General features: G+C 45.6%; 2 protein-coding genes across 13 annotated transcripts; both read left to right on the top strand.

Moving 5' to 3' along the window:
- The first annotated feature begins 2277 nt into the window (after window positions 1-2277).
- wu:fi75a02 (uncharacterized) lies at window positions 2278-58801 on the top strand. 4 transcript variants are annotated; one of them, XM_031809370.1, is made up of 9 exons: window positions 2279-2633; window positions 48109-48503; window positions 48590-48650; window positions 48932-49261; window positions 49516-51475; window positions 54395-54602; window positions 55068-55201; window positions 55414-55485; window positions 56435-58801. In XM_031809370.1, exons 2-9 carry the CDS (start codon window positions 48117-48119, stop codon window positions 56703-56705), a joined length of 3423 nt encoding a protein of 1140 aa, XP_031665230.1. In that variant the 5' UTR covers window positions 2279-2633; window positions 48109-48116; the 3' UTR covers window positions 56706-58801. The 4 variants fall into 4 exon arrangements, with proteins under 4 accessions (XP_020321467.1, XP_031665230.1, XP_020321465.1 ...); XM_020465876.2 differs by having other exon boundaries at window positions 2280-2638; XM_020465877.2 differs by having other exon boundaries at window positions 2280-2638; window positions 48109-48494.
- A 7935-nt stretch (window positions 58802-66736) lies between these two features.
- On the top strand, window positions 66737-111506 carry pisd (phosphatidylserine decarboxylase). Of its 9 annotated transcripts, XM_020465389.2 has the most exons (9): window positions 67830-67905; window positions 68679-68749; window positions 72088-72263; window positions 96813-96978; window positions 100225-100461; window positions 105200-105347; window positions 105634-105783; window positions 107637-107797; window positions 109151-111506. In XM_020465389.2, the coding sequence occupies exons 3-9, from the start codon at window positions 72253-72255 to the stop codon at window positions 109373-109375; spliced, it is 1098 nt and encodes a 365-aa protein (XP_020320978.1). In that variant the 5' UTR covers window positions 67830-67905; window positions 68679-68749; window positions 72088-72252; the 3' UTR covers window positions 109376-111506. The 9 variants fall into 9 exon arrangements, with proteins under 9 accessions (XP_031664866.1, XP_020320976.1, XP_031664867.1 ...); XM_031809006.1 differs by lacking the exons at window positions 67830-67905; window positions 96813-96978 and adding an exon at window positions 66737-66935 and having other exon boundaries at window positions 68679-68791; XM_020465387.2 differs by lacking the exons at window positions 67830-67905; window positions 96813-96978 and adding an exon at window positions 66738-66935.
- Window positions 111507-128014: the final 16508 nt, after the last annotated feature.

A 128014-nucleotide genomic window follows, 5' to 3' on the forward strand; every position in this document is an offset into this window, starting at 1 on the left:
TAATGAACACTTATGAGAATGGTGGACTGAATTTTCTGGACTTTACTACTTTAAATAATACTTTTAAGATCAATTGGATAAAACAATTCCTAAGACCCACTTCTATCTGGAATTTTATTCCTCATCATGTCTTCTCTACTTTTGGTGGCCTTAACTTCATGTTGTTTTGCAATTATAATATTGACAAAATTCCAGTGAAACTTTCTGCTTTTCATCGGCAGGTTTTCTTGTCATGGTCCTTAATTTATAAACACAATTTTTCTCCACACAGATATTATACATGGAATAATCGGGATATATTGTATAAAAATACCTCTCTGTTTTTAGAATATTGGTTCTGAAATAATATCCTATTGGTGAGCCAACTGGTAAATGCAGAGGGTCTTTTACTCAGTTATAAAGAATTCTTATCACTTTACAAGGTCCCTGTAACACCTAAAGATTTTGCAAATGTTTTAGATGCCATTCCCTCAGGTGTTGCTATGTTATTCAGGAACATGTCAAGACCTGACCCTCAGAGCCTACCTTCTGTTGACCCTGTTGACTCATCAGTAGGGGAGATTTGTTTCTCTTTTGGTCCATTCAACAACAGAGCGATACGATCCTTGTTTCAGCAGGATGTTGTATCTATACCTTATTGGAATGGATTTATTGATAATATCTGTTGGAAAAAAGTTTGGATGTTGCCACACACATACCTACTTGTTAACAAAATTAAGGAAGTTTCCTTTAAAATTATTCATAAATATTATCCTGCCAACCACTATATGAAGAAGTTTAAGGAAAACATCAGCTCAAATTGCTCCTTTTGTGATGACCACCCAGAAACAGTTTTGCATCTTTTTTGGCATTGTATGCATGTAAGAAAACTGTGGCAAGACATCAGTAGGTTTATAATTGAACACATTTATGAAGATGTTACACTATTGTGGAGAGATGTACTGTTTGGAGTCTTTCAATAGAAATAAACAGAATCCTTTTTATGTAATTCATTTCATTATTCTTTTGACCAAATTTCATATACACAAATGTAAATTTACAAACAGAAAACCACATTTTCGTACCCTACAAAAAGAAATTGAACTGTATTTTAAGACGGTTAAATGCTCTACTAACAAAAAAGCTGTTAGAATTGTAAGTATATGCATGTCCCTTAAGGTCCTTGTGTAATTGTAATGTGCTATTGTACCCCCTAGCCCCGCCCCCAGCCCCGCCCCTAGCTCGATTGTCCATTATTTGTAATCTATGTATGCTTGTGTTCCCTCATGTGCTTTATGTATTGATTTGTTATTAATAAAATACAATAAAAAAAACAAGCAATTAAAAAAAAAATATATATATATATATATAAATATATAAATAATGTGATTAGATGATACATAAAATACATATCCAGGCATTGTAAGATCTAGCAGGCGTCAGCAACACATGGTCAACGCACGGGCAAAGAAACGCGCCCAATATGCTGTGTGCAGTGAACAGCCAAACAATAAAAATGTTCCGAACACCAAAACCAACAAAAACGTCACACAATTCCGTCACAATATTTGCGTGAACTGTTTCGAAAGGGAAGCATGCGATAACCTTAATACTTAAGCTAATGGAGTGTTCCCATTTTGAACCATCTCATGTGTCTGAAGGTACAAATTCCACCTTCCTGGAGAGCAAATCAAGAGCACCTATAGGCCTACCACTGGCCAATTAGATAGCTTAGATAATCGTGTTTGCGATTTAAGCATCCCCATCAGCTGGAAGACTGTGTCCCTTTTCGGTTCAGTAAAATAAAAACGCAAATTATTTAAATTTATGCCTCACAAGTAATACAACAAATTATATATTACCAGTGCAATCATATACCTCACGTTTTGAAATATTATGCCCTGCCAATGTTGTTTCATATTATGGTCTCAGAACAACATTGGCAGGGCAATTCAATAATAGCCCATATGCAGTGATAATGTATTGAGCCTATAGCCTACTGAACAAACCTAGATCACTGCTACATAACTGTTTTTAATAGGTTAACGTTGCATAGGCTTATGCTTTTTAAGACGTTTTTATTTTTTTTACATTGAGCTCTAGATCCTGGCCTGCATTTTGACTCGCGGCTCAAAAATGGTTAGTGACCACTGGGCCACATTATATAGGCAAACTGCCTATGTCTACTGTATATTTACGTGAATATCTTGGTAACCCATAATGCAATGTCTCATCGATGCACCAATAGGAGAAGAGTGCTCGAGCCCGTTGTTCTCCGCCAATGGCTGAGTCGTTCATAAGGAAGTTAGAATCCAATCCTGTCAATTGTCTCGCCCTGAACCGAGACTAATTTAGTTATTTTTTCGTAAACAAATATGTATTTTTTTGCCAACAAACATTGCCAAATACCGGTATAAGGTCATCTAGATACATTAAACAGACGTCTTGAACTGGCTTATAAGGGGTCGGTTCTGAAATGTAATAACCTGCCTTTCTCCTGTCCGACAAGAGCCGCTTTCCACCGTATGCGCAGCGGTTAGCGAACTAATGAAGTCTTTACGGGATGGAACAGCAAACTGGACTTTTATATATGAATTTGTAGGGAACGCTTGATAAAGCCAAATATTCACCGCGGGCGCAGAGCTCCGGCCGAGGTAGGGTAAGTTATATTTACAATTTTCTAAACCTGCCGGCTAAAATGCTTGAACAGAGGGAGAGGCGTGTAGCACGTGCCATTCGACATCGTTTTGATCGCATTGTGAACCAGAATCTGTGTTTTCAGGAGACATTGAATATGGCGATTCTCAATTTTTCGGTTGCATGTATATTTTTATCTACACCTTTTTTACAAGCACATACTGGCCGTGGCTGCAATAATAACGATAGTTGCGCAGAAAAACTCAAATCTTTGATAAGTACAAAATGTAATGTGACACTATTCAACTTGAAATCTGGTGAATGCCAAGTTGAATGGCTGCTTCCTGGGTTTATTAAAGGATAATCGCCATATTCAACGTCTCATGTAAACCCAGATACTGGTTAAACTAATTTGTAGCTATAATATACAAAGTGTAGCCAGTCGTACCATTGTAGCGTGTATTCGGTGTATATTTCCAATAGACTTTATGTGCGTAACCCACATTTAGACACCTTTTTATTCATTATGAAATGTATAAATAAACCGGGTCTATCGGTACCTCTTCACTGAACACGATAGAGGGAGGCGAGGGTACATGAACAGGGTGGGATCATAGAGAATGATAGAGGCCCAAAGGCTGTTTTAGTAAGGGCAGTGCCAATAAGGGCTTCCACCATTTTAATGTCGTCAACTGGGTGGGACTTTAAACTTTATGGGTTGACCCCTCCTGATCACCCTGTTGGAGTCATGTGCAACTGGATCATCAGGATGGGTCAGCCAATCGTGAACATTATTGACTACTTAAAAATGGATCTGCCAGTGCGCTCAGTGATGGCATAAAAATAACTATATAGGGATGCTTTCGCTATCATTAACTATGGGTCGGACCAAAGTTGGGTAAAGCTGAACTTTATGAAAATACTCCGTGACATCACAGCGCGATTGACCAATCAAAGTTATAGCTTCCATGCCTTACTGAATTTACTGTTGATAGCAAGCATAATAGGTAGTGCTAGGTAACTTGTTAGAACCCACATGAGGGCAGTGCTAGCATGGTTATCCACATTTTTGCTAGTAGTTAACATGAAATGTACCAGCCAAGATCCGTAGAGCACGTTTGGGGCGATGAAACAACATAGTCCCATTTATTTATTTATTTCAATGAGCGAAGTGGGCCGGGGGACCGTTGGGCAACGCAAGCATAGCTCCTCACGGAGTGGCGGTCACGTGGGCCGTACTGGGATACGGATTCAAAAGTCCCTCGATCGGCCATTGGTGCCCATACAAATTAGCCCCAAGGTTGCCTTGTTCATTATCCTAACTGAAATACCATGACTGTTTTCTCATTAGCTGGGAATGTTTGAAATGTCTGATAAAACATACTTTGGTGATGTCATTTTCAAACTAGGGAAAGGGGATAACTAGTCAGTTGTACAACCTGAATACATTCAACTGAAATGTGTCTTCTGCATTTAACCCAACCCATCTGAATCAGAGAGGTGCGGGGGCTCCCTTCATCGACATCCACATCTTTGGCGCCCGGGGAACAGTGGGGTTACGGTCTTGCTCAGGTGCAGAAGGACAGATTTTTACCTTGTCAGCTCAGAGATTCAATCCAGCAAACTACTACATTCCCCTTGAGAAAATAGACCTTTTTGTGTGCTATTAGGTTTTCTATTAGTGTGCTAACACTCAGGTAGAATAGCTAGCCATCGCTAGTATCCACTGGTTGAAGTAACTTGTGAGTGTAATGGAGTTGACTGGTGACTATGACAGGAATATGTATCATTCACAACATTGGGTGGGGGGGACACAATCTTTATGCAAATATACCACATTCATTGCGGCACCTATTGACTATTGAAAAACCACCCCGTGGACATTTCCAAATACCCCGGTATATACATACCGCCCAAGCAATGTCCTTCCCTTCCTCCTCTGAGGAGTCTCCACTGAATCACTTGACTTGTATCTGCTCTCTGAGTTAACGTTACAGACTGCAATGCTGTAGAGGATGAGTCATTTGTTTGCCCCCAGTAACTCTGGTATGTACAGTGTTGTATCCTTTACTTTTCCCCCCTTATATAGCAGTTTCTGTAAAGCGATGTTTCATATTTTGAATGAATGGTTCAATACCTGAGATTTTTGTAGCTATTCAATGTTCGGAACCACAATGTTGTTGAAATTTGTATGCTAAAAATGAGTGGTCGTGCCAGTTCCTGGATCCATAACCACAGAAACAGGAGCGCAGCCCGTAGCTGCCCACTAGCAACCAAACTATTTAGTGCTAGGTATCAACTGCCAATCCAGAAGGGGCTGTAGTGAGCTTCAATTGGTCAAGCGTGCCGCAATCAATGTGTATATTTGCATAAAGATTGTGTCCCCCACCCAATGTTGTGAATGATACATATTCCTGTCACCAGTCAACTCCATTACACTCACAAGTTACTTCAACTAGTTATCCCCTTTCCCTAGTTTGAATATCATTGAAACTATTTCTTATGTTTTTCAATACGTTTTAATATTTGTTGAAATGCAAGTAAATGACTGCCGTCAACTTGTGCTTAGGGGATAAAAGAAGATTGTGTTCTTATTTCACCTGTCACATTTTACATTATGAATCTTACTTAGATCCCCAGCACAGTTGAGCCAGTCATGTGCTTGTATAAAATAGCACAAGAGAAAGAGGGAGCAGGTGGGTCCTGCTGTGTATTTACAGAGGTTGTGTTTTATATTGACAGTCAAGTGTTTTGCTTCAATAGAGTGATCAAGGAAGTACAACTATAGTTTTCTGTCACAGAAAATACATTAGGGCAACACATTCGGCAGAAAATAGCTTAATTTTCATCAGATGACAGAAGTGCAACACAATTTTGCTGGCAGCCTCAAGTAAATTAACTCAAAATGAAAAAGCAAGGTATTTTTTGCAAAAACGATTCATGGCCATCATTATTTCTAATGTTTAGGCCTTTCATAGAATGTAGCCAGCTACATTTCCGTATGTTTTGTTTTAAAGTCAATCTAGCATTTTAGCGGAGAAAAATAGTTTGGCTACACAAGAAAAGTACTGCAGATAATAAACCACACCGGTCAGAGAACTGTGTGCTGATAGAATGGCCATTAGTGAATTTTCATCTGAGTGGGAAAGTGCAACTGAAGCACAAAATTGGTCTGACGCCCAGCAGAAATGATAAAAATAACCACTTTAGATCTGCGTTTACAAAATGCAGCAAGATATTTCTTGTGTGTTATCTTTTTTCCTTTGTGAAAAAACACGGAATTATGCGTTAACACGACCCCTAGTTAAACTTGTTATCTAAGTAAGTGGCTGCATTAATAAGGTGATTGGGCATCATATTGTGTTAGCTTTCTGCCATGTTTGAGAACTCAAAGCCCTTTGGATTAGTTATTTGTACAGCTGCCACTGTTATCTTGATTTCCTTGTATTTCTCTTTACAATTTATTTTATTTAACTAGGCAAGTTCTCTCCTCCCATCTAGTTTTCAGCCCATCTGCTCCCTCCCCCCTCCTCTCCTAGCAGGCAGATCCGTTGCCCTAGTGACTCCACACAGACACAGCATGTAGACATGCTGCTGAAGAGACAGTACTGCATGAGTCAAAACTTTGTTCATTTGCACAATGTCTCTCGTTCACATTCGCTTGTGAACGTGTCCAAACTCACCAAAAACGACATTCGGTAACACCTACCAAAATGTATAACTTCATGAGCTGGATTGCCTGTCTTTGCAAATAGTTTATTTTCCTTTGCACTCGCATATTTAGCTAGCAGCCTCTGGAAACTAGCTATTATTTGTACTAATTTTGTTAGCATTCAGGTAATGGGCTTTTTTGCATTTTTTGGCGCATGTGTACTAAGCCAGTAATACCGTAAATCCCAGGTTGAGAGAAGGACTGTATGACTATGAAAATCTGGATACTGCCCAACCCTAAGAATGACTATCCTACTCAGTTTTTTATATATATTTCTGTAGTGAAACATTAAATTGATCCTTTTGAGCTAAAACTATACTAAATATATTCACGTCACCAAATAACTGATTAAAACACCCTGTTTTGCAATGAAGGTCTACAGTAGCCTCAACAGCACTCTCTGGGGAAGCACCACCATTGTCTGTCCTCCTTTTGGGAACATTGACTTCAATACAAGACCTAGGAGGCTAATGGTTCTCACCCCCTTCCATAGACCGACACTAATTATGACGACTTCCGGAGGACGTCCTTCAACCTGTCAGCGCTCTTGCAGTAGTAATTGACATGTTGTCCACCTAATCAAAGGATCAGATAATTTATCTAGTACTGAAAGCATAAGCTACAGCTAGCTTAACACTGCAGTGCAAAACATATGTTGAGTAGTTCACTCAGGGAGAGAGTGGTGAGTAGTTCACTCAGGGGAGAGAGAGAGTGGTGAGTAGTTCACTCAGGGGAGAGGGAGAGTGGTGAGTAGTTCACTCAGGGGAGAGGGAGAGTGGTGAGTAGTTCACTCAGGGGAGAGGGAGAGTGGTGAGTAGTTCACTCAGGGGAGAGGGAGAGTGGTGAGTAGTTCACTCAGGGGAGAGGGAGAGTGGTGAGTAGTTCACTCAGGGGAGAGGGAGAGTGGTGAGTAGTTCACTCAGGGGAGAGGGAGAGAGAGTGGTGAGTAGTTCACTCAGGGGAGAGGGAGGGAGAGTGGTGAGTAGTTCACTCAGGGAGAGGGAGGGAGAGTGGTGAGTAGTTCACTCAGGGGAGAGGGAGGGAGAGTGGTGAGTAGTTCACTCAGGGGAGAGGGAGGGAGAGTGGTGAGTAGTTCACTCAGGGGAGAGGGAGGGAGAGTGGTGAGTAGTTCACTCAGGGGAGAGGGAGGGAGAGTGGTGAGTAGTTCACTCAGGGGAGAGGGAGGGAGAGTGGTGAGTAGTTCACTCAGGGGAGAGGGAGGGAGAGTGGTGAGTAGTTCACTCAGGGGAGAGGGAGGGAGAGTGGTGAGTAGTTCACTCAGGGGAGAGGGAGGGAGAGTGGTGAGTAGTTCACTCAGGGGAGAGGGAGGGAGAGTGGTGAGTAGTTCACTCAGGGGAGAGGGAGGGAGGAGAGTGGTGAGTAGTTCACTCAGGGAGAGGGAGGGAGGAGAGTGGTGAGTAGTTCACTCAGGGGAGAGTGGAGAGGGAGGGAGGGAGAGTGGTGAGTAGTTCACTCAGGGAGAGGGAGGGAGGGGAGAGTGGGTGAGTAGTTCACTCAGGGGAGAGGGAGGGAGGGAGAGTGGTGAGTAGTTCACTCAGGGGAGAGGGAGGGAGGGAGAGTGGTGAGTAGTTCACTCAGGGAGAGGGAGGGAGGGAGAGTGGTTGAGTAGTTCACTCAGGGGAGAGGGAGGGAGGGAGAGTGGTGAGTAGTTCACTCAGGGGGAAGAGGGAGGGAGGGAGAGTGGTGAGTAGTTCACTCAGGGGAGAGGGAGGGAGGGAGAGTGGTGAGTAGTTCACTCAGGGAGGAGAGGGCGGGAGGGAGAGTGGTGAGTAGTTCACTCAGGGAGAGGGAGGGAGGGAGAGTGGTGAGTAGTTCACTCAGGGGAGAGGGAGGGAGGGAGAGTGGTGAGTAGTTCACTCAGGGGAGAGGGAGGGAGGGAGAGTGGTGAGTAGTTTCACTCAGGGGAGAGGGAGGGAGGGAGAGTGGTGAGTAGTTCACTCAGGGGAGAGGGAGGGAGGGAGAGTGGTGAGTAGTTCACTCAGGGGAGAGGGAGGGAGGAGGGTACGAGAGTGTGAGTAGTTCACTCAGGGGAGAGGGAGGGAGGGAGAGTGGTGAGTAGTTCACTCAGGGGAGAGGGAGGGAGGGAGAGTGGTGAGTAGTTCACTCAGGGGAGAGGGAGGGAAGGGAGAGTGGTGAGTAGTTCACTCAGGGGAGAGGGAGGGAGGGAGAGTGGTGAGTAGTTCACTCAGGGGAGAGGGAGGGAGGGAGAGTGGTGAGTAGTTCACTCAGGGGAGAGGGAGGGAGGGAGAGTGGTGAGTAGTTCACTCAGGGGAGAGGGAGGAGGGAGAGTGGTGAGTAGTTCACTCAGGGGAGAGGGAGGGAGGGAGAGTGGTGAGTAGTTCACTCAGGGGAGAGGGAGGGAGGGAGAGTGGTGGAGTAGTTCACTCAGGGGAGAGGGAGGGAGGGAGAGTGGTGAGTAGTTCACCTCAGGGGAGAGGGAGGGAGGGAGAGTGGTGAGTAGTTCACTCAGAGGGAGAGGGAGGGAGGGAGAGTGCGTGAGTAGTTTCACCTCACAGGGGAGAGGGGGGGGAAGGGAGAGTGGTTGAGTAGTTCACTCAGGTGGAGAGCAGGGAGAGGGAGGACGGAGAGTGGTGAGTAGTTCACTCAGGGGAGAGGAGGGAGGGAGAGTGGTGAGTAGTTTCACTCAGGGGAGGAGAGGGGAGGGAGGGGAGAGTGCGTGAGATAGTTCACTCAGGGAGAGGGAGGAGGGAGCGAGAAGTGGTGAGTAGTTCACTCAGGGGAAGGGAGGGAGGGAGAGTGGTGAGTAGGTTTCACTCAGGGGAGAGGGAGGGAGGGAGAGTGGTGAGTAGTTCACTCAGGGGAGAGGGAGGGAGGGAGAGTGGTGAGTAGTTCACTCAGGGGAGAGGGAGGGAGGGAGAGTGGTGAGTAGTTCACTCAGGGGAGAGGGAGGGAGGGAGAGTTGGTGAGTAGTTCACTCAGGGGAGAGGGAGGGAGGGAGAGTGGTGAGTAGTTCACTCAGCGGGAAGGGAGGGAGGGAGAGTGGTGTGAGTAGTTCACCCGAGTTGGGTAGGGAGTTGAGTTCCCATCAGGGGAGAGGGAGGGAGGGAGAGTGGTGAGTAGTTCACTCAGGGAGAGGGGAGGGAGGGAGAGTGGTGAGTAGTTCACTCAGGGGAGAGGAGGGGAGGGAGAGTGGTGAGTAGTTCACTCAGGGGAGAGGGAGGAGGGAGAGTGGGGGGTAGTTCACTCAGGGGAGAGGGAGGGAGGGAGAGTGGTGAGTAGTTCACTCAGGGGAGAGGGAGGGAGGGAGAGTGGTGAGTAGTTCACTCAGGGGGAGAGGGAGGGAGGGAGAGTGGTGAGTAGTTCACTCAGGGGAGAGGGAGGGAGGGAGAGTGGTGAGTAGTTCACTCAGGGGAGAGGGAGGAGGGAGAGTGGTGAGTAGTTCACTCAGGGAGAGGGAGGGAGGGAGAGTGGTGAGTAGTTCACTCCTATGGCGAGAGGGAGGGAGGGAGAGGTGGTGAGTAGTTCACTCAGGGGAGAGGGAGGGGGGAGGGGAGAGTGGTGAGTAGTCACTCAGGGGAGAGGGAGGGAGGGAGAGTGGTGAGTAGTTCACATCAGGGGAGAGGGAGGGAGGTGAGAGTGGTGAGTAGTTCACTCAGGGGAGAGGGAGGGATGGAGAGTGGTGAGTAGTTCACTCAGGGGAGAGGAGGGAGGGAGAGTGGTGAGTAGTTCACTCAGGGGAGAGGGAGGGAGGGAGAGTGGTGAGTAGTCACTCGGGGAGAGGGAGGGAGGGGAGAGTGGTGAGTAGTTCACTCAGGGGAGAGGGAGGGCGGGAGAGTGGTGAGTAGTTCACTCAGGGGAGAGGGAGGGAGGGAGAGTGGTGAGTAGTTCACTCAGGGGAGAGGGAGGGAGGGAGAGTGGTGAGTAGTTCACTCAGGGAGAGGGAGGGAGGGAGGGGAGAGTGGTGAGTAGTTCACTCAGGGGAGAGGGGGGAGGGAGAGTGGTGAGTAGTTCACTCAGGGGAGAGGGAGGGAGGGAGAGTGGTGAGTAGTTCACTCAGGGGAGAGGGGGGAGGGAGAGTGGTGAGTAGTTCACTCAGGGGAGAGGGAGGAGGGAGAGTGGTGAGTAGTTCACTCAGGGGAGAGGGAGGGAGGGAGAGTGGTGAGTAGTTCACTCAGGGGAGGGGAGGGAGGGAGAGTGGTGAGTAGTTCACTCAGGGGAGAGGGAGGGAGGGAGAGTGGTGAGTAGTTCACTCAGGGGAGAGGGAGGGAGGGAGAGTGGTGAGTAGTTCACTCAGGGGAGAGGGAGGGAGGAGAGTGGTGAGTAGTTCACTCAGGGGAGAGGGAGGGAGGGAGAGTGGTGAGTAGTTCACTCAGGGGGAGAGAGGGAGGGAGGGGAGAGTGGTGAGTAGTTCACTCAGGGGAGAGGGAGGGAGGGAGAGTGGTGAGTAGTTCACTCAGGGGAGAGGGAGGGAGGGAGAGTGGTGAGTAGTTCACTCAGGGGAGAGGAGGGAGGGAGAGTGGTGAGTAGTTCACTCAGGGGAGAGGGAGGGAGGCAGAGTGGTGAGTAGTTCACTCAGGGAGGAGGGAGGGAGGAGAGGCGGAGAGAGTGGTGAGTAGTTCACTCAGGGGAGAGGGAGGGAGGGAGGGAGAGTGGTGAGTAGTTACCAGGGGAGAGGGAGGGAGGGAGAGTGGTGAGTAGTTCACTCAGGGAGTAGGGAGGGAGGGAGAGTGTGAGTAGTTCACTCAGGGGAGAGGAGGGGAGGGAGAGTGGTGAGTAGTTCACTCAGGGGAGAGGGAGGGATGGGAGAGTGGTGAGTAGTTCACTCAGGGGGAGAGGGAGGGAGGGAGAGTGTGAGTAAGTTCACTCAGGGGAGAGGGAGGAGGGAGAGTGGTGAGTAGTTCACTCAGGGAGAGGGAGGGAGGGAGAGTGGTGAGTAGTTCACTCAGGGGAGAGGGAGGGAGGGAGAGTGGTGAGTAGTTCACTCAGGGGAGAGGGAGGGAGGGAGAGTGGTGAGTAGTTCACTCAGGGGGAGAGGGAGGGAGGGAGAGTGGTGAGTAGTTCACTCAGGGGAGAGGGAGGGAGGGAGAGTGGTGAGTAGTTCACTCAGGGGAGAGGGAGGGAGGGAGGGAGAGTGGTGAGTAGTTCACTCAGGGGAGAAGGAGGGAGGGAGAGTGGTGAGTAGTTCACTCAGGGGGAGAGGGAGGGAGGAGAGTGGTGAGTAGTTCACTCAGGGGAGAGGGAGGGAGGGAGAGTGGTGAGTAGTTCACTCAGGGGAGAGGGAGGGAGGGAGAAGTGGTGAGTAGTTCACTCAGGGGAGAGGGAGGGAGGAGAGTGGTGAGTAGTTCACTCAGGGGAGAGGGAGGGAGGAGAGTGGTGAGTAGTTCACTCAGGGAGAGGGAGGGAGGGAGAGTGGTGAGTAGTTCACTCAGGGGAGAGGGAGGGGGAGAGTGGTGAGTAGTTCACTCAGGGGAGAGGGAGGGAGGGAGAGTGGTGAGTAGTTCACTCAGGGGAGAGGGAGGGAGGAGGAGTGGGAGTAGTTCACTCAGGGGAGAGGGAGGGAGGGAGAGTGGTGAGTAGTTCACTCAGGGGAGAGGGAGGGAGGGAGAGTGGTGAGTAGTTCACTCAGGGGAGAGGGAGGGAGGGAGAGTGGTGAGTAGTTCACTCAGGGGAGAGGGAGGGAGGGGGGGAGGAGAGTGAGTAGTTCACTCAGGGGAGGGAGGGAGGGAGAGTGGTGAGTAGTTCACTCAGGGGAGAGGGAGGGAGGGAGAGTGGTGAGTAGTTCACTCAGGGGAGAGGGAGGGAGGGAGAGTGGTGAGTAGTTCACTCAGGGGGAGAGGGAGGGAGGGGAGGGAGAGGGAGGGAGGAGAGTGGTGAGTAGTTCACTCAGGGGAGAGGGAGGGAGGGAGAGTGGTGAGTAGTAGTTCACTCAGGGGAGAGGGAGGGAGGGAGAGTGGTGAGTAGTTCACTCAGGGGAGAGGAGGGAGGGAGAGTGGTGAGTAGTTCACTCAGGGGAGAGGGAGGGAGGGAGAGTGGTGAGTAGTTCACTCAGGGGAGAGGGGGAGGGAGGGAGAGTGGTGAGTAGTTCACTCAGGGGAGAGGGAGGGAGGAGAGAGAGTGGTGAGTAGTTCACTCAGGGGAGGGAGGGAGGGAGGAGGAGAGTGGTGAGTAGTTCACTCAGGGGAGAGGGAGGGAGGGAGAGTGGTGAGTAGTTCACTCAGGGGAGAGGGAGGGAGGGAGAGTGGTGAGTAGTTCACTCAGGGGAGAGGGAGGGAGAGGAGAGTGGTGAGTAGTTCACTCAGGGGAGAGGGAGGGAGGGAGAGTGGTGAGTAGTTCACTCAGGGGAGAGGGAGGGAGGGGGAGAGTGGTGAGTAGTTCACTCAGGGGAGAGGGAGGGAGGGAGAGTGGTGAGTAGTTCACTCAGGGGAGAGAGGGGGGAGGGAGGGAGAGTGGTGAGTAGTTCACTCAGGGGGAGAGGGAGGGAGGGAGGGAGAGTGGTGAGTAGTTCACTCAGGGGAGAGGGAGGGAGAGTGGTGAGTAGTTCACTCAGGGGAGAGGGAGGGAGGGAGGGAGAGTGGTGAGTAGTTCACTCAGGGGGGGGAGAGGGAGGAGGGAGGGAGAGTGGTGAGTAGTTCACTCAGGGAGAGGGAGGGAGGGAGGGAGGGAGAGTGGTGAGTAGTTCACTCAGGGGAGAGGGAGGGAGGGAGGGAGGGAGAGTGGTGAGTAGTTCACTCAGGGGAGAGGGAGGGAGGGAGGGAGGGAGAGTGGTGAGTAGTTCACTCAGGGGAGAGGGAGGGAGGGAGGGAGGGAGAGTGGTGAGTAGTTCACTCAGGGAGAGGGAGGGAGGGAGGAGGGAGAGTGGTGAGTAGTTCACTCAGGGGAAGGGAGGGAGGGAGGGAGGGAGAGTGGTGAGTAGTTCACTCAGGGGGAGGGAGGGGAGAGGAGGGGGGGGAGGGAGGGAGGGGGAGAGTGGTGAGTAGTTCACTCAGGGGAGAGGGAGGGAGGGAGGGAGGGAGAGTGGTGAGTAGTTCACTCAGGGGAGAGGGAGGGAGGGAGGGAGGGAGAGTGGTGAGTAGTTCACTCAGGGGAGAGGGAGGGAGGGAGGGAGGGAGAGTGGTGAGTAGTTCACTCAGGGGAGAGGGGGGAGGGAGGGAGGGAGGGGAGAGTGGTGAGTAGTTCACTCAGGGGAGAGGGAGGAGGGAGGGAGGGAGAGTGGTGAGTAGTTCACTCAGGGGAGAGGGAGGAGGGAGGGAGGGAGAGTGGTGAGTAGTTCACTCAGGGGAGAGGGAGGGGAGGGAGGGAGGGAGAGTGGTGAGTAGTTCACTCAGGGGAGGAGAGGGAGGGAGGGAGGGAGGGAGAGTGGTGAGTAGTTCACTCAGGGGAGAGGGGAGGAGGGAGGGAGGGAGAGTGGTGAGTAGTTCACTCAGGGGAGAGGGAGGGAGGGAGGGAGGAGAGTGGTGAGTAGTTCACTCAGGGGAGAGGGAGGGAGGGAGGGAGGGAGGAGTGGTGAGTAGTTCACTCAGGGGAGAGGGAGGGAGGGAGGGAGGGAGAGTGGTGAGTAGTTCACTCAGGGGGAGAGGAGGGAGGGAGGGAGGGAGAGTGGTGAGTAGTTCACTCAGGGGAGAGGGAGGGAGGGAGGGAGGGAGAGTGGTGAGTGTAGTAGTTCACTCAGGGGAGAGGGAGGGAGGGAGGGAGGGAGAGTGGTGAGTAGTTCACTCAGGGGAGAGGGAGGAGGGGGGAGAGTGGTGAGTAGTTCACTCAGGGGAGAGGAGGGAGGGAGAGTGGTGAGTAGTTCACTCAGGGGAGAGGAGGGAGGGAGAGTGGTGAGTAGTTCACTCAGGGGAGAGGGGGGAGAGGGGAGAGGGGAGTAGTTCACTCAGGGGAGAGGGAGGGAGGGAGAGTGGTGAGTAGTTCACTCAGGGGAGAGGGAGGGAGGGAGAGTGGTGAGTAGTTCACTCAGGGGAGAGGGAGGGAGGGAGAGTGGTGAGTAGTTCACTCAGGGGAGAGGAGGGAGGGAGGAGAGTGGTGAGTAGTTCACTCAGGGGAGAGGGAGGGAGGGAGAGTGGTGAGTAGTTCACTCAGGGGAGGGGAGGGAGGGAGGAGAGTGGTGAGTAGTTCACTCAGGGGAGAGGGAGGGAGGGAGAGTGGTGAGTAGTTCACTCAGGGGAGAGGGAGGGAGGGAGAGTGGTGAGTAGTTCACTCAGGGGAGAGGGAGGGAGGGAGAGTGGTGAGTAGTTCACTCAGGGGAGAGGGAGGGAGGGAGAGTGGTGAGTAGTTCACTCAGGGGAGAGGGAGGGAGGGAGAGTGGTGAGTAGTTCACTCAGGGGAGAGGGAGGGAGGGAGAGTGGTGAGTAGTTCACTCAGGGGAGAGGGAGGGAGGGAGAGTGGTGAGTAGTTCACTCAGGGGAGAGGGAGGGAGGGAGAGTGGTGAGTAGTTCACTCAGGGGAGAGGGAGGGAGGGAGAGTGGTGAGTAGTTCACTCAGGGGAGAGGGAGGGAGGGAGAGTGGTGAGTAGTTCACTCAGGGGAGAGGGAGGGAGGGAGAGTGGTGAGTAGTTCACTCAGGGGAGAGGGAGGGAGGGAGAGTGGTGAGTAGTTCACTCAGGGGAGAGGGAGGGAGGGAGAGTGGTGAGTAGTTCACTCAGGGGAGGGAGGGAGGGAGGGAGGGAGAGAGTGGTGAGTAGTTCACTCAGGGAGAGGGAGGGAGGGAGAGTGGTGAGTAGTTCACTCAGGGGAGAGGGAGGGAGAGGAGAGAGTGGTGAGTAGTTCACTCAGGGGAGGGGAGGGAGGGAGAGTGGTGAGTAGTTCACTCAGGGGAGAGGGAGGGAGGGGAGAAGAGTGGTGAGTAGTTCACTCAGGGGAGAGGGAGGGAGGGAGAGTGGTGAGTAGTTCACTCAGGGGAGAGAGGGAGGGAGGGAGAGTGGTGAGTAGTTCACTCAGGGGAGGGAGGGAGGGAGGGGAGAGTGGTGAGTAGTTCACTCAGGGGAGGGAGGGAGGGAGAGTGGTGAGTAGTTCACTCAGGGGAGGAGGGAGGGAGAGTGGTGAGTAGTTCACTCAGGGGAGGGAGGGAGGGGAGAGTGGTGAGTAGTTCACTCAGGGGAGGGAGGGAGGGAGGGAGGTGGTGAGTAGTTCACTCAGGGGAGGGAGGGAGGGAGAGTGGTGAGTAGTTCACTCAGGGGAGAGGGAGGGAGGGAGAGTGGTGAGTAGTTCACTCAGGGGAGAGGGAGGGAGGGAGAGTGGTGAGTAGTTCACTCAGGGGAGAGGGAGGGAGGGAGAGTGGTGAGTAGTTCACTCAGGGGAGAGGGAGGAGGGAGAGTGGTGAGTAGTTCACTCAGGGGAGAGGGAGGGAGGGAGAGTGGTGAGTAGTTCACTCAGGGGAGAGGAGGGAGGAGAGTGGTGAGTAGTTCACTCAGGGGAGAGGGAGGGAGGGAGAGGGGTGAGTAGTTCACTCAGGGGAGAGGGAGGGAGGGAGAGTGGTGAGTAGTTCACTCAGGGGAGAGGGAGGGAGGGAGAGTGGTGAGTAGTTCACTCAGGGGAGAGGGAGAGGGAGGGAGGGAGAGGGAGAGTGGTGAGTAGTTCACTCAGGGGAGAGGGAGGGAGGGAGAGTGGTGAGTAGTTCACTCAGGGGAGAGGAGGGAGGGAGAGTGGTGAGTAGTTCACTCAGGGGAGAGGGAGGAGGGAGGAGTGGTGAGTAGTTCACTCAGGGGAGAGGGAGGGAGGGAGAGTGGTGAGTAGTTCACTCAGGGGAGAGGGAGGGAGGGAGAGTGGTGAGTAGTTCACTCAGGGGAGAGGGAGGGAGGGAGAGTGGTGAGTAGTTCACTCAGGGGAGAGGGAGGGAGGGAGAGTGGTGAGTAGTTCACTCAGGGGAGAGGGAGGGAGGGAGAGTGGTGAGTAGTTCACTCAGGGGAGAGGGAGGGAGGGAGGAGAGTGGTGAGTAGTTCACTCAGGGGAGAGGGAGGGAGGGAGAGTGGTGAGTAGTTCACTCAAGGGAGAGGGAGGGAGGGAGAGTGGTGAGTAGTTCACTCAGGGGAGAGGGAGGGAGGGAGAGTGGTGAGTAGTTCACTCAGGGGAGAGGAGGGAGGGAGAGTGGTGAGTAGTTCACTCAGGGGAGAGGGAGGGAGGGAGAGGGGAGAGTGGGAGGGAGAGTGGTGAGTAGTTCACTCAGGGGAGAGGGAGGGAGGGAGAGTGGTGAGTAGTTCACTCAGGGGAGAGGGAGGGGGGGGAGAGTGGTGAGTAGTTCACTCAGGGGAGAGGGAGGGAGGGGGTGGTGAGTAGTTCACTCAGGGGAGAGGGAGGAGGAGGGGAGGAGGAGGGAGGGAGGAGAGTGGTGAGTAGTTCACTCAGGGGGAGAGGGAGGGAGAGTGGTGAGTAGTTCACTCAGGGGAGAGGGAGGGAGGGAGGGAGGGAGGGAGAGGAGAGTGGTGAGTAGTTCACTCAGGGGAGAGGGAGGGAGGGAGGGAGGGAGGGGAGAGTGGTGAGTAGTTCACTCAGGGGAGAGGGAGGGAGGGAGGGAGGGGAGGAGAGTGGTGAGTAGTTCACTCAGGGGAGAGGGAGGGAGGGAGGGAGGGAGAGTGGTGAGTAGTTCACTCAGGGGGAGGGAGGGAGGGAGGGAGGGAGAGTGGTGAGTAGTTCACTCAGGGGAGGGAGGGAGAGTGGTGAGTAGTTCACTCAGGGGAGAGGGAGGGGAGAGTGGTGAGTAGTTCACTCAGGGGAGAGGGAGGGAGAGTGGTGAGTAGTTCACTCAGGGAGAGGGAGGGAGAGTGGTGAGTAGTTCACTCAGGGGAGAGGGAGGGGAGAGTGGTGAGTAGTTCACTCAGGGGAGAGGGAGGGAGAGTGGTGAGTAGTTCACTCAGGGGAGAGGGAGGGAGAGTGGTGAGTAGTTCACTCAGGGGGAGGGAGGGAGGAGAGTGGTGAGTAGTTCACTCAGGAGAGGGAGGGAGAGGAGAGTGGTGAGTAGTTCACTCAGGGGAGAGGGAGGGAGAGTGGTGAGTAGTTCACTCAGGGGAGAGGGAGGGAGAGTGGTGAGTAGTTCACTCAGGGGAGAGGGAGGGAGAGTGGTGAGTAGTTCACTCAGGGGAGAGGGAGGGAGAGTGGTGAGTAGTTCACTCAGGGGAGAGGGAGGGAGAGTGGTGAGTAGTTCACTCAGGGGAGAGGGAGGGAGAGTGGTGAGTAGTTCACTCAGGGGAGGGGAGGGAGAGTGGTGAGTGGTTCACTCAGGGGAGAGGGAGGGAGAGTGGTGAGTGGTTCACTCAGGGGAGGGGAGGGAGGGAGAGTGGTGAGTGGTTTCACTCAGGGGAGAGGGAGGGAGTGTGTGAGTGGTTCACTCAGGGGAGAGGGAGGGAGAGTGGTGAGTGGTTCACTCAGGGGAGAGGGAGGGAGAGTGGTGAGTGGTTCACTCAGGGAGAGAGGAGGAGAGTGGTGAGTGGTTCACTCAGGGAGAGGGAGGGAGAGTGGTGAGTGGTTCACTCAGGGGAGGAGGGGGGAGAGGTGAGTGGTTCACTCAGGGGAGAGGGAGGGAGAGTGGTGAGTGGTTCACTCAGGGGAGAGGGAGGGAGAGTGGTGAGTGGTTCACTCAGGGGAGAGGGAGGGAGAGTGGTGAGTGGTTCACTCAGGGGAGAGGGAGGGAGAGTGGTGAGTGGTTCACTCAGGGGAGAGGGAGGGAGAGTGGTGAGTGGTTCACTCAGGGGAGAGGGAGGGAGAGTGGTGAGTGGTTCACTCAGGGGAGAGGGAGGGGAGTGGTGAGTGGTTCACTCAGGGGAGAGGGAGGGAGAGTGGTGAGTGGTTCACTCAGGGGAGAGGAGGGAGAGGGAGGGAAGTGTGGTGGGAGTGGTTCACTCAGGGGAGAGGGAGGAGAGTGGTGAGTGGTTCACTCAGGGGAGGGAGGGAGAGTGGTGAGTGGTTCACTCAGGGGAGAGGGAGGGAGAGTGGTGAGTGGTTCACTCAGGGGAGAGGGAGGGAGAGTGGTGAGTGGTTCACTCAGGGGAGAGGGAGGGAGAGTGGTGAGTGTTCACTCAGGGGAGAGGGAGGGAGAGTGGTGAGTGGTTCACTCAGGGGAGAGGGAGGGAGAGTGGTGAGTGGTTCACTCAGGGGAGAGGGAGGGAGAGTGGTGAGTGGTTCACTCAGGGGAGAGGGAGGGAGAGAGTGGTGAGTGGTTCATCAGGGGAGAGGGAGGAGAGTGGGAGTGGTTCACTCAGGGAGAGGGAGGGAGAGTGGTGAGTAGTTCACTAGGGAGAGGGAGGGAGAGTGGTGAGTAGTTCACTCAGGGGAGAGGGAGAGGAGAGTGGTGAGTAGTTCACTCAGGGGAGGAGAGGGAGGGAGAGTGGTGAGTAGTTCACTCAGGGGAGAGGGAGGAGAGTGGTGGTGAGTAGTTCACTCGGGGAGAGGGAGGGAGAGTGGTGAGTAGTTCACTCAGGGGGAGGGAGGGAGAGTGGTGAGTAGTTCACTCAGGGGAGAGGGAGGGAGAGTGGTGAGTAGTTCACTCAGAGGGAGAGGGAGGAGAGTGGTGGAGTAGTTCACTCAGGGGGAGAGGGAGGGAGAGTGGTGAGTAGTTCACTCGGGGAGAGGGAGGGAGAGTGGTGAGTAGTTCAATCAGGGGAGAGGGAGGGAGAGTGGTGAGTAGTTCAATCAGGGGAGAGGAGGGAGAGTGGTGAGTGAGTACTCATAGGGAGAGGGAGGGAGAGTGGTGAGTAGTTCACTCAGGGGAGAGGGAGGGAGAGTGGTGAGTAGTTCACTCAGGGGAGAGGAGGGGGGAGAGAGTGCGGAGTAGTTCACTCAGGGGAGAGGAGAGGGAGAGTGGTGAGTAGTTCACTCAGGGGAGAGGGAGGGAGAGTGGTGAGTAGTTCACTCAGGGGAGAGGGAGGAGAGTGGTGAGTAGTTCACTCAGGGNGTGAGTAGTTCACTCAGGGGAGAGAGAGTGGTGAGTAGTTCATCAGGGGAGAGAGAGTGGTGAGTAGTTCACTCAGGAGAGAGAGTGGTGAGTAGTTCACTCAGGGGAGAGAGAGTGGTGAGTAGTTCACTCAGGGGAGAGAGAGTGGTGTGAGTAGTTCACTCAGGGGAGAGAGAGTGGTGAGTAGTTCACTCAGGGAGGAGAGAGTGGTGAGTAGTTCACTCAGGGGAGAGAGAGTGGTGAGTAGTTCACTCAGGGGAGAGAGAGTGGTGAGTAGTTCACAGGGGAGAGAGAGTGGTGAGTAGTTCACTCAGGGGAGAGAGTGGGTGAGTAGTTCACTCAGGAGAGAGAGAGAGTGGTGAGTAGTTCACTCAGGAGAGAGAGAGAGAGGGTGAGTAGTTCACTCAGGGGAGAGTGGTGAATAGTTCACTCAGGGAGAGAGAGAGAGTGGTGAGTAGTTCACTCAGGGGAGAGTGGTGAGTAGTTCACTCAGGGGGGGGAGAGTGGTGAGTAGTTCACTCAGGGAGAGAGAGAGAGTGGTGAGTAGTTCACTCAGGGGAGAGAGAGAGTGGTGAGTAGTTCACTCAGGGGAGAGGAGTGTGTGAGTAGTTCACTCAGGGAGAGAGAGTGGTGAGTAGTTCACTCAGGGGAGAGAGAGTGGTGAGTAGTTCACTCAGGGGGAGAGAGAGTGGTGAGTAGTTCACTCAGGGGAGAGTGGTGGTGAGTAGTTCACTCAGGGGAGAGAGAGTGGTGAGTAGTTCACTCAGGAGAGAGAGTGGTGAGTAGTTCACTCAGGGGAGAGAGAGTGGTGAGTAGTTCACTCAGGGGGGAGAGAGAGAGTGGTGAGTAGTTCACTCAGGGGAGAGAGAGTGGTGAGTAGTTCACTCAGGGGAGAGTGGTGAGTAGTTCACTCAGGGGAGAGAGAGAGTGGTGAGTAGTTCACTCAGGGGAGAGAGAGAGAGTGGTGAGTAGTTCACTCAGGGGGGGGAGGGAGAGGGTGAGTAGTTCACTCAGGGGAGAGAGAGAGTGGTGAGTAGTTCACTCAGGGGAGAGTGGTGAGTAGTTCACTCAGGGGAGAGAGTGGTGAGTAGTTCACTCAGGGGAGGGTGGTGAGTAGTTCACTCAGGGGAGAGTGGTGAGTAGTTCACTCAGGGGAGAGAGAGAGTGGTGAGTAGTTCATCAGGGGAGAGTGTGTGAGTAGTTCACTCAGGGGAGAGTGGTGAGTAGTTCACTCAGGGGAGAGTGGTGAGTAGTTCACTCAGGGGAGAGAGAGAGTGGTGAGTAGTTCACTCAGGGAGAGAGTGGTGAGTAGTTCACTCAGGGGAGGGAGAGTGGTGAGTAGTTCACTCAGGGGAGGGAGAGTGGTGAGTAGTTCACTCAGGGGAGAGAGAGTGGTGAGTAGTTCACTCAGGGGAGAGAGAGAGGTGAGTAGTTCACTCAGGGAGAGAGAGAGAGTGAGTAGTTCACTCAGGGGAGGAGAGAGAGTGAGTAGTTCACTCAGGGGAGAGAGAGTGGTGAGTAGTTCACTCAGGGGAGAGAGAGAGGTGAGTAGTTCACTCAGGGGAGGAGAGAGTGGTGAGTAGTTCACTCAGGGGGGGAGAGAGAGAGGGTGAGTAGTTCACTCAGGGGAGGGAGAGTGGTGAGTAGTTCACTCAGGGAGAGAGAGTGGTGAGTAGTTCACTCAGGGGGAGTAGTTCACTCAGGGGAGGGAGAGAGTGGTGAGTAGTTCACTCAGGGGAGAGTGGTGAAGTTCACTCAGGGGAGAGTGGTGAGTAGTTCACTCAGGGAGAGTAGTCATCAGGGGTGAGTAGTTCACTCAGGGGAGAGAGAGAGTGGTGAGTAGTTCACTCAGGGGAGAGTGGTGAGTAGTTCACTCAGGGGAGAGAGAGTGGTGAGTAGTTCACTCAGGGGAGAGAGAGTGGTGAGTAGTTCACTCAGGGGAGAGAGGAGAGAGTGGTGAGTAGTTCACTCAGGGGGAGAGTGGTGAGTAGTTCACTCAGGGGAGAGTAGTTCACTCAGGGGAGTAGTTCACTCAGGGGAGGAGAGAGAGAGTGGTGAGTAGTTCACTCAGGGAGAGTGGTGAGTAGTTCACTCAGGGGAGAGTGGTGAGAGTAGTTCACTCAGGAGAGAGTGGTGAGTAGTTCACTCAGGGGAGAGTGGTGAGTAGTTCACTCAGGGGAGAGTGGTGAGTAGTTCACTCAGGGGAGAAGTGGTGAGTAGTTCACTCAGGGAGAGTGGTGAGTAGTTCACTCAGGGGAGAGTGGTGAGAGTTCACTCAGGGAGAGTGGTGAGTAGTTCACTCAGGGGGAGTGGTGGTGAGTAGTTCACTCAGGGGAGAGAGAGAGTGGTGAGTAGTTCACTCAGGGGAGGGAGAGAGAGAGTGGTGAGTAGTTCACTCAGGGGAGAGTGGTGAGTAGTTCACTCGGGAGAGTGGTGAGTAGTTCACTCAGGGGAGAGTGGTGAGTAGTTCACTCAGGGGAGAGTGGTGAGTAGTTCACTCAGGGGGAGAGTGGTGAGTAGTTCACTCAGGGGAGAGTGGTGAGTAGTTCACTCAGGGGAGAGTGGTGAGTAGTTCACTCAGGGGAGAGTGGTGAGTAGTTCTCAGAGGGAGAGAGTGGTGAGTAGTTCACTCAGGGAGAGAGTGGGAGTAGTTCACTCAGGGAGAGTGGTGAGTAGTTCACTCAGGGGAGAGAGAGAGTGGTGAGTAGTTCACTCAGGGAGAGTGGTGAGTAGTTCACTCAGGGGTGAGAGAGTGGTGGTGAGTAGTTCACTCAGGGGAGAGAGAGTGGTGAGTAGTTCACTCAGGGAGAGAGAGAGAGAGTGGTGAGTAGTTCACTCAGGGGAGAGAGAGTGGTGAGTAGTTCACTCAGGGGAGAGAGAGTGGTGAGTAGTTCACTCAGGGGAGAGAGAGAGTGGTGAGTAGTTCACTCAGGGGAGAGGAGAGTGGTGAGTAGTTCACTCAGGGGAGAGAGAGAGTGGTGAGTAGTTCACTCAGGGGAGAGTGGTGAGTAGTTCACTCAGGGAGAGAGAGAGTGGTGAGTAGTTCACTCAGGAGAGAGAGAGAGTGGTGAGTAGTTCACTCAGGGAGAGAGAGAGTGGTGAGTAGTTCACTCAGGGGAGAGTGGTGAGTAGTTCACTCAGGGGAGAGAGGTGAGTAGTTCACTCAGGGGAGAGAGAGAGTGGTGAGTAGTTCACTCAGGAGAGAGAGAGAGAGAGTGGTGAGTAGTTCACTCAGGAGAGAGAGAGTGTGTGAGTAGTTCACTCAGGGGAGAGAGAGAGTGGTGAGTAGTTCACTCAGGGGAGAGAGGAGAGTGGTGAGTAGTTCACTCAGGGGAGAGTGGTGAGTAGTTCACTCAGGAGAGAGAGAGAGTGGTGAGTAGTTCACTCAGGGGGAGAGTGGTGAGTAGTTCACTCAGGAGAGAGAGAGAGTGGTGAGTAGTTCACTCAGGGGGAGAGGGGTGAGTAGTTCACTCAGGGGAGAGTGGTGAGTAGTTCACTCAGGGAGAGAGAGAGTGGTGAGTAGTTCACTCAGGGGAGAGTGGTGAGTAGTTCACTCAGGGGAGAGTGGTGAGTAGTTCACTCAGGGGAGAGAGGTGAGTAGTTCACTCAGGGAGAGAGAGTGGTGAGTAGTTCACTCAGGGGAGAGAGAGTGGTGAGTAGTTCACTCAGGGGAGAGAGAGTGGTGAGTAGTTCACTCAGGGGAGAGTGGTGAGTAGTTCACTCAGGAGAGAGAGAGAGAGTGGTGAGTAGTTCACTCAGGGGAGAGTGGTGAGTAGTTCACTCAGGAGAGAGAGAGAGTGGTGAGTAGTTCACTCAGGGGAGAGGGGTGAGTAGTTCACTCAGGGGAGAGTGGTGAGTAGTTCACTCAGGGGAGGAGAGAGGTGGTGAGTAGTTCACTCAGGGGAGAGAGAGAGTGGTGAGTAGTTCACTCAGGGGAGAGTGGTGAGTAGTTCACTCAGGGGAGAGAGAGAGAGTGGTGAGTAGTTCACTCAGGGGAGAGAGAGTGGTGAGTAGTTCACTCAGGGGAGAGAGAGTGGTGAGTAGTTCACTCAGGGAGAGAGGAGTGGTGAGTAGTCACTCAGGGGAGAGAGAGTGGTGAGTAGTTCACTCAGGGGAGAGAGAGTGGTGAGTAGTTCACTCAGGGGAGAGAGAGTGGTGAGTAGTTCACTCAGGGAGAGAGAGTGGTGAGTAGTTCACTCAGGGGAGAGAGACAGGTGGTGAGTAGTTCACTCAGGGGAGAGTGGTGAGTAGTTCACTCAGGGGAGAGAGAGAGTGGTGAGTAGTTCACTCAGGGGAGAGAGAGAGAGTGGTGAGTAGTTCACTCAGGGGGGGGAGAGTGGTGAGTAGTTCACTCAGGGGAGAGAGAGAGAGAGTGGTGAGTAGTTCACTCAGGAGAGAGTGGTGAGTAGTTCACTCAGGGGAGAGTGGTGAGTAGTTCACTCAGGGGAGAGTGGTGAGTAGTTCACTCAGGGAGAGTGGTGAGTAGTTCACTCAGGGGAGAGTGGTGAGTAGTTCACTCAGGGGAGAGAGAGAGTGGTGAGTAGTTCACTCAGGGGAGGGAGAGAGTGGTGAGTAGTTCACTCAGGGAGAGAGAGAGTGGTGAGTAGTTCACTCAGGGGAGAGTGGTGAGTAGTTCACTCAGGGGAGAGAGAGAGAGTGGTGAGTAGTTCACTCAGGGGAGGGAGGGAGAGTGGTGAGTAGTTCACTCAGGGGAGAGAGAGTGGTGAGTAGTTCACTCAGGGAGAGAGAGAGGTGAGTAGTTCACTCAGGGGAGAGAGAGTGGTGAGTAGTTCACTCAGGGGAGAGAGAGAGAGGTGAGTAGTTCACTCAGGGGAGAGAGTGGTGGTGAGTAGTTCACTCAGGGGGAGAGAGAGAGGTGAGTAGTTCACTCAGGGGAGGGAGAGTGGTGAGTAGTTCACTCAGGGGAGAGAGAGTGGTGAGTAGTTCACTCAGGGGTGAGTAGTTCACTCAGGGGAGAGAGAGTGGTGAGTAGTTCACTCAGGGGAGAGAGAGTGGTGAGTAGTTCACTCAGGGGAGAGTGGTGAGTAGTTCACTCAGGGAGAGTAGTTCACTCAGGGGTGAGTAGTTCACTCAGGGGAGAGAGAGAGTGGTGAGTAGTTCACTCAGGGGAGAGTGGTGAGTAGTTCACTCAGGGGAGAGAGAGTGGTGAGTAGTTCACTCAGGGGAGAGAGAGTGGTGAGTAGTTCACTCAGGGGAGAGAGAGTGGTGAGTAGTTCACTCAGGGGAGAGAGAGTGGTGAGTAGTTCACTCAGGGGAGAGTGGTGAGTAGTTCACTCAGGGGAGAGTAGTTCACTCAGGGGTGAGTAGTTCACTCAGGGGAGAGAGAGAGAGTGGTGAGTAGTTCACTCAGGGGAGAGTGGTGAGTAGTTCACTCAGGGGAGAGTGGTGAGTAGTTCACTCAGGGGAGAGAGAGAGAGAGGAGGAGTAGTTCACTCAGGGGAGAGAGAGTGGTGAGTAGTTCACTCAGGGAGGAGAGAGAGTGGTGAGTAGTTCACTCAGGGGAGAGTGGTGAGTAGTTCACTCAGGGGAGAGTGGTGAGTAGTAGTTCACTCAGGGGAGGAGAGAGAGAGTGGTGAGTAGTTCACTCAGGGGAGAGTGGTGAGTAGTTCACTCAGGGGAGAGTGGTGAGTAGTTCACTCAGGGGAGAGAGAGTGGTGAGTAGTTCACTCAGGGGAGAGAGAGTGGTGAGTAGTTCACTCAGGGGAGAGAGAGTGGTGAGTAGTTCACTCAGGGGAGAGAGAGTGGTGAGTAGTTCACTCAGGGGAGAGTGGTGAGTAGTTCACTCAGGGGAGAGTAGTTCACTCAGGGGTGAGTAGTTCACTCAGGGGGGAGAGAGAGAGTGGTGAGTAGTTCACTCAGGGGAGAGTGGTGAGTAGTTCACTCAGGGGAGAGAGTGGTGAGTAGTTCACTCAGGGGAGAGAGAGAGAGAGTGGTGAGTAGTTCACTCAGGGGAGAGAGAGAGAGTGGTGAGTAGTTCACTCAGGAGAGAGTGGTGAGTAGTTCACTCAGGGGAGAGTGGTGAGTAGTTCACTCAGGGGAGAGTGGTGAGTAGTTCACTCAGGGGAGAGAGAGAGAGAGAGAGAGAGTGGTGAGTAGTTCACTCAGAGGGGAGAGTAGTTCACTCAGGGGAGAGTGGTGAGTAGTTCACTCAGGAGAGAGGAGAGTGGTGGTGAGTAGTTCACTCAGGGGAGAGAGAGAGAGTGGTGAGTAGTTCACTCAGGGGAGAGAGAGAGAGAGAGTGGTGAGTAGTTCACTCAGGGGAGAGAGAGTGGTGAGTAGTTCACTCAGGGGAGAGAGAGAGAGAGAGTGGTGAGTAGTTCACTCAGGGGAGAGAGAGTGGTGAGTAGTTCACTCAGGGGAGAGAGAGAGGTGGGTGAGTAGTTCACTCAGGGGGAGAGTGGTGAGTAGTTCACTCAGGGGAGAGTGGTGAGTAGTTCACTCAGGGGAGAGTGGTGAGTAGTTCACTCAGGGGAGAGGAGAGTGGTGAGTAGTTCACTCAGGGGAGAGAGGTTGAGTAGTTCACTCAGGGAGAGTGGTGAGTAGTTCACTCAGGGGAGAGTGGTGAGTAGTTCACTCAGGGGAGAGAGAGTGGTGAGTAGTTCACTCAGGGGAGAGAGAGAGAGAGTGGTGAGTAGTTCACTCAGGGGAGAGTGGGGTGAGTAGTAGTTCACTCGGGGAGAGTGGTGAGTAGTTCACTCAGGGGAGAGTGGTGAGTAGTTCACTCAGGGGAGAGTGGTGAGTAGTTCACTCAGGGGAGAGTGGTGAGTAGTTCACTCAGGAGAGTGGTGAGTAGTTCACTCAGGGGGAGAGTGGTGAGTAGTTCACTCAGGGGAGAGTGGTGAGTAGTTCACTCAGGGGAGAGTGGTGAGTAGTTCACTCAGGGGAGAGTGGTGAGTAGTTCACTCAGGGGAGAGTGGTGAGTAGTTCACTCAGGGAGAGAGAGTGGTGAGTAGTTCACTCAGGGGAGAGTGGTGAGTAGTTCACTCAGGAGAGAGAGTGGTGAGTAGTTCACTCAGGGGAGAGTGGTGAGTAGTTCACTCAGGGGAGAGAGAGAGTGGTGAGTAGTTCACTCAGGGGAGAGTGGTGAGTAGTTCACTCAGGGGAGAGAGAGTGGTGAGTAGTTCACTCAGGGGAGAGAGAGTGGTGAGTAGTTCACTCAGGGGGAGAGAGTGGTGAGTAGTTCACTCAGGGAGAGAGAGTGGTGAGTAGTTCACTCAGGGGAGGAGAGAGAGAGAGTGGTGAGTAGTTCACTCAGGGGAGAGAGAGAGTGGTGAGTAGTTCACTCAGGGGAGAGAGTGGTGAGTAGTTCACTCAGGGGAGAGAGAGTGGTGAGTAGTTCACTCAGGGGAGAGAGAGAGTGGTGAGTAGTTCACTCAGGGGAGAGAGTGGTGAGTAGTTCACTCAGGGGAGAGAGAGGTGAGTAGTTCACTCAGGGGAGAGAGAGTGGTGAGTAGTTCACTCAGGGAGAGAGAGAGTGGTGAGTAGTTCACTCAGGGAGAGAGAGTGGTGAGTAGTTCACTCAGGGGAGAGAGAGTGGTGAGTAGTTCACTCAGGGGAGAGAGAGAGTGGTGAGTAGTTCACTCAGGGGAGAGTGGTGAGTAGTTCACTCAGGGAGAGAGAGAGAGTGGTGAGTAGTTCACTCAGGAGAGAGAGAGTGGTGAGTAGTTCACTCAGGGAGAGAGAGAGAGAGTGGTGAGTAGTTCACTCAGGGGAGAGGGGTGAGTAGTTCACTCAGGGGAGAGTGGTGAGTAGTTCACTCAGGGGGAGAGAGTGGTGAGTAGTTCACTCAGGGGAGAGTGGTGAGTAGTTCACTCAGGGGAGAGTGGTGAGTAGTTCACTCAGGGGAGGAGAGTGGTGAGTAGTTCACTCAGGGGAGAGAGAGTGGTGAGTAGTTCACTCAGGGGAGAGAGAGTGGTGAGTAGTTCACTCAGGGGAGAGAGAGTGGTGAGTAGTTCACTCAGGGGAGAGTGGTGAGTAGTTCACTCAGGGGAGAGAGAGAGTGGTGAGTAGTTCACTCAGGGAGAGAGAGTGGTGAGTAGTTCACTCAGGGAGAGAGAGTGGTGAGTAGTTCACTCAGGGGAGAGAGGGTGAGTAGTTCACTCAGGGGAGAGAGAGAGGTGAGTAGTTCACTCAGGGGAGAGAGAGTGGTGAGTAGTTCACTCAGGGGAGAGAGAGGTGAGTAGTTCACTCAGGGAGGGAGAGTGGTGAGTAGTTCACTCAGGGGAGAGAGAGAGTGGTGAGTAGTTTCACTCAGGGGAGAGAGAGAGTGGTGAGTAGTTCACTCAGGGGAGAGAGAGTGGTGAGTAGTTCACTCAGGGGAGAGTGGTGAGTAGTTCACTCAGGGGAGAGTAGTTCACTCAGGGTGAGTAGTTCACTCAGGGGAGAGAGAGTGGTGAGTAGTTCACTCAGGGGAGAGTGGTGAGTAGTTCACTCAGGGGAGAGAGAGTGGTGAGTAGTTCACTCAGGGGAGAGAGAGTGGTGAGTAGTTCACTCAGGGGAGAGAGAGTGGTGAGTAGTTCACTCAGGGGAGTGGTGAGTAGTTCACTCAGTGGAGAGTAGTTCACTCAGGGGGAGTAGGGGTGAGTAGTTCACTCAGGGAGAGAGAGAGAGTGGTGAGTAGTTCACTCAGGGGAGAGTGGTGAGTAGTTCACTCAGGGGAGAGTGGTGAGTAGTTCACTCAGGAGAGTGGTGAGTAGTTCACTCAGGGGAGAGAGAGAGAGAGAGGTGAGTAGTTCACTCAGGGGAGAGTGGTGAGTAGTTCACTCAGGGGAGAGAGAGTGGTGAGTAGTTCACTCAGGGGAGAGTGGTGAGTAGTTCACTCAGGGGAGAGTGGTGAGTAGTTCACTCAGGGGAGAGAGAGAGTGGTGAGTAGTTCACTCAGAGGGAGAGTAGTTCACTCAGGGGAGAGTGGTGAGTAGTTCACTCAGGAGAGGAGAGAGAGAGTGGTGAGTAGTTCACTCAGGGGGAGAGAGAGAGAGTGGTGAGTAGTTCACTCAGGGGAGAGAGAGAGAGTGGTGAGTAGTTCACTCAGGAGAGAGAGAGAGTGGTGAGTAGTTCACTCAGGGGAGAGAGAGTGGTGAGTAGTTCACTCAGGGGGAGAGAGAGAGTGGTGAGTAGTTCACTCAGGGAGAGAGAGTGGTGAGTAGTTCACTCAGGAGGAGAGAGAGTGGTGAGTAGTTCACTCAGGGGAGAGAGAGTGGTGAGTAGTTCACTCAGGGGAGAGAGAGAGTGGTGAGTAGTTCACTCAGGGGAGAGAGAGTGGTGAGTAGTTCACTCAGGGGAGTGGTGAGTAGTTCACTCAGGGGAGAGAGAGTGGTGAGTAGTTCACTCAGGGGAGAGAGAGAGTGGTGAGTAGTTCACTCAGGGGAGAGTGGTGAGTAGTTCACTCAGGGGAGAGAGAGAGTGGTGAGTAGTTCACTCAGGGGAGAGAGAGAGTGGTGAGTAGTTCACTCAGGGGAGAGTGGTGAGTAGTTCACTCAGGGAGAGAGAGAGTGGTGAGTAGTTCACTCAGGGGAGAGAGAGTGGTGAGTAGTTCACTCAGGAGAGAGAGAGAGTGGTGAGTAGTTCACTCAGGGGAGAGTGGTGAGTAGTTCACTCAGGGGAGAGAGAGAGGGGTGAGTAGTTCACTCAGAGAGTGGTGAGTAGTTCACTCAGGGAGAGAGAGAGTGGTGAGTAGTTCACTCAGGGAGAGAGTGGTGAGTAGTTCACTCAGGGGAGAGTGGTGAGTAGTTCACTCAGGAGAGAGAGTGGTGAGTAGTTCACTCAGGAGAGAGAGTGGTGAGTAGTTCACTCAGGGGAGGAGAGTGGTGAGTAGTTCACTCAGGGGAGGGAGAGAGAGTGGTGAGTAGTTCACTCAGGGGAGAGTGGTGAGTAGTTCACTCAGGGGAGAGTGGTGAGTAGTTCACTCAGAGGAGAGAGAGAGTGGTGAGTAGTTCACTCAGGGGAGAGTAGTTCACTCAGGGGAGAGTGGTGAGTAGTTCACTCAGGGGAGAGAGAGAGGTGAGTAGTTCACTCAGGAGAGAGAGTGGTGAGTAGTTCACTCAGGAGAGAGAGAGAGTGGTGAGTAGTTCACTCAGGGGAGAGAGAGAGTGGTGAGTAGTTCACTCAGGGGAGAGAGAGTGGTGAGTAGTTCACTCAGAGAGAGAGAGAGAGTGGTGAGTAGTTCACTCAGGGGAGAGTGGTGAGTAGTTCACTCAGGGGAGAGAGAGAGAGTGGTGAGTAGTTCACTCAGGGGAGAGAGAGAGTGGTGAGTAGTTCACTCAGGGGAGAGAGAGTGGTGAGTAGTTCACTCAGGGGAGAGAGAGAGTGGTGAGTAGTTCACTCAGGAGAGAGAGAGTGGTGAGTAGTTCACTCAGGGGAGAGAGAGTGGTGAGTAGTTCACTCAGGGGAGAGAGAGTGGTGAGTAGTTCACTCAGGGGAGAGAGAGTGGTGAGTAGTTCACTCAGGGGAGAGAGAGTGGTGAGTAGTTCACTCAGGGGAGAGAGAGTGGTGAGTAGTTCACTCAGGGGAGAGAGAGTGGTGAGTAGTTCACTCAGGGGAGAGAGAGTGGTGAGTAGTTCACTCAGGAGAGAGAGTGGTGAGTAGTTCACTCAGGGGGAGAGAGAGTGGTGAGTAGTTCACTCAGGGGGAGAGAGAGTGGTGAGTAGTTCACTCAGGAGAGAGAGAGAGTGGTGAGTAGTTCACTCAGGGGGGAGAGTGGTGAGTAGTTCACTCAGGAGAGAGAGAGAGTGGTGAGTAGTTCACTCAGGGGAGAGTGGTGAGTAGTTCACTCAGGGGAGAGTGGTGAGTAGTTCACTCAGGGGAGAGAGAGAGAGGTGGTGAGTAGTTCACTCAGGGGAGAGTGGTGAGTAGTTCACTCAGGGGAGAGTGGTGAGTAGTTCACTCAGGGGAGAGAGAGTGGTGAGTAGTTCACTCAGGGGAGAGAGAGTGGTGAGTAGTTCACTCAGGGAGAGAGAGAGTGGTGAGTAGTTCACTCAGGGGAGAGAGAGTGGTGAGTAGTTCACTCAGGGGAGAGTGGTGAGTAGTTCACTCAGGGAGAGGGAGAGTGGTGAGTAGTTCACTCAGGGAGAGAGTGGTGAGTAGTTCACTCAGGGGAGAGAGAGTGGTGAGTAGTTCACTCAGGGGAGAGAGAGAGGTGAGTAGTTCACTCAGGGGAGAGAGAGAGTGGTGAGTAGTTCACTCAGGGGAGAGAGAGTGGTGAGTAGTTCACTCAGAGGGTGAGTAGTTCACTCAGGGGGGAGAGTGGTGAGTAGTTCACTCAGGGGAGAGAGAGTGGTGAGTAGTTCACTCAGGGGAGAGTGGTGAGTAGTTCACTCAGGGGAGAGAGAGTGGTGAGTAGTTCACTCAGGGGAGAGAGAGTGGTGAGTAGTTCACTCAGGGGAGAGTGGTGAGTAGTTCACTCAGGGGAGAGAGAGTGGTGAGTAGTTCACTCAGGGGAGAGAGAGTGGTGAGTAGTTCACTCAGGGGAGAGAGAGTGGTGAGTAGTTCACTCAGGGGAGAGTGGTGAGTAGTTCACTCAGGGGAGAGAGAGTGGTGAGTAGTTCACTCAGGGGAGAGAGAGTGGTGAGTAGTTCACTCAGGGGAGAGTGGTGAGTAGTTCACTCAGGGGAGAGAGAGTGGTGAGTAGTTCACTCAGGGGAGAGAGAGTGGTGAGTAGTTCACTCAGGGAGAGAGAGAGAGAGTGGTGAGTAGTTCACTCAGGGGGGGGAGAGTGGTGAGTAGTTCACTCAGGGGAGAGAGAGAGAGAGTGGTGAGTAGTTCACTCAGGGAGAGTGGTGAGTAGTTCACTCAGGGGAGAGTGGTGAGTAGTTCACTCAGGGGAGAGAGAGAGAGAGTGGTGAGTAGTTCACTCAGGGAGAGAGAGAGAGTGGTGAGTAGTTCACTCAGGGGAGAGAGAGAGAGAGTGGTGAGTAGTTCACTCAGGAGAGAGGAGAGAGAGAGAGAGAGTGGTGAGTAGTTCACTCAGGGGAGAGAGAGTGGTGAGTAGTTCACTCAGGGGGGAGAGAGAGAGAGTGGTGAGTAGTTCACTCAGGGAGAGAGAGTGGTGAGTAGTTCACTCAGGAGAGAGAGAGAGTGGTGAGTAGTTCACTCAGGAGAGAGAGAGTGGTGAGTAGTTCACTCAGGGGGAGAGAGAGTGGTGAGTAGTTCACTCAGGGGAGAGAGAGAGTGGTGAGTAGTTCACTCAGGGGAGAGTGGTGAGTAGTTCACTCAGGGGAGAGAGAGAGTGGTGAGTAGTTCACTCAGGGGAGAGAGAGAGTGGTGAGTAGTTCACTCAGGGGAGAGTGGTGAGTAGTTCACTCAGGGGAGAGAGGTGAGTAGTTCACTCAGGGGAGAGAGAGTGGTGAGTAGTTCACTCAGAGAGAGAGAGTGGTGAGTAGTTCACTCAGGAGAGAGTGGTGAGTAGTTCACTCAGGGAGAGAGAGTGGTGAGTAGTTCACTCAGGAGAGAGAGTGGTGAGTAGTTCACTCAGGGGAGAGTGTGAGTAGTTCACTCAGTGGAGAGAGAGAGAGTGGTGAGTAGTTCACTCAGGGGAGAGTGGTGAGTAGTTCCCCAGGAGAGAGAGATGAGTGGTGAGTAGTTCACTCAGGGGAAGGGGTGAGTAGTTCACCTCAGAGGGAGAGTGGTGAGTAGTTCCTCAGGGGAGGAGAGAGCGTGGTGAGTAGTTCAATCAGGGGAGAGTGGTGAGTAGTTCACTCAGGGGAGAGTGGTGAGTAGTTCACTCAGGGGAGAGAGAGTGGTGAGTAGTTCACTCAGGGGAGAGAGAGTGGTGAGTAGTTCACTCAGGGAGAGCAGAGTGGTGAGTAGTTCACTCAGGGGAGAGAGAGTGGTGAGTAGTTCACTCAGGGGAGAGAGAGTGTGAGTAGTTCACTTCAGGAGAGAGAGAGAGTGGTGAGTAGTTCACTCAGGGGAGAGTGGTGAGTAGTTCACGTCAGGAGAGAGAGAGAGTGGTGAGTAGTTCACTCAGGGGAGAGGGGTGAGTAGTTCACTCAGGGGGAGAGAGAGAGTGGTGAGTAGTTCACTCAGGGGAGAGTGGTGAGTAGTTCACTCAGGGGAGAGTGGTGAGTAGTTCACTCAGGGGAGAGAGAGAGTGGTAGTAGTTCACTCAGGGGAGAGAGAGTGGTGAGTAGTTCACTCAGGGGAGAGAGAGTGGTGAGTAGTTCACTCAGGGGAGAGAGAGTGGTGAGTAGTTCACTCAGGGGAGAGAGAGTGGTGAGTAGTTCACTCAGGGAGAGAGAGTGGTGAGTAGTTCACTCAGGGAGAAGAGTGGTGAGTAGTTCACTCAGGGGAGAGAGAGTGGTGAGTAGTTCACTCAGGGGAGAGAGAGTGGTGAGTAGTTCACTCAGGGGAGAGAGAGAGTGGTGAGTAGTTCACTCAGGGAGAGAGAGAGAGAGTGGTGAGTAGTTCACTCAGGGGAGAGAGAGAGTGGTGAGTAGTTCACTCAGGGGAGAGAGAGAGAGTGGTGAGTAGTTCACTCAGGGGGGGAGAGTGGTGAGTAGTTCACTCAGGGGAGAGAGAGAGAGAGTGGTGAGTAGTTCACTCAGGGGAGAGTGGTGAGTAGTTCACTCAGGGGAGAGTGGTGAGTAGTTCACTCAGGGAGAGGGAGAGTGGTGAGTAGTTCACTCAGGGGAGAGAGAGAGTGGTGAGTAGTTCACTCAGGGGAGAGAGAGAGTGGTGAGTAGTTCACTCAGGGGAGAGAGAGAGAGTGGTGAGTAGTTCACTCAGGGGGGGGAGAGTGGTGAGTAGTTCACTCAGGGGAGAGAGAGAGAGAGTGGTGAGTAGTTCACTCAGGGGAGAGTGGTGAGTAGTTCACTCAGGGGAGAGTGGTGAGTAGTTCACTCAGGGGAGAGGGAGAGTGGTGAGTAGTTCACTCAGGGGAGAGAGAGAGGTGAGTAGTTCACTCAGGGGAGAGAGAGTGGTGAGTAGTTCACTCAGGGGAGAGAGAGAGGTGAGTAGTTCACTCAGGGGAGGGAGAGTGGTGAGTAGTTCACTCAGGGGAGAGAGAGTGGTGAGTAGTTCACTCAGGGGTGAGTAGTTCACTCAGGGGAGAGAGAGTGGTGAGTAGTTCACTCAGGGGAGAGAGAGTGGTGAGTAGTTCACTCAGGGGAGAGTGGTGAGTAGTTCACTCAGGGGAGAGTAGTTCACTCAGGGGTGAGTAGTTCACTCAGGGGAGAGAGAGAGTGGTGAGTAGTTCACTCAGGGGAGAGTGGTGAGTAGTTCACTCAGGGGAGAGTGGTGAGTAGTTCACTCAGGGGAGAGAGAGTGGTGAGTAGTTCACTCAGGGGAGAGAGAGTGGTGAGTAGTTCACTCAGGGGAGAGTGGTGAGTAGTTCACTCAGGGGAGAGTAGTTCACTCAGGGGTGAGTAGTTCACTCAGGGGAGAGAGAGAGTGGTGAGTAGTTCACTCAGGGGAGAGTGGTGAGTAGTTCACTCAGGGGAGAGTGGTGAGTAGTTCACTCAGGGGAGAGTGGTGAGTAGTTCACTCAGGGGAGAGTGGTGAGTAGTTCACTCAGGGGAGAGAGAGAGAGAGAGGTGAGTAGTTCACTCAGGGGAGAGAGAGTGGTGAGTAGTTCACTCAGGGGAGAGAGAGTGGTGAGTAGTTCACTCAGGGGAGAGTGGTGAGTAGTTCACTCAGGGGAGAGTGGTGAGTAGTTCACTCAGGGGAGAGAGAGAGAGAGAGTGGTGAGTAGTTCACTCAGGGGAGAGTAGTTCACTCAGGGGAGAGTGGTGAGTAGTTCACTCAGGAGAGAGAGAGAGAGAGTGGTGAGTAGTTCACTCAGGGGAGAGAGAGAGAGAGTGGTGAGTAGTTCACTCAGGGGAGAGAGAGAGAGAGTGGTGAGTAGTTCACTCAGGGGAGAGAGAGTGGTGAGTAGTTCACTCAGGGGAGAGAGAGAGAGAGAGTGGTGAGTAGTTCACTCAGGGGAGAGAGAGTGGTGAGTAGTTCACTCAGGGGAGAGAGAGAGAGTGGTGAGTAGTTCACTCAGGGGAGAGAGAGTGGTGAGTAGTTCACTCAGGGGGGAGAGAGAGTGGTGAGTAGTTCACTCAGGGGAGAGAGAGAGTGGTGAGTAGTTCACTCAGGGGAGAGAGAGAGTGGTGAGTAGTTCACTCAGGGGAGAGAGAGAGTGGTGAGTAGTTCACTCAGGGGAGAGAGAGAGTGGTGAGTAGTTCACTCAGGGGAGAGAGAGAGTGGTGAGTAGTTCACTCAGGGGAGAGTGGTGAGTAGTTCACTCAGGGGAGAGAGGTGAGTAGTTCACTCAGGGGAGAGAGAGTGGTGAGTAGTTCACTCAGGAGAGAGAGAGAGTGGTGAGTAGTTCACTCAGGAGAGAGTGGTGAGTAGTTCACTCAGGGGAGAGAGAGTGGTGAGTAGTTCACTCAGGGGAGAGAGAGAGTGGTGAGTAGTTCACTCAGGGGAGAGTGGTGAGTAGTTCACTCAGGAGAGAGAGAGAGTGGTGAGTAGTTCACTCAGGGGAGAGTGGTGAGTAGTTCACTCAGGAGAGAGAGAGAGTGGTGAGTAGTTCACTCAGGGGAGAGGGGTGAGTAGTTCACTCAGGGGAGAGTGGTGAGTAGTTCACTCAGGGGAGAGAGAGAGTGGTGAGTAGTTCACTCAGGGGAGAGTGGTGAGTAGTTCACTCAGGGGAGAGTGGTGAGTAGTTCACTCAGGGGAGAGAGAGTGGTGAGTAGTTCACTCAGGGGAGAGAGAGTGGTGAGTAGTTCACTCAGGGGAGAGAGAGTGGTGAGTAGTTCACTCAGGGGAGAGAGAGTGGTGAGTAGTTCACTCAGGGGAGAGAGAGTGGTGAGTAGTTCACTCAGGAGAGAGAGAGAGTGGTGAGTAGTTCACTCAGGGGAGAGTGGTGAGTAGTTCACTCAGGAGAGAGAGAGAGTGGTGAGTAGTTCACTCAGGGGAGAGGGGTGAGTAGTTCACTCAGGGGAGAGAGAGAGTGGTGAGTAGTTCACTCAGGGGAGAGTGGTGAGTAGTTCACTCAGGGGAGAGTGGTGAGTAGTTCACTCAGGGGAGAGAGAGAGTGGTGAGTAGTTCACTCAGGGGAGAGAGAGTGGTGAGTAGTTCACTCAGGGGAGAGAGAGTGGTGAGTAGTTCACTCAGGGGAGAGAGAGTGGTGAGTAGTTCACTCAGGGGAGAGAGAGTGGTGAGTAGTTCACTCAGGGGAGAGAGAGTGGTGAGTAGTTCACTCAGGGGAGAGAGAGTGGTGAGTAGTTCACTCAGGGGAGAGAGAGTGGTGAGTAGTTCACTCAGGGGAGAGAGAGTGGTGAGTAGTTCACTCAGGGGAGAGAGAGTGGTGAGTAGTTCACTCAGGGGAGAGAGAGAGTGGTGAGTAGTTCACTCAGGGGAGAGTGGTGAGTAGTTCACTCAGGGGAGAGAGAGAGTGGTGAGTAGTTCACTCAGGGGAGAGAGAGAGTGGTGAGTAGTTCACTCAGGGGAGAGAGAGTGGTGAGTAGTTCACTCAGGGGGGGGAGAGTGGTGAGTAGTTCACTCAGGGGAGAGAGAGAGTGGTGAGTAGTTCACTCAGGGGAGAGTGGTGAGTAGTTCACTCAGGGGAGAGTGGTGAGTAGTTCACTCAGGGGAGAGGGAGAGTGGTGAGTAGTTCACTCAGGGGAGAGTGGTGAGTAGTTCACTCAGGGGAGAGTGGTGAGTAGTTCACTCAGGGGAGAGAGAGAGAGTGGTGAGTAGTTCACTCAGGGGAGGGAGAGTGGTGAGTAGTTCACTCAGGGGAGAGAGAGTGGTGAGTAGTTCACTCAGGGGAGAGAGAGAGGTGAGTAGTTCACTCAGGGGAGAGAGAGTGGTGAGTAGTTCACTCAGGGGAGAGAGAGAGGTGAGTAGTTCACTCAGGGGAGAGAGAGTGGTGAGTAGTTCACTCAGGGGAGAGAGAGAGGTGAGTAGTTCACTCAGGGGAGGGAGAGTGGTGAGTAGTTCACTCAGGGGAGAGAGAGTGGTGAGTAGTTCACTCAGGGGTGAGTAGTTCACTCAGGGGAGAGAGAGTGGTGAGTAGTTCACTCAGGGGAGAGAGAGTGGTGAGTAGTTCACTCAGGGGAGAGAGAGTGGTGAGTAGTTCACTCAGGGGAGAGTGGTGAGTAGTTCACTCAGGGGAGAGAGAGTGGTGAGTAGTTCACTCAGGGGAGAGAGAGTGGTGAGTAGTTCACTCAGGGGAGAGAGAGTGGTGAGTAGTTCACTCAGGGGAGAGTGGTGAGTAGTTCACTCAGGGGAGAGTAGTTCACTCAGGGGTGAGTAGTTCACTCAGGGGAGAGAGAGAGTGGTGAGTAGTTCACTCAGGGGAGAGTGGTGAGTAGTTCACTCAGGGGAGAGTGGTGAGTAGTTCACTCAGGGGAGAGAGAGAGAGAGAGGTGAGTAGTTCACTCAGGGGAGAGAGAGTGGTGAGTAGTTCACTCAGGGGAGAGAGAGTGGTGAGTAGTTCACTCAGGGGAGAGTGGTGAGTAGTTCACTCAGGGGAGAGTGGTGAGTAGTTCACTCAGGGGAGAGAGAGAGAGAGTGGTGAGTAGTTCACTCAGGGGAGAGTAGTTCACTCAGGGGAGAGTGGTGAGTAGTTCACTCAGGAGAGAGAGAGAGAGAGTGGTGAGTAGTTCACTCAGGGGAGAGAGAGAGAGAGTGGTGAGTAGTTCACTCAGGGGAGAGAGAGAGAGTGGTGAGTAGTTCACTCAGGGGAGAGAGAGTGGTGAGTAGTTCACTCAGGGGAGAGAGAGAGAGAGAGTGGTGAGTAGTTCACTCAGGGGAGAGAGAGTGGTGAGTAGTTCACTCAGGGGAGAGAGAGAGAGTGGTGAGTAGTTCACTCAGGGGTGAGTAGTTCACTCAGGGGAGAGAGAGAGTGGTGAGTAGTTCACTCAGGGGAGAGTGGTGAGTAGTTCACTCAGGGGAGAGTGGTGAGTAGTTCACTCAGGGGAGAGTAGTTCACTCAGGGGAGAGAGAGAGCTATATTTAATTGTATTTTTGTTCATCCAATGCAGCTAGCTTATTTAGCCTACTCAAACACCTGGGTCAAACAGAGAGGAATGCTATTTATGTTAGCTAGCTGGCTTAGGTTGTCCAACACGGGAACTCTTCCAAATCTCTGTAAGCTTTCAGTTTGATCAATTTATTTCCATCGGGGCCTGGTGGTGTAACAGCTTGCTGTACGTTGTACTCTGTGATTGCAGCGGGTTTGGGTTTATTAACGTGTTAGTTCTAGCAGCTATGTTTACTATGACGTTAGCTAATATGGTGACAATGGTGTAGGCTGTGTGTAGCGGTTAAGGCTGTCCCCGACTTAAACAAATATATAATCATCTTGGCCACCCGAGAGTTGTCTGTTCTTTCGACTAGGGTTGCACATTTTGGGGAATATTCAGAGGTGGAAACTTTCCCTGGGAATATATGGGAATTAATATTAATACCATTTAAATGTACAGTTGAAGTTGGAAGTTTACATACACTTATGTTGGAGTCATTCACTTGTTTTTCAACCACTCCGCAAATTTCTTGTTAATAAACTATAGATTTGGCAATTTTCTGATAGGCTAATTAACATCATTTGAGTGACTTGGGGGTGTACCTGTGGATGTTTTTCAAGGCCTACCTTCAAACTCAGTGCCTCTTTGCTTGACATCATGGGAAAATCAAAAGAAATCAGCCAATATCTCAGGGGGAAAAATTGTAGATCTCCACAAGTCTGGTTCATCCTTGGGAGCAATTTCCAAACACCAAAAGGTACCACATTCACCTGTACAAACAATAGTACGCAAGTATAAACACCATGGGACCACACAGCCGTCACACCACTCTGGAAGGAGACGCTTTCTGTCTCTGAGAGATGAATGTAATTTGGTGCGAAAAGTGCAAACCAGTTCCAGAACAACAGCAAAGGACCTTGTGAAGATGCTGGAGGAAACCGGTAGGAAAGTATCTTTTTCCACCATAAAACGAGTCCTATATCGACATAACCTGAAAGGCCCCTCAGCAGGGAAGAAGCCACTGCTCCAAAACCAACCATCAAAAAGCCAGACTACAGTTTGCACCTGCACATGGGGACAAAGATGGTACTTTTTGGAGAAATGTCCTCTGGTCTGAGGAAACAAAAATAGAACTGTTTGGCCATAACGACCATCGTTATGTTTGGAGGAAAAAGGGGGAGGCTTGCAAACCGAAGAACACCATCCCAACCATGAAGCACGTGGGTGGCAGCATCATGTTGTGGGTGTGCTTTACTTCAGGAGGGACTGGTGCACTTCACAAAATAGATGGCATCATGAGCTGGAAAATTGTGGATAGTTTTAAGCAACATCTCAAGAAATCAGTCAGGAAGTTTAAGCTTGGTCACATGGGTCTTTCAAATGGACAATGACCCTAAGCATACTTCCAAAGTTGTGGCAAAATGGCTTAAGGACAACAGTCAAGGTATTGGAGTGGCCATCACAAAGCCCTGAGCTCAATCCTGAAGAAAATTTGTGGGCAGAACTGAAAAAGTGTGTGCGAGCGAGGAGGCCTACAAACCTGACTCCGTTACACCAGCTCTGTCAGGAGGAATGGACCAGAATTCACCCAACTTATTGTGGGAAGCTTGTGGAATGCTACACACGTTTGACCCAAGTTGAACAATTTAAAGGCAATGCTACCAATTACTAAATTAGTGTATGTAACCTTCTGACCCACTGGGAATGTGATGAAAGAAATAAAAGCTGAAATAAATAATTCTCTCCTAATATTCTGACATTTCACATTTCTTAAAATAAAGTGGTGATCCTAACTGACCTAAGACAGGGAATATTTACTTGGATTAATGCCAGGAATTGTGAGTTTAAATGTATTTGGCTAAGGTGTATGTGATCTTCTGACTTCAACTGTTATGTCCACATCACATCCAGACATCTAGTTTATCTAGCGTGTCCTGCGTTGCATATAATCAATGCGGTGCGTATCGTTGCTCCAATGTGTACCTAACCATAAACATCAATGCCTTTCTTAAAATCAATACACAGAAGTATATATTTTTAAACCTGCATGTTTAGCTAAAAGAAATCCAGGTTAGCAGGCAATATTAACCAGTTGAAATTGTGTCACTTCTCTTGCGTTCATTGCACGCAGAGTCAGTGTATATGCAACAGTTTGGGCTGCCTAATATGCCAGAATTTTACATAATTATGACATAACATTGAAGGTTGTGCAATGTAACATGAATATTTAGACTTATGGATGCCATCCGTTAGATAAAATACGGAATGGTTCCGTATTTCACAGAAAGAATAAACTCATTTTCGAGATGATAGTTTCTGGATTCGACCATATTAATGACCTAAGGCTCTTATTTCTGTGTGTTGTCATGTTATAACTAAGTCTATGATTTGATAGAGCAGTCTGACTGAGCGATGGTAGGCACCAGCAGGCTCGTAAGCATTCATTCAAACAGCACTTTCGTGCGTTTGCCAGCAGCTGTTTATGACTTCAAGCCTATCAACTCCCGGGATTAGGCTGGTGTAACCGATGTGAAATGGCTAGCTAGTTAGCGGGGTGCGCACTAATAGCGTTTTCAAACATCACTCACTCTGAGACTTGGAGTGGTTGTTCCCCTTGCTCTGCTTTTGTGGAGCGATGGGTAACGCTGCTTCGATGGTGGCTGTTGTCGTTGTATTCCTGGTTCAAACCCAGGTAGGAGCGAGGAGAGGGACGGAAGCTATACTGTTACACTGGCAATACTAAAGTGCCTATAAGAACATCCAATAGTCAAAGGTTAATGAAATACAAATGGTATAGAGAGAGAGAGAGAGTCCTATAATAACTACAATCTAAAACTTCTTGCCTGGGAATATTGAAGACTCGTGTTAAAAGGAACCACCAGCTTTCATATGTTCCCATGTTCTGAGCAAGGAACTTTAGCTTTCTTACATGGCACATATTGCACTTTTACTTTCTTCTCCAACACTTTGTTTTTGCATTATTTAAACCAAATTGAACATGTTTCATTATTTATTTGAGGTTAAATGGATTTTATTGAAGTATTATATTAAGTTAAAATAAGTTCATTCAGTATTGTTGTAATTGTCATTATTACAACTAAATGTAAAATTGACCGATTTAAAAATATATATATTTTTATATATATTTTTATTTTATTTATTTTAGCGGCTTTTTTGTGGTCCTCCAATAATCGGTATCGTCGTCAAAAATTTCAGAAGCGGTCGACCTCTACTCGCTATACCATTTGTATTTCATAGAGCTTTGACTATTGGATGTTCTAATATGCACTTTGGTATCGAGGTCGGCCGATTTTCAAGTTTTCATAACAATCAGTAATCAACATTTTTGGACACTGATTGTGGCCGATTACATTGCACTCCACCAGGAGACTGCGTGGCAGGCTCACTACCTGTTACGGGAGTACAGTAAGAGAAGTTTAATGCTAGCTTGCAACTGATTGTAAAAAAAAAAAATAATAATCTTAACATAATCACTAGTTAACTACACATGGTAGATGATATTACTAGTTTATCTAGCTTGTCCTGTGTTGCATATAATCAATGCGGTGTCTGTTAACTTCTCATCAAATCATAGCCTACTTCGCCAATGATTTAACAAGCGCATTCACGAAAAAAGCACTCGTTGCACCAATGTGTACCTAACCATAAACATCAATGCCTTTCTTTAAAATCAATACACAAGTATATATTTGTAAACCTGCATATTTAGTTAACCTGTCTAGGACTGGGCCTTAGGTCATTAATATGGTCAAATCCGGAAACTATAATTTCGAAAAACAAAACATGTATTCTTTCAGTGACATACGGAACCCTTCCGTATTTTATCAAACGGGTGGCAACCCTAAGTCTAAATATTGCTGTTACATTCCACAACCAATGGTATGCCATAATTATGTAAAATTCTGGCAAATTAGTTTGCAACGAGCCAGGCGGCCCAAACTGTTGCATTTACCCTGACTCTGCGTGCCAGATATTAATATTGCCTGCTAACATTAATTTCTTTAACTAAATAATCAGGTTTCAAAAAATATACTTCTGTGTATTGACTTTAAGAAAGGCATTTGTTTATGGCTAGGTACATTCATGCAATTAAATAATCACCCGTTTGGTGAAGTAGTCTGTGATTCGATGATAAATTAACAGGCACCGCATTGATTATGTGCAACACAGGACAAGCTAGTTAACCTAGTAATATCATCAACCATGTGTATGTAGTTAACTAGTGATTATGATTGATTGTTTTTTTTATAAGATAAGTTTAATAGCTAGCAACTTACCTTGGCTCCCACTCGCGTAACAGGTGGTCAGCCTGCCATGCAATGTAATCAGCCATAATCGGCGTCCAAAAATGGCGATTACCGATTGTTATGAAAACTTGAAATCGGCCAAACTCTAGTGGGAAGCATTGGAGTTAACATGGGCCAGCATCCCTGTGGATCGCTTTCGACACCTTGTAGAGTCCATGCCCTGACAAATTTGTGGCTGTTCTGAGGGCAAAAGGCAATGCAACTCAATATTATGAAGCTAATGTTTGTACACTCAGTGTACACGTTGTAGCCCTAAACTGGCACACCTGATTCAATTAGTCAACTATCACCAAGACCTTGACTAATTGAAACGTGCCAATTCGGGGCTACAACAAGCATGTGAAACGCCTAATGTTCCCAGAGGAGGGGGTTGGGAAGTACTGGTCTAAAGCAGACATTGCCACACGAGTGCACAGTCGGGGACTCCCATCTTTGAATTAGATTGGAGGAGGTGAGGGTAGCGTCAAACAATTGGATTTAGTACTTTCTTAGGCATCGCTCGGTGTCTGAAAAGTCAAGCTTTCTCCCAGAACCTTCTAATTTACTGAGTACGGATACCCTCGAATATGGGACACGTGCTGCTAAAATAGGTACAGTCATTGGCCGAGTACTAGGGATGCACCGATAGGACATTTGTGGCCGATACCGATATCCGATATTTTCCTTGACGAAAAAAGTCGATACCAATATATTTAATATTTTAGCAGCCTTTTAAGCGTTCTAGTACAGTTACATAGTTGACACACACACACTGAAAAAGTTAAACTTTTTTGCATTTACATATGTCCCCATTACCAGTAAAAGATCATCAAAACCTATTTATTTCACTTGCTGTGCTGTTTTGTTCATTAGTTCAGTCTCAACCAGGATTTCATCATACATGTTAAGCAGTGAAGTTTGACATGTATGAGTTAAGTCGGTCTGTCCGTCGCGCCTCTTCCTCGTTGCGCACTGTCACTGTGTCTATTTCCATGTTGTCCAGCCGTGTCTAACATTTCACGTGAACCCTGTTTCTTGTCTGCATCGAAGTAGTGGCCCTTGTACTTAGTATCGAGCATGGTGGCGACACAGTGGCTCAGAGTGCCACCGAATCGCTTGTTCACAGCCTCTAGTCGTGTACTATTCCAAGTTAACCCGACGGTCTGTGTTGGCATTTTTGTTTCAATGCCATGACGGTATTACGTCTGCTGCAGACGCATTTACACTTATTGCTCGAGTCAGTTGTTCAAATGGAGCTAGGAGTTAGCATCGAATAGCCACGGCAATATGCAACTTTTCAGGGAAGTTAGGAACCAATATACACAGGCAGTTAGGAAAGCAGGGGCTAGCTTTTTAAAACACAAATTTGCATCCTGTAGCACAAACTCAAAAGGTCTGGGACACTAAAGTCCATGGAGAATAAGAGCACCTCCTCCCAGCTGCCCACTGCGCTGAGGTTAGGAAACATTGTCACCACCGATAAATCCACGATAATTGAGAATTTTAATTAACATTCTACGGCTGGCCATGCTTTTTACCTGGCTACCCATACCCTCCGGTCAACAGCTCTGCACCCCCCACAGCAACTTGCCTAAGCCTCCCCATTTCTCCTTCACCCAAATCCAGATCACTGATGTTCTGAAAGAGCTGCAAAATCTGGACCCCTACACATCAGCTGGGCTAGACAATCTGGACCCTCTCTTTCTTAAATTATCTGCCGCAATTTTTTTTTGTATTGTCTGAGATCCCTAAAGACTGGAAAGCTGCCGCGGTCATCCCCCTCTTCAAAGGAGGAGACACTCTAGACCCAAACTGTTACAGACCAATATCCATCCTGCCCTGCCTTTCTAAAGTCTTAGAAAGCCAAGTTAACAAACGGATCACCGACCATTTTGAATCCCACCGTACCTTCTCCACTATGCAATCTGGTTCCCGAGCTGCTCATGGGTGCACCTCAGCCATGCTCAAGGTCCTAAATGATATTATAACTGTCATCGATAAAAGACAATACTGTGCAGCCATCTTCATCGACCTGGCCAAGGCTTTCGACTCTGTCGATCACCGCCTTCTTATCGGCAGACTCAACAGCCTTGGTTTCTCAAATGACTGCCTCGCCTGGTTCACCAACTACTTCTCAGATGGAGTTCGGTGTGTCAAATTGGAGGGCCTGTTGTACGGACCTTTGGCAGCCTCTATGGGGGTGCCACAGTGTTCAATTCTCGGGCCGACTCTTTTCTCTGTATATAGCAATGTTGTCTCGTGCTGCTGGTGATTCTCTGATCCACCTCTACGCAGATGACACCATTCTGTATACTTCTGGTCATTCTTTGGACACTGTGTTAACAAACCTCCAGACAAGCTTCAACGCCATTACAACACTCCTTCCTTGGCCTCCAACTGCTCTTAAATGCAAGTAAAACTAAATGCATGCTCTTCAACCGATCGCTGCCCGCCCGTCTAGCATCACTACTCTGGACGGTTCTGACTTAGAATATGTGGACAACTACAAATATCTAGGTGTCTGGTTAGACTCGCATTAAGCATCTCCAATCCAAAATTAAATCTAGAATCGGCTTCCTTTTTCGTAACAAAGCATCCTTCACTCATGCTGCCAAACATACCCTGGTAAAACTGACTATCCTACCGTTCCTTGACTTCGGCAATATAGCTTCCAACACTCTACTCAGCAAAATAGCTTCCAACACTCTACTCAGCAAAATAGCTTCCAACACTACTCAGCAAAATAGCTTCCAACACTACTCAGCAAATTGGATGTAGTCTATCTGTTTTGTCACCAACGCCCCCATACACTACCCACCACTGCGACCTGTATGCTCTCATTGGCTGGCCCTCGCTTCATATTCGTCGTCAAACCCACTGGCTCCAGGTCATCTAAGAGTCTTTGCTAGGTAAAGCCCCACCTTATCTCAGCTCATTGGTTGCCATAGCAACACCCACCCATAGCACGCGTTCCAGCAGGTATATTTCACTTGTCATCCCCAAAGCCAACTCTTCCTTTGGCTGCCTTTCCTTCCAGTTCTCTGCTGCCAATGACTGAATTGCAAAAATGATCTTTTTTGCTCTTTTGCACCCCAGCATCTCTACTTGCACACTCATCTTCTGCACATCTATTACTCCAGTGTTTTAATTGCTAAATTGTAATTATTTCGCCACTATAGCCTATTTCTTGCGTTACCTCCCTAATCTTACTACATTTGCACACACTGTATAACCTTTTATGTTGTGTAATTGACTGTACGTTTGTTTATCCCATGTGTAACTCTGTTTGTGCCGTACTGCTTTGCTTTATCTTGGCCAGGTTGCAGTTGTAAATGAGAACTTGTTCTCAACTGGCCTACCTGGTGAAATGAACAAATTTAATAAAAGTAGTGCTCATGTTTCAAAAATGTTCTCAAATGCAATTGAAATGGCCACAGCAGTATGAGAACTAGCAGATTCTTGAGCATGCAATAAATCTTTCCTCAGACGGGAATTCTCGTAGACCCACTGTGCTATCAGACTCCTAATGCTCATGGGGCTGACATTGCTGGTCCGAATGTTAGTCGTGAAGCTAATAGCAGTGACGCCCATAGCAAGTAACGTTAGCTCATGGATTTGAGTTTCAACAATGCTGTGTAACTCCGGTAGGGCAACATCTGAAAAATAGCACCGGTGTGTTCTGGTGTTCGACCAGTCGGCGAAAGCCAACATGATCCACGACAGAACAGTTGAATGAATTCCGTTATCTTGGAATTAATGGTTTTGGCCTTCGTTGTCTCGCTGAAATGTTCTTACTCTTTCAAATCGCTGCTCGACTTGACTGCTCAAGCCACGTTGTGGGCTAGGTTAGGAATGCTGTGTTGCGCGTGTAGCGCTATATTTTTCGTGGTGTCATTACGTCATCTACCTACGTTATATAGGTACGCACATCAACTTTGACATCGGTTTTGAACATCGACGTTAAACTAGACATCAGGCCGATTTTGGCATTTTTAGCTAATATCGTCCGATTCTGATTTTCTATATCGTGCATCCCTACCGAGTACTAATCTTGCACACTTCTTCTATGCAATACCCTAAGACAGAACATTACTGTTAAAATAACTGCCCTTAATGTAGGGCTGACCCCATTTAGTCGATTGTTTGGTCGATAGGCTGTTGGTCAACCAAGATTATTTTTTTTGTCGCGCAGTGGCAAATATATACAAATTAATTTTGGCACACAAGATACTTGTCTGATTCATGCCTGCCTGACTGAGTGGACAAATCCATTGCAGAGGCTGCGGGGATGGCACATCAGTAGTACATTTACCATTTAATTACCATCATTTCTAATCTACAATGTTTGTTTGGTTACGGTAACTTCTGTTAACGCATTCAATATATTATTTGTCTTACCGTTGTAGAAGTGGGCATGTTTTCAGATCGCACAACCTAGGCTACACTTGTGAGAAAAAATTCCATTTATTCCATCCATCATTCCATTTACAAGTTGTCAATTTATTAATTGTCTTTTGTTTGGAGCGATCGTGTCGATCTTGAGTATGGACACGCGCCTGATTACGCAAAAAAGTATGCCTAGGCTTCCTGGCAGCGTGGAAATGTAGGCCTATAAAATGGGCCTATTTGGGGATCTGATACTATTTCTGATTGTCTTAACTCAACATCACTGTGGAGCTTTTTAAAGCACATTTTTTCTTTGCCTAAAACGGCAAGTAAATAAAGTATGTTTTTACATCCATTGAAAACAACAATAGTTCATCAACAAGCCAATTTGAAAAATGTCCAGCTCTCTCCCTTTCAATAACCACTCAGGATGAAAGGGGGGGGGGGGGTAAATGTAATGCTCTGACCCAGTGGAAACGTCATAAAATAGGCCATACCTGATTACTTCTTATCTCTTGCACAAATAGCTTACAGCTGTGTCTGTCTGTCTGGAGCTCACTGGCACAGGAAACTCTTGAGGGCCCAGAATATTGTATACAATGTTGCAAGTTTGCTAGCATGAGCTTCAGGCCAGACCAAGTTGATAGTTCCTTGCAGACAGGCCATGCATAACCCATGTGATTTTATAGGATATTTATTTTTGATCAGGATATTTTCTGGGTTGTAATGTTTTTATTTTGGGGCTTTATGTAGGTTATTTGTGCATATTGGCAATGGTAATAGAAGTTACCTTTTTAGATTTGTATCATTTTCATTCAGATAAAATTTGGTTAACCACGACATTGATTTTGAGATATGAAGACATTATGAAAACTGACAGTAGAAATGGTACAATAACTTGGCACTCCAAATGGAAAAGGTTGCCGGCCTCTGATGTTGCCTGTATCCATCCTATTACCGACAACTTCACGAGGCCAGCAGCAGCGGGAGGAGGGGGTGTCGGTCTGCAAAAAAAAATGGTATTCTTCTGGTTAGGTTATATTAATCTCTGGCTCCCTTCTAGTAATTTGTGTCTTAATTTTGAATGGCAGTGCTTAAAGCATCAGAAAAGTATTCAGACCACTTTACTTTTTCAACATTTTGTTACGTTACAGCCTTATTCTAAAATTGATTAAATCAAAAATGTTACTCATAAATCTACACACAATACCCCATAATAACAAAGCAAAAACAGTTTATATCACATTAGGGAGGTATTCAGTCTTCTTGGGTATGACACTACAAGCATGCCACGCCTGGATGGGGAGCGTTTCTGCACAGCTATTTTCAGGTGTCTCCAGACAGGTGTCCACACACAGAGCAAACTGGCACTAACCAGAATGGAAAGAGTCCTCAATTGGCAGAGTTGCAAATAAACTGGCCAATAAAAAGAAAAGATTAAGATGGGCAAAAGAACACAGACGCTGGACAGAGGAACTCTGCCTAGAAGGCCAGCATCCCTGAGTCGCCTCTTCACTGTTGGCGTTGAGACGGGTATTTTGCGGGTTCTAATGAAGCTGCCAGTTGAGGACTTGTGAGGCGTCTTTTTCTTAAACTAGACACTCTAATGTACTTGTCCTCTTGCTCAGTTGTGCACCGGGGCCTCCCACTCTTTCTATTCTGGTTAGAGCCAGTTTGCGCTGTTCTGTGAAGGGATTAGTACACAGCATTGTACAAGTTCTTCAGTTTCTTGGCAATTTCTCGCATGGAATATCCTTTATTTCTCAGAACAAGAATAGACTGAGTTTCAGAAGAAAGTTATTTGTTCGGGCCATTTTTAAGCCTGTAATCGAACCCACATGCTGATACTCCAGATACTAAACTAGTCTAAAGAAGGCCAGTTTTATTGCTACTTTAATTAGCACAACAGTTTTCAGCTGTGCTAACATAATTGCAAAAGGGTTTTCTAATGATCAATTATCCTTTTAAAATTATAAACCTGGCTTTGGGCAATAATACTGAATGTATTTGGTATTGGCCACTACGTTCCCTGCAAGAATAAGATTTAAATCTGATCTTATTTTAGACATTTAAAAATTTAGATTTATGACATTTTGGATTACATGAAGTTGACTATCCAGCTATCATAATGTCTTAGATTCAATCACGGGGCATATCTTGGTTAATCAGCCATGCTGTGTTGGCCATACAATTGTCTGAACTAGAATTTGACCCAGGTACCACTCTTGTTCCCTTTCTGGTCCCTCAGCCCATGTGATGATGATGTCATCTGTTCCGGCTGTTCCAAGAGGTGGTCAGCAGATACCCGGCACCATATCGGTGGGTCTGGTGGATCCATGCCCCCCTCTTTCCCAGTTGTACCATGAACAACTGGCCACAGGGTGCAGAGAGACTAGCAAGGACCAGAAGACTGCTGCGGCTTGTGTAGGACCTCTGATGACCATGTCTCTCAGACCAGCAGAGAGCAAAACTAGAGATGGTAATCTTGGGATGAGCTCTGGTGGGAGAGAGCAACAGATCCCGGTGGAGCACAGGCAGAACGCTTTGGGCTCAGTCTCCAGTCTAAGAGGTCATGTCTATGGGACTGCTGGCTCTGCCGACTTCAGAAGAGCAGAGAGACCAGTGTCAGACCAGGTTTGGAATGTGTGTCTTGTTCTTAGTGTATGCTTATGTTTCTACATGTGTGTCCCATGTGTGTGTTGTGTAAACTTGTGTGTTGTCATTTTCAGGTTCAAGGCTTTCAAAGACCTGGCAACAATGGCAATGTCTTGGTTAATCCAAAACAACTAGGTAATGTACCATTGTTGATCTCAGGCTGTTGCATAGAAACAGCAGTAATGACACTACATAGTACAGACATTGAATTGAGTCAAGGAGGCGAATCAGTGAATCAGTGAATTTCATATGAGCACTGCAAAGGTTTTGGAGATGCAGTTCCCATTTGGTCATTAGCCACCATGCGAAATCTCAAACGGTGCAACTAAATCCTTCAGCTACCCAAACCAAACAGCCTACCTCCCCAGTCCCCACGCAGCCTCTCACCTATCTGTGACTGTGTGTTCTGTACACAGAGCCTACCTCCAGAGCCTCAGCCAGGGCCTCGCCTCCGCTTCAAGGCTGCCCCCCTGGCCCTGCTCCCCCGGCCGGCCCCACAGGTGAGCAGCTGGGCATCCTGGAGCGCTGCCTGGCACCCCACCAGGCAGAGATGAAGCGGCTGCTGACGGGTGCCCTGGGCACCCTGTGCCAGCGGCTACAGGTGGTGGAGAGGAGGATGGAGGAGCTCTACGAGCAGGGAACCAAACACGGCAACAGCCTGGCCCTGCTCAACACCCAGGTGGGCCAGCTGGCGAGAAGGATGACCGCCACCACCAAACAGGACTTGTCACCTCTCCATGGTCTGGGTGAGTTGAGGTTGACGCGCTAAAGATTAGAAGGCACCACACTAAAAAGTGTATGCCTGCTCCCCTGTTATAAAATCATTTTTAAGTGTTTTTAAGATGTGTGGATTATATCGTTCGTTCGTTAAGTCATACTGACACACATAGGGTATGAAAGGCTAGGTTGTTGTCTGTGTGCTAGATGCTGCTGTGTTTAAGTACTTGATTGAATATTATTTTGTTGGTGAGTAATGTTTTGGTTTCTTGTGTTGGTACAGGAACGGATCCAAGAGCACTGAAAGAAGAAAAGTTGGACTTCACCAAGCTGTTACCACATGGTCCAAACCCTTCATGCAATATGGGCTGCTCTGGAACAGACAAGGGGAGCCTCACTGGATGTCAATGGAGGATGGCGACAACATTTTCACCTAGCCACAGTCCGGCCCAGCGCTGTGAACACAATGAGGGATTTGGTGGGGAAATTAAAAGGACAGAGTTGGGGCACTTCTTATCCTCTGTCGGAAAAGAGGCGGTCACAGAGTGGTGCATACAGGGAAACTACTCCCCCATGTCGGATTCTGAGGATCTGGACATGGAGCTCGCTGGCGAGAAGGAGCAGGACGCTCCCACCTGGTTGGTCAATTCTGCCCTGGTGGACACAGAGTCTAGTGACAGCCAGGAAGTGACCCTTCTATCTCCTTCTTGGAAGGCGCAATCTGGGGACACTCAAGTGAACAGGAGAGGGAGTATGGAGACACATCCACACCCTCCTCATAGACACGTCCCCACTCAATCACAAGGCCAATCCAAAAGCACTGAGATCCCAACGTGTCCAATTCCAAGTGGGACTATGGCTGCATTTTCTGAGGTGGTCCAGTTGAGCCCTATAGGACCTTGCTCTCTGTTGGTACATTCCGTTAAAACTGTAGGCTCGTCTAGGTCCGAGCACACAGGTAGAATAACTCCAACTTATTTCCAGCGAAGGATCACCAGCCCACCTCGCACTAACCACACGGCCTACACGCAGTCCTCCAAAGAGGCAGAGAAAGACCGGAAGCCTGAGAGGAAGAGGCGGAACAAGAGGGAAGCGAAGGCACACCCGGTTGGCGAGTTCGTCTCCACTGCCGCCATGTCCATCAAGGGTAGCTTCTCCGCCCAGGTACAGGACCAACCGCAGGCTGGTGTGGGCAGGGAGACAGCCGATGAGAGGCAGTGGAGTCAACAACACGAGAGGTTTGTGGAGAGTATAAGGGTGTCATACGGTGGACAAGAAAATCAGACCCTTAGATTAACCGTACCTACTAATCAGCAACACTCTCCATTGTGCCATGCCCAATTTACATCTCCAGACCGACCATCAGGTTCAGTCTCTGTGCCGTATTCCCGGTCTCCACCATTGACTGGCTACATGGACCCTCAGAAGGACAAACAAGCCCTCCTGCCCTTCCATTCTATCAGCCCCTCTCTGGACACCTCCGTGGCCTCCAACTTCCCCTCTCACCGAAATGGCTCTTGTAAATCTCTCATCGTTGGTGTTCAATCCACCCACCACGAGTGCCAGGCCCTCCTTGTTCAGCTGTCGGGCACAGCCAACCACCTCATAGCTGCCAGCCCCTCTCCGGAGCTCCCCTCACCCCCGGATGGTGGTAAAAGCAGACGGGGGAACCTCCCGCACTTCTTCAACTCCAAGCTCAAGCGCCACTGGGATAAGGACCGGCCCTCTTGTAAGAAGCGGCAGCTAAAAGGCATTAGCGGCACTGGTGGCGCTCTAGCCATGACTCTCCTGGAGCTGCAGGAGGAGACGTCGCAGCACCACTGGCAGCCACTGGTGATTCTGGGCAGCCCAGTCTTGCTGCTTTCCCCCCTGCAGCTGGCGTCCCTAGCCCAGACCTTCTCCCGCTGCTGCAGCAAACTCCTGAACGGAGACACCTCTACCCTGCAGCGGGGTGTCTCCCGCCTACTCCGCGCCACTGGTCAGTTCCCCATGTCCCTCTTCAGCCAGATGGGCTTCTCTAAGAGCTCCAAGGGGTGTCTGAGCACTGTGCTGGCCTCCTCCTCCCCAACCTCCTTCCGCCACTGGTTCAGACACAAGTGCCCTGCTACCCTCATGAGACTGTCGGCCACAGAGATGAAGACTGTGGTGTGTCAGATCATGGAGTCACGGAAGAAGTACATGCATCTTCCCCTGCTGCCCCTCAAGGACTACACTGGCCCGTCTGGCCTGGGCAATGACCACAGGTCAGTCTATAACGTGATATTGACTTGTGAAAATGGCTTGATGCTCTAATGATGGATTTAGAGGTAGCGTTTGAAGAAACTCATCTGATTTCTTGTTTGTATTTGTAGTTATGCTCTGCCTTGTTGTCAGGATACTTCCTCTAGCAGGAATTATAAACTGGGTGGTTCGATCCCTGAATGCTAATTGGCTGATACCCATGGTATACAGTCTGATATACCACGGCTATGACAAAACATTTATTTTTACTGCTCTAATAACATTGGTAACCAGTTTTATAATCGCAATAAGGCACCTTAGCCATCAGGCTGGTGATTTGAATAATTGAAGAGGATGGGAGACCCATGGTTTAGGCAAAATGGGTCAATCGGCAGACTAATTATTTAATATAGTTTATAGTACAATATTATGGGGAATGAGAGCAGTGCTTGAATGAGGCATGAGTTGAGGTGTTCAGAGGCTTGACCAGTGCAGGACAGGATTTGACTGAGAAGACAAAAAACAAATAACACAAGACACTACACAGACAAAAGAGCTGAGAATGAGTTAGTCTAAGCAAGGTAACATCATTGATGTGTAATGTGTTTTGTCTATGTGATTGACTCAACATATAGTAATGAGAGAAAATGGATAGAGGTACTCAGTGCTTGGAGAGGAAACATTCAATGTGCCAGTGGATGAGCGAGCACATGAGACGTGGCTTCAGTTAATGTCAGGAAAAGTTGACAATGGGAGTGGAGTGGTCATCACCTCTTAATCAGGGAACGGGAGGGGACATGGCTGTAAATACAAATAGCAGATACATTATTTTACAGCTGCACCGTCGTAGGTTTGGACAACGAGTTGCTCGGAAGTTCAACTCAGGCGTCTCAAAATTCATAAAGTCAAACACAGGTTACGCATCTCGCCCACTTTACAAATCAAAGTATCCCAATAAATGTTCCTGAATAAAGCCCTGATCGTCCACATACCTGACAATAACTGACCACTGCAAGCAGACTGGTGGCACCATAGGTCCCAGAGCGGTGGGACAATTTTTACCCCCTGGGACCTGGAGTTTTTCCTTATGTTTTAACCTAAGTAGGAAAACTCTGGACCCTGATAAGGTATGACAGTGATGAATCAGTTGTAAACAGGTTTTATATGGGCTATGATGGGACCAGTTTTTCCTAATCCGGGCACATGGTTTAAAAAAACCTCCTGAACAAATGTCATGGCTCTGAGGGGAATATGAACCTAGTCCAACTACCTTACATTTGTTCATATACATTACATTTAGACTAGATTAGGATGGGGATTTCCTCTACCCAGACACAGAAAACAACTGATAGACAATAGAACTCACAGGGCTGAGCTTTATGTGTGTTTGCATCATGCAGGCCTATGCAACTGTCATCACTATGTTGATTGATTCATTCCAGGTAATCATTTTGGATTCAAAACGTATAGGCAGCCTAGCCAGCCCAATCTGGATCCAAAACGTATAGGCAGCCTAGCCAGACCAATCTGGATCCAAAACGTATAGGCAGCCTAGCCAGACCAATCTGGATCCAAAACGTATAGGCAGCCTAGCCAGACCAATTTGGAATATAAACCACATTTCATCACGTTCACATTTTCTCCCAACACACAAATGGTCTATAAATACATAATGTTACCCTGACCATGGACACCATGGTGCTAGCCCACACAGTGATGTTGAAGTTACTGTAGATCCTCGGGTTCCCGAGTGGCGCAGCGGTCTAAGGCACTGCATCTCAATGCAAGAGGCGACACCACAGTCCCTGGTTTGAATCCAGGCTGTATCACATCCGGCCGTGATTGGGAGTCCAATAGGGTGGCACACAATTGGCCCAGCGTCGTCCGGGTTTGGCCGGGTAGGCCATCATTGTAAATAAGAATTTGTTCTTAACTGACTTGTCTTGTTAAACAAAGGTTACATTTAAAAACAAAAAATTATAATTGAAAACAGTGTATTTTAATAAATTATTTGGGGACATATAAAATACAAAACTAATATATTCATGTCTCACAATTTTTTCACAGAGGAGGATGATCCTCCTCCTCGGAGCCTCCACTGTTAGCCGTGGTATATTGGCCATATACCACACCGAGTGTACAAAACATTAGGAATTGCCTGCTCTTTCCATGACATCGACTGACCAGGTGAAAGCTATAATCCCTTATTGATGTCACCTGCTAAATCCACTTCAATCAGTGTAGACGAGGGGATTTTTAAGCCTTGACACAATTGTGACATGGATTGTGTATGTGTGCCATTCAGAGGGTGAATGGGCAAGACAAAAGATTTGTGTCTTTGAACGGGGTATGGTAGTAGATGCCAGGTGCACCGGTTTGTGTCAAGAACTGCAACACTGCTGAGTTTTTCATGCTCAACAGTTCCCTGTGTGTATCAAGAATTGTCCACCACCCAAAGGACATCCAGACAACTTGACACAACTGCATTGGAGTCAACATGGGCCAGCATCTCTATGGAACGCTTTCAGCACCTTGTATAGTCCATGCCCGGGAGAATTGAGGCTGTTGAAAAGGGGATCAATATTAAGGTGTTTTTAATGTTTTGTAGACTCTGTACATTGCATCCTTTACTGCTTTTGTCAGTGGCATCTCAAATATAAACACAATGTTGTAATCATAGCAGCGGGAAGATTTTTGGGTGTGGGGGTGTGGCGACAGGCAGAATTCTTTTCTTTTTTCTTCACCCACACTACAGGCTATATCATTATTTAATTTTTGGATTTATTTTGTAATGAAGATTTTTTGTTAATTCTGATTTTTGAGCAGGTGCTTCAGCACACCTACTTCCCGTGACTATGATCGTAACGGTGCACAACCTATGAATTTGATCAAAAATACTTTTTTCTAACACTTTTTTTCTCCTTCCTGTCCTGCCCGAGCAGCACATCTCTCACCTCTCCGCCCACACAGCGATGTAGGGTCAGACTCACCCCAGAGCGGGCCCTTTCCCAATCCAGAACCAGCCATGGGCACAGCCCCAAGACCATGCGTCTGGATAACCAGCCTGAGCCTGTACCCAGTCTTGCCATCGCTACTGCCAACGTCAAATACCCAGGTCTGCATGGGCATGGCTGCAGCCCATCCAGAGAGGTGAGCCTGCCATATACAGGAACTGTACACGTCCTACACTATACTCTTAGCCTGGGCTTTGTTTGGTTGTACTATACAAAGCCTTCTACTCAATGTAGGTGTATCTCTGATGCTCTGTATTATCCTTACAATGTATTGGGACCAGCAGATTTTAGCCAAATCTCAGTCTCTGCAGTCTAGCCCTGTTCCTAAGGGGCCTGATGAATGTTGTGTGACAACGGGAACACCATTTCGGTGTTGACTAATGAGGATGCTCATTTTCTCCACGGAGAGAGATACCGTATCTTTTATTCCCTTTGAGCATCATTATTTTTCAAAGAAGCACCTCTTCCCTTGTTTTCGTACAAACTCTTACAATCCAGCTAGTTGTACCTCTCCCATGTGTCTTCTTTGCTATTATTAAAATACAAAATATTTTCTGGTTCTCTGACCTTGTTCACTTTCTTTCTTTCTGTGGCTCTGCAGGGAGGTCTGTATGAGGCGACTGTGGGGGCCCCGCCAGGCCAGCGCTCCAAGAGGGTATCCCAGATCCGCATCCGGAAGACTGTTCCTAAACCAGACAATAACCTCACGCCCATGGGCCTGCCCAAACCAAAGAGGTGAGGGGAAAAACCAGTAACTAACAAAACAATTGGATTGTTGATTTTATAGGGGCTCGTGTGATCACACAGATTGCCAATAGTAAATTCTTAAGTCAAGCTAGAAGACACGTCTGAACAGGGCCGTTGTGTCGAACTAGTAGTTGGATCAACTATCCTCCTGTGTCTCAACTGTGTTTCACATGGTTTTATTTGTGTGTACATCCCATCAGACTGAAGAAGAAGGAGTTTAGCTTGGAGGAGATTTACACCAACAAGAATTATAGATCACCCACTCCCAACAGGTCAGTCATCATTTTTACTATTCAAACTGTACCTTAAGTTGAACATGAAAACGCACAGTTTATTAAAACACTTTGTTGTCAGTCAGTAGGCTGTTTTTAAATGGGTATGTCTACTGTAGTCTATACTTCTTATCGCTGCCCAGAGATCTGCTCTTGCAGCCACCTTGGCTCATGATATTAGACCTGATGCTTGGCTTACTTTATACATACTTTATATGTACACGGTGGCCACATACACTGAGTGTACGAAACATTAGGAATACCTGTTTCAATTAGTCAAGGTCTTGGTGATTAGTTGACAAATTGAATCAGGTGAATCAGCCACAACACGTTCACTGAGTGTACAAAACATTAGGCGCAAAACATTTCACCCCCTTTTGCCCTCAGGACAGCCTCAATTTGTCGGGGCTCTACAAGGTGTCAAGCTTTCCTCATGGATGCTGGCCCATGTTGGCAGTTGTGTCAAGTTGGCTAGATGTCCTTTTGGTGGTGGACCAATGTTTATACACATGGGAAACTGTTGAGCATAAAAAACCCAGCAGCATTGCAGTTCTTGACACACTCAAACTTGCACCTACTACCATACCCCGTTCAAAGGCACTTCAATATTTAGTCTTTCCCATTCACCCTCTGAATGGCACATACACCATGTTTAGGCTTAAAGAAACATATTTAACCTGTCTCCTCTCCATCTGCACTGATTTGAATTGGATTTAACAAGTGACATCAATAAGGGATCTTGGTCAGTCTGTCGTGGACATAGCAGGGGTTCCCAATGTTTTGTATTGTCCATATGTGTTTTCTGCCAGTGCATTCACCCCTCTCTAAGGCACTGAAGAATCTCTTTGTCTTTCTCTCATTATGCTCAAAATGCTATTTTGATTTTCTTTTATCATATGGTTCATATTTTCTTTAGTATGTGGTTTATCATATTGTCTTCCCATACCAGGAGCCTAGAGACAATCTTCGAGGAGCCCAAGGAGAAGAACGGATTGCTAGTCTGCATCGGCCACCAGAAGAGGAAGCGCGTGCTGGACTTCCCAGATTTCACACTGCCGCGCAAACGAAAAGCCAGAGCCAACCTGCTGCCCCTGCGCGTGAAGGGCCCCAGGGGCCGGGGCCGGAGGGGGAGGCCCGACGATTCCGACCTGGACATTATGCTCATCGAGAGGCTGAGCGAGCTGGAGGACTTCTTCACCTGCCAAGGCCTGGAGGACTGAGCAGCCCCTCAACATCCCCTACTTCACATCCAAATGCACAGGCTGTGTCCCAAATGGCACCCTGTTCAGAATATAGTGCTCTACTTTTGACCCAAGCTCACCGGGTCAAAAGTAGTCTCATTTGTGACATGCTACACATGCATTGCACGCAGTTCCTCATTCTCAGTTTTTGTTTGGCGCACTTGAAATAACCAGCCAGTCACATTATTGTTCTATAACTGCATTTGAAGAGCTAGTTAAGAGCAAAGGCAAACCGTGCCACTGGCCAGCCCAGGCGCATTTGTTATTGTTTTTGTTTTGAGGAAATGAGCATTCGGCATCGTTGAATATAAATATATTTGAACATACTGTGCTGTTCTACTGCGCATGCAGTGTTTGTTGTTTGAAGTAAAGTCTTTGTTGTTGTCATGACGCAAACGGACGTTGCCGCTTCACCTCTATGGATTCCAACTTTAATGCCTTAGTGGAAGTTTAAAGTCAATCCAGCAAAGATAGGATTTTGTTGATAGACAATGTATAGTGGCTGAACAATAACTGTCTTCTTAGGAACTAATAATTGAAACGGAGAATTTGGAACACTGATACCTAAATGTGTGCGTTCGTGCACACACACATGAAGCTTTTGCGTATGAACACTGTAGACTACACAAGCACATGGGTGGCAAGTTCACCAACCCACACCCGAGCACTTTCCTTCTTACCTTATTCAGACCATGTGACCTGTACTGGGAAAAACTCTGGGTTGTAGTTAAGGCCCAGAATCTTTGTTAGGCAGGTGGTCACATGGTCAGGAAAAACTCTTGTCCCTAACCGTTTTCCATTTGATGGGGGTGTTTGAGGAGGTCATGTGCACTGAGTGGTCCGTGCTTCTAGTACAGTGAGAGTGTGGGCTGTGCCTGTAGTTATTTTCCTAATTCCTATTGCTGCTATACCCCCTACCTAGTATATTGCTATATTATAGATGTTATCTCAAAGTTCAGAACATCAGTTTTATTTTATTAAACCACGTGATCCATAGTCATATGGGGTGCATTGGGAAAGTATTCAGACCCCTTCCCTTGTTCAATATTTTGTTACGTTAAAGCCATCTACACATTATGCCACAGGGGGGGAAAAATGGTTTTTATACATTTTTGACAAAATTATAAAATAGACTGCCTTAGATTGGAAGACCTAACCTGGTTGCCAGATCTAATTATACTTCTTGCGTTATCATACCAAACAGTCTGGCCTTAGTGCAATCTCATTTTCACATTGCATAATGACTGTCAAGATACATTTATGCTTTAGCAATATCCTTATCTGGGAACCAGGCTATAACTATTTGTTGTAGTGTTTGCTTACCACTGCGCATTTTGTTATGAATCACTAATTTCAGGTGAATAATTCGTTTTTGAACTGTGGTCAGTCATCATTACATATCGGACAGGTCTTGGTGCGGATTGAAGTGGAAACGTTCAGCTCCACAGCCATACACATTGACATAATCCTTTCTTGAATTGCTCAGCACAAAATGAAAGTGTCATTATCTGACAGTGATCTAATGGGGTTTGTATCTAACGCCCAAATAATACACTGTTCCTACTTAAGTTTTTTATTTTATTTTTTCAATTCATTTTCTTTTGTATGGTTACTTTCCAAGAGAGACCTCATGTGGTTTGCAATCATTGTTTGTATACTTCTCTACTGCCCTGGACCTATTTGCCAGTAGCTTTTCTTGTGTGGCAGAAGTCTTCACTTATTGACCCCCCCCCCCCAAGAGAGCCAGACCCCATGAAGTGTTCTATTGCACCTTCTCTCCTGACCTCTGACCTCTGCTCTTTAGGCCAGAGATTGAATTGTAGAAACAAGTTATTTTAATTTAGCTGTAGCAGAGGATTATTTGTGTTTACACTGGTGTGCAGTGTAAGAAGTGACACACTTTGGAATCCCATATGTCAGTGAAAATATGAATTTTATATTGTTTTTCATTAAATCCCTCCTATTCTTTATTTCATCCTCTGTTAAAAGTGATGGGTGCTTACTGCATCTGACTGAAGGTTAGTACTGTCAATTATTGTATTATATTTTTACGAATAAAATGGTATTGAAATGTGTCGTTTCTTAATAGGTTTGATGTGCTTAGAACTGATTTATTTGTTTGGTTGAAACCATTGCTCCGTTTGAGAAATCTAGAAGTGAGACCATTTCATGTATTGTAAGCATTCTATGGACAAGGTATGACAGCAATCCATGCTTTACCTGCCTGCTGTTGTGGTACAAATCCAATGAAAATCAGTGGTACCTATATTAGAATTTTCACACGTCATGTCCAAAACATTCTAAAGTATGTTAAATTGATTGTGAGATTTGGACATGTATGTATTAAATCGTTTTTTTTCTTCATCAATTTACACACCATACCCCATAATGACAAAGTGAAAAATAAATGTTTTTAAATGTTAGCTAATTTATGAAAAATGTTAAACAAAACATCACATTTACGTAAGTATTCAGACCCAGTACTTTGTTGAAGCACCTTTGGCAGCAATTATGGCCTCAGGTCTTCTTGGGTATGATGCTACAAGCTTTGCACCTGTATTTGGGGAGTTTCTCCCATTCTCTGTAGATCCTCTCAAGCTCTGTCAGGTTGGATGGGGAGTGTTCCTGCACAGCTATTTTCATCTCTCCAGAGCTGTTCGATCGGGTTCAAGTCCGGGCTCTGGCTGAGCCGATCAAGAACATTCAGAGACTTGTCCCAAAGCCACTCCTGCGTTGTCTTGGCTGTGTGCTTAGGGTCATTGACCTGTTGGAAGGTGAACCTTCGCCCCAGTCTGAGGTCCTGAGCGCTCTGGAGCAGTTTTTTTAAATCAAGGATCCTGTACTTGGCTCCGGTCATCTTTGCCTCGATCCTGCCTAGTCTCCCAGTCCCTGCCGCTGAAAAACACCCCCACAGCATGATGCTGCCACCACCATGCTTCACTGCAAAAATGGTGCCAGGTTTACTCCAGAGGTGGCATTGACATTGAGTTGAACCTTAGTTTCATCAGACCAGAGAATCTAGCCTTTTGGCAAACTCGCTGACCAAGACCCTTCTCCCCCGATTGCACAGTTTGGCCGGGTGGCCAGCTCTAGGAAGAGGCTTTGTGGTCCCCGGATCTGTGCCTCGACACAATCCTGTCTCGGAGCTCTACGGACAATTCCTTTGACCCTGTTGGGGCTTGTTCCTTGTCAATCATTGGCTCAGTTGTGAAATTATCATTATGACAATATCTTTAAGTCATTCAAAAACCTTTTATTAATGCAATTGCAGACAGACGTTGACAACAGGAACACAACGCATGTTTCCGGGTAAGTTCTGCAAAATAGAAAAGGTCCCAAGTTTATTAAACCCGAAGTCCAGCTGTAGTGATGTCACTGTCTACGTCATTACCTTTTACTCATGAGACCAAAACCATGCCTACACAGATATATAAACAAGGCTTTTAGTGTTATCTAAAAGCTTAGCAGTAAATATCCAAGTTGATTTATAGTGAATGTCTGACTAATCTCTTATCTCTTACACTCCCCTGCAGAGTTCTGTCTTCACAGTCACACATTTCTCAGACAGTTTCTTCATAAGAGGCAGAGAGCCTAGAAAAGTACTGTGGAACAATATTAAACCTCATAATGTATATATATTGTTAATCTGTAGTCTAGGACCCTATAAATGTAAGGAGGGAGGGGTCTTATAACCCCTCTTCTATTAATACAACATAAGCATAATCAATTATTCTAATACGTCAAACATTTGGTACAGCCCCAATCATGACCCCTAGGTGAACCTCTAACAACCGTATGGCTTGGTGTTTGCTCTGACATGCACTGTCAACTGTGGGACCTTATATAGACAGGTGTGTGCATTTATAAATCATGTCCAATCAATTGAATCTACCACAGGTGGACTCCAATCAAATTGTAGAAAAATGGAAACAGGATGTACATATTTTGGGGATGTAGAGAAATGCTTATGTTCCTAGCTCCAACAGTGCAGTAATACCTAACAATATACGCAAATCCCAAAAAATATGTCAGAGTCAGAAATATAAATGTATATGATTGTGTGTACAGACATTATGGACAGTATATTAATAGAAAAGTTGTGTACAGCATTAGTTGTATAGGATGAGCCTTGTCTATAATACAGTATATACAAATTAAGTGGGTAAAACAGTATGAAGTGGTCACTTTAATGATATTTACAGCATTTTCTAAGGTGCAGGGTTGAGTCCCGCTCTCTGGAGAGCCCTGCAGTTGCTATACCAGGCGGTGATACAGCCCTCCAGGATGCTCTCAATGGTGCATCTGTAGAAGTGCGTGATGTTCTTAGGGGCCAAGCCGAATATCTTCAGCCTTCTGAGGTTGAAGAAGCGCTGTTGCGCCTTCACCACACTGTCTATGTATGGACCATTTCAGGTTGTCAGGGATGTGTACGTCGAGGAACTGGAAGATTTTCACACTCTCCATTGCGGCCCGTCAATGTGGATGGGGTCGTGCTCCATCTGCTGTCTCCTGAAGTTACCGATCAGCTCCTTCGTTTTGTTGAGGGAGAGGTTATTTTCCTAGCACCTCTCTGCCAAGGCCTTTACCTCCTCCCTGTAGGACAGGGGTTCCCATTTTGAAACATTTGAGTGACCTCGACCATGTGAAAAAATTATGTAATTAACAGACAGTTTACTTTTTTAATTGGGGCTATGACAGTCAATTGGAAATGACTCTTACATACGATACATTATCTCACCACTACTAATGAGATGGGTGTGCTTGATGCGTGTCACGTCAGAGCTTCTCAAAGTCGGGGCGTGGTAAACAGTGCACACACACCTCATCTTTGCTGTCACATCCAGACAGAATCGATATTTGGTTTTAATGCAGACGAGAGCACTGAAGCCAGCTTCACACAGATATGAGCTCGTACCACAAGTTTTATGGTGCTTTCAAGACAACTGGGAACTGAAAAATACGAGGTCAAATCATGACATCAGTGATCTTCAGGTCAGAATGTCGGTGCTCTAGAAAGAGGACCGAGTTCCCGAGTTGGAATTCCAATTTGGATGACCGTTCAAAATGAATTTTCAGAGTTGTCTTGAATGCACTGATGTCAGAAGTCGAAGAGTTCCCAGTTGTTTTGAACGTGGCATTAATGCTCAGAGGCATATGGCAGGGTATTTATTCCCTTTGAGTCAGGAACAAAAAATGCATTTGGTCACATGACAGCACGATCAGCTGTTCGATTTCACTGACAGACATGTCGACTGAGCCAGGATCACAGTCAAACGGATTGGGAAGTGGGTCCCAAGTGCTCTTCCAATTCGGTCAGTCATCTGTAGAATGTTTTTTAATTTCCTCTGCATGCTTGTGTTCGTCCAAATATGTCTGTTACATAGGAGACACATTGTATTTTCATTACACAGAAAGTCAACCAAGTCAAAAAAAAAAGTTTTACATCCATTGTGAACGACAACAGTTACTCTAAAATGTGAAAAATAGCCACGTTCAAGCATTGTACAAGTCCCTACATACGGGGTCTGGGGAACAGCCCAGATAGTCGATTACCTATCAACTAGACTCCGTAACAGAGGCCTGTGCGTTGTCCTGCCATAGATGGAGGCCTATCTGTGCAAAAGCCCATCATTCGATCCCATGGAATCTGTTTTTCGTCAATATAGCCATGCTATATGCCATGCTCGGGGAATCGTGAGACAGAACAGTATGTCTTTGTGAATAGCATCCCCTGACATGTATAGCGAACAAAAGTCAATACATGGGCATCTCGGCCCTCACAGCTAACATCCATTTTTTGAGTCGTTCAGAGTTTTTGAGTCGTTCAGTCAGCCCACATTCCTCTTCATTGCTAGCAATAGCATACATTTTTTTGTTTAACAGTGTTATCTGACAAAGGTATTGATGTGAGTTTCTGTGCATCTGCCTCCCCACACCTTGTTTTCACCATATCAATTTTGGACAGTAATATCAAAGTCTCTGCAATAGTGTGTTATTTCACAGCGTAGCATGCCTGGCCATTCACCGTGGGAATTATTCAAGTGCAACGGTTAAGTGCGGCCTTTTCCCATTATCTAAGGATGCTCTCTAGTTGAATTTCAGCTTTTAGATTTGAATCATTTTCATTTAGATTTTTAAGGTTAACCACATTGCAATGATTTTGAGACACGAAGACGGTATATCTTTTTTTGTAGGTATGTTTTTTTCTTCAGGATTTTGGATATTCTTCCGTGACCCAATTTTCATATCAGGAAAACCCACATGGGGTCGCACCCCTAGTTTGGGAACCGCTGCTGTAGGCTGTCTCATAGTTGTTGGTAATCAGGCCTACGACTGTTGTGTTATCTGCAAATTGGTGATTGAGTTGGAGAAATGGGTGGCCAATCAGTCGTGGGTGAACAGGGAGTACAATACAGGGCGGGACTGAGCACACACCCTTGTGGGACCCCCATGTTGATGATCAGCATAGCGGAGGTGTTGTTGCCTACCTTCACCATCTGGGGTCACCCCGTCAGGAAGTCCAGCACCCAGTTGCACAGGGTGGGGTTCAGACCCACATTGTAGTGGGTCTAGGGTATTGGTTAAGGTGGAGGTGATATGATCCCTAACTGGCCTCTCAAAGCACTTCATGATGATAGAAGTGAGCGCTACGGGGCGATAGCTTGTCCATAGACTGCTTACAGGGTAAGGAAACACATATAATGTTGTAATTTGGGTGAACTATCCCTTTAACTTGTCAGGAAACATGGTTCAAACTGACTGTGGAGTTTATCCTACAGGGATATGTAGTGGTTCGTAGGTGATGTAGGCTAGAGGGGGATGTACCACGTTCATAAAGCAAGGACTTCCTTACAAGATGCTAAGCAAAGGTATTGAACAGGAATATGTGGTGGTGAAAGTGTGGTTGAGAGGAGTGGTGATAGGGGTAGTGAACTACTATAATATGTGTCAGATACTGGACCTGGAAGTGCTGGAAATGGTGGAGGGCCAGGATGGTGTCATGAATATTACCGAAGGTGGCCCCCCTTCTTGTCGTCGCCGGTCTACTAGCTGCCACCGATCCTTTGTTCTGTGTTCGTTTAGTCTTGTCTAATTGGTATGACCTGTTTCTTGTTTGGTTGTTTGGGTGGGGTTATTTAAGTTCGTTCAGCCCGCTTCTGTTTGTGCGGGCTTGTTCGTCTGTAGGTGTTAGAGTGATTTATGTTTGTATTTCGGGTTTCTCGCTGTCCTTTATTTTTGTTATTTTGTTACCAGTTGTGTTCTTGTTATTTTTCCCTGGACATTAAAGCGTGTTTTTCCCGCATCCTTTTTGCTCTCTGCGCCTGACTCCACACCTATTCACTCATTGTACGTTACAGATGGAAGTAAGGTAATGTGGTGTGGAGATGGATGGAAAAGGCCAAGTGATGCAACATCTGATAAAAATGAAAGATCTGGTGTGCCTGAATGATGTATTAATGTAGCCACAGGAAGAGTCTGCCTTGGACCTCACTATCTAGTGCCATGGCAGGAATCTGTGAGTGGGAGGTATGGGAGGAGTCGACAGTGGGGAGACAGTGGGGAGTGACCATTATCCCATAGTATGCACAGTAGGCCAGAGGGAGGAGGAGGTGTCAATGGATAGAGTAGGCAGGTGGGTGTTTGGAAGGGACAATGGCATCAGTTTAAGGTGCTGAGTGAGCAGGTGATGGGTGGATATGAGAGGGGATGTGGATAGTCTGAATAACTGGGTGAGAACAGCGTTAGTGGGGGCAGCTACTGAGGATATACCTAACAGTTCAGGGAGGAGGAAAGCAGTCCAATGGTGGATGGAGGAGTGTGGGGCAATGGTGAGGAGTAGGAACAGGGCATTTAAAGTGCTGAAAGGGAGGCATAACTTCCAACATCTGATTCAGTATATGCAGGCCCAGGCCCTGGTGCGGAGAACTATCTGTCAGGCAAAGAGGTCATGTTGGTGGCATCAGTTCTGTGACACCATTGGAAGGGCAACACCTGTGGAAGAAGTGTGGGGGATAATTAAGAGGATGAGTGGGGTCAGAAGGGAGTGGGATTATCCAGTGTTGACGAGTGGGAAGGATGTGGCAGTGACAGATGAGAGAAGGCAGAGATGATGGCCAAAGCATTTGTCCAAGTGCATAACTTGGCAAATGGGGCAGATGGGGAGAGAGAGAATGAGAGAGGAGCATCCTGGAGTGCTGGATAGGAGGGAGGATGTAAATGATACGTTGAATGCACCATTTACCATGGCAGAGGTGAAAAGGGCAATAGGTAAGGCTGGGTTAACTTCACCTGGGAAAGATGAGGTGTGCTATGTTATGTTGGCCATTCTTAGTGATGAGGTACTGGATGGAAGGAGACAGTTGTGGTACCAATCCGGAAGCCAGGGAAGGACCCAACGGGGCCAACAAGCTATCGGCCAATAGCTTTAACATCGCATGAATGTAAGATTATGGAACATATGATTACAGAGAGGCTAACTTCCTGGAGAGCAGGGGCTTAGTATCGCCACATCAGAGTGCGTTCAGGAATGGTAGGGGAACTATGGACCCAGTGCTCTGCTTAGAAGAAGAGGTCAGGAAGGCGCAGGTGAACCAGGAAACTGTTGCAGCTGTCTTTTTTGATGTGGAGAAGGTCTATGAGATGTCTGGATAATGTGTATCAGGATTTTGTGGCCATTTACACAGATGGTTCAAAAGATCCAAGGACAGGACGTACTGGGTCACCATTTGTAGTGCAAGAATGTGGAGTGGCAGTCAGGAAACGTATTACAGATCATCTGGCTGTATATACAGCGGAGCTACTGTTGGCCTTGCAGTGGGTGGAGGAAGTCAAGCCAGACAGAGTAGTTATTTGCTCTGATTCATGTGTAATGTTGAGTCTCCAGTCCTTTAGCTCACATAGCAGCCACAACCTGTTTTGAGGTGCAACAAATCCATGGCAGGATTAGACAGATGGGTATACAGAGAAGATTTACTTGGGTCCTACCCCATGTGGAGGTGATAAGCAAGGCAGAGGCTAAAAGCCTGATCAAATCAAATCAAATCAAATTTATTTATATAGCCCTTCGTACATCAGCTGATATCTCAAAGTGCTGTACAGAAACCCAGCCTAAAACCCCAAACAGCAAGCAATGCAGGTGTAGAAGCACGGTGGCTAGAAAAAACTCCCTAGAAAGGCCAAAACCTAGGAAGAAACCTACACATGTGATATGGACAGTGATGGTGCAGAGATGGCAGGAGCAGTGGAATAGAGATACTAAGTATAACGGATGTGAAACGGCTAGCTTAGTTAGCGGTGGTGCGTGCTAAATAGCGTTTCAATCAGTGATGTCACTTGCTCTGAGTCCTTGAAGTAGTAGTTCCCCTTGCTTTGCAAGGGCCATGGCTTTTGTGGAGCGATGGGATGCTTCGTGGGTGACTGTTGTTGATGTGTGCAGAGGGTCCCTGGTTCGCGCCCGGGTATGGGCGAGGGGACGGTCTAAAGTTATACTGTTACATAAGGACAGGCATTTATTTCAAGTACAGAGGAACGTCAGGGAGGGGAGGACAGCAGGAAGGGACAGAAGAGAAGAGGATATTTTTACAAGATTAAGGGTGGGACACGGCCGGTTGAATAAGACTTTAATTGTGATGGGAAAGCATCCAACAGGAAAGTCTTACTATTGCCAGGAAACAAAGACCATGGAGCATGTATTACTACAGTGTGGAGGGCATTATCAGAGGGAAAGAGAGAGGCTGATATCTAGTATGTGAGTATACTGAGTAGAACATCATTAGATATAGTCTCAAATATGTTATCTTTGTTTAAGAACAATGGGGCTGGTAGGTAGGATTTAGTTTCTCCCTGTCTCTGGCCCACACTCCAGTACAGTATGTCTCGGTAAAGCACCATACGTGGATGCCAACCGCCGATAAACCCCGAAGAAGAAGAAGAAGCAGCAGCGTACCTCAAAACCGAGTTGTGATTGGTTGTTAACGCTAGCCTTCTAGGCGTCGCGTTGTATGTGGAGGCCTCGTGGTTTATAAAGAGCATACCAGGAGTAGTTGAAGCACGCTGGAATTTTGAAGTGGATTTGAAGAAATTAAAAAGCCCGTCGTTATTATTGATGTTTGACGAAGAGTATCCCCATTCACATGTGAAGATGGGATGTGTTAGATATGCGGCGAGAGCTTTTGTGTCCAATCCGTTGTTTTGCCGGAATTGTAAAAGGTATGGACATGTATCAAGTGTGTGCCGGAGGAATGTTGAAGAATCCGAGGGTGTTCGATGGTGTAATTGTGACGGAAAACACATTCCCAATTCCCCGGAGTGCCCGTTTGGGGTAAACGCGTGTAAAGTGGCCAGGGCTACACAGCAGGGCTCCTACACTGATGCGTGAAATAGTTGAAGGAGCGAAGGGAGCTGAAAATATGGCGGTGGATGCGCCGTAGACTGTAGATTCAGTGTTCAACAGTTAGGACCCAAGTAAATCTTCTCTGTATACCTATCTGTCTAGACCGTAGATTCAGTGTTGTTCAACAGTTGAGGGGAGCTGATATGCTGATGGTGAAGGTGGATTTTTTTTTAAATTGTGTTTATTGCACATATGATAAATTGTACTGAACAAAAATTCAAAGAAACTGGACATTGTAACGATACAGTATCTGCGGCTGAAAAGTTGGAGATTCCAGGACTTTTTTTTTCTCCCGTGTTTTTATTAACAACAAATCAATACAGGAAGTACATGTGGGAACACAAGTGTGTGTGTGTGTATATAAATAATATACAAAGGACAATTGGGCTAGGGGGTACAATATCACATTACACAAGGACCAGGACACTGTTGAAGCATTGCAAAGCATGTCCGAAGATACTCTTCCTGTAGGGATGGGCGTCCACAGTTGAATCTGAATAAAGGAGTACATTGAGTTTATTTTGTTTAGTTTTATTTTAATTGTTTGGGCTGATATACAACCAAAACAGTAGGTGGCAGCATGCACATATTGCGTTCGTTTGGGGAGTAATATTTACAAATAATAACATTTAAAGACTCCGTACAGTAGGTGGCGGCAATACACCATAATGTCTGCCTTAACACTTTAAAGAAGAACTCTAGCGTTCTACACACTCACAAGATGGCAGCGTCCTTAGGAAAGGTGTGCTCTTATCAGCTGCCACTGAATGCAGGGAGATTTGGCAGGTAATAGGTAAATTGCAATTTCAATGTGTGCTAGCTACACACTATTGAAAGAGTCGCAAAGACACCGTAGCTGTCTTGGTATGAGAAAATGAATTCTGGTTTGCTATTTTCATAAATTCTTGCAGCTAACATTAGCTAGCCAGCTAGTGTAAGCTAACTAGCAAGCGCTTACTGTATGATGCCAATATCTTGTTACTCGTGTCAACAAATCTACTTTTCAGCAATATAGTATATTATAGACTTTTATATAAACTAGGTGGTTCGAATCCTGAATGCTGAGTGGGTAAAATGTGTCGTATACCACTGGTATGACAAACATTAAAACAAATGTTATAATTACGTTGGTAACCTGTTTTATAACACCAATGGGGCACCTCAGAGGTTTGTAGTATATAACCAGTATACCACAGCTAAGGGCTGTATCCGGGCACACCCCCTCGTGCCTTATTGCTTAACTATACCACACCGACCTACTTTATGATTCTGCATTGTCTGTCAAAATGTCAGTGACAGTTTCTGGAACATGCCTTAGTATTAATAGCCTTACAGACATGTCCAACCCGAACAGGAGGGTTGCTGTTTTTGTGAGTTCCTCTTTGACTTCATCTGGCTGTCAAACAGCCACTCCTCAGTTATTGGTATAGTTTGCAATGGTTTGTGTATTGTATCATAATGCCAATAAATTTGACGCAGACAAGTAGGAAAAACTACATTTGAGTCCATCTCATTGAGTACATTTACAATATGTGCTGCTTCTCTGTCTGTCTGTGCAGTGACTGGCTCCTCCTCAGAGCACAAAGAGCCCGGCAGTTTCAGCAGTGGCCATGGTGTTCATTATCCAGTGGTGGGTTTCACACTGACATCCTCAGTCCCAGACCAGACCCAGGTTTTTACAACCCACATATTGATGACTGAGGCTGTTGACACACTCTTAGGCTACCTTCGCATTAGTCTCTGTGCTAATAAGATGAGCACACTCGGTGAACACACTAGCTTTACTACCCTCTACCCTGCTGTATCGCTTACAAGCGTTCTTTTAACCTGTTTGGGAATCAGTGTACCGCTGGCGGTACAATTTCCTGTCAAATTGGAGGGTGTGTAATTCAAAAAATTTGAATAGTTATTATAGTGGTTAAACATTTAGGTACATATAAATGTCTTATATTGGCTGAAAGCTTAAAATCTTGTTAACTTCTTATGGCTGGGGGGCAGTATTGAGTAGCTTGGATGAATAAGGTGCTCATAGTAAACTGCCTGCTACTCAGGCCCAGAAGCTAAGATATGCATATTATAGTAGATTTGGATAGAAAACACTCTGACGTTTCTAAAACTGTTTGAATTATATCTGTGAGTATAACAGAACTCATATGGCAGGCAAAAACCTGAGAAATAAATCAAACCAGAAAGTGGGAAATCTGAGGTTTGTAGTTTTCAAGTCTTTGCCTATCCAATATACAGTGTAAAATTTGGTCCGATTGCACTTCCTAATACTTCCATTGGATGTCAACAGTCTTTAGAACGTTGTTTCAGGTTTCTACTGTGAAGGGGGAGAGAATAAGAGCTGTTTGAGTCAAAAACATCCTAAAGATTGATTCTATACATCGTTTGACATGTTTCTACGAACTGTAATGGAACTGTCATCTGAAATAAGTGCCTGTGCCTCATGAATTTGGATTTGTGAACTAAACGTGCGAACAAAAAGGAGGTATTTGGACATAAATGGTGGACTTTATCGAACAAAACAAACATTTATTGTGGAACTGGGATTCCTGGGAGTGCATTCCGATGAAGATCATCAATGGTAAGTGAATATTTATAATGCTATTTCGGAATTCTGTTGACTCCAACATGGCGGGTATCTGTATGGCTTGTTTTGGTCTTTGAGCGCTGTAACTGAGATTATTGCATGCTGTGCTTTTTCCGTAAAGCTTTTTTGAAATCTGACACAGCAGTTGCATTAAGGAAAAGTATGTCTTTAATTCCACGTATAACACTTGTATTTTCATTAACATTTATGATGAGTTTCTGTAAATTGATGTGGCTCTCTGCAAAATGATGTTTTGGAAGCAAAACACTACTGAACATAACGTGCCAATGTAAACTGAGATTTGTGGATATAAATAGGAACTTTATCAAACAAAACATACATGTATTGTGTAACATGAAGTCCTATGAGTGTCATCTGATGAACATCAAAGGTTAGTGATTCATTTTATCTCTTTCTGCATTTTGTGACTCCTCTCTTTGGCTGGAAAAATGGCTGTGTTTTTCTGTGACTAGGTGCTGACCTAACATAATCATATGGTGTGCTTTCGCCTGAAAGCCTTTTTGAAATCGGACACTGCTGGGATTAACAAGTTTCTTTAAAATGGTGTATAATACTTGTGTGTTTGAGGAATTTTTATTATGAGATTTCTGTTTGAATTTGGCGCCCTGCACTTTCACTGGCTGTTGTCAAATCGATCGTTAACGGAATCGATTTGATAACAGCCAGTGAAAGTGCAGGGCGCCAACTTCAAACGGAAATGTCATAATTAAAATTCCTCAAACATACAAGTATTATACACCATTTTAAAGAAACTTGTTGTTAAACCCACCACAGTGTCCGATTTCAAAAAGGCTTTACTACACGCATACCATGCGATTGTTAGGTCAGCGCCTAGTCACAGAAAAACAGTCTCTTTCCAGCCAAAGAGAGGAGTCACAAAAAGCAGAAATAGAGAGAATTAATCACTAACCTTTGATCTTCATCAGATGGCACTCATAGGACTTCATGTTACACAATACATGTATGTTTTGTTCGATAAAGTTCATATTTATATCCAAAAATCTGTTTACATTGGCGCATAATGTTTTGCTTCCAAAACATCCGGTGATTTTGCAGAGAGCCACATCAATTTACAGGAATACTCATCATAAATGTTGATGAAAGATACAAGTGTAAAGCATAGAATTAAAGATATACTTCTCTTAATGTAACCGCTGTGTCAGATTTCAAAAAAGCTTTACGGCAAAGGCACACCATGCGATAATCTGAGTACAGCGCTCAGTCGGCATACAGATACCCGCCATGTTGTGGAGTCAACAAAAGTCAGAAATAGCATTATAAATATTCACTTACCTTAGGTCTTCATCGGAATGCACTCCCAGGAATCCCAGTTCCACAAATGTTTGTTTTGTTCAACAAATGTCCAAAGACCTCCTTTTTGTTTGCGCGTTTAGTCCAGTAATCCAAATGCACAAGGCGTGGGCACTAAGTCCAGACGAAAAGTCAAAAGTTCTATTACAGTTCATAGAAACATGTCAAACGATGTATAGAATCAATCTTTTTAGGATGTTTTTATCATAAATCTCCAATAATATTTCAACTGGACAATTCCTTTGTCTTTAGAAATGAAAAGGAACGGAGCTCGCGCTCATGGCCGCGTGCATGACTAAACTCGAGGCTTTCTGCCAGACCCCTGATTCAAACAGCTCTTATTCACTCCCCCTTCACAGTAGAAGCCTGAAACAACTTTCTAAGACTGTTAACATCGCGTGGAAGTCTTAGGAAGTGCAAAACCAAACCAAATGTACACTGTATATTGGATAGGCAATCACTTGAAATACTACAAACCTCAGATTTCCCACTTCCTGGTTGGATTTTTCTCAGGTTTTTACCTGCCATGTGAGTTCTGTTATATTCAGACATCATTCAAACAGTTTTAGAAACTTCAGAGTGTTTTTCTATCCAAATCTACTAATGATATGCATATCTTAGCTTCTGGGCCTGAGTAGCAGGCAGTTTACTTTGGGCACACTTTTCATCCGGACATGACAATAGCGCCCCCAAGCCATAAGAAGTTCATTGAAATGCATGCCAGGTGACTACCTCATGAAGCTGGTTGAGAGAATGCCAAGAGTGTGCAAAAGCTTTCATCAAGGCAAAGGGTGGCTACTTTGAAGAATCTTTAATATACAATATATTTTGTATTTGTTTACCACTTTTTTTGGTTACTACATGATTCTATATGTGTTATTTCATAGTTTTGATGTCTTCTATTATTCTACAGTGTGCAAAATAGTAAAAATAATGAACCTGTAATGAGTAGGTGTACAAACTTTTGACTGGTACTTTATATGTGATACTTGTTATGGAAAATGCTTAAACTGTTCCTAATATAAACCTCTGTGTATATTCAGGGCGAGGGCAGTTCAATGCAGCCTCTCTAGGCCTTCAGGCTCGCGTCAGGCCCTTTCCCCTCCTCATCGCCACCGGCGGAGGCTACATGGGATACGACCAGTACGGTCGCTACAAGGACCGCCAGTTAACGAAGATTGGCGTGGAGGTGCCTCCACGCATCGCCAATGACACCCAGGTAGGGTAAATTCAAGTGTCAATCTATTGTACTGTATCTTTGGACCTGCTCATGGTCCCAGGTACCAGGATGGATATTGTGCAGAAAAATATCACTTGTGCTTGCTGTCAACACTAATTCAGCGCACTGTTTACTGGTTGGAATTGAGTAGCTCACTTGAATTACAACTCGCCAGCCAGGAAAATCCACACCCGGTATGATTGAGCACCGTGGTTTTTCAGTCCCTCCGTGTAAGACCAACGCTCAACCTCAAGTTGACACCTCTGGATGCTGAGAAGTGTGTACATTGCTAAGACTCAAAGGATGTGTGATTGAGCTCCTAGTGTTTGTCTGTCGGATGCATTTGTGTTCTTCCTCAATGTTTCTTTTCTTCCTGCTTGCTGGCATTGTCTGTGTTCTGTTTCTCTGTTTTGTGGATCCACAGGGAATATGTTTGTGTTGCCATAACGCTGTTCCTTCCCCAATAGTTGGAAAGTACCTACTGTCATGTTGAAGATGAGCAGCTGTTGAGAAATGCATTGCTTTCACATGAAGACATGTTCAGTTCTGTTGCACCTATGCTCTAGCCAATGTAGGCAAAATGTTGTTTGCTGAGATCACATTATGCCAGGTATGTTGGCTTCATCAGTTTAAGTTCTCTGTCTTAGTTATTTTTTTTTGAGTGCAGAACTAGGCCTATTTGTTCCTCACTTTGGGCCTCTAATGCCCTACACGTTTTTGACTTAATAATCAAGTTGGTTTGGAACAGCTGGATTAGCGAACCTGATCCCGAAGTGATACTGAGGCTCATACTGTGAGATTTTACTGTTAGATTAGTGACGAGTGAGGAGGGTCACCGTTTTCTTAGTGTCCATAGTGTTGGTGTCATATAGGAGTAATCAAAACAGGCCCTTTGTCTGTGTGCCATAGGAATAATCACAACAGGCTTCACAAAGCTTATTGTTTGTTTGCTTAGGCTATTTAACATGGGAGAGCGCCAAGTGGCACCATAGGTGATGTCAGAGAACTTCCGTAACATCGGATGGGCTAATCATTATATTATATATATATATATATATGTTATAAGCCTGTTTTTCATGCCGTTTCAGGGACTTTTCCCTCTTTCTGTAGTGTTATCATCTTACCATGAGTGCGTTAGATACTGTACATGTCAGACTTGAAAATCACCTATCTATTTCTATAACGGTCCATTTTAAAGCCTTCAGGGCATTTACCAACATGAATATCAAGAGGATCACAGCGCTGTAGAGACAAGATGCAGCAATAATGTAGCCTATACATGAAGCAATATAGATCTCACTTCTTGCACAAATAATCACGGGTAAAGCCCAGGTTGCAGTATTGTATTTGCAAGTGTGTGTGTGTAGGCATAAAGCAATGTGTACAGTTGAGGTCAAGTGATAGCCTGAAAGGTAGGTTTGGGAATTGCCAGGAACCTCACGATATTATCACAATACTTGGGTGCCGATACGTATTGCGATTTGTCACGATTCCACACAATGACCTTTTCCACGTTGTTACGTTACAGCCTTTTCTAAAATGTATAACTTTTTTTTTCTCATCAATCTACACACATTACCCCATAATGACAAAGCATAAACAGGTTTTTAGACTTAAAAACATATAGATATATATATAGAAAAATGTATCACATTTACATAAGTATTCAGACCCTTTACCCAGTACTTTGTTGAAGCACCTTTGGCAGCGATTACAGCCTCAAGTCTTCTTGGGTTTGACGCTACAAGCTTGACGCGCCTGTATTTGGGGAGTCCCCCCCCCCCCCCCCCCCCCCCTTTTCTCCCCTGCAGATCCTCTGTCAGATTTGGTATTTTATTAGGATCCCCATTAGCTGTTGCAAAAGCTGCAGCTACTCTTCCTGGGGTCCACACACAAATATCATACCCCCAAAGACATGCTAAATACACCAAATAAAATGCTATTTCCTTAGTATGAGGACATTTTCTATTCTCTTTCCCACTCTGGAGATTCAGTGCCTTTGTTCACACTATTTATGGACTTAAGTCTCTTATACTTTCCTACTAAGCGAGAGACTTGCTTTTGACAAAATTCAACCTGACAAAACATCCCGTTTTTAAAATGTAAACTGACAGTTTGGTGGTCTTATTTGCTGTAGCTACAAAAGGGTGATTATTTATTCACCAAAACTGTAATACATTTTTGCTTATTGTGAAATGTACTCTTTGGGGGGCCTGGCCAGCAGACTTGCTCAATAGGAATTTGCAATGAATAGAGTGTGGGGTGAGGTTCCCAGTGGAAATGCAATTGACTGGTATGGGGGATTGTTTTGAGGATTTTCCTTGACTGCAAATGAAGTTCTCGCTATATTGTAAATAAACATGGAACAGCAAACATGATGGACATTCGGTTCCACCCCCTGTGAACTGTTCAGTACAACATGCCACCAGGGAATTCCAGGGGTGTCTATTTGGCAAGCGCACCTTCCTGAAGTTGTTGACTTGTTGTGCTGGCAAGTCTGCTAGCAGGCCTTAGCTGTTGGCAGTTTCATACTGTATTTGTATTTTGAAATGTGTATTTCAATTACTTTAGTATTTTAATGTACATTTTTACGGCCTGAACTACAATCCAATGTATTTTGTAACAAGATATTTCTGAGAACTGTAATTTGTTTTCAAAAATATATATATTTTTTTGTGCGATTCACAATTTTCTGGCCCCATTTCACCCTGCATTCGTATCAGAAGTCTCATGGCACTATGGTGTGATAAGTGTCTGCTAAATGAACACTTGCAAAGCACACTGGGTATTATTTGAATGAGCTCCACCCCTGAAACAAGGCCTAAAATAATGACCAGTGTGCTTTGGAATTGTTTACGTTATGGTCCTTTTATCAGACACACTTAACCAGAGCGACTGAGTCGGTGCATTCGACTAAGGTAGATAAACAATCACCGACATAGCAAGTGAAATGTTTTTTTTTTACTGTTGATGTTGCAAATGTATTTCGAAATGACTGACTACCTCCAATATATCTGTATTTAATCGTAATACAATACTTTGAAAAAGTGTTTTGGTTTGATATGTTGGTCTTTAGTGTCTTGTATTTGTAACAAGATACATCAAAATATATCTTTGGCCCAGCTCTGAAATATTTAATGTGACAAATAAAACTATAAAATACCGTTTTATAGAAGGTAATGTAAAAATCCAAACTGGTCCGTGAATGAATATCGTTGTAGTTTTTACAGTTTATCACTCAGCCCTAGTCAACACACACAACCCATTGGAACAAATACATAGTTTGGCCCACGCTTCTCAAAGAACCAAATGCACATGCCCTCCTAACAATGGCCTGAGTTTTTCTCCGGGTAAATTTGGGCTGAGACGTGACTGGAATGGTAATGAGCAGACTGGAGAGGGGCCCTCACTTTTCCCTCGGACAAGCCAAAGACGCATGCACAATTCAGAGCCAGCTACAGGGATAGGAGCATTCACTGTTTGTCTCACTCTCTAGTCTCTACCCAAATAGGAACTGCTAAATCTGTCTGCAAAGAGTGCCACTGAGGTATTGGTGCAACATATTTTACATTTGTGTGGATGGATACGTTTAAATATTTCGTAACACCTTATTTTGATACGGAGTCTGTAGAGCATCTACAGATGGACTAAGATTTCAACTATATCTACTATCCGTAGCTCTAACTAGTGATGCACCAATACGACATTTTTGGTCATTACCGATATTTAACCTTTTTGTTGCCTTTTAAGCATTCTAGTACCGTTAAATAGTTACACACACACACACACACACACACACACATGGACGCAGTGGTCTAAGGCACTGCATCTCCGTGCAAGAGGTGTCACTAAACTCCCTGGTTTGAATCCAGGCTGTATCACATCCGGCTGTGATTGCGAGTCCATCTATGTGAATCTAGCCACAATAGTGGACTTTGCGGTTAGCTTTCAAAATAAAAGTACCTCATTGACAGTGATGCAAATGAATACAAATAGTAGAATTATGCCATAATTGAATAGATCATGCTAAACGAGGTTGGAATGTTATATAAAATCAATAAGACAATAATTTGACGACAATCACACTGGATGTATTATACTTTAGACTTGCATTGGGGGCATACTTATTTCACTGTACAGCCTTAACTATGATTGTGTATCAATGAGATCAGTCTATTCAATGACACCCAGAGAACATTAGCATCGTAGCTCTTATTGCTGGACTCTGAAACAACTGAGTTGAGCCACATGTATTGTCATCCTTTGTGTATTGAACACTTCCAGAGGGAAAACAATACTGCATGGATGTTTTGGAGTCTGATAACCCATTGCATTGATCCCCAATCCTTAGGTAAACCTATACACTGCAATATGAATGTCAATACACACAATAGCCTGACTGAGGTGATTTCACAGTCCCGCAATAGGTACAATGCTAATATTTGTGTAAACTCTTCAGTTGTGTTCTGTGCGTGTCACCGAGTAGACTAATACCCCATTTCATTGCTTCACATTCCAACCTTGTTTAACATTATCTAGTCTAAATATGGCATGATTCCACCAATTGTAACCTTCATCGCTTTTAAAGAGGTACTTTTATTTTGAAGGCCAACTGCAAATTCCACTATTGTGCCTAATCCTTATTGTGACTAGCTTCACAACACAACCCGGTCCGGCCGAGCCTCACTAGCCAGCTGAAGCTAGCTGGCTGCTTATAACGATAGCTTTGGGCAACAGGGTTAAGTAGCTGGCTAGCTATTATTTTCATGAACTGAAGTTCAATTTCAATAGGCGAACAACAAGTGGCTAACTAGCTAATACTTACAAGGATTCCTAGTTCATAGCTAAGAATAATGAAATGACTGCTGTTTCTACTGGTCATTGATTTCAGGCTATTGGTGCTAGCTAGGTACCAAGCTAAAGCTAGCTACCACTGAAGTTGCAGTCGAACAAATAATGCATTATTTCCAAGGCCGTATTGTAAACACATCGTTCGTGGCCGGTGTTTGCTTGTTTGCAGACTTTTTTGTACAGCTTTGATCGTGCTACTGATAGAAGTGGTGGTGCTTGGCTTGCACGTGCAAATTCAGAACACACAACATTCTATAATAGAACTGTTATTTGACATGTATCTTTTGACACGTAAAGACCCAAATGGCATTTCATAGTATGTCGTGATGCTATTACTGTGTAACTCTGGTAGGGCAACGTGTACCGGTGCTCGACCAGTCGGCGAAAGCCAACATCACCCACGACAGAGAGCGGTTGATTTTCAAGGGCAATGAATTCTGTTATCTTGGCATTGAGTTGTCTTGCTGAAATGTTGTTACTCTTTCAAATGACTGCTCGACTTGTTGATTGCTCGATACACACAGCAGACATTGTGGGTTAGGTTAGAAATGCTGTGTTGCACGTGTACCGCAACATTTTACATGGCGTCGTTACGTTACGTACCTACCAGCTATAGGTATGCACTAGAGGTCGACCGATTATGATTTTTCAACGCCGATACCGATTATTGGAGGACCAAAAAAGCCGATACCAATTAATCAGCCGATTTTAAAATATATATATAATATTTTTTTTAATAAAATGTATTTGTAATAATGACAATTACGACAATACTGAATGAACACTTATTTGAACTTAATGTAATACATCAATAAAATAAATTTAGCCTCAAGTAGATAATGAAACATGTTCAATTTGGTTTAAATAATGCAAAAACAAAGTGTTGGAGAAGAACGTAAAAGTGCAATATGTGCCATGTAAGAAAGCTAACGTTCCAGTGCCTTGCTCAGAACATGAGAACATATGAAAGCTGGTGGTTCCTTTTAACATGAGTCTTCAATATTCCCAGGTAAGAAGTTTTAGGTTGTAGTAATTATAGGACTATTTCCCTCCTATACCATTTGTATTTCATTAACCTTTGACTATTGGATGTTCTTATAGGCACTTTAGTATTGCCAGTGTAACAGTATAGCTTCCGTTCCTCTCCTCGCTCCTCCCTGGGCTCGAACCAGCAACACAACGACAACAGCCACCACATCGAAGCAGCGTTACCCATGCAGAGCAAGGGAAACAACCACCCCAAGGCTCAGAGCGAGCCATTTCACTTCGGTCACACCAGCCTCATCTCGGGAGTTGATAGATTTGAAGTCATAAACAGCGCAAAGCTTGATGCACAACGAAGAGCTGCTGGCAGAAAGCACGTGTGAAGTGCAAAGTGCTGTTTGAATGAATGTTTACGTGCCTGCTTCTGCCTACCACCGCTCAATCAGATACTTAGATACTTGTATGCTCAGTCAGATTATATGCCACACAGGACACGATAGATAATATCTAGTGATTATGATTGATTGTTTTTTATAAGATAAGTTTAATGCTAGCTAGCAACTTACCTTTGCTTACTGCATTTGCGTAACAGGCAGTCTCCTTGTGGAGTGTAACGAGAGAGAGGCAGGTCGTTATTGCCTTGGACTAGTTAACTGTAAGGTTGCAAGATTGGATCCCCCGAGCTGACAAGGTGAAAATCTGTCTTTCTGCCCCTGAACGAGGCAGTTAACCCACTGTTCCTAGGCCGTCATTGAAAATAAGAATGTGTTCTTAACTGACTTGTCTAGTTAAATAAAGGATAAATGAAGGTGTAAAAAAAATAAAAAAAGATTTTCCGATTTGTTATGAAAACTTGAAATCGGCCCTAATTAATCGGCCCCAATCAATCGGCCCTAATTAATCGGCCCTAATTAATCGGCCATTCCGATTAGTCGGTCAACCTCTAGTATGCACGTCAGCTTTGACATCGGCGTTAAACTAGACTGGGCAGATACCGATGTTGTCATTCTAGCTAATATCGTCCGATTCCAGATATTTTCACTGTTTTATATCGTGCATCCCTAGTAACATCGGTAACCTTTATCGTAACTTTAGCAAGCAGTTGCTTATCAACAAATGGTTGTAGGTTGTACTATCTGTAAATCATCTACCGATGGAAAGTCCAGACTACTCCAAATAAAATGACCAAATATTTAAATAGGCTAATTGTGGCGCTTTCTATCTCTGCTCATGGATGCATGTTGGCCTAGTTGAATACAGTTCATCACCCCAAATCGTTAAAGAATCCTTAGTTGCTACATTTTTTTTACTTGTAAATTTAACGATATACCCATTGATTCTAGAAGAATATAACTTTTATAAATGCTTCATGAGCTTAGTTCAACTGTCATACCCCATCAGAACTCAAAATATAAGCTTGTTTTAGGCCAATGTTTGGAAACAACATGGTTTAAAACTATACATTTGATATCATGGATGGTCAGTCCTTGTACCCATAGCAGAACACTTTATTGTATCAATTAAGGATTCTAGCTTTTAAGTTAGCTCTGCTGTAAACTTAATGAATGATGAGATATTGTACAGCTACAGTAGATTTGTGTGCCTGGCCCATCGGGCTACTTTTTCTGATGACATCATCCACCAATGACACTCTTGAATGTGATATCTGCCCACCCACCCTCTAGTCTCTTAAAGGGCTTGTCTAGTCAGCATGCAGCACTTTGTTGTGAGAGTAGAGCCTTCACTTTTAACTAGCACGCAGTGAGAGACCTAACTTCGCCTTTGTCAATTTTATTCACATTTCAGACAAAACACCAAGAGAAGGTAAGGCTCTGAGTTTCTTCTTTTTGAAATAAGCTCAATACTGTTTGATGAACTTGGTATAATTATTAGCTGAAATGCGTAACTGTTTATGGAAGTTGTTCAATGTGTTCTAGTTAAACCGAACAGTGTTTTAATATGGAACAGTAAAGTGGTCAAAAACCTAAGTGGATTTAGGGATAAACAATCTGTACTGAAGTCTTTCTCTGCACAGTTCCTGTGCTTACGGTAACTGTTTTAGATGAGTCATCTCACAGGGTACGTCGGTCGTCTGTAGCATCAGTGTTTCAGATAAGGAAGTGGGTAATGTTTCCTGCTTTTTGTGGCTTTTAGGGACCGCCTTCCTGTTTGGCCGAGACAAGTTTGTTGAGAGACTAATAGAGTAGGAACTCGACCCTTAAAGTCCAACATCAGACTGCTAGATAAACGATAGTGAGAAAATAGTTGCACACTGTTGGGAGTATAATAGGTCTATAGTGTGCGACTACTAGCGTTAGCGCAATGACATGCTAGCTCCCATAGACTTCCTGTCATTGAGCCAATGACTATCCATTTAAAAGCGTGTCTTGGAAGAATACATGCATACATACAGTTGATGTCAGAAGTTTACATACGTTTAAACTTTTCACAATTCCTGACATTTAATCCTAGTAAAAATTCCCTGTCTTAGGTCAGTTAGGATCACCACTTTATTTTTAGAATGTGAAATGTCAGAATAATAGTGATTTTATTTCAGCTTTTATTTCTTTCATATTCCCAGTGGGTCAGAAGTTTACATGCACTCAATTAGTGTTTGGTAGCATTGCCTTTTAAAGGGTTTAACTTGGGTCAAACATTTCTGGTAGCCTTCCACAAGCTTCCCACAATAAGTTGGGTGAATTTTGACCAATTCCTCCTGACAGAGCTGGTGTAACTGAGTCAGGTTTGTAGGCCTCCTTGCTCGCACACGCTTTTTCATTTCTGCCCACAAATGTTCTATAGGATTGAGGTCAGGGCTTTGTGATGGCCACTCCAATACCTTGACTTTGTTGTCCTTAAGCCATTTTGCCACAACTTTGGAAGTATGCTTGGGGTTATTGACCATTTGGAAGACCCATTTGCGACCAAGCTTTAACTTCCTGACTGATGTCTTGATGTTGCTTCAATATATTCACAATTTTCCTACCTCATGATGCCATCTATTTTGTGAAGTACACCAGTCCCTCCTGCAGCAAAGCACCCCCACAACACGATGCTGCCACCCCCGTGCTTCACGGTTGGGATGTTCTTCGGCTTGCAAGGCCCCCCCTTTTTCCTCCAAACATAACGATGGTCATTATGGCCAAACCGTTCTATTTTTGTTTCATCAGACCAGAGGACATTTCTCCAAAAAGTACCATCTTTGTCCCCATGTGTAGTTGTAAACCGTAGTTTGGCTTTTTTATGGTGGTTTTGGAGCAGTGGCTTCTTCCTTGCTGAGCGACCTTTCAGGTTATGTCGATATAGGACTTGTTTTACTGTGGATATGGATACTTTTGTACCTGTTTCCTCCAGCATCTTCACAAGGTCCTTTGCTGCTGTTCTGGGATTGGTTTGCACTTTTGGCACAAGTACGTTCATCTCTAGGAGATAGAACACATCTCCTTCCTGAGCAGTATGATGGCTGAGTGGTCCCATGGTGTTTATACTTGTGTACTATTGTTTGTACAGATGAATGCGGTACCCTTTGCTCCCAAGGATGAACCAGACTTGTGGAGGTCTCCAATTTTTTTTTCTTAGGTCGTGGCTGATTTTTTTGGGGGGGGGGATTTTCCCATGATGTCAAGCAAAGAGGCACTGAGTTTGAAGGTAGGCATTGAAATACATCCACAGGTACACCTCCAATTGACTCAAATTATGTCAATTAGCCTATCAGAAGCTTCTAAAGCCATGACACAATTTTCTGGATTTATCCAAGCTCTGTTTTAAAGGCAGTGAACTCAATGTATGTCAACTTCTCACCCACTGGAATTGTGATGCAGTGAAATAATCTGTCTGTAAACAATTGTTGGAAAAATTACTTGTCATGCACAAAGTAGATGTCCTAACCGACTTGCCAAAACTATAGTTTGTGAACAAGAAATTTGTGGCGTGGTTGAAAAACAAGTTTTAATGACTCCAACCTAAGTGTATGTAAACTTCCGACTTCAACTGTATACACGCACACACAGTACCAGTCAAAAGTTTGGACACCTATTCAAGGGTTTTTCTACGTTGTAGAATACTAGTGAAGACCTCAACTATGAAATGGCACATGGAATCATGTAGTAACCAAGAAAGTGTTAAACAAAATATATTAAAGATTCTTCCACGTATCCTCCCTTTGCCTTGACAGCTTTGCACACTCTCGGCATTCTCTCAACCAGCTTCATGAGAAATGCTTTTCCAGCATTCTTGGGGTTCCCACATATGCTGAGCACTTGTTGGCTGCTTTTCCTTCACGCTAAAAGTCCAACTCACCCCAAACCATCTCAATTGGGTTGAGGTGCGGTGATTGAGGAGGCCAGGTCATCTGATGCAACACTCCATTACTCTCAGTCTTGGTCAAATAGCCCTTACACAGCCTGGAGGTATGTTGAGTCGTTGTCCTGTTGAAAAACAAATTATAGTCCTACTAAGCGCAAACCAAATGGCATGGTGTATCGCTGCAGAATGATGTGGTAGCTATGCTGGTTAAGTGTGCATTGAATTCTAAATAAATCACTTAGTGTCACCAGCAACCCCCTCACACCACCACCTCCATGCTTCACGGTGGGAACCTCACATACAGAGATCATCCGCGTCTCACAAAGACACGGCGGTTGCAACCAAAAATCTCAAATTTGGACTCCTCAGGCCAAAGGATAGATTTCCAACGGTCTAATGTCCATTGCTCGTGTTTCTTGGCCCAAGCAAGTCTCGTATTGGTGTCCTTTAGTAGTGGTTTCTTTGCTATTTCACCAGTCTTCTCTGAACAGTTGTCTGTTACTTGAACTCTGAAGCATTTATTTGAGCTGCAGCAGAGGTAACTCTCGGTCTTCCTTTCCTGTGGCGGTTCTCATGAGAGCCAGCTTCACCATAGAGCTTGATGGCTTTTGCGACTGCACTTGAAATAACTTTCAAAGTTCTTGAAATGTTCAGCATTGACTGACCTTCATGTCTTAAAGTAATGATGGACTGTCATTCTCTCTGCTTATTTGATTTGCTCTTGCCATAATATGGTATTTTAGCCATATTTGTTATCTTCTGTATACACAACTGATTGGCTCAAACACATTAAGGAAAGACACATTAAGGAAAGATATTTAAAATACAGAAATAGTCATGTCTGCGCCCTGCATACGAACATTTTACAACCAAGTAAAGGAATTATAAAAGTCAGAAATAGTGATAAAATAAATCACTTACCTTAGATCTTCATATGGTTGCAGTCACAAAGAGTACCAGCTACACAATAAGTGTTGGTTTCGTTCGATAAAGCCCCTCTTTTATATCCCAAAAACTCTTGTTGGCGTGTTTTGTTCAGTAATCCACAGGCTCAAAGGCTCTCTCAACATGCAGACGAATTCATCCTAATAGTACCGGCAAAGTTTGTTGAAACAGGTCAAACAATGTTTATAATTAATCGTCAGGTTGTCAATTATCTAAATAATCGATAATATTTCAACCGGACAATGGCTTATTCAAAAGAAAGGAAAAACAACGAAGGGAGTGCAAATCGGTCATGCGTGCAAATCAGCTCTGCGTTCTTCCTCAGTCCACTGAGAGAAAGGTCTCATGCTTCTTCAGTTTTCAGAAAACAAGCCTGTAATGATGTCTAAAGTTTTACATCTAGTGGATTCCATAGGAACTGCAATCTGGGTCCTAAACCATTAGAAACTCTATAGGCATTCAATTGAAAAGTACGCACATCAAAAGAATCCCACTTCCTGGATGGATTTTCCTCATATCAGTTCTGTTATAGTCAGACATTATTTTAACAGTTTTGGAAACTTTAGTTTTCTATCCAAATCTACCAATTATATGCATATCCTAGCTTCTGGGCCTGAGTAACAGGCCGTTTACTTTGGGCAAGCTTCTCATCCAGATGTTGAAATACTGTTAACTGAAATGCATTCCAGGTGACTACCTCATGAAGCTGGTTGAGAGAATGCCAAGAGTGTGCAAAGCTGTCATCAAGGTAAAGGGTGGCTACTTTGAAGAATGTAAAATAGATTTTGATTTAACACTTTTTTGGTTACTACATGATTCTATGTGTTATTTCATAGTTTTGATGTCTTCACTTTCATTCTACAATGTAGAAAATGGTAAATAAAGAAACCCTTGAATGAGTAGCTGTCAACTTTTGACTGGTACTGAATCTTATTTCAATTACAGCAGTAATTGCAGCAGTGGCAACAATTTAGCAGCGGTGGGCTAAGGGAATATAGGGGAAACACTGGAACTGCATCTTGAGTAGTCTTTTAAAATCTTTACTTGAAAAATTACCAGTCAGGCAACAATGTCTAATTATGACTCTTAACTTTCTGAAATGATTAACTGACAAAACAGAAGATAGTGAATTGATTAACCCCCACACACACTGAGCTTTGCTGAGCTAATGATAGGATAAGGTAGGAAGCAGTGGACTCCAGGCTCCCTAAATCAGGCCAAATACCATATAGATCAGCAGTATATGGGAGCTGCCAGGAGTCTATAACGGGGTCCGTGAACACTATAGCTGATGGGGTTGTTTGTATTTATTATGAAACCCATTAGCTGCTGCCAAGGCCACAGCTTGTTGCTGTGGTCCAGCAAAATTAAGGCAGTTATGAATGTATTGTAATGTTGTTTTTTAAAATTGTATAACAGATTTCACAACACACTGTGTTCCCTCAGGCCCCTAATCTACTACCACTTATTCACAACACACTGTGTTCCCTCAGGCCCCTAATCTACTACCACTTATTCACAACACACTGTGTTCCCTCAGGCCCCTAATCTACTACCACTTATTCACAACACACTGTGTTCCCTCAGGCCCCTAATCTACTACCACTTATTCACAACACACTATGTGCCCTCAGGCCCCTAATCTACTACCACTTATTAAACAACACACTGTGTGCCCTCAGGCCCCTAATCTACTACCACTTATTCACAACACACTGTGTGCCCTCAGGCCCCTAATCTACTACCACTTATTCACAACACACTGTGTGCCCTCAGGCCCCTAATCTACTACCACTTATTCACAACACACTGTGTTCCCTCAGGCCCCTAATCTACTACCACTTATTCACAACACACTGTGTGCCCTCAGGCCCCTAATCTACTACCACTTATTCACAACACACTGTGTGCCCTCAGGCCCCTAATCTACTACCACTTATTCACAACACACTGTGTGCCCTCAGGCCCCTAATCTACTACCACTTATTCACAACACACTGTGTGCCCTCAGGCCCCTAATCTACTACCACTTATTCACAACACACTGTGTGCCCTCAGGCCCCTAATCTACTACCACTTATTCACAACACACTGTGTGCCCTCAGGCCCCTAATCTACTACCACTTATTCACAACACACTGTGTGCCCTCAGGCCCCTAATCTACTACCACTTATTCACAACACACTGTGTGCCCTCAGGCCCCTAATCTACTACCACTTATTCACAACACACTGTGTGCCCTCAGGCCCCTAATCTACTACCACTTATTCACAACACACTGTGTGCCCTCAGGCCCCTAATCTACTACCATTTATTCACAACACACTGTGTGCCCTCAGGCCCCTAATCTACTACCACTTATTCACAACACACTGTGTGCCCTCAGGCCCCTAATCTACTACCACTTATTCACAACACACTGTGTGCCCTCAGGCCCCTAATCTACTACCACTTATTCACAACACACTGTGTGCCCTCAGGCCCCTAATCTACTACCACTTATTCACAACACACTGTGTGCCCTCAGGCCCCTAATCTACTACCACTTATTCACAACACACTGTGTGCCCTCAGGCCCCTAATCTACTACCACTTATTCACAACACACTGTGTGCCCTCAGGCCCCTAATCTACTACCACCTATTCACAACACAAAATCCATGTGTACTAGTGTGTGTGTGTGTATAGTCCGCATGTTATTGTGTTTTTATGCATGTGTCTGTGTTGCTTCACATTCCCCGCTGTTCCATAAGGTGGATTTTTTTTTTTATATCTAATTTTACTGCTTGCGTGATTTACTTGATGTGGAACAGAGTTCCACGTAGTCATGGCTCTATGTGGTGCTGTGCGCCTTCCATAGTCTGTTCTGGACTTGGGGACTGTGAAGAGACCTCTGGTGGCATGTCTTGTGGGGTATGCATGGGTGTCTGTGTGCCAGGAGTTCAAACAGACAGCTCGGTGCATTCAACATGTCAATACCTCACACAAATACAAGTAGTGATGAAGTCAATCTCTCCTCCACTTTGAGCCAGGAGAGATTGACATGAATATTAATGTTCGCTATCGGTGTACATCCAAGGGCCAGCCGTGCTGCCCTGTTCTGAGCCAATGGCAAAGTCCCTCTTTGTGGCACCTGATCAAACGACTGAACAGTAGTCCAGGTGCGTTGAAACTAGAGCCTGTAGGACCTGCCCTGTTCATAATGTTGTTCAGAAGTTGGAGTAGCACTTTATGGACAGACTTCTCCCCATCCTAGCTACGGTTTAATCAATGTTTTGACCATGACAGTTTACAATCCAGGGTTACTTCAAGCAATTTAGTCTCCTCAACTTGCTCAATTTTCACCTTATTCATTACAAGATTTAGTTGTAGTTTAGCGTTTAGTGAAGGATTTGTCCCAAATACACATTTTGTGTTTTTGAAATATTTAGGACAAATGTATTCCTTGCCACCCATTCTGAAACTAACTGCAGCTCTTTGTTAAGTGTTGCAGTCATTTCAGTTGCTGTGGTAACTGACGTGTATAGTGTTGAGTCATCCGCATACATAGACACTCTGGCTTTACTCAAAGCCAGTGGCAGGTCATTAGTAAAGATTGAAAAAAGTAAAGGACCTAAACAGCTACCCTGGGAAATTCCTGATTCAACCTGGATTATGTTGGAGAGTCTTCCACTAAAGAACACCCTCTGTGTTCTGTTAGGCAGGTAACTCTTTATCTACATTATAGCAGGGGGTGTAAAGCCATAACACCCTCTGTGTTCTGTTAGGCAGGTAACTCTTTATCTACAATATAGCAGGGGGTGTAAAGCCATAACACCCTCTGTGTTCTGTTAGGCAGGTAACTCTTTATCCACAATATAGCAGGGGGTGTAAAGCCATAACACCCTCTGTGTTCTGTTAGGCAGGTAACTCTTTATCCACAGTATAGCAGGGGGTGTAAAGCCATAACACCCTCTGTGTTCTGTTAGGCAGGTAACTCTTTATCCACAATATAGCAGGGCGTGTAAAGCCATAACACCCTCTGTGTTCTGTTAGGCAGGTAACTCTTTATCCACAATATAGCAGGGGGTGTAAAGCCATAACACCCTCTGTGTTCTGTTAGGCAGGTAACTCTTTATCCACAATATAGCAGGGGGTGTAAAGCCATAACACCCTCTGTGTTCTGTTAGGCAGGTAACTCTTTATCCACAATATAGCAGGGGGTGTAAAGCCATAACACCCTCTGTGTTCTGTTAGGCAGGTAACTCTTTATCCACAATATAGCAGGGGGTGTAAAGCCATAACACCCTCTGTGTTCTGTTAGACAGGTAACTCTTTATCCACAATATAGCAGGGGGTGTAAAGCCATAACACCCTCTGTGTTCTGTTAGGCAGGTAACTCTTTATCCACAATATAGCAGGGGGTGTAAAGCCATAACACCCTCTGTGTTCTGTTAGACAGGTAACTCTTTATCCACAATATAGCAGGGGGTGTAAAGCCATAACACCCTCTGTGTTCTGTTAGGCAGGTAACTCTTTATCCACAATATAGCAGGGGGTGTAAAGCCATAACACCCTCTGTGTTCTGTTAGGCAGGTAACTCTTTATCCACAGTATAGCAGGGGTGTAAAGCCATAACACCCTCTGTGTTCTGTTAGACAGGTAACTCTTTATCTACAATATAGCAGGGGGTGTAAAGCCATAACACCCTCTGTGTTCTGTTAGACAGGTAACTCTTTATCTACAATAGGAGGGGGTGTAAAGCCATAACACCCTCTGTGTTCTGTTAGACAGGTAACTCTTTATCCACATTATAGCAGGGGGTGTAAAGCCATAACACCCTCTGTGTTCTGTTAGACAGGTAACTCTTTATCTACAGTATAGCAGGGGGTGTAAAGCCATAACACCCTCTGTGTTCTGTTAGACAGGTAACTCTTTATCCACAGTATAGCAGGGGGTGTAAAGCCATAACACCCTCTGTGTTCTGTTAGGCAGGTAACTCTTTATCCACAATATAGCAGGGGGTGTAAAGCCATAACACCCTCTGTGTTCTGTTAGGCAGGTAACTCTTTATCCACAATATAGCAGTGTGTTCTGTTAGACAGGTAACTCTTTATCTACATTATAGCAGGGGGTGTAAAGCCATAACACAGGTTTTTCCAGCAGCAGACTATGATCAATAATGTCTATAGTGACACTGAAGTCTTACAAAACAGCCCCCACAATCTTTTTATCAATTTCTCTCAGCCAGTAATTTGTGTAAGTGCTGTGCTTGTTGAGTGTTCTTCCCTATAAGAGTGCTGAAAGTCTGTCAGTTTGTTTACTGTAAAATAGCATTGTATCTGGTCAAACACAAATTTTTTTCCAAAACTTTACTACGGGTTGGTAACAGGCTGATTGGTCAGCTATTTGAGCCAGTGAAGGGGACTTTACTATCCTTTACTAGGTAAGTTAATGACTTTTGCTTCCTTCCAGGCCTGAGGATGCACACTTTCCAGTAGGCTTAAATTGAAGATTTGGCAAATAGGAGTGGCAATATTGTCCGCTTATATTCTCACTAATTTTCCATCCAAGTTGTCAGACCCCGGTGGCTTGTCATTGTTGATAGACAACGTTTTTTGGGGGGGTGCTCCAAATATTTTTACTATTGTTCTTATGCATGCATCTGTCTTTAATAGTGTATTAACTACTTTTAAAAATGTCAGTTTAGTCACATGATTTCTCAATTTGCAGTACGTTTGCCAATCGGTTATACAGCCAGACCTATTTGCCATCTCTTTTGCCACATTCCTCTCAACTGGAGGTCGACCGCAATATGATTTTTCCATACCGATTTATTGGAGGGCCCAAAAAAAAGCCGATACCGATTTAATTGGTCGATTTAATTTATTTGTAATAATGACAATTACAACAATACTGAATGAACACTTATTTTAACTTAATATAATACATCAATAAAATCAAGTTAGCCTCAAATAAATAATGAAACATGTTCAATTTGGTTTAAATAACGCAAAAACAAAGTGTTGGAGAAGAAAGTAAAAGTGCAATATGTGCCATGTAAGAGAGCTAAAGTTTCAGTTCCTTGCTCAGAACATGAGAACATATGAAAACTGGTGGTTCCTTTTAACATGAGTCTTCAATATTCCCAGGTAAGAAGTTTTAGGTTGTAGTTATTGGAATTATAGGACTATTTATCTCAATACCATTTGTATTTCATTAACCTTTGACTATTCGATGTTCTTATAGGCACTTTAGTATTAACAGTGTAGCTTCCGTCCCTCTCCTCGCTCCTACCTGTGCTCGAACCAGGAACACAACGACAACTGCCTGCCTAGAAGCAGCGTTACCCATCGCGCCACAAAAGCCGCGACCCTTGCAAAGCAAGGGGAACAACCATTCCAAGTCTCCAAAGCGAGTGACGTTTGAAACGCTATTAGCGCACACCCCGCTAACTAGCTAGCCATTTCACATCGGTTACACGAGCCTAATCTCGGGAGTTGATAGGCTTGAAGTTATAAACAGCTGCTGGCAAATGCACGAAAGTGCTGTTTGAATTAATGCTTACGAGCCTGCTGGTGCCTACCATCGCTCAGTCAGACTGCTCTATCAAATCATACTTAGTTATAACATGATAACACACAGAAATATGAGCCTTGCGTCATTAATATGGTCGAATCCGGAAACTATCATCTCGAAAACAAAACGTTTATTCTTTCAGTGAATTACGGAACCGTGCCGTATTTAATCTAACGGGTGGCATCCATAAGTCTAAATATTCCTGTTACTTTGCACAACCTTCAATATTATGTAAAATTCTGGCAAATTAGGCAGCCCAAACTGTTGCATATACACTGACTCTGCGTGCAATGAACGCAAGAGAAGTGACACAATTTCACCTGGTTAATATTGCCTGCTAACCTGGATTTCTTTTAGCTAAATATGCAGGTTTAAAAATATATACTTCTGTGTATTGATTTTAAGAAAGGCATTGATGTCTATGGTTATGTACACATTGGAGCAACGATACGCACCGCATCAATTATATGCAACGCAGGACACGCTAGATAAACTAGTAATATCATCAACCATGTGTAGTTAACTAGTGATTATGATTGATTGTTTTTTCTAAGATAAGTTTAATGCTAGCTAGCAACTTACCTTGGCTTACTGCATTCGCGTAACAGGCAGGCTCCTTGTGGAGTGCAATGAGAGGCAGGTGGTTAGAGCTTTGCACTAGTTAACTGTAAAGTTTGCAAGTTTGAATCCCTCGAGCTGACAATGTAAAAGTCTGTCGTTCTGCCGCTGAACGAGGCAGTTAACCCACCGTTCCTAGGCCGTCATTGAAATTAAGAATATGTTCTTAACTGAATTACAGTTAAATAAAGATTAAATAAAGGTGTAAAAAATACATTTAAAAATACATGTTTTTTTTTAATCGGCCAAATCGGTGTCCAAAAATACCGATTTTCCGATTTGTTATGAAACCTTGAAATCGGCCCTAATTAATCGGCCATTCCGATTAATCAGTCGACCTTTACTCTCAACCATAGTTTTTCAATTCCTTATCAATCCTTGGGGATTTAACAGTTTCTAGTAATTTTCTTAAAGGGTGCATGCTTATTAGTAACTGGGATAAGCAATGTCATGAATGTGTCAAGTGCAGCGTCTGGTTGCTCCTCATTACACACCACGGACCAGCAAATATTCTTTACATCAACAACCATAGGAATCGCAAACCAAACTTGTCGCATTTCCCTCCTATCATCAAGCTGCCCCTCCCCCAGGCAGACCAGTCCTCCTCCAGTCTCCCACCGTCACCAGTCTGCTCCTCTCAGGTCAGCCGTGAAACAGTCAGCCCACCCAGAAGATGTCCATTCTCTAGTACAAAATCACTTCTAGAGGCCCTTGGATCCCTGAGAGAGAAGAGGAGTGAACGGATTACCCTCCACCACGTCACATCCGTCCTACCAGAGAAGGGGGCTGGGCTAGAGAGTAGCAGAGCGAGAGAACGAGCTCCAGCAAGAGAACAGAAGTGCGCACACCGAGCTAGAGCGGCAGCCCCAGTGAGCGCGAGAGAGAAGCGTCTGTAATCCACCCCCCACGCCTCCAGTGATCATGTGTCAGAACAGGAGCCTTCAGCGGGCGGCAGCGCATAGCTCAGGGAAATGGTGAGATGCTGCAGGTCTTTGCATAGCCCTCCGTCTTGCTACAATCTCCACAGAGTTAGGGTTGATGTGCGCCGGCTCCGGACGATCAGCTCCACAGGAGCTGCCGGGGAGCAGGGGGGAGGCAACGACGGCAACGTCTCAGGCCACGGGGCCCAAGCACTCAGCCACAGGAACCGATTCAGGTATGCTGAGAGCGGGAGAGAATGAGAGCGAGAACAAGCGATGAATGACCACAGGATGCCTTAGCATGTGTATAACATGCTTGTTAGACATGACAGACAGGAGCGAATGGTTTTCAGCCTATAAAGTGATTGTTTACAGTATGTGAGAGATGGATTAAAGGCGAGTGAGAGGGATGACCAGAGCGAGCATGGAGGGGATGATTAATGTAATGTTCTGCTGTGAGATTGAAGCTCTAGCAGTTATGGTTTGTGAGTGTGGGGTTGTGTGCACTTCGTGTTGAGCTGCTACATGAGAAGAGCGACGACCATGAGCCGAGGGCCTGAATATTGAGTGGTCACAGTCGGTCCGCTCTCCCAAAGCCCCGTCTTTCTCGATCTTTCTCTCGCTCTCTCTCTCGCTCTCTCTCTCTCTCTGTTCCAGGCAGCACAAAGCCTCTGTTTGGCCTAATTGCAGCGTAATGCCCTTAAGCCCCATCCAGGCAGGCCAGTCTAAGGAGGAACAATGTATCTGTGCCAGGCCAAGGCCAGCCTTACCCAGCCAACCTCTGAAGTGGGTCTGAAAGAAGTGACGGATAGATGGAGTTTTAGAGATCTCTGTGGCGGCTGAGAGACTCTGTTGATGTAGATAGAGCGAAGCAGGAGAGAGAGAATGCTATGCAGCCAGTGATTGGCTAATATGTGCCTGCATTGAAGAGGGGGGGGGGGGGGGGGTGCTGTTGGAGCCTGCGTTTTGTGTGGTGGAGGGAGACTGGATAGCCGGGAAATAAAACTATTACAGAAGTGTATTCTTTACGTTTATGTGGTTGGCTGGGATATTTAAGCTATACTTTGTGATTGCTGAAACCAAGGTGCATGACAGGCTACGGTAAATAATAATTAAATGATACTGCACTGGTTGACTTGTATGAGAATTGAGATTCAATTACATCAAATTAACAACTTTCAGGGTCATTTCCATGTAAAAGGACCCAGGAGTACCAATTTAAAGTTCATAGGAGCATGTCAGATTAGGTGTCAAATGTAAGATTTTTTAAAATTATTATTATTTATTTTTTAAACTATTTTCCATCATAAATATTAGGATTATGTAAAGGCTTTGATTTCTGGTCAAACAGATGGAAAAGTGTCTTTAGAAACCTTAAAAGTGTCTTTAGAAACCTTACTTTTTAGTAGATGTTATTAGAAATACATCATTTTGAAGTAAAGGCCCCTGCCAATTAATATCAACACATTTAGTTTAGGAGTAATCTTTCTCCCTTCTGTAAGTTTTAAGAAACATTTCATAGTGCCTTGAAATTCCATTACCAAAAACCCACACACACTACATGACCAAAAGTATGTGGACACCTGCTTGTCGAACATCTCATTCCAAAATCATGGGCATTAATATGGAGTCGGTCCCCCCTTTGCTCCTAGAACAGCCTCCACTCTTCTGGGAAGGTTGTCCACTAGATGTTGGAGCACTGTTGCAGGGACTTGCTTCCATTCAGCCACGAGCATTAGTGAGGTCAGGCACTGATGTTAGGTGATTAGGCCTGGTTCGCAGTCGGTGTTCCAATTCATCCCAAAGGTGTTCAATGGGATTGAGGTAAGGGCTTTGTGCAGGCCAGTCTAGTTCTTCCACACTGATTTCATCAAACCATTTATATTTTTGTCCTCGCTTTGTTCACAGGGGCATTGTCATGCTGAAACAGAAAAGGCCTTCCCCAAACTGTTGCCACAAAGTTGGAAGCACGAAATTGTCCAGAATGTCATTGTATGCTGTAGCATTAAGATTTCCCTTGCCCTAACCCTAACTGTGGAAAAACAGCCCCAGTCCATTATTCCTCCTCCACCAAACTTTACAGTTGGCACTGTGCATTCGGGCAGGTAGCGTTCACCTGGCAATCGCCAAACCCAGATTTGTCCGTCTGACAGCCAGATGGTGAAGCGTGATTCATAACTCCAGAGAACGTGTTTCCACTGTTCGAGAATTCAATGGCGGACAGTTTTACACCACCCCAGCCGACGCTTGGCATTGGGATCTTAGGAGATCTTAGGCTTTTGTTCGGCTGCTCGGCCATGGAAACCCATTTCATGAAGCTCCCGACGAACAGTGCTTCCAGAGGCAGTTTGGAATTCGGTAGTGTCTTGCAACCGAGGACAGACTTTTTCTACACGCTTCAGCATTCGGCAGCCCCGTTCTGTGAACTTGTGTGGCCTACCACCTCGTTGCTGAGCCGTTGTTACTCCTAGACATTTCCACTTCACAATAACAACAGTTACAGTTGACCGGGGCAGAACTGTTACAGTGCCACGCTTTAATGTCAGTGAGCTTTTCAGTAAGGCTGTTCTACTACTGACAATAAACAGTTTGTTTATGGAGATTGCATGGCGGTGTGCTCAATTTTTATACACCTGTCAGCAACGGGTGTGGCTGAAGTAGCTGAAGCTAGAAATTTTAAGGGGTGTCCACATACGTTTGTGTGTGTGTGTAGTGTGTCTTTTAAGATATATTCTAATTTCTCTTCCTCATGTGGGAGGATAATGAACGTTTACAGAAGTATACAGACGTAACAAGTGAAGGAAGTTCTGTCAATTACTTGGTGTTTTTACTTATCAATTTTGTTGATGAATTAAGTGAACTCTAAATTCCGCAATTGAATTGGCTACAATGGAAAATCATAGTCACACCACAGTTTGGTTCACAAGTTTGGACAGTACAATACAGTAAAGAAAAGCAGCGTAGAGTACAATACTGTATTTAAAAGTTCAGTAGAGCACACTAGAGTTGTACTGAACTATACTCTGATGTACTTTGATGTTTAACTTGTGAAACATGTAGGTTGGTGTCTGTGGGGGGGGGGAATCCACTTCACTTACTGTAGTTCGAAATAAGAATTTGTTCTTAACTGACATGCCTAGTTAAATAAAGGTCAAATAAACTGTAGTTCATTAAATGCAATGTGTCATGTCATAGCTCACACCCCATTCTTTTGTCATTTTATCTTTTGAATGTTAATTTGGAGCAGTTATTGGAAACCATGGACATATTTTTTTTTTTTATCCAACTTTGCATCTGCAGAGTTATTCTGTTTTTAGTTTTTTTTTTATTGTTTTTGTAAAATGTTTTATAAATTGTTAAAAGTAGTCCTTGTGCATAGAGTTGTATGGTTTTGTGAAACTTTTTGTAAATCAATGGTATTTGTTTGGCATACATTTTTTAAAAAGTGAGAAATCTGAGTCTCAGTGCAATTCCGTTATCGTGGAATTGCCCTAAATCTATATTAGCGCCATTAGCTGGTATCTAATTATAGGCTGTGTACCCGGCCAGGCTCTGTAGTAAACCTTGCTTTCCTGTTTTTAGAGCTTAGAGAGGATGAGTGGCCCAGTCTAACGCTCTGCAGTCCAAACTAGGCCAGCCAGCGGTGACTATGAGGAGAGCAGTCGCTATCTCCAGTACACTAGGCACCATACAGCAGTGTGCCTCAGTGGAAGTAATCCCGTACCCAGCTACCATGGAGCCAAAGTAATCAGAGATGAGATTTTCCCTGATGAATCAGGAATTTCATTCCAGTTTTCCAGAATGGGGTGATCTTAAATCGCTGTGGATCATTCAGATGTGTTTAACGATAGCCTTTTCTTTCATGACTGCCGTGCTGTGGTCATCAAACCCTTGAGAAATTACACAGTAAAATGTGGTGGGGTGTGCGGCTCTCTGTGCGGACCCACTGAACCTCACAGCTCCACATGCTGCTCCGGATCTATAGGCCATCCTCCGATACATGTGTATTCAGATAGTGGAACAATATGGGCAGTGTTGTGTCTGAACGGCTGTGCTGGGAGACGATCACTCATTACTGGCAGCAGTTTCACAAAGGGGGCATCAACACCAGCCTGTGAAGCACCATTCAATTGATCCGATTCAACGCAGAGGCCAAACGGGTCTATAATAACACAGGGATTAATATAGACGCCACAGGAGATGACCAATGCAACCTACTGTATGCCAGTGATTGTGGCGTTAAGGTGCTGCTGACTGACGGCTGTCCGTTAGGGTGTCAGTGGCTAAACCATGCATGGCATGGCCTCACGCTTTGCCTTTATCCTGATTAGTGGAGACAGGTCCTCTTTAGGCCTATAGATAGCCCCACTGAGGCTATACAGCTAGCCTGTGTTATACCACCTCTTCTCTCAAGTCTGGACTCTCTCACTCACTCACTCTCTACCCCCCCAATATCCCATCTAAAAGCCTTTGGTGTTGTACATTTTGTGTGTGTTGGATGTCCCTTGTTGAGAACATTGGTCTCCCCCTTAGAGTCCAGTCCACCGCTGCATCACTGCTGCCCTAGTTGTTCCTATTGTACAGAGTCAGGACAACACGAGCACCACTAAAGCCCATTTTAATAGACGTATGCAGTGCGGCCAGGCATAGTCATGGACAGATTATGGATTTGACTGTTGGGTGGATATGCTGTTTTCTATGCATTTTTTGCTGTGTGTTTTACCACCCACACACTTCGAGAGCACAGAGTTTGTCATTTAAAATCCCTCTCCGCATTTATCGCCTAAGGCTAAGCGAATAAAGTGATGCATATTTTTACATGCCATATTGAGAGATCTGGATGGATGGGAGTTAGAATGAGGATATTTTAAGGAGAGACAGTTGACTTGACTAAAAGCAGCCTGAAGAGTAGAGTGGATTCTGTATGAAATATTAATTTTTAGGAAACTTACCACGTGGGGGTTTAGATGAGATACTGTGGAAGACTATCATCTGCGTGGTTGAGGAGATTTTGGGGTAGGTTGTGCAGTCAGAACGTGTGACTGCTCAGTAGCCTATTTCCTGATAGGAATGTGCTGTGTTTGAACAGTAACGTAAGAGGGCATCATCTGTCAACTATTTCTGTTTGTGCTTTGTTGTCGTCGTCGTTTTAGTTTCCGTTATACGTGTATTTACCCACGTCTTTGCGTGGACACGCGTGTGCATTCTGTCATTTTTCATGTGCTTTGTGGGTGTGCGTGGGTGAGAGACTTTGTGTGTGTCTGTGAATGTGAGTCTCTGCCCTGCCTGTGTTTTGTGAGTCGGAGACTCTGTTTGTGTGTACACTGCCATACCTGTGCCAACCCAGGGCTTTGTATGGTTGCGCAGGTTGCAGTTCCCTCAGTTGGCCTTGCGGCGTCGTCTTGGCCAGTTGAGCTGCATGTCCCGGCCCGTCTTGCGGCTGCGCTCATGGCCGCTCAGCTTCCTCTACTACTTCCTGACCTTCGGCGCACTCAAGCCCCTGGCCAAGGTTGGCTGGAGACCAACAAGCAGGGTGAGTACTTCCCTACTAACGCGCTACTACAGCGTTTTTCTTGTGTGTGTGTGTGTGGGTGTGAGAGAGAATGAATGACTGAATGTCAATCTCAGCATCCAGAGGTACCAAGTCCTATAATACTAGTTGAGTTAGGACACCAGTTCCTCCCAAACAAAGTAAATGGCAGCTGGAACACCTGAAAAAGCACTTTAAATCCACTTTAATAAACCTCTATGTTCATTACAGTTCCTACCAAACAGTTTGTTTCCCCTGCGTCATGGCACCAGGTTTTCTTGGCTAGAAGTGCTCTGTTAGAGAGCCACTGATGTGTGAGGTGCGCCACCCCCCGTCACAGATGGCCGGACCCATATGGACCTGCAGAGCTCTGATCTCGGCCCAGGCTCTATCGTAACGCCTATCAAAGGCCCTTTGTGTGATCCACACAATAACAGGAGGAATGCTTAGTTTTCTTCTCCTGCTGTGCTCGCTCACACTGTCGCGGCAAAGGGGCGAGTGAGTGGCCTAAGTTTCAATGGATGCTGTTTCCCACCTTACCATCAGCCAATAAGCATTTAATGTTATTCATGAAATGTTGATCTATTCCGCCTCCCTTGACCTATTAATCAAAGTGGATACTTAATCATGGGGAGAGAACTTATCTGCCACCCATATCCTCAGCTGATCTATTTCCTGCAGTCTGGACAAGATCTGTGATCATCTCTGGAGCTACAGGACCTTACTGCCTAGTGAGTTATGTGGGCGGGTCCAGACTCCGCATGCAGCACCGGTTTGGCTTAAATTCAGGAGGGTGCGCAAAGTTCCAGAGAATTTGTATTGAAATGTTGTAGACAGACATGCTTCTCTCTATTGTGCACATTGAATCGGTTTGTCAGTTTGATCTATACATTATATTTCTATTGGCAATGTTAAGCACCAAAATAAGCTCCAGTATTTCTCCACTGTATTTCTGTTTTACAGTCTGAACTCTGATCAGCTTTAAGGTTTTTAATCCTGGGGTCACATGGCTTTTTGAGACCCTCCTACCTACCTGTTAAACTCCTATTCTATTGCAGGTCTATTTTATATCTGATTTCTACGTGTATTACCCTGACCTCACATCTGAGACCACGTAAAGAAATGGCTATTTCAATGTGTTTTTTTTTACTGTGCCGGCGGTCCATTCGTAGCCGCGTTGGATTTGAGATGGCATATCATTAAGGGCTTCAGCTGTTCGGCAGGGATAAGGGGTGGGGAAGATCCCCAGGCAGCTGATCCCTAAAGTGCACAGTTAACCAATTAGAATTCAATAATTTATTTATGAAGCCCTTTTTACATCAGCCGATGTCACAAAGCGCTGTACAGAAACCCAGCCTAAAACCCCAAACAGCAAGCAATGCAGGTGTAGAAGCACGGTGGTTAGGAAAAACTCACTTGAAAGGCTAAAACCTAGGAATAAACCTAGAGAGGAACCAGGCTATGAGGTGTGGCCAGTCCTCTTCTGGCTGTGCCGGGTGGAGATTATAACAGAACATGGCCAAGATGTTCAAACCTTCATAGATGACCATCAGGGTCAGATAATAATGGTAATCACAGTGGTTGTAGAGTTAGTCCTGAGGCATGGTCCTAGGGCTCAGGTCCTCTGAGAGGGAGGAAGGAGTGATAGGGAGGATAGAGAGTGAGAGGGAGCATACTTAAATTCACAAAGGTCACAGGATAAATCATGAGAAATACTCCAGATATAACAGACTGACTATAGCCCCCCGACACACAAACTATTGCAGCATAAAGAGGCTGAGACAGGAGGCGTCGGGAGACACTGTGTCCCTGTCCGACGATACCCCTGGACAGAGCCAAAGAGGCAGGATATAACCCCACCCACTTTGCCAAGGCACAGCCCCCACAGGCCCCACCACCAGAGGGATATCTTCAACCACCAACCTAATACCCTGAGAGAAAGGCTGAGTAAGCCCACGAAGACCTCCCCCGCGGCACGAACTCAAGGGGGGGCGCCAACCCGGACAGGAAGATCACATCAGTGACTCAACCCACTCAAGTGACTCACCACTCCTAGGGACGGCATGGGAGGGCACCAGTAAGCCAGTGACTCAGCCCCCTTAATAGGGTTAGAGGCAGAGAATCACAGTGGTGAGGGGAACCGGCCAGGCAGAGACAGCAAGGTCGGTTCGTCGCTCCGGTGCCTTTCACACTCCTGGGCCAGACTACACTCAATCATAGGCCCTACTGAAGAGATGAGTCTTCAATAAAGACTTAAAGGTTGAGACCGAGTCTACGTCTCTCACATGGGTAGGCAGACCATTCCATAAAAAATGAGCTCTATAGGAGAAAGCCCTGCCTCCAGCTGTTTGCTTAGAAATTCTAGGGACAGTAAGGAGGCCTGCATCTTGTGACCGTCACGTACGTGTAGGTATGTACTACAGGACCCAATCGGAAAGATGGGTAGGAGCAAGCCCATGTAATGCTTTGTAGGTTAGCAGTAAAACCTTGAAATCAGCTCTAGCCTTTACAGGAAGCCAGTGTGGAGAGACTAGCACTGGAGTAATATGATCACATTTTTTTGGTTCTTGTCAAGATTCTACGAACTGTGTTTAGCACTAACTGAAGTTAATTTAGTGCTTTAGCCGGAAAGTAGAGCATTGCAGTAGTCTAATCTAGAAGTGACAAAAGCATAGATGCAGAAAAATGTATCATTTTTGGTCATAAAGTTTCTGATTTTTACAATGTTATGAAGATGGAAAAAAGCTGTCCTTAAAGTATTCTTCTTAAAGTTTAATCAGGAAATGTACATGATCTGTGCGAGTTCTGATGGTTCACGTTTGGCTTCTACAATGCACCTGTAAACGAAGACCGTACTGCAAAAATGTAAATCTATTCAGGCACGTTAAAACACGGTCAACTCTCGCTTGCTACCTATCCTGCATATGGCCTTGATGCAGTTGACTTTAAATGCTCTTTTCAGAGTTGAGATGGCGCCTTGCCTTAAGCTTAGTGATCTAGTCAACTTTATAGCCTCTTCTGCCATGGTTCTAGCTTCTCCTGTTACAGTTCACCCAGTAGAGAAGTAGTAGCCCTGTCTCATCTGTTTGTGTAGTCTTGCCAACTCCTATGGTTGTTTGGTGTAACAATGAGCATAGGGAATTGGCCAGACAGCACAAACCGATCTGGGATAAGCCAGGATGCAGCAAATGTGAGAACATGCTGTTTAACTATGTGTCGGCTAACCCAATCTCTCCCTCCCTGGCCCAGGTTGCTCTGTACAAGACCATCCCAACACGGCTGCTGTCTCGGGCCTGGGGTCGCCTGAACCAGGTGGAACTACCCACCTGGCTGAGAAAGCCAGTCTACAGTCTGTATATCTGGACGTTTGGCGTCAACATGCAGGAGGCGGCTGTGGAAGACCTAATTCAGTACAGGAACCTGGGAGAGTTCTTTAGACGGAAACTCAAACCGGCTGTCCGGCCCGTGTGCAACTCGCACTGCGTGGTGAGTGTGTGTGTGTGTATGCGTGCGCGCGCGCGCGTGTGTACTGTGCCTTCAAAGTATTCATACCTCTTGACTTATTCCACATTTTGTGTTACAGCCTGAATTCAAAATGGATTAAATATTTTTTCTCTCACTCATCTATACACACTACCCCATAATGACAGTGTGAAAACATGTTAGCAAATGTATTGAAAATTAAATGCAGAGATGTCTAATTTACATAAGTATTCAACCCCTGAGTAAGTACTTTGTAGAAGCACCTTTGGCAGCGACTACAGCTGCACGTCTTTCTGGGTAAGTCTCTAAGAGCTTTACTACACCTGGATTGTGCAACATTTGCACGTGTGTTAATTTCAGAATTCTTCAAGTTATGTCGTCGTTGTTGATCGTTGCTAGACAACCATTTTCAGGTGTTGCCATTTGATTTTCAAGTAGATTGAAGTCAAAACTGTAACTCAGCCACTCAGGAACGTTCACTGTCTTCTTGGTAAGCAACTCCAGTGTAGGTTTTAGACCCACCTAAGTGAAGCTGGCCACAATAAGGAGTAGACACAATAGTGGAATTTGCGGTTCACCTTCAAAATATGTCTCTAATTGAAAGTGATACAAATTGTGTAATCATGCCATCATGTAATAGATCAGGCTAAACGATGTTTGAATGTTATATAAAATGTTATATAAATTCATCAGAGACTTTGTTAATTTGACCAAAATCATGTGTTAGACTTGAGAATTGCATTGGGGGGCGCGTACTTATTTCACTGTACAGCCTATGGATTGTGGATCAATGGCACGGGGTATCAGTGTACTCCGTGACATCCACAGAACATTAGCATCGTAGCTCTTTATTGCGTGACTCTGAAATAAGCAACGTTTATTATACCAGTCAACCTGCTATTTGGTTTAAACACTATTCCAGAGCAAAAACAATACAACGTGGATGTTTTGGAGTCTGATAACTCCGTGGAGGACTTGGGTACTGAGCAGACTGATACCCCATTTCATTTCCCACAGTCAAACTCCCGCAATAGGAGCTAAGATGCTAATATTTGTGTGACTCTTCAGTTATGTTCTGTGCGTGTCACCAAGTAGACTGATACCTAATTTCATTGCTCTACACTCCAACGTTGTTTACCATTATCTAGTCTAAATATGGCATGGTTTCACTAATTGTAACCATTTTGCATCACTTTCATAGAGGCACTTTTTTGCGGATTGTTTGAAGGCGAACCACGAATTCCACTATTGTGGCTAATTCTTATTGTGGCTAGCTCCACAACACATAACCCGGTCCGGACAAGCCACACTAGCCAGATGAAGCTAGCTAGCTGCTTAAAAGGTTAGCCTGGGGTTTGTTATCTAGCTTTATTTCTATGAACTGAAGTTGGATTTTAATTAGAGAACAAGTGGAAGTTGCTAGTAACATCTGTATCAAAGATATTTAAAAAATGTTTATCCTTCTCGTTTGAGCTTGAACTTATTGCAAATGCTCCCATTCGCTGGAACAAATAATGTCTTATTAATGACGCAGTATTGTAAACACATCGTATAGACTTGGACAGGCATTTTCCGGAAGTCTGAATCTCAGTCTTAGGGTTAAATATTAATAGCCACTTTGATAGTAAGGCATGGCTACACACAAAAACAACAATGATGAAAATATAAAAATGGTCGTACTTTAGAGGAAAATTGACCGTTATGGATGTGACGCTGTACAAAATGAGTGTTTATATACAACCCTTAGCCGTGGCGTATTTTCCATATACCACAAACCCCGAGGTGCTCTATTCCTGTTATAAACTGGTTACCAATGTAATTAGAGCAGTAAAAATATGTTTTGTCAAACCTGTGGTATACGGTCTGATATACCACGGCTGTCAGCCAATCAGCATTCAGGGCTCGAACCACCCAGTTTATAGTTGTAAATAATGATTTGTAATGTATTTTTACGGTGAATAAAAAGTTGGCTACTCACAACATTGTCAGATGTTCTGGTAATTATGAGGTGGATAGACAAATCTAGAAATGTGTTTATGCAGGTCCTAAGACGAGACTAATAACATTTTATTTTCAATAGAATAGCATATTTTGAGTGTAATGTTAGGCTACTGGTCTGTTCAACCCATAGCTGTGCAAGGCAAATTAAATCAATAGTTCTTATTTTGATAATTAAACAGACAAGAGACACACTTTTCCTACTTTCCCCTGCCCTGATCAGTCAACACACAGGGCCTATATTTTATAGTAAGAATTAATATAACTGAATAACATATTTAGGATGTGTGGAACCGCTGTCATAACATTTTATTTCACATGTATTGTTTGCTATAGAAGCATTATCTGCTCTATCCAGGTTAGAAAATGTTCTGCCCTGGATGAACCTCTGTAGGATGATATCAGAGTTTCTTTATTGATCCACGTTGGACGTGATCACACATTCTCGCACATTCTTTTTCACACTCCCAACAGGACTTTTAAATACACTACCGCAATCGTGACTAGGTCGGTTGGTGGAAGTCAAAGTACAGGCTTTGTTACCGGCAGATATATAGAGAAAATGTGGAAACATTTGGCGCCATTGGTTAAGTTGACTGACAAACGTCTTGGTGTGAAAGGTGGCATATTCACACCCCCTGGCTTTCTCCCCAAAAAATGGTATTACAGCCTGAATTTAAAATGGATTTAATTTTTATTTTGTGTTACTGGCCTACACACAATACCCCATAATGTGAAAGTGGAATTAGGTTTTTAGAAATGTTAACAAATTAATAACAAATTAAATGGTCTTGTCAGTAATATTCAACTCCTTTGTTATGGAAAGTCTAAGTTCGGGAGTAAAAAATGTGCTTAAGTCACAAGTTGCATGGACTCCGTATGTGCAATAAGTATCATTTTTTTAACCTATATGTGTGGTACAGAGATGAGGTCATCTGTAAGGTCCCTCAGTTGAGCAGTACATTTCAAACACAGATTTGTCTACATGGAGTTTTACAGGGAGTTTTTCCAATGAAGGAGGACACCTATTTTGTAGATGGGTAAAAAAAATCAACAGACATTCAATATCCCTTTGAGTATGGTGAAGTTATTCATTACACTTTGGATAGTGTATCAATACAACCAGTCACTACAAAGATACAGGCGTCCTTCCTAACTCAGTTGCCGGAGAGGAAGGAAACTGTTTAGGGATTTCACCATGAGGCCAATGGTGGTTTTAAAACAGTTTAATGGCTATGATAGAAAACTGATGGCTCAACAACATTGTGGTTACTCCACAATACTAACCTAAATGAACGAGTGTAAACATCCCTCCTTTTTGCAATAAGGTACTAAAGTAAAACTGCAAACAATGTAGTGAAGAAATTAACTTCATGTCCTGAATACAAAGCTTTATGTTTGGGGCAAATCCAACACATCACTGAGTACCGCTCTTCATATTTTCAAGTATGGTGGTGTCTGCATCATGTTATAGGTATGCTTGTCATCGGCAAGGACAAAGCTGTTTGTATTTTTATAAAAAATAAATGGAATAGAGCTAAGCTCAGGCACAATCCTAGAGGAAAACCTGGTTGTCTGTTTTCCAACAGACACTGGGAGACCCATTCACCTTTCAGCAGAATTATAACCTAAAACACAAGGCCAAATATACAGCTGACGAGCTTATCAAGATGACGTTGAATGTTCCTGAGTGGCCTAGTTACAGTTTTGACTTAAATCGGCTTGAGAATCTATGCCAAGACTTAAATGGCTGTCTCGCAATAATCAACAACCAACTTGAGAGGTTGAAGAATTTAAAATGTGCTAATATTGTACACTCCATTTGTGCAATGTTTTTAGAGACTTACCCAGAAATATGCACAGCTTTAATTAATTGCTGCCAAAGGTGATTCTAATATCTATTGACGCCAGGGTGTGAATACTTATGTAAATGAGATCTGTATTTCATTTTCAATACATTTGCGAACATTTCTCAAAACATGTTTCCACTTTGTCATTATGGGGTGTGTGTGTGTGTGTGTGTAGATGAGTGAGAAGCGATATTTAATCCATTTTGAATTCAAGCGGTTACTCAACAAAATGTGAAATAAGTCCAGGGGTATGAGTACTTTCTGAAGGTACTGTATATTCTAGACAGAGAGGAAGGTACTGTATATTCTAGACATAGGAAGGTACTGTATATTCTAGACAGAGGAAGGTACTGTATATTCTAGACAGAGGAAGGTACTGTATATTCTAGACAGAGAGGAAGGTACTGTATATTCTAGACAGAGAGGAAGGTACTGTATATTCTAGACAGGGAGGAAGGTACTGTATATTCTAGACAGGGAGGAAGGTACTGTATATTCTAGACACAGAGGAAGGTACTGTATATTCTAGACAGAGAGGAAGGTACTGTATATTCTAGACAGAGAGGAAGGTACTGTATATTCTAGACAGAGAGGAAGGTACTGTATATTCTAGACAGAGGAAGGTACTGTATATTCTAGACAGAGGAAGGTACTGTATATTCTAGACAGAGGGGAAGGTACTGTATATTCTAGACAGAGAGGAAGGTACTGTATATTCTAGACAGAGAGGAAGGTACTGTATATTCTAGACAGAGGAAGGTACTGTATATTCTAGACAGAGGAAGGTACTGTATATTCTAGACAGAGAGGAAGGTACTGTATATTCTAGACAGAGAGGAGTAGATCCCTGGCTTAAGCCGTAAATGTCGGTCTTTTAAATATAAAAAATTCAGATCAGCCCAGCAGACGGGAAGATCCTGCACTTTGGGCGTGTGCGGAACTGTGAGGTGGAGCAAGTCAAAGGTGTCACCTACTCTTTGGAGACCTTCCTGGGACCCCACACCTGGGCTGAGGCCATCAACTGCACCATCAAGCCATCAAGTGAGTACCTCTTCCCTTCACCCCCACCCCGGTCTAATGGGATCTAATACCTAATCCTAATTTTAAACCTTCATCCCCTTGAGACTTGTTGATCTCAAAGGGTTGGGCGGGTAAATACAGTATATGATGTTGTAGACCTGATATACCCACTAATAATTGTTATACATCCTATCAGAATTAGATATATCTAATCCTGTTTTGTTTAGAGGCTAGGGATTTAGGATTGGTTTGTATGACGCACCTTACCACCCTGTCTGCTGACCATAATTATGTGCGGGTTCCCCAGATGAAGAGGACCCCAGCTCATTCCAGGACCTGCTGGTGACTAAAGAGGGGAATGAGCTGTTCCACTGTGTGGTGTACCTGGCTCCAGGAGACTACCACTGCTTCCACTCCCCCACAGACTGGAGGGTGGCCCACAGAAGACACTTCCCTGGTCAGTGCGCTGTTAGGACTGTCCTGCTCATACATTTGACATTGAAATTCCCCTATATAAACACCAGAATTACTCCGCTATGCTAGGACAATCCCAGGACGTTCAGGACACACACACATCATAATCAGGGGCGTCATACACCCCAAAACTTGTGGAGGCACAAAGTATGTGAGGATGACTGGGGCTGGTTAATTTGATTTTTTTTCTCCTTTTTTTTCGAAAACCCGAAACGGCTTCCTGCAATCTAGAGCAATAATCATTATGCTTCATTCTATGTTAAAAAAATATATATGTAGGTTTTTCTGCATATCTAATCATACCTCTTGAGCGGTCTGTATCCTCCTGACTGGTGGTTATTTTTTAAACTCTTCTCCTACAATTTCCGTGGCCACGCATAAATCTACCGTAATAAAAAAACATACAAATCCGTCTATTTAAAACCTCTAAGGATCTGCCCCTTTTTCCCCCGATTTTTGCCTAATATGACACCCAAATCTAACTGCCTGTAGCTCAGGACCTGAAGCAAGGATATGCATATTCTGATACCATTTGAAAGGAAACACTTTGAAGTTTGTGGAAATGTGAAAAGAATGTTGGAGAATATAACACAGTAGATCTGGTAAAAGATTTTTGTAATGTTTTTGTACCATCTTTGAAATGCAGGATAGGCCATAATGTATTATTACAGCCCAGGTGCAATTAGACTTTGGCCACTAGATGACAGCTTTGTATGTGCAAAGTGTAAGACTGATCCAATGAACCGTTGCGTATCCGTTCAAAATGTTCTATCAAGACTGCCCAAATGTGCATAATTGGTTTATTGATACATTTTCAAGTTCATTACTGTGCACTCTCCTCAAACAATAGCATGGTATTCTTTCACTGTAATAGCTACTGTAAATTGGACAGTGCAGTTAGGTTAAATTCTTGTTAATCTTTCTGTCCTGGGGAATTATTTTTTGTTTCTTACAACCTCATGCATTAGCCTACGTTAGCTCAACCGTCCTGCGGGGGGGGGGGGTGATCCTGTAGAGGTTTTGCATGGGCTGTGTCTCAATCCGCCAATATCGCCCTTCTGCAGATGCGAGCTAGAGTGGTGTTTTGTCAGATCATGAGGCATCCTGAAAATCGGTCTTCTCGAAAAACTTCTGTAGCATCCAAATGGTTTGCCCCCTGTGGAAAGATGCGACTCATGAGTTGTTTTTGTTCTAGGACGCCTCACAAGACCAGGCAGTGTTTTTCCACTCCTCCAGTGTTGGTGATGGCGCCCACTGGAGCCGCTTCTTCTTGTTTTTAGCTGATAGGAGTGGAACCCGGTGTGGTCGTCTACTGGAATAAGAGATGCCATTCTGCAAACAACTGTTGTACTGCGCCGTTATTTGCCTCTTTGTGGCCCATCTGTTAGCTGGCACGATTCTTGGCCTCCTCCTTCGACCTCTCATCAACGAGCCGTTTTCGCCCACAGGACTGCCGCTGACAGGATGTTTTGTTTGTCTCACCATTCTCGGTAAACCCTAAACACTGTGTTGCGTGAAAAGCCCAGGAGGCTGGCCATTTCCGAGATACTGGAACCGGCGCGCCTGACACCAACAACCATACCGACCTGAGTCGCTTAGGTCGCTAATTTTGCCAGTTGTATAATGTTCAATCGAACAGTAACTGGATGCCTGACTGCCTGCTTTATATAGCAAGCCACAGCCACGTGACTCACGGGCTGTAGGCGCGAACCATTTTCGTAAACAGGGTGTACCTAATAAACTGGTGTATAGTGCTGCTTGCAGTGTTTGTATTAGGTTTTGTTTCTGTCGGTGTACCTGTGTATTTACTTCCTGCTCCCTCTGTGTCCCTCCCAGGCTCTCTGATGTCAGTGAACCCTGGCGTGGCTCGCTGGATCAAAGAACTGTTCTGCCATAACGAGAGAGTGGTGCTGAGTGGAGAGTGGACACACGGCTTCTTCTCCCTCACCGCTGTAGGAGCCACCAATGTGGGCTCCATACGCATCTACTTTGACAAGGTTGGTTGGAGATAAAACCCACTTAAGTTGGATGTTTCACCAGTCTGAACCTGTTCTGGTGCTGTCATAGTATATAACCACTCATTCATCCATTTTGTTCTGGCTGGAGCATAGTGCAGCATCAATGTCTCTCCACGTCCAAGTATTTAGGGACCATTGTCCATACATGGAGGAGGTTCTGAATGGATCAAAGTTCCCACTATTGTTCCTTAAACATGTATTTACACCGCAATACTGTTGACAAGCTGTTCAATTATAGTGTACGTACACATGTTAACTGGCGTTCGATGTGTTACTGATGGCGATCTCTTTCTCTGATATTGTGAGGACAGATAAGGGTCACCTGCTTAACCTATTAGGAAATAACAGTACATGCAGTACAAAGTCAGTGTGACGAAGCTGAGAGTGGACCAGCCTGACTCGGGGTTTCTGACCCCTTGTCTCTCTGAGCCATGTTACACTTATTATCACTCCATTAAGCTCCCTCTGCTTCCTGTCTCACTTACCTGAACGTCAGGCCATTTCCCTAAGCTGCTGACACACACACACACACACACACACACACACACACACACACACACACACACACACACACACACACACACACACACACACACACACACACACACACTGGTAGGCCTATTTAATCTCCACACTCACTGTGTTCAAACTGACTGATCTCCCATTGATTAGAGCAGAGGCTTAGGATGACGTTTTAAAAGCCCACCATCTCTCACTTCCTTACTGTAGGTCAATAGGATCTCGGCGTCGGGGGCAGACAGGCTAATGCGTTTGGTCCTCTGGATTAATGCTCGCCACTGGGCTGCCTCCCTGGGTCAGTCAACAGAGAGCAGACCAATAAGGGGACGTTCTGCTCGCTGGCGCAGCTTGCTGTCTCCTGTTTTCATCTGAAGTAGATGGATACAGGAGTTTCTCCTCACCATGTGACATTGTGACCTGACCAGGAAAAACTCCTTTGTTTTTGGGTCCCAGTCATAGGATTCCAGATTCAGTTGTCATGAGATTAGCCCCTACAGTTTTCCTTGTCAATTCAACAGGTGGGAAGGGAGGATAAAGGAGGCGAGAAAGACTATGGGGAGATGAGTGAGGGGGCCAGTGATACAAGCTGTTTCCACCTGGGCGTAGTCAACACAACAGGAGGATATGACCTCATTCAGCTGTGCTGCTTATCGTCTAATGGGAATTAGTACAATTCAGCTATTGTCCTCCAATTCCCCATTTTTTTGTTTTTTGTCCATATCACATGGATGGACACTGAGTTTATGGGGGGGTATAAAGCTATGCTCTATAACCAATATATTTACTAAACTGGCCCTACTTTTCCCCCCCCAGGAGCTTCGGACCAACAGCCCGCGCTACAGCAAAGGCTCATACAACGACTTCAGCTACTTGTCGAACAACAACCAGGAGGGAGTGAGCATGAGGAAAGGGGAGCACCTGGGAGAGTTCAACCTGGGCTCCACCATCGTCCTGCTCTTCGAGGCTCCACACGACTTCACCTTCAACCTGAAGGCCGGCCAGAAGATCCGCTACGGAGAACCCCTGGGGACTATGTGAGCCAAGATGGCTGACCCGAGAGACGCTTTCTGGGGGAAACGGACTAAACTATAAGAAACTGGTGGACACGCTAACGTGCTTGTACAGATCCAAGTGGACTTGCGTGCGCACACACTCATTCATACACTGACATTCAGTACATGTACTGTACATTGAAATTGAGAGGTGTTCAGCTACCATACGATGCACTGACTGACTCACAGCAAAAACTCACAAGCCACCACTCTTGCTTTACTAACAAGGGGGTCTATTCCATCGACTAGTTTCAAATAACTATTTACTTATTTTGACCATTGATTACGACCAGCAAAAGGAAGATAGTTTACAGCAATTAGTTACTTTTTAGTTCCATAAGAATAACATAGCTTTTACATTTTATTAGCATCTTTTATTTTATTTTGATACATTTGACCCATATTGCCTTTTGTCAGGGGTCTCCTCGTCAATGGGGAGTTCCTCTGAGGTTTCAGACACGAGCAGCACTAGCCTGATCTTAAACATCTGCTTAGTGCCGTGTAGCCCAACTCCCTTTGTCTGTTGGCCATACGTCACAAACAGATCTGGGACTAGGCTAGCGAGCAGCGAGACACATCCACACACACACAGGTAACCCCTGCCACACTAAGCCACTATCATGTGGGCAGGCTTCTCTATATAGTATACACACCTACAGTAAACACACCACGAAGAAGGAATGTACCAGAGACTATATACAGAGCTACCCTCCTTCTCTTTCCCTCCCTCCTTCACTCTGATACTGAACGCCTTCCTCCTCTCCTTCTGTCTCTCATACACTCTCCGTCCGTGCTGCTGGCTCTCCCTCTTCTGTCATCCCCAGAGAAGGTGCTTGTGTTGGGGTGATTATGTGGACTCATCCCCCTTCCTGTCATGTAGGTAAAGACTGGCACGATTCCTCCCAGTCAAATGTGTCTGGGTTGTATTAATTAGGCACCTGCAGGAAGTAAACTGTCTGAAACCAGCCAGGAGTACCTGGACTTGGTCCAATAGGAACCTCTTTTCAGTGTGATGAAGAGAAAAAAAATGTTTGCTATGGTGTACCCTAATGAAAACTTCCCTGTTGTATTAAGCCCATGGTGTACGATCTCTGCCATCACAGCCATGCATTATTCATCATCATTAGAGGTAGCTAGTAGCGCTGCTTGCTGCCAATTATTTCTCCTGTAACCCTAACCGTAAATGACTGCTAAAAAGGGGCATGTCACATTTTAGAGTAGACATTAACATGTGATGATGACTTCAGTGATTTCTGTGAAGATGATTTACGATGATGTGTGTTAATCTAACCCAATTCATCAATGGACTAAATGCTGATGTATTCCTCTGAATGGAGCCATTTTAATTCTATGCTGATATACAGCCTTCTGACCATCATTACAAAACAAACCCATGCCGAAGTGCAGCACTGGTGGTAGGATCATGGGAGAGAATGTGCAAGCTGGTACTGGTAACTATTACTTTTTGTCTTCTGTTCAGTTGAATTGGAATAAGTTGTTAAACTGGAAGTTATCTGCCAGTGATAATATTCAAATAAGTTGGGCTAAACCTTTTTGTAAGACTAAAACTTATGCTGATGTCGATACTAACGATTGTGACACCCTTTCAGATACCCAGGGCTGAGCTATTTAAAGCTATCTTTTTCCTGTTTGTTTTAGATTTCCTAGTAGTGCCAAAAATACTAAGTGTTTTTTGGGGGTTGTTTTTTGATGTATTCACACACACAAAAAAATTTGCTTTGAACAAATGTAGACTTCCTGGTGCTTTTTGTGTTTCTGCTGCTGAACTATTACTCTGTTTTGAGGGGGGTCGCGGCCTCTTCTAACTGACCCTTCGGTCAAGGAATTCTGACATCTAGCGTACGCCGAGCGGGGGTCACAGACGTGATGGACCGGGGAGATGCCGGTGACAAACCCCTTGGCTACGTTGTCGTTCCACAAATAGTGTCGCATACAGAAACCAAACGCCAAGGTCACTGCCTGCTGCACACTTGTTTTTATATGTACATTGTAATATACTTGAATCATGTGACTCATTCAACACTGCATAGACTTTAATCTCTTAGATCCAGGAAAACATGTCTAATAAATTTTGCCGTATTCTTTAAAAAAACAAACATTTGTGTGACAAGAAAAGATGTACTTCACACATAGGATTGGTGTTGATCTCTGGAGCTAACCCCTGCTCAATTTAAATGTTAGAGGAGTGATTTGATTGGAGCACAAGGGAAAATGTCCCAAAGGACATATTGGTTCATGGGAGCAATGGTCTGCTATGTAAATTAGCTTGAGATAGAAGTTACCCTAAACCACAGATTTAGGATCAAATTCTCCTATCCTAATGTTGATGGATATTTTTCCAATATTCACTCAATGCACTCTGGGTTTTTACAAAGTGCAAGATGAGCCATTCCATCAGATTGCGTTATTGGACAGCTTGATGCTAATTGATTGCATTTACCTAAAATGTGAGACACATAATAATTGTAATAAGATACTGTTAACATGTAAATAATATTGGTAAAATAATAAATAGCAGAGTAACTGCAGATTAAGTGATTTAATTGAAAGTTGTACACCCGAGTGTAGGCTACTTCCCCGTTAAGGCTACAAAGTCACCAACCCAGACAGGAAGATCACATCAGTGACTCAACCCACTCAAGTGACGCACACCTTCTAGGGACGGTATGAAAGAGCCCCAGTAAGCCAGTGACTCAGCCCCTGTAATAGGGTTAGAGGCAGAGAATCCCAATGGAAAGGGGAACCGGCCAGGCAGAGCCCGCCAGGGCGGTTCGTTGCTCCAGAGCCTCTCCGTTCACCTTCACACTCCTGGGCCAGACTACACTCAATCATATGACCCACTGAAGAGATGAGTCTTCAGTAAATACTTAAAGGTTGAGACCGAGTTTCTGTCTCTCACATGAGTAGGCAGACCATTCCATAAAAATTAGCCGGAAAGTAGAGCATTGCAGTAGTCTAACCTAGAAGTGACAAAAGCATGGATACATTTTTCTGCATCATTTTTGGACAGAAAGTTTCTGATTTTTGCAGTGTTACATAGATGGAAAAAAGCTGTCCTTGAAACAGTCTTGATATGTTCTTCAAAAGAGAGATCAGGGTCCAGAGTAACGCCAAGGTCCTTCACAGTTTTATTTGAGACGACTGTACAACCATTAAGATTAATTGTTAGATTCAACAGAAGATCTCTTTGTTTCTTGGGACCTAGAACAAGCATCTCTGTTTTGTCCGAGTTTAAAAGTAGAAAGTTTGCAGCCATCCACTTCCTTATGTCTGAAACACATGCTTCTTACGAGGGCAATTTTGGGGCTTCACCATGTTTAATTGAAATGTACAGCTGTGTGTCATCCGCATAGCAGTGAAAGTTAACATTATGTTTTCGAATGACATCCCCAAGAGGTCAAATATATAGTGAAAACAATTAGTGGTCCTAAAACGGAACCTTGAGGAACACCGAAATTTACAGTAGATTTGTCAGAGGACAAACCATTCACAGAGACAAACTGATATCTTTCCGACAGATAAGATCTAAACCAGGCCAGAACTTGTCCGTGTAGACCAATTTGGGTTTCCAATCTCTCCAAAAGAATGTGGTGATCGATGGTATCAAAAGCAGCACTAAGGTCTAGGAGCACGAGGACAGATGCACAGCCTCGGTCTGATGCCATTAAAAGGTCATTTACCATCTTCACAAGTGCATTCTCAGTGCTATGATGGGGTCTAAAACCAGACTGAAGCATTTCGTATACATTGTTTGTCTTCAGGAAGGCAGTGAGTTGCTGCGCAACAGCCTTTTCTAAAGATTTTGAGAGGTATGGAAGATTCGATATAGGCTGATAGTTTATATTTTCTGGGTCAAGGTTTGGCTTTTTCAAGAGAGGCTTTATTACTGCCACTTTTAGTGAGTTTGGTACACATCTGGTGGATAGAGAGACGTTTATTATGTTCAACATAGGAGGGCCAAGCACAGGAAGCAGCTCTTTCAGTAGTTTAGTTGGAATCGGGTCCAGTATGCAGCTTGAAGGTTTAGAGGCCATGATTATTTTAATCATTGTGTCAAGAGATATAGTACTAAAACACTTGAGTGTCTCTCTTGATCCTAGGTCCTGGCAGAGTTGTGCAGACTCAGGACAACTGAGCTTTGAAGGAATACGCAGATTTAAAGAGGAGTCTGTAATTTGCTTTCTAATAATCATGATCTTTTCCTCAAAGAAGTTCATGAATTTATTACTGCTGAAGTGAAAGCCATCCTCTCTTGGGGAATGCTGCTTTTTAGTTAGCTTTGCGACAGTATCAAAAAGGAATTTCGGATTGTTCTTATTTTCCTCAATTAAGTTGGAAAAATAAGATGATCGAGCAGCAGTAAGGGCTCTTCGATACTGCACGGTACTGTCTTTCCAAGCTAGTCGGAAGACTTACAGTTTGGTGTGGCACCATTTCCGTTCCAATTTTTTGGAAGCTTGCTTCAGAGCTCTGGTATTTTCTGTATACCAGGGAGCTAGTTTCTTATGAGAAATGTTTTTAGTTTTTAGGGGTGCAACTGCATCTAGGGTATTGCGCAAGGTTAGATCGATTTCCTCAGTTAGGTGGTTAACTGATTTTTGTCCTCTGGCATCCTTGGGTAGACAGAGGGAGTCTGGAAGGACATCAAGGAATCTTTGTGTTGTCTGTAGAGAAACTGTTTGTCAGGATCTTCATGAAATGGGTTTCCATGGCCGAGCATAAGCCTAAGATCAAGTGTCGGCTAGAGTGGTGTAAAGCTCGCCACCGGTGGAGTAGTGGAAACGCGTTCTCTGGAGTGATCAATCACGCTTCACCATCTGGCAGTCCGACAGACGAATCTGGGTTTGGCGGATTCCAGGAGAACGCTACCTGCACAAATTCATAGGGCCAACTGTAAAGTTTGTTGGAGGAGGAATAATGGTCTGGGGTAGGTTTTTCATCTTTCGGGTTAGGCCCCTTCACTTTACATGGGAAATCTTAATGCTACAGCATACAATTACATTCTATACGATTCTGTGCTTCCAACTTTGTGGAAACAGTTTGGGGAACGCCATTTCCTGTTTCAGCATGACTTTGCTCCTGTGCACAAAGCGAGGTCCTTACAGAAATGGTTTGTCAAGATTGGTGTGGAAGAACTTGACTGACCTGCATAGATCCCTGACCTCAACCCCATTGAACACCTTTTGGATGAATTGGAACGCCTACTGGGAGCCAAGCCTAATCGCCCAACCTCAGTACCCAACCTCACTAATGCTCTTGTGGCTGAATGGAAGCAAGTCCCCGCAGCCATGTTCCAACATCTACTGGAAAGCCGTCCCAGAAAATTGGAGACTGTTATAGCAGCAAAGGGGGAGACCAACTCCATATTAATGCCCATGATTTTGGAATGAGATGTTCAACGAGCAGGTGTCCACATACTTGTAGTGTAACTCCCAGAATTGAGGCTAATTCTGAAAGTGAAAAACTGAAATATAGAGTTGAAGTTTACATACACCTTAACCAAATACATTTCAACTCAGTTTTTCACAATTCCTGACAGTTAATCCTAGTAAAAATTCCTTGTCTTAGGTCAGTTAGGATCACCACTTTATTTTAAGAATCTGAAATGTCAGAATAATAGTAGAGATTTATTTCAGATTTTATTTCTTTCATCACATTCCCAGTGGGTCAGAAGTTTACATGCACTCAATTTGTATTTGGTAGCATTGCCTTTAAATGGTTAAACTTGGGTCAAACGGGTAGCCTTCCACAAGCTTCCCACAATAAGTTGGGTGAATTTTGGCCCATTCCTCCTGACCGAGCTGGTGTAACGGAGTCAGGTTTGTAGACCTTGCTCACACACACTTTTTCAGTTCTGCCCACAAATTTTCTATAGGATTGAGATCTGGGCTTTGTGGTGGCCACTCCAATACCTTGACTGTTGTCCTTAAGCCATTTTGCAACAATTTCGGAAGTATGCTAGGGGTCATTGTGCATTTTGAAGACCCATTTGCGACCAAGCTTTAGCTTCCTGTCTGATGTCTTGAGATATTGCTGCAATATATCCACAATTTTCCTCATGATGCCATCTATTTTGTGAAATGCACCAGTCCCTCCTGCAGCAAAGCACCCCCACATGATGCCGCCACCCCCGTGCTTCACGGTTGGGATGGTGTTCTTCGGCTTGCAAGCTTCCCCCTTTTTCCTCCAAACATAACGATGGTCATTATGGCCAAACAGTTCTATTTTTGTTTCATCAGACCAGAGGGCATTTCTCCAAAAAGTATGATCTTTGTCCCCATGTGCAGTCGCAGTTGTCTTTTTTATGGTGGTTTTGGAGCAGTGGCTTCTTCCTTGTTGATCGGCCTTTCAGGTTATGACAATGTAGGACTCGTTTTACTGTGGATATAGATACTTTTGTACCTGTTTCCTCCAGCATCTTCCCAAGGTCCTTTGCTGTTCTGGGATTGATTTACACTTTTCGCACCAAAGTACGTTCATTTCTAGGAGACAGAACGCGTCTCCTTCCTGAGTGGTGTGACGGCTGTGTGGTCCCATGGTGTTTATACTTGCGTACTATTGTTTGTACAGATGAATGTGGTACCTTCAGGTGTTTGGAAATTGCTCCCAAGGATGAACCAGACTTGTTGAGGTCTGCAATGTTTTTTCTGAGGTCTTGGCTGATTTCTTTAGATTTTCCCATGATGTCAAGCAAAGAGGCACTGAGTTTGAAGGTAGGCCTTGAAAGACATCCACAGGTACACCTCCAATTGACTCAAATTATGTCTATTAGCCTATCAGAAGCTTCTAAAGCCGTGACATCATGTTCTAGAATTTTCCAAGTTGTTTAAAAGCACAGTCAATTCAGTGTATGTAAACTTCTGACCTACTGGAACAATCTTGTCTGTAAACAATTGTTGGAAAAATTACTTGTCATGCACAAAGTAGATGTCCTACCTGACTTGCCAGAACTATAGTTTGATAACAATACATGTGTGGAGTGGTTGAAAAACGAGTTTTAATGACTCCAACCTAAGTGTATGGAAACTTCTGACTTCAACTGTATGTAGACTAAAATACTCAATAGCATAAATGCACAAAAAAAAGTACCAAACCGTAGTTGCTGTAAAGTGAAACGCATTGACCAGTAAAACCACTTGAGGGAAACAAAGGGCCATAGAATTGTTATCTTACAAAATCATGACGTGTGTGTACATGCTTGTACGTATGTGTGTGAGAGAATGACTGCGGTTGTGTTGAACTATACTTGTGGGAACCATAAGTCCCCACAACTAGTAAATGAAAACACTTTTTTGACCAACTGGGTACATTTTGTCAGTCCCCACAAGGTCAAATACTATTTCTAGGGGATTTATGATTAAGGTTAAAATTAGGGTCAGGAGTTAGGGTTAGGGGAAAATAGGATTTTGAATGGGACTGAATTGTGTGTCCCCACAAGGTTAGTTATACTAGACTGTGTGTGTGTGTGCATGTGTTTGTTTGCATTTGTGTGTCCCCACAAGGTTAGTTATACAAGACTGTGTGTGTGTGTGCATGTGTTTGTTTGCATTTGTGTGTCCATTTGTCTGCATGCGCTTGTTCACTTTGACTCATTTCACAAACATGCTGAGAATACAAATGTGAAGTTTCTGGGTGAAAGCAGAATAAATAGCCACTTGAATTGTGTTTCATATGGAACCAGGTAAATGTAACACTGGACTGAACCGAAATTCAACTAAACTCATACAGGTACGGTAGTAATCCTGTAGTACCATGGTTTAAACTTGAGTGGTCTCTGTAGACCACTCTCTGCAACTCAAAAAGTATCAAATACAACAAACAAGACAGTCATGTCAATATGGCACACTGTACCTGTGTGATTATAGCTTTGAGTGGTCACACATCATTTACCAGTTACATTATATTTCAATGGGTGGTGTAACTTAGCAGCAGGCTACAGATACTGTGAGAGACAAAGGGAGAGGAGTGACCTGGTCACCGTGACAAATGCACCTGTGTTGATCAGCGAGAGGAATGACATTCCAGGACTGAGGCTTGCCAGTCGTCACCACACCCTCTCAGGGTTTCGGGCGTCTGCTCTGTTCTCATAGGGGTGGGGTCAGGTGGTTCCCAGGTACACCAACAGCACTCTACCTCACCGGAGCATGTGTGTGGGCCATCTCAGTCTTTACTCTGACACACACCGCTACAGGTGTGGCTCCCTTTTCCTGTAAAGAGACACAGAGGAAGTGCACCTAGAAGGGTCTTCAAGAGACAACCATTAAACCTTTAAGTGCTCACTGGATTGTATGACCCATCTAAAGACCTGGGGAATTGACATTGGATGGCATACAACACTTGACTGCTGCAGAACTACACAAGTTTAAGAGGTAAGCGCGAACAATCGGTGCTTGTTGCTGGTGAAGTGTTTAGTGGTTTTAAAAGTTCCGTATAAAAGACGTTTCAGTGTCAACGTGACATAGGATCATTAAAATGATTTGGAAAGGGAATGAGAGAACAACTCTAGCAGTAAGATGAGTTAATGGATAAACCCTCACGTGAGAAAGATCCTACAGTGATCTGTGTTTGGATCCGGGATATACAGGAACATTATGAAGCAGAGGGACTGAAAATGATTTTTATTTTATTCTGTGATACTCCTCTTGCCCAAATTTCTCAAATGTCAAGCAGAACAAAACCAGAGCTTTTGTAGTTTCAGAATTCTCTTTATAACTATACAGTTGTTTTTTCAATGTCTTTTACAGGACTATTCTTGGAAGGCCAGTTCAAGTCACCAGAGGAAACCAGAACAACTGGTGACAGCAAAGCTTAATGTTCAGAAAAGAGCCTCAATACCGTGTCTGAGATCTGACATTGACAGTCACAGACCCTATCTACCGGTGTTTCATCCTCTCAGCCACCTTTAACCAGCCATCATGAATCTGTCTCTGGGCAGCTCTTATGGAGAAGTGACCATCCCTCGGGCCAAGCTACGTTCTGCAGAGGACAGCGCGATCATCATCAACCCCATGGCCCTGGAAAGTACCTATAGCAACCGCAACTCTTCCCTCAACCCGTACGGTGCCTTCAAACCCAATGGGGAGTCGCAAGCCCCCTCAGACGTTACCAAGGATGGGGATGGTGACGCCTCAAACCCCTCGCGCTACAACGGCCAGTCCTCCTACACAGTGCAGGAAGACAAAGAAGAGGAGGTGGGTCGCTCTCGGGCCTGCTGCCTGCGCTGCCGAAGGAAGTGAACTGGCAACTTCCACCCAGTCTGGAAACCGTCAAACAACACCCGGCTACAAAGGTTCAGGGTATATGAACTAAGACAATCCTGTCAGAAGACACTGTCGAACCTGGTGTTACCAGCTGGATTAAAAGCCAAAGCCATTACTGGTGAAACGTATAGTTTTTGAAGGATTCATCAGTGGTATCATTTAAATTTTATGCAATTTCCAAAGGGATTCTTTTTGAGATTGGATGCAAGATGCACTCACAGCCACTATGGCAGAATCTGCCTTTGAAACAGAAGTGTTTTACATAAGCCTTTCACTTATGACTTTGTATGCTTGCTTTTTTTCCTTCTGGTCTACAAGACTGTGCTATATTTAGCTATGGGTTTTTTTGTCAAATATTTATACCCTAATGTCTTCATGCCTTATTAGACTTATTATCTGTCAGTGTTTGAATGACGTCAAAAAAGGCCACTTGGGTGGATGATGCAACTAGCCAGTGTTCAGGGAGTGGTAGAGATTAAGACAAATGCTACAGTACACATGTCAAGGAATTAATATGCTAGGCCTTTTTTGATTTGTCATGGACAGACCTGACCGAACCAGAGAGGTGGATCTAGAGGAGGGGCAGCTAGCTCAGGCTGGGTTTGTTTCTATGGGCCTTACTGAGTCCAGTCTTCCCAACCCATACCACACCATAACACACCACTCCGTCCTGCTGATCCATCTGCTGGGCTGGTCGCTCTGCTGCTGCTGGTTTACAATGCTGCCTTTGTGCAACTGGGTCGCAGGAGACCAGGCCACAGGCCCCCGCAGCCCCAGCTCAAACCCCAGTAATTCTGCTCTGTGTGTGTGTGGTAAACAGTACCTCACTGTCCCCCCTGACCATAAAGAGTTGAAAGCGAGGCCTGACTGGATGAGAATTGAAATGCGATATGGCCATGCTCCTGCTGTCTTGTTTGTATGAGTCACACAACCACTGTACGTCCCATAGTTTAGCTTTGTGAAACTATTACTGAAACTCTACTCTGCATTGTTCGTTTTTAGAAATTTTATATAATTTTTTGGGGGGTGAACTTGTACAGCTTATCAGGGTCCCCTCATGAACTGGTCTCATGTATAAAAACCCCTCTTAGTTCAAGCCCCTAATCCCCCAACAGGATTACATGACATGTGTAGGACTTAGAACTGTCTTCTTTTTTTTATCCAGTCAGCAGTGGACTACAACTACTCAGCAAAGGTTACTAGGACCCAGGGTTAAAGGAATGTATAGCAAAGGTCGACACTATGTATGATTGAGTTTGTATAATGATAAAGTGGAATAAAATGTTTTAAATAAAGCATATGCGAATGATAATTGGGACTGTGGTATAAACTACACTGAACAGAAATATAAACACAACATGTAAAGTGTTGGTTCCATGAGCTGAAATAAAAGATCCCAGAAATGTTCCATATGCACAAAAAGCTCCTCATTGCTCTAAAATGTGCACAAATATGTTTACATCCCTGTTAGTGAGCATTTCTCCTTGCCAAGATAATGCATCCACTTGACAGGTGTGGCATATTAAGAAGCTGATTTTAAACAGCATGATCATTACACAGGTGCACCTTGTGCTGGGAACAGTAAATGGTCACTCTAAAATGTGCAGTTTTGTCACACAACATAGATGCCACAGATATCTCACATTTTGATAGAGCATGCAATTGGCATGCTGACTGCAGGAATATCCACCAGAGCTGTTGCCATGTTAATTTCTCTACCATAAGTCGTTTTAGAGAATTTGTCAGTACATTCACCCGGCCTCGCAACCGCAGACCACGTGTAACCACTCAGGACTTCCACATCCGGCTTGTTCACCTGCGGGATGGTCTGAGACCAGCCAACCGGACAGCTGATGAAACTATGACGAAATCCTGAGGCCCATTGTTGTGCCAATCATCTACCGCCATCACCTCATGTTTCAGCATGATAATGCACGGCCCCATGTCGCAAGGACCTGTACACAATTCCAGGAAGCTGAAAATGTCCTCATTCTTCCATGGCCTGTCACCCATTTGAAAATGTTTGGGATGCTCTGAATCGGTGTGTACGACAGCGTGATCCAGTTTCTGCCAATATCCAGCAGCTTCGCAGCCGTTGAGGAGTGGGACAACATTCCACAGGCCAGAGTCAACAGTCTGATCAACTTTATGCGAAGGAGGTGTGTCCTGCAGCATTAGGCAAATGGTGGTCACACCAGATACGGACTGGTTTTCTGATCCAAGCCCCTACCTTTTTTTTTAAGGTATCTGTGACCAACAGATGTATGTATATCTGTATTCCCAGTCATATGAAATCCATAGATTAGGGCCTAATGAATTAATTTAATTTGACTGATTTCCTCATATGAACACAGGAACATCTTTGGAATGGTTGCATGGTGTGTTTCTATATTTGTTCACATAACTACATTAGTGTTGTTGTTAATAGGAGTTTTTAGAGCTTTTCCTGATCAGGTGACCCAATAGAATTATTGTTTGACCCAAATATTGGCCTTTTTCATGCCGGTGTTTGATGCAGTCAAACACCGACAGGTTAAAGGTTACCCCGGTCTTCTTTCTACCCATGACGAGGTTGAGGTGTAACAGTCACAGGATGGTGACGGCAGCGACAGAACCAGTCTAGGTTGAACTTGCTGTGCTTCTCAGAGCAGGAAGTCGCGGCTTCATGTTTTCAAAATAGTAGGTAGACACTTGTGCAGGTAGACACTTGTAAATAAAGGCAGTGGGTAAACGTTGAATCTTTTCAGCTCCTCAGACAAAATGAGCTACAGATGAATCTAGCACTTCCACTGCCATTCATTCACACTATTGGTGATTATAATTATGATCATTATGTCATGCTGCACTTATGAGGATGCTGAAATACACGACTTGTTGAATTCATAAAGTTTACTACCCCATTTTCGTTCACCCGGTAACTATGCCACTTGTTAGCCACAGACCATTTTACTACTGTGTCTGTGGGAGTACAAGAATGCATTCCTGTCCTTAATGGTCCTCAACTCATTTCAGTGAGCTGTCAGAGTACCAATAACAGGTTTGAGTGCATTGCTTGTGTCATAGAACAATTAATGCACCTGATCCGGCTCACACATTCCATCAGAGGTTGTGATTCCTGAGTAATACGTAAGTGTTCTGGAGTAGGATGTACTATATATGGCTGTATCTACATCCCGGTCCCGGCTAGTGGAACCGGATAGGCCACTGGTGTGTCTGTTTTCTATGACATGCATGCCTTACAAGTCTCTCCACCAAGATACTTACTGGAATAACTGGCCCTACCTGCTCTTTGCCCATAGGGCTCTGCCCTCAGTCTGGTCAACATTGAATGTTCTGTTCTCTATCAGTGGCGTAGCAGTTTCGCAAGGCGAAACCTATTTTGCCATTCATCTGAGAGAAAATGTTGCTGTTTTAGAGCTCATTTCCTGCTTATCTAACTACACATTTTGCCATGAGGCTGAGAGAAAATGTTGCAGCTGCAACGAGCTACCTACGCCAGTGTTGTGAGAGAAATTACAAGATGACGTTACAATGCTGTTATTGCATCAAATGGTTGTTTTATGCAACGGAATAAGGGGTTGTTAAAACGCTCATCTGTGTGTGTTCTACTGAGGATGGGCCTCTGGAAGATTTACGATGTCTTTGGGTGATACCGCATTCCAGAGCATGAGTTAATGTTTATTTTCTATAAGGTACCAGGGAGAGATGACCCCAGGGCCAGACCCTGGTCTCTACACAATGAGATACTTATAATTCACAGCAGACAGTATCTTTCATACTAATCTTAACCTTATGACCCACTCCATACATCTGTTGTTTGTCATGTAGCCTGAAGGGGGTGCATCTTGGCTATAAAAGACCTTTGTACTTTTGTCTTGGGCCTCTCAATTCGTCGACCAGCCATCATTAACGTAGAGAGCTCAATCGATTCACTTTATGTGTTGTATTGACCTGCTCCCTTATTAACAAGTGAATAAATATTTAGTTTATGTATAACTGACTTGTGTGATATGTTTGTCTCTCCTCATTTGATAATAAAGAAATTAACCACCACATTTGGCGACGGGGATATCGGTACCCCCTGTATATAGCCTCGTTATTCTTATTGTGTTACTTTTTATTATAACTTTTTTATTTTAGCTTACTTGGTAAATAGTTTCTTCTTCTTGAACTGCACTGTTGGTTAAGGGCTTGTAAGTAAGCATTTCAAGGTAAAGTCTAGACTTGTTGTATTCGGTGCATGTGGCAAATAAAGGTTGATTTAATTTGATGTGAATCTTCACTTGGTGAACGCTCCTGATGACCTGGGTAAATTGTAGACGAGGGATCCTTCAAACTTGGGATCACAGGGAGACCACACTTTGGGAACGGAGCAGATGGACCCACCCATGTTCTGAGAGGCAGAGAGGCGAGTGGATGCCACATCTCAAACTTTGTTTTTCTTTTTCAAAGAAAGAGGTGAGTGAAACACGCGAAGTGGAGTTAAGAAAAGCCTCTGTTACGTAGGCTCTGAGTGTGTATTCCTGTGTGAGGGAGCACCTTGGAGGCGTAAACAGGGCCCAGTCAGTGAAGGATGATCTGAGAGTTAGTCGACTCAAAGACACCAATCATTGGTTGGTTGCAGGCCACCTAGAGCTGTCCTGACAATGTGTAAATAAGATAGACATTTGCATAATAAAATGTAATTTCTCTCACAGTGTCCTCTATGTTTGTGTACATGCTGTTAGATCAGGCTCTGTAGCTATCAGTGGCACCAAGATGAATAGGTTCTTTAAGTGCTGGTGAAAACCATTTGTATCCATGGCAACAGAGAGAGAGAGAGAGAAAAAAAGGGTTAGGCAAGTGTATTTGTTCTACTTCCCACAGATGGTTGACAGTATAAACAGAGTTCGGTCATAGCTAGAAAATAATAACACACCAGAAAACATCCACCAAATGCAATGTACTTCTCATGACTTGCACCACCTCATACATTATAGATCTCTTCATTTCACAGTAATCATACAACAAGACAATAATATACAATGTTATTGTCCCTGTAAGGGAAGTCTGTTTTGCTTGTACACATACAACAACCCAGAAAGATAACGTTTGCCAACATTTAATGTAAAAGTGCAGAGGATATGTCCGTCAATGTAACTGGGTAGTTCCACGAAATGAGTGCCTTTTGCGTCCCTTTGATATTTTAAGTAGAAATTGTGCAACAATATTGCATTTCTGAAATCTGTTATATTAATATAGGTCACATGGAGAATTCAATAAATCTGATTTTCAATATGAATAAAGACTAGCTAAAGTGCCAAAATTCAGCATTTAGACATGTCTCTCCGTGCTCCATCTGTGACTTCTAGGAAGATTTTAACCCACTTAACCCCCAAATGTTTTACATTTTCAACATCATTGTAAAGCTCGTTATTTTGTTGCTATGACAAAGTCATTTCTGAAGAGTATTATTTGTGATTAGTGTTTCATTTATGTCTGTCCCTCATTTTAAAGTCAACCCAGTTACGCAAACTGAACTCTCATTTTAATATGGTGAAACTATTCATTTTTAAATATTCTTTTCAAAACGAACATTGAAAATCTAATAGTCAACTGGTGTAAAAGCTGATTCTACTCTTTTTTTGTTGGGCTATTTTCTGTTGTTTTGTGGTAGAAAAACGACCGGGTCCAGCATAACAAGTCAACCCTCTTACCCATAGATAGACAGGCTAGAAATGCTGTAAAGGTCCAATGGTATCTTCACAAGGTCAATATCAAATCACTTCTGGGTAACCATTAAATACTTTTCTGTGTGCGTTTTCAATTAAAATCATTAAAAAAAAAACATTTTTTTAGCTTCTTAACAAAGGACAATTTCTAAAGCAAGAATTTTGCTGTTATTGGCAGAGATGTTTAGACATAATTGTATTGGGTCTCTATGGGTTTGGAACTCTATTTCTTATTGGTCTATTAACTATTTTACCGCATTGTGATGTCACCATGGACTTAAAAGGGCATTAGCAGCATTTTACAATTTGACAGTATTATTCCAACCTCATATTGTGGAAATAAAGTGTTGACTGCACTGGACCTTTAACAATAAAATAAAAACAATTGAAGCTGCATTCAATTGCCCCTCCTTGTTGCACACAAGACGCTTCCATTTCCTCTGTCACAAGAGGTTTCATGGCTAATTTAAGATGAAATCGCAACCCTGTTATGGGCAACCTGTTACTTTAATTGGCACTTATTCAAGTAATTTTTTAAAGGTAACCTCTTGAAATGGGAAAACTAGTTTTTTATGAAGTTGACCATGTGCTCTTTATGACAGATGGTTTAAATTAGGTGACATCAAAAAAAAAAAAAATATTGTTTTATTTTTTACCAAGTTACACTTCTCAAAAGGCACCAAATTGGTAGAGCAACCCACACACAGCCTCTAGGATATGTTATGAATCTCTGTGATGCCGAAGCTTGATTGTACAGTCAAATTCTGTGGCAGGAGTAAGACTCAAGATGACGTCACGATTACATTTGCATTCGATACAACATAACTGATCAGGGTGACCTAAGGTTTGTGATGCTTTAAATCTGCATTTTAAATCTGCCTCGTTTCCTATTTGAAAGAAGTGGCGGTCATACTGGTCTTGGCCATTCAGTTGACTGTTCTTCCCACATACAGCCTCCAGTAACCTCACGTGACAGGGGAAATGGTAGTCAGGGTTTTTATTTTTGGCAATTCACAGAAACAGAAGCTCTTGCTGCCTCATTAGCTATTGAGACCAAGAAGTCATTCGGGGCCGACTATTTGGACCCGTCTCTACTTAATTTTGTGTGACTGTCCTTGTCTATCAGGTTTTTTTTAACTTGTCATGTTTTTTGTTTTGTTTTGTGGAACCCAGGAAGAGTAGCTGCTGCTTCTGCAAAAGCTAATGGGGATCCAAATAAGCAAATAAATAAATTGGGTGGTCTGTAAGGGTAAATGATTAACAAATGAGATAGTTGAACATTTCCTCTTTGCTGACCCAATGTTGGTATAATTGTATTTATTTATAGATGAGCGTGTTTTACATTAGGGAATCAGCACTAGCTCACATTTTGTCCTTTGTGTGCTCATGTAAAGCCTGTTTAAATGTTGGTATCTACACGAGTTTCAATATACAATACACCAGCTACTGAAACACTCCTCCCCATGACGCTGGAATTACCCGTGGTCGGTTCTTTCCTAATAACGTTTGTGAGGAGTGTTTGCCTTCATTCCCTCAGCTGTGCGGTACAGGAGATCGTGACGGGTAAGGTTTGATCTGGACCGAGGGAGAAGTTGTGCCCAACCAACCACTGATCTGGGATCAGATTAACGATGGCGCAATGGACTACAACACTGCATCATCTGCATACAAATGAATATAGATATTTTTTTTACAGCATTACCAATGTTATTTATATAGATTGCAAACAGTAGTTGGCCAAGTATCGAACCTTGGGACAGCCCTTTATGTAACTCAATGACCTCAGATTTGACCACAGCTACCTTGACGGCCTGATTTCTGTCATTGACATAATTATGAAACCATTGGCAAGCAACAGTACCCAACCCTGTCGAGGACAGTTTATTCAGCAGAATAACATGGTGTACAGTTTCAGAAGCGTTTGACAAGTCTCTAAACATGGCAGCACAATTATTTCAATCGTCTAAGGCACGTGTCAAACTCATTCCATGGAGGGCCTAGTGTCTGCTGGTTTTAGTTTTTCCTTTCAATTAAGACCTAGATGACCAGGTGAGGGTAGTTCCTTACTAATTAGTGACCTTAATTAGTAAATTAAGCGAAAACCCGCCCACTCGACCCTCAGTGGAATGAGTTTGACGCGTGATTTACAACAAGCACCGTAGCCGTACTATGTTAAAGTCTGAATCCGGATGGATTAACAGTAAATCTACAATTTACAGATAGAAAATAACGTAGCTGTTTGTTTACCAATGATTATAGTATTTTCGCAAGACAAGGGAGCCTGGAAATGCGTCAATAATGATCAAGATCACTACTATCCCCACCCTCATGGAATGGTAGCACGAAAGCTGCTTTGCACACGTTTATAATATTCCCTGAAACTACAAGAGGCTGAAACTTGGCCCAAGTGGCTCTTTCAGCAAGACAATAACCCCAAACACACATCAAAATCCACAAATAAATGGTTAATTGACCACAAAATCAACATTTTGCAACGCTATCTCACAAACAGTAACACGATGAAAACCAGTGGTTTGAATTGAAGAGAGCAGTCCATGAACGCAGACTGAAGGATATCAAGGATCTGGGAAGATTCTGTACGAACGACTTGACTAAGATCCCTCTCCAATCTAGAAAAAAAGCGTTTAGAAAAAGGTTCATTGCCTTTATCCTTGAAAGGGGAGGATGCTAGAGTATTGAAAACAGGGGTGCCAATACTTTTTACACCTATCAATTGTATTAGTATAAAATAAAATTCAGCATAAAATATAGCTCAGTATTTGTATTATTTATTTATAGTATTTTTTTGCTCATCTTTATCAAGGGTGCCAACCATTTTGGAGGTGACCGTATATCAAACATTAACAGTGCTATCAGGCTATTACTTTGTAGGATGGAACAGAGGCTTAATTGAACATATCTATTAAAAATCAAGTACAATGTATTTCCATCACATAGGAGACAGTATATGGTGGAAATTAATCATTTCTCTGTATGAAGGACTGTTCCGCTATAAAAAAATAAATCCCAATTTAATCTACTACAATAACCTACAGTAAACTACCTACAATTTACTCTCTGGGATAACTTGGTGAGAATTGAAACTTTACAGAGGTTCAGAGGGACAGGGGAATCTTCTGAAGGTTATTAAGATAAGAATCAGCTGATTTCATCCTTTACTCATCCTTCATAGACCTGTTTTACGGTCACAAGCAAGGAACGCACTCGACAACAAACAACAGTAACTTCCCTCAATTATATGTTGCAGTGGTCAGTCTTTGTGTAGACAGTCATTTACTCGGATGCCGACAACCCTGAACATGCTGTGGAGTTGGCTTGAAATGTCTATCTCTGGCTGTCTATCTAATCTTTGCTACCATCTAGTGTCTGAACACCAACATATCAAGCACCGTTTTCGTTTCTTCATGACAGTGCGTTTAAAACGTTCCTCAAGCCTGCAATTAAACAATGCTTTGTACTAACATACATGTCTATATTGTACATAGTTTATGAACAAACCTAGCGTTTTACAGCATAGACAAGAGGGTAAGCTAAGGAAGGGTAACCTTGTTTGTGACACTGGTGTTTTCAGATCCCTAGGAACTGGATAGGTGTAAGTTCTATGAAGCCCAT

This window comes from Oncorhynchus kisutch, linkage group LG29 (assembly GCF_002021735.2).
Source record: "Oncorhynchus kisutch isolate 150728-3 linkage group LG29, Okis_V2, whole genome shotgun sequence".
NCBI lineage: Eukaryota > Metazoa > Chordata > Actinopteri > Salmoniformes > Salmonidae > Oncorhynchus > Oncorhynchus kisutch.

Coding starts and splice junctions, on each gene's coding strand:
- wu:fi75a02 (XM_031809370.1), top strand. CDS start 48,117: ATGATGATGTCATCTGTTCCGGCTGTTCCAAGAGGTGGTCAGCAGATA. Junction 51,476..54,394: donor GGCCTGGGCAATGACCACAG/GTCAGTCTATAA, acceptor CTGCCCGAGCAG/CACATCTCTCACCTCTCCGC. Junction 55,202..55,413: donor GGCCTGCCCAAACCAAAGAG/GTGAGGGGAAAA, acceptor ACATCCCATCAG/ACTGAAGAAGAAGGAGTTTA.
- pisd (XM_031809006.1), top strand. CDS start 66,832: ATGTTTGACGAAGAGTATCCCCATTCACATGTGAAGATGGGATGTGTT. Junction 105,348..105,633: donor CTGCACCATCAAGCCATCAA/GTGAGTACCTCT, acceptor CGGGTTCCCCAG/ATGAAGAGGACCCCAGCTCA. Junction 105,784..107,636: donor CCACAGAAGACACTTCCCTG/GTCAGTGCGCTG, acceptor TGTCCCTCCCAG/GCTCTCTGATGTCAGTGAAC.